Source organism: Symsagittifera roscoffensis, chromosome 3, assembly GCF_963678635.1.
Source record: "Symsagittifera roscoffensis chromosome 3, txSymRosc1.1, whole genome shotgun sequence".
Lineage (NCBI taxonomy): Eukaryota > Metazoa > Xenacoelomorpha > Acoela > Convolutidae > Symsagittifera > Symsagittifera roscoffensis.
Genome location: NC_087064.1, coordinates 1,061,714 through 1,183,092, shown reverse-complemented (window position 1 = coordinate 1,183,092; position 121,379 = coordinate 1,061,714). Strand labels below are relative to the sequence as shown.

The 121,379-nt window shown below is 39.3% G+C and overlaps 3 protein-coding genes and 1 long non-coding RNA gene across 7 annotated transcripts in view; 1 reads left to right on the top strand and 3 right to left on the bottom strand.

The window, feature by feature from the left end:
• Positions 1 to 42,548: 42,548 nt before the first annotated feature.
• On the bottom strand, positions 42,549 to 58,501 carry LOC134842993 (shaker-related potassium channel tsha2-like). Its single transcript, XM_063859571.1, has 5 exons — positions 58,175 to 58,501; positions 53,959 to 54,139; positions 53,147 to 53,553; positions 43,158 to 43,416; positions 42,549 to 42,870 (listed from the first exon to the last, which is right to left on the bottom strand). The coding sequence occupies exons 1-5, from the start codon at positions 58,248 to 58,250 to the stop codon at positions 42,549 to 42,551; spliced, it is 1,245 nt and encodes a 414-aa protein (XP_063715641.1). The 5' UTR covers positions 58,251 to 58,501.
• Positions 58,502 to 65,853: 7,352 nt separating this feature from the next.
• On the bottom strand, positions 65,854 to 95,685 carry LOC134842537 (uncharacterized). Of its 2 annotated transcripts, none has more exons than XM_063858922.1 (3): positions 95,160 to 95,685; positions 69,273 to 69,406; positions 65,854 to 66,213 (listed from the first exon to the last, which is right to left on the bottom strand). In XM_063858922.1, the coding sequence occupies exons 1-3, from the start codon at positions 95,227 to 95,229 to the stop codon at positions 66,112 to 66,114; spliced, it is 306 nt and encodes a 101-aa protein (XP_063714992.1). In that variant the 5' UTR covers positions 95,230 to 95,685; the 3' UTR covers positions 65,854 to 66,111. The 2 variants fall into 2 exon arrangements, with proteins under 2 accessions (XP_063714992.1, XP_063714993.1); XM_063858923.1 differs by lacking the exon at positions 95,160 to 95,685 and adding an exon at positions 89,948 to 90,468.
• Positions 95,686 to 110,898: 15,213 nt separating this feature from the next.
• Positions 110,899 to 112,577, bottom strand: LOC134842536 (uncharacterized). Of its 2 annotated transcripts, none has more exons than XR_010162510.1 (3): positions 112,498 to 112,577; positions 111,606 to 111,933; positions 110,899 to 111,128 (listed from the first exon to the last, which is right to left on the bottom strand). It is a non-coding gene; the product is annotated as an uncharacterized LOC134842536 (long non-coding RNA). The 2 variants fall into 2 exon arrangements; XR_010162511.1 differs by having other exon boundaries at positions 111,606 to 111,930; positions 112,498 to 112,576.
• A 4,759-nt stretch (positions 112,578 to 117,336) lies between these two features.
• The window catches only part of LOC134842001 (fibulin-5-like), a 21,906-nt gene continuing 17,863 nt past the window's right edge, over positions 117,337 to 121,379 (top strand). Inside the window, exons 1-2 of one of the 2 annotated variants that reach the window (XM_063858139.1) lie at positions 117,337 to 117,624; positions 117,783 to 117,971. In XM_063858139.1, the coding sequence (XP_063714209.1) occupies positions 117,817 to 117,971 (155 nt within the window). In that variant the 5' untranslated portion in view covers positions 117,337 to 117,624; positions 117,783 to 117,816. Of the gene's footprint in view, positions 117,972 to 121,379 lie in introns of both variants that reach the window. The other variant, XM_063858138.1, reaches the window with a different exon arrangement.

Sequence of the window (121,379 nt, the reverse complement as noted above, 5' to 3'; positions counted from 1 at the left end):
GAGTTTGAGAATGGGGAGTATGCGGGTCAGTTTGGTTATCCTTACCATAGACATAGGTCTGGCCTACATTGGAGTGTCTGGTGAGTTTGAGAATGGGGAATATGCGGACCAGTCTGGTTATCCTCATCAAAGACAGAGGTCTGGCCTACCTTGAAGTGTCTCTTGAGTTTGAGTATTGGGAATATACAGAACAGTCTGGTTATCCTCAGCATAGACAGAAGTCTGGCCTAACTTGGAGTTTCTGGTGAGCTTGAGAATGGGTTATATGCTGACCAGTCTGGTTATCCTCAGATTAGACAGATGTCTGGCCGACCTTGGAATATCTGCTGAGTTTGAGTATGGGGAATATGCGGACCAGTCTGTTATCCTCAACATAGACAGAGGTCTGGCCTACCTTGGAGTGTCTGGTGAGTTTGAGTAAGGGTTATGTGCGGATGAGTCTGTTTATCTTAAACATCAACAGGGATCTGGCCTACCATGGAGAGTGTCTGGTGAGTTTAAGAATGGGGAATATGCGGACCAGTCTGGTTATCCTCATAAAAGGCAGAGGTCTGGCCTACCTTGAAATGTCTCTTGAGTTTGAGTATTGGGAATATGCAGACCAGTTTGGTTATCCTCAACATAGACAGAGGTCTGGCCTAACTTGGAGTGTCTGGTGAGCTTGAGTGTGGGTTATATGCGGACCAGTCTGGTTATCCTCAACATAAACAGTGGTCTGGCCTAGCTTGGAGTGTCTGTTGAGTTTGAGTATTGGTAATATGCAGAACAGTCTGGTTATCCTCAGCATTGACAGAAGTCTGGCCTAACTTGGAGTTTCTGGTGAGCTTGAGTATGGGTTATATGCTGACCAGTCTGGTTATCCTCAGATTAGACAGATGTCTGGCCGACCTTGGAATATCTGCTGAGTTTGAGTATGGGGAATATGCGGACCAGTCTGTTATCCTCAACATAGACAGAGGTCTGGCCTACCTTGGAGTGTCTGGTGAGTTTGAGTAAGGGTTATGTGCGGACGAATCTGTTTATCTTAAACATCAACAGGGGTCTGGCCTACCATGGAGACTGTCTGGTGAGTTTAAGAATGGGGATTATGCGGACCAGTCTGGTTATCCTCACTTTAGACAGAGGTCTGGCCTACCCTGAAGTGTCCGGTGAGTTTGACAATGGGGAGTATGCGGGTCAGTTTGATTATCCTTACCATAGACATAGGTATGGCCTACATTGGAGTGTCTGGTGAGTTTGAGAATGGGGAATATGCGGACCAGTCTGGTTATCCTCATCAAAGACAGAGGTCTGGCCTACCTTGAAATGTCTCTTGAGTTTGAGTATTGGGAAGATGCAGACCAGTTTGGTTATCCTCAACATAGATAGAGGTCTGGCCTAACTTGGAGTGTCTGGTGAGCTTGAGTATGGGTTATATGCGGACCAGTCTGGTTATCCTCAACATAAACAGTGGTCTGGCCTAGCTTGGAGTGTCTGTTGAGTTTGAGTATAGGGAATATGCGGACCAGTCTGCTGATCCTCAAGATAGACAGAGGTCTGGCCTACCGTGAAGTGTCCGGTGATTTTAAGAATGGGGAATATGCGGGTCAGTCTGGTTATCCTTAACATAGACATAGGTCTGGCCTACATTGGAGTGTCTGGTGAGTTTGAGAATGGGGAATATGCGAACCAGTCTGGTTATCCTCATCAAAGACAGAGGTCTGGCCTACCTTGAAATGTCTCTTGAGTTTGAGTATTGGGAATATGCAGACCAGTTTGGTTATCCTCAACATAGACAGAGGTCTGACCTAACTTGGAGTGTCTGTTGAGTTTGAGTATAGGGAATATGCGGACCAATCTGCTGATCCTCAACATAGACAGAGGTCTGGCCTACCGTGAAGTGTCCGGTGATTTTGAGAATGGGGAATATGCGGGTCAGTCTGGTTATCCTTAACATAGGCATAGGTCTGGCCTACATTGGAGTTTCTGGTGAGCTTGAGTATGGCTTATATGCGGACCATTCTGGTTATCCTCAACATAGACAGTGGTCTGGTCTAGCTTGGAGTGTCTGTTGAGTTTGAGTATAGGGAATATGCGGACCAGTCTGCTGATCCTCAACATAGACAGAGGTCTGGCCTACCGTGAAGTGTCCGGTGAGTTTGAGAATGGGGAATACGCGGGTCAGTCTGGTTATCCTTAACATAGACATAGGTCTGGCCTATATTGGAGTTTCTGGTGAGCTTGAGTATGGGTTATATGCTGACCAGTCTGGTTATCCTCAGATTAGACAGAGGTCTGGCCGATCTTGGAGTATCTGCTGAGTTTGAGTATGGGGAATATGCGGACCAGTCTGGTATCCTCAACATAGACAGAGGTCTGGCCTACCTTGGAGTGTCTGGTGAGTTTAAGAATGGGGATTATGCGGACTAGTCTGGTTATCCTCACTTTAGACAGGGGTCTGGCCTACCCTGAAGTCGCCGGTGAGTTTGAGAATGGGGAGTATGCGGGTCAGTTTGGTTATCCTTACCATAGACATAGGTCTGGCCTACATTGGAGTGTCTGGTGAGTTTGAGAATGGGGAATATACGGACCAGTCTGGTTATTCTCATCAAAGACAGAGGTCTGGCCTACCTTGAAATGTCTCTTGAGTTTGAGTATTGGGAATATGCAGACCAGTTTGGTTATCGTCAACATAGACAGAGGTCTGGCCTAACTTGGAGTGTCTGGTGAGCTTGAGTATGGGTTATATGCGGACCAGTCTGGTTATCCTCAACATAAACAGTGGTTTGGCCTAGCTTGGAGTGTCTGTTGAGTTTGAGTATAGGGAATATGCGGACCAGTCTGCTGATCCTCAACATAGACAGAGGTCTGGCCTACCGTGAAGTGTCCGGTGAGTTTGAGAATGGGGAATATGCGGGTCAGTCTGGTTATCCTTAACATAGACATAGGTCTGGCCTACATTGGAGTGTCTGGTGAGTTTGAGAATGGGGAATATGCGAACCAGTCTGGTTATCCTCATCAGAGACAGAGGTCTGGCCTACCTTGAAATGTCTCTTGAGTTTGAGTATTGGGAATATGCAGAACAGTCTGGTTATCCTCAGCATAGACAGAAGTCTGGCCTAACATGGAGTTTCTGGTGAGCTTGAGTATGGGTTATATGCTGACCAGTCTGGTTATCCTCAGATTAGACAGAGGTCTGGCCGACCTTGGAGTATCTGCTGAATTTGAGAATTGGGAAAATGCGGACCAGTATGCTGATCCTCAGCATAGACGGAGGTCTGGCCTACCTTGGAATGTCTGGTGAGTTTGAGTATAGAATATGTGCTGACCATCTTGGTTATCCTCAACATAGACAGATGTCGGCCTACCTTGAAATGTCTCTTGAGTTTGAGTGATGGGAATATGCAGACCAGTCTGGTTATCCTCAACATAGACAGAGGTCTGGCCTAACTTGGAGTTTTGGAGTTTCTGGTGAGCTTGAGTATGGGTTATATGCTGACCAGTCTGGTTATCCTCACAATAGACAGAGGTCTGGCCGACCTTGGAGTATCTGGTGAGTTTAAGTATGGGGAATATGCAGACCAGTCTGCTGATCCTCAACCTAGACAGAGGTCTGGCCTACCTTGGAGTGTCTGGTGAAATTGAGAATGGGTTATATGCTGACCAGTCTGGTTATCCTCACAATAGACAGAGGTCTGGCCGACCTTGGATTATCTGGTGAGTTTAAGCATGGGTAATGTGCGGACCAATCTGGTTATCCTAAACATAAACAGAGGTCTGGCCAACCTTGGAGAGTGTCTGGTGAGTTTGAGAAAGGGGATAATGCGGACCAGTCTGGTTATCCTCAACATAGACAGAGGTCTGGCCTAACGTGGGCTTTGTGTTAGATTGAGTATGGGTAAATGCGAACCGGTCTGTTTATCTTCAACATAGACAAGAGTCTGGTCTACCTTGGAATGTCTGGTGAGTTTGAGTATAGATTATGTGCGGACCAGTATGGTTATCCTCAACATAGACAGAGGTCTGGAATGCCCTGACGTGTCTGGTGAATTTCAGAATGGGGAATGTGCGGACCAGTCTGGTTATCGTCAACATAGACAGATATCTGGCCTACCCTGAAGTGTCCGGTGAGTTTGAGAATGGAGAATATGCGTACCACTCTGGTTAGCCCTAACATAGACAAAGGTCTGGCTACGTTGGAGTGTCTGGTGAGTTTAAGTATGGAGTATATGCGGACCTGTCTGGTTTTCCTCAACATAGACAGAGGTCTGGCCTACCCTTAAGTGTCCCTTGAGTTTGAGAATGGTGAATATGTTGACCAGTGTAGTTATCCTCAACATATACAGAATTCTGGCCTACCTTGTAGTGTCTGGTGAGTTTGAGTATGGGTTTTATGCGGAGCAGTCTGGTTAATCTCAACATAGACAGAGGTATGGCCTACCTTGGATTGTCTAGTGAGTTTGAGATTAGGGAATATGGGGACCAGTGTAGTTATGGTTCACCACGGTTACACCAGACCAGTGAGGTATGGCCTACCTTGGAGTGTCTGGTGAGTTTGACTATGGGGTATATGCGAACTGGTTTGGTTATCCTCAACATGAACAGAGGTTTTGCCTACCTTGGAGTGTCTGGTGAGTTTGAGTATGGGTTATTTGCGGACCAGTTTGGTTATCCTAAACATTGACAAAGTCTGGCCCACCGTGGAGAGTGTCTGGTGAGTTTGAGAATGTTGATTATTCGGACCAGTCTGATTATAGTCAACATAGACAGAGGTCTGGCCTACCCTGAAGTGTCCGGTGAGTTTGAGAATGGGGAATATGCGGACCAGTCTGGTTATCCTCAACATAGACAGAGGTCTGGCCTACGTTGGAGTGTCTGGTGAGTTTGAGAATGGGGAATATGCGGACCAGTGTAGTTACCTCAACATAGACAGAGGTCTGGCCTACCTTGGAGTGTCTGGTGAGTTCGAGTATGTGGTATATGCGGACCGGTCTGGTTATCCTCAACATAGACAGAAGTCTGGCCTACCTTGGAGTGTCTGGTGAGTTTGAGCATGAGTTATATGCGGACCAGTCTGGTTATCCTAAACATAAACAGAGGTCTGGTCTACATTGGAGAGTGTCCGGTGAGTTTGAGAATGGGGTATATGCGTACCACTCTGGTTAGCCCTAACATAGACAGAGTTCTGGCCCACCTTGGAGTGTCTGGTGAGTTTGAGTATGGGAAATATGCGGACCAATCTGCTTATCCTAAAAAAAATAGAGGTCCGGAATACGTTGGGGAGTGTCTGGTGATTTTGAGAATGGGGATTATGCGGACCAGTCTGGTTATCCTCAACACATACAGAGGTCTGGCCTACATTTAAGTGTCCGGTGAAATTGAGAATGGAGAACATGCGGACCAGCCTGGTTATCCTTAACATAGACATAGATCTGGCTACTCTGGAGTGTCTGGTGAGTTTGAGAATGGGGATTATGCGGACCAGTCTGGTTATCCTCAACACAAACAGAGGTCTGGCCTACATTTAAGTGTCCGGTGAAATTGAGAATGGAGAACATGCGGACCAGCCTGGTTATCCTTAACATAGACATAGATCTGGCTACTCTGGAGTGTCTGGTGAGTTTGAGAATGGGGAATATGCGGACCAGTCTGGTTAGCCTTATCATAGACACAGATCTGGCCTACCTTGAAATGTCTGTTGAGTTTGATTATGGGAAATAAGCGGACCAGTCTGCTTATCCTCAACATAGACAGATGTCTGGCCTACGTTGGAGTGTCTGGTGAGTTTGAGAATGGGGAATATGCGGACCAGTGTAGTTACCTCAACATAGACAGAGGTCTGGCCTACCTTGGAGTGTCTGGTGAGTTCGAGTATGTGGTATATGCGGACCGGTCTGGTTATCCTCAACATAGACAGAGGTCTGGCCTACCTTGGAGTGTCTGGTGAGTTCGAGTATGTGGTATATGCGGACCGGTCTGGTTAATCTCAACCTAGACAGAGGTATGGCCTACCTTGGATTGTCTAGTGAGTTTGAGATTAGGGAATATGGGGACCAGTGTAGTTATGGTTCACCACGGTTACACCAGACCAGTGAGGTATGGCCTACCTTGGAGTGTCTGGTGAGTTTGACTATGGGGTATATGCGAACTGGTTTGGTTATCCTCAACATGAACAGAGGTTTTGCCTACCTTGGAGTGTCTGGTGAGTTTGAGTATGGGTTATTTGCGGACCAGTTTGGTTATCCTAAACATTGACAAAGTCTGGCCCACCGTGGAGAGTGTCTGGTGAGTTTGAGAATGTTGATTATTCGGACCAGTCTGATTATAGTCAACATAGACAGAGGTCTGGCCTACCCTGAAGTGTCCGGTGAGTTTGAGAATGGGGAATATGCGGACCAGTCTGGTTATCCTCAACATAGACAGAGGTCTGGCCTACGTTGGAGTGCCTGGTGATTTTGAGAATGGGGAATATGCGGACCAGTGTAGTTACCTCAACATAGACAGAGGTCTGGCCTACCTTGGAGTGTCTGGTGAGTTCGAATATGTGGTATATGCGGACCGGTCTGGTTATCCTCAACATAGACAGAAGTCTGGCCTACCTTGGAGTGTCTGGTGAGTTTGAGCATGAGTTATATGCGGACCAGTCTGGTTATCCTAAACATAAACAGAGGTCTGGTCTACATTGGAGAGTGTCCGGTGAGTTTGAGAATGGGGTATATGCGTACCACTCTGGTTAGCCCTAACATAGACAGAGTTCTGGCCCACCTTGGAGTGTCTGGTGAGTTTGAGTATGGGAAATATGCGGACCAATCTGCTTATCCTAAAAAAATAGAGGTCCGGAATACGTTGGGGAGTGTCTGGTGATTTTGAGAATGGGGGTTATGCGGACCAGTCTGGTTATCCTCAACACAGACAGAGGTCTGGCCTACATTTAAGTGTCCGGTGAAATTGAGAATGGAGAACATGCGGACCAGCCTGGTTATCCTTAACATAGACATAGATCTGGCTACTCTGGAGTGTCTGGTGAGTTTGAGAATGGGGATTATGCGGACCAGTCTGGTTATCCTCAACACAAACAGAGGTCTGGCCTAAATTTAAGTGTCCGGTGAAATTGAGAATGGAGAACATGCGGACCAGCCTGGTTATCCTTAACATAGACATAGATCTGGCTACTCTGGAGTGTCTGGTGAGTTTGAGAATGGGGAATATGCGGACCAGTCTGGTTATCCTTATCATAGACACAGATCTGGCCTACCTTGAAATGTCTGTTGAGTTTGATTATGGGAAATAAGCGGACCAGTCTGCTTATCCTCAACATAGACAGAGGTCTTGCCTACCTTGGAGTGTCTGGTGAGTTTGAGAATGGGGAATATGCGGACCAGTGTAGTTACCTCAACATAGACAGAGGTCTGGCCTACCTTGGAGTGTCTGGTGAGTTCGAGTATGTGGTATATGCGGACCGGTCTGGTTATCCTCAACATAGACAGAGGTCTGGCCTACCTTGGAGTGTCTGGTGAGTTCGAGTATGTGGTATATGCGGACCGGTCTGGTTAATCTCAACATAGACAGAGGTATGGCCTACCTTGGATTGTCTAGTGAGTTTGAGATTAGGGAATATGGGGACCAGTGTAGTTATGGTTTACCACGGTTACACCAGACCAGTGAGGTATGGCCTACCTTGGAGTGTCTGGTGAGTTTGACTATGGGGTATATGCGAACTGGTTTGGTTATCCTCAACATGAACAGAGGTTTTGCCTACCTTGGAGTGTCTGGTGAGTTTGAGTATGGGTTATTTGCGGACCAGTTTGGTTATCCTAAACATTGACAAAGTCTGGCCCACCGTGGAGAGTGTCTGGTGAGTTTGAGAATGTTGATTATTCGGACCAGTCTGATTATAGTCAACATAGACAGAGGTCTGGCCTACCCTGAAGTGTCCGGTGAGTTTGAGAATGGGGAATATGCGGACCAGTCTGGTTATCCTCAACATAGACAGAGGTCTGGCCTACGTTGGAGTGCCTGGTGAGTTTGAGAATGGGGAATATGCGGACCAGTGTAGTTACCTCAACATAGACAGAGGTCTGGCCTACCTTGGAGTGTCTGGTGAGTTCGAGTATGTGGTATATGCGGACCGGTCTGGTTATCCTCAACATAGACAGAAGTCTGGCCTACCTTGGAGTGTCTGGTGAGTTTGAGCATGAGTTATATGCGGACCAGTCTGGTTATCCTAAACATAAACAGAGGTCTGGTCTACATTGGAGAGTGTCCGGTGAGTTTGAGAATGGGGTATATGCGTACCACTCTGGTTAGCCCTAACATAGACAGAGTTCTGGCCCACCTTGGAGTGTCTGGTGAGTTTGAGTATGGGAAATATGCGGACCAATCTGCTTATCCTAAAAAAATAGAGGTCCGGAATACGTTGGGGAGTGTCTGGTGATTTTGAGAATGGGGGTTATGCGGACCAGTCTGGTTATCCTCAACACAGACAGAGGTCTGGCCTACATTTAAGTGTCCGGTGAAATTGAGAATGGAGAACATGCGGACCAGCCTGGTTATCCTTAACATAGACATAGATCTGGCTACTCTGGAGTGTCTGGTGAGTTTGAGAATGGGGATTATGCGGACCAGTCTGGTTATCCTCAACACAAACAGAGGTCTGGCCTACATTTAAGTGTCCGGTGAAATTGAGAATGGAGAACATGCGGACCAGCCTGGTTATCCTTAACATAGACATAGATCTGGCTACTCTGGAGTGTCTGGTGAGTTTGAGAATGGGGAATATGCGGACCAGTCTGGTTATCCTTATCATAGACACAGATCTGGCCTACCTTGAAATGTCTGTTGAGTTTGATTATGGGAAATAAGCGGACCAGTCTGCTTATCCTCAACATAGACAGAGGTCTTGCCTACCTTGGAGTGTCTGGTGAGTTTGATAGTTGTCAATATGAGGACCAGTCTGGTTATCCACAAACTAGAAAGAGGTCTGGCCTACCTTCGAGTGTCTAGTGAGTTTGAGAATGGGGAATATGCGGACCAGTGTAGTTACCTCAACATAGACAGAGGTCTGGCCTACCTTGGAGTGTCTGCTGAGTTCGAGTATGTGGTATATGCGGACCGGTCTGGTTATCCTCAACATAGACAGAAGTATGGCCTACCTGGAGTGTCTGGTGAGTTTGAGCATGAGTTATATGCGGACCAGTCTGGTTATCCTAAACATAAACAGAGGTCTGGTCTACATTGGAGAGTGTCCCGTGAGTTTGAGAATGGGGTATATGCGTACCACTCTGGTTAGCCCTAACATAGACAGAGTTCTGGCCCACCTTGGAGTGTCTGGTGAGTTTGAGTATGGGAAATATGCGGACCAATCTGCTTATCCTAAAAAAAATAGAGGTCTGGAATACGTTGGGGAGTGTCTGGTGATTTTGAGAATGGGGATTATGCGGACCAGTCTGGTTATCCTCAACACAGACAGAGGTCTGGTCTACATTTAAGTGTCCGGTGAAATTGAGAATGGAGAACATGCGGACCAGTCTGGTTGTCCAAAACATAGACATAGATCTGGCTACTCTGGAGTGTCTGGTGAGTTTGAGAATGGGGAATATGCGGACCAGTCTGGTTATCCTTATCATAGACACAGATCTGGCCTACCTTAAAATGTCTGTTGAGTTTGATTATGGGAAATAAGCGGACCAGTCTGCTCATCCTCAACATAGACAGAGGTCTTGCCTACCTTGGAGTGTCTGGTGAGTTTGATAGTTGTCAATATGAGGACCAGTCTGGTTATCCACAAATTAGAAAGAGGTCTGGCCTACCTTCGAGTGTCTAGTGAGTTTGAGTGTGGGGTATTTGCGGACCAGTCTGGTTATCTTCAACATAGACAGAGGTCTCGCCTACCTTGGAGTGTCTGGTGAGTTTAAGTATGGGGTATATGCGGACCAGTTTCGTTATCCTAAACATAGACAGAGGTCTGGCCTACCTTGGAGTGTCTGGTGAAATTGAGAATGGGGAATATGCGGACCTGTCTGGTTATTCTCAACATAGACAAAGGTCTGGCCTACCCTGAAGTGTCCGGTGAGTGTGAGAATTGATAATATGCGGACCAGTCTGGTTATTGTTAACATAGACACAAGTCTGGCCTACGTTGGAGCGTCTGGTGAGTTTGAGAATGGGGAATATGCGGACCAGTCTGGTTATCCGCAACATAGACCGAGGTCTGGCCTACTTTCGAGTGTCTGGTGAGTTTGAGTGTGGGGTATTTGCGGACCAGTCTGGTTATCTTCAACATAGACAGAGGTCTGGCCTATCTTGGAGTGTCTGGTGAGTTTGAGTACGGGTTACATGCGGACCAGTCTGGTTATCCTAAACATAAACAGAGGTCTGGCCTACCTTGGAGTGTCAGGTGAGTTCGAGAATGGGGAATATGCGGACCAGTCTGGTTATCCTCAACATGGATAGAGGTCTAGCATACCCTGGAGTGTACGGTGAGTTTGAGAATGGGGAATATGCTGACCAGTCTGGTTATCCTTAACATAGACACAAGTCTGGCCTACGTTGGAGTGTCTGGTGAGTTTGAGAATAGGGAATATGCGGACCAGTCTGGTTATCCGCAACATAGACTGATGTCTGGCCTACGTTGAAGTGTCTGCTGAGTTTGATTATGGTATATAGGCGGACCAGTCTGCTTATCCTCAACATAGACAGAGGTCTTGCCTACCTTGGAGTGTCTGGTGAGTTTGAGTATGGGTTACATGCGGACCAGTCTGGTTATCCTAAACATAAACAGAGGTCTGGCCTACCTTGTAGTGTCAGGTGAGTTCGAGAATGGGGAATATGCGGACCAGTCTGGTTATCCTCAACATGGATAGAGGTCTAGCATACCCTGGAGTGTACGGTGAGTGTGAGAATGGATAATATGCGGACCAGTCTGGTTTTTGTTAACATAGACACAAGTCTGGCCTACGTTGGAGTGTCTGGTGAGTTTGAAAATGGGGAATATGCGGACCAGTCTGGTTATCCACAAAATAGAAAGAGGTCTGGCCTACCTTCGAGTGTCTGGTGAGTTTGAGTGTGGGGTATTTGCGGACCAGTCTGGTTATCTTCAACATAGACAGAGGTCTGGCCTACCTTGGAGTGTCTGGTGAGTTTGAGTATGGGTTACATGCGGACCAGTCTGGTTATCATAAATATAAACAGAGGTCTGGCCTACCTTGTAGTGTCAGGTGAGTTCGAGAATGGGGAATATGCGGACCAGTCTGGTTATCCTCAACATGGATAGAGGTCTAGCCTACCCTGGAGTGTACGGTGAGTGTGAGAATGGATAATATGCGGACCAGTCTGGTTTTTGTTAACATAGACACAAGTCTGGCCTACGTTGGAGTGTCTGGTGAGTTTGAAAATGGGGAATCTGCGGACCAGTCTGGTTATCCGCAACATAGACCGAGTTCTGGCCTACCTTGAAGTGTCTGCTGAGTTTGATTATGGGATATAGACGGACCAGTCTGCTTATCCTCAACATAGACAGAGGTCTTACCTACCTTGGAGTGTCTGGTGAGTTTGATAATTGTCAATATGCGGACCAGTCTGGTTATCCACAAGTTAGAAAGAGGTCTGGCCTACCTTCGAGTGTCTGGTGAGTTTGAGTGTGGGGTATTTGCGGACCAGTCTGGTTATCTTCAACATAGACAGAGGTCTGGCCTACCTAGGAGTGTCTGGTGAGTTTGAGTATGGGTTACATGCGGACCAGACTGGTTATTTTAAACATAAACAGAGGTCTGGCCTACCTTTGAGTGTACGGTGAGTTTGAGAATGGGATATAGGCGGACCAGTCTGCTTATCCTCAACATAGACAGAGGTCTTGCCTACCTTGAAGTGTCTGGTGAGTTTGATAATTGTCAATATGCGGACCAGTATGGTTATCCACAAATTAGAAAGAGGTCTGGCCTACCTTCGAGTGTCTGGTGAGTTTGAGTGTGGGGTATTTGCGGACCAGTCTGGTTATCTTCAACATAGACAGAGGTCTGGCCTACCTTGGAGTGTCTGGTGACTTTGAGTATGGGTTACATGCGGACCAGTATGGTTATCCTAAACATAAACAGAGGTCTGGCCTACCTTGGAGTGTACGGTGAGTTTGAGATTGGGGAATATGCTGACCAGTCTGGTTATCCTTAACATAGACACAAGTCTGGCCTACGTTGGAGAGTCTTGTGAGTTTGAGAATGGGGAATATGCGGACCAGTCTGGTTATCCGCAACATAGACTGAGGTCTGGCCTACCTTGAAGTGTCTACTGAGTTTGATTATGGGATATAGGTGGACCAGTCTGCTTATCCTCAACATAGGCAGAGGTCTTGCCTACCTTGGAATGTCTGGTGAGTTTGATAATTGTCAATATGCGGACCAGTCTGGTTATCCACAAAATAGAAAGAGGTCTCGCCTACCTTCGAGTATCTGGTGAGTTTGAGTGTGGGGTATTTGCGGACCAGTCTGGTTATCCTAAACATAAACAGAGGTATGGCCTACCTTGGAGTGTCAGGTGAGTTCGAGAATGGGGAATATGCGGACCAGTCTGGTTATCCTCAACATGGATAGAGATCTAGCATACCCTGGAGTGTACGGTGAGTTTGAGAATGGGGAATATGCTGACCAGTCTGGTTCTCCTCAAAATAGACAGAGGTCTGGCCTACCTTGAAATGTCTGTTGAGTTTGATTATGGGAAATAAGCCGACCATTCTGCTTATCCTCAACATAGACAGAGGTCTGGCCTACCTTGGAGTGTCTGGTGAGTTTGATAATTGTCAATATGCGGACCAGTCTGATTATCCACAAAATATAAAAAGGTCTGGCCTACCTTCGAGTGTCTGGTGAGTTTGAGTGTGGGGTATTTGCGGACTAGTCTGGTTAAATTCAACATAGACAGAGGTCTGGCCTACTTTGGAGTGTCTGGTGAGTTTAAGTATGGGGTATCTGCGGACCAGTCTGGTGATCCTAAACATAGACAGAGGTCTGGCCTACCTTGGAGTGTCTGATGATTTTGAGTATAGATTATATGCGGACCAACCTGCTTATCCTGAACAAAAACAGAGGTCTGGTTTACATTGGAGAGTGTCTGTTGATTTTGAGAGTGGGCATTAAGCGCACCAGTCTAGTTATCCTCAACATAGAAAGAGGTCTGGCCTACCTTGGAGTGTCTGGTGAAATTGAGAATGGACAATATGCGGACCAGTCTGGTTATCCTCAACATAGACAAAGTCTGGCCTACCCTGAAGTGTCTGTTGATTATGAGAATTGACATTATGCGGACCAGTCTGGCTATCCTCAACATAGACAGAGGTCTGGCCTACCTTGGAGTGTCTGGTGAAATTGAGAATGGGTAATATGCGGACCAGTCTGGTTATCCTTAGCATAGACACAAGTCTGGCGTACGTTGGAGTGTCTGGCGAGTTTGAGAATGGGGAATATGCGGACCAGTCTGGTTATCCGCAACATAGACTGAGGTCTGGCCGACCTTGAAGTGTCTGCTGAGTTTGATTATGGGATATAGGCGGACCAGTCTGCTTATCCTCAACATAGACAGAGGTCTGGCCTAACTTGGTGTGTATGGTGAGTTTGATAATTGTCAATATGCGGACCAGTCTGGTTATTCACAAAATAGAAAGAAGACCTAGCCTATCTTGGATTGTCCGGTGAGTTTAAGTATGTGGTGTTTGTGGACCGGTCTGGTTATCCTCAACATAGACAGAGGTCTGGCCTACTTTTAAGTGTCCGGTGAAATTGAGATTGGAGAATATGCGGACCAGTCTGGTTATCCTTAACATAGACATAGATCTGGCTACTCTGGAGTGTCTGGTGAGTTTGAGAATGGGGATTATGCGGACCAGTCTGGTTATCCTCAACACATACAAAGGTCTGGCCTACTTTTAAGTGTCCGGTGAAATTGAGAATGGAGAACATGCGGACCAGTCTGCTTATCCTTAAATAAGACATAGATCTGGCTACTCTGCAGTGTCTGGTGAGTTTGAGAATGGGGAATATGCGGACCAGTCTGGTTATCCTCAACATGGTCAGCTTTCTAGCCTATCTTGGAGTGTCCGGTGAGTTTAAGTATGGGGTATATGCGGACCAGTCTGGTTATCCTCAACATAGACAGAGGTCTGGCCTACCTTGGAGTGTCTGGTGATTTTGAGCATGGGTTAAATGCGGACCAGTCTGGTTATTCTCAACATATACAGATGTCTGGCCTACCTTGGAGTGTCTGGTGATTTTGAGCATGGGTTATATGCGGACCAGTTTGCTTATCCTAAACAAAAACAGAGGTCTGGTTTACATTGGAGAGTGTCTGTTGATTTTGAGAATGGGCATTATGCGGACCAGTCTGGTTATCCTCAACATAGACAGAGGTCTGGCCTACCTTGGAGTAACTGGTGAAATTGAGAATGGGGAATATGCGGACCTGTCTGGTTATCCTCAACATAGACTGAGGTCTGGCCTACCTTGAAATATCTGTGGAGTTTGATTATGGGAAATAAGCGGACCAGTCTGCTTATCCTCATCATAGACAGAGGTCTGGCCTACCTTGGAGTGTCTGGTGAGTTTGATAATTGTCAATATGGGGACCAGTCTGGTTATCCACAAAATAGAAAGAGGTCTGGCCTACCTTCGAGTGTCTGGTGAGTTTGAGTGTGGGTTATTTGCAGACCAGTCTGGTTATCTTCGACATGGACAGAGGTCTGGCCTACCTTGGAGTGTCTGGTGAGTTTACGTATGGGGTATATGCGGACCAGTCTGGTTATCCTGAACATAGACAGAGGTCTGGCCTACCTTGGAATGACTGGTGATTTTGAGCATGGGTTAAATGCGGACCAACCTGCTTATCCTGAACAAAAACAGAGGTCTGGTTTACATTGGAGAGTGTCTGTTGATTTTGAGAAGGGATAATATGCAGACCAGTCTGGTTATCCTTAACATAGACACAAGTCTGGCCTACGTTGGAGTGTCTGGTGAGTTTGAGAATGGGGAAAATGCGGACCAGTCTGGTTATCCTCAACATGGTCAGCTTTCTAGCCTATCTTGGAGTATCCGGTGAGTTTAAGTATGGGGTATATGCGGACCAGTCTGGTTATCCTCAACATAGACAGAGGTCTGGCCTACCTTGGAGTGTCTGCTGATTTTGAGCATGGGTTATATGCGGACCAGTCTGGTTATTCTCAACATATACTGAGGTCTGGCCTACCTTGGAGTGTCTGGTGATTTTGAGCATGGGTTATCTGCGGACCAGTTTGCTTATCCTAAACAAAAACAGAGGTCTGGTTTACATTGGAGAGTGTCTGTTGATTTTGAGAATGGGCATTATGCGGACCAGTCTGGTTATCCTCAACATAGACAGAGGTCTGGCCTACCTTGGAGTAACTGGTGAAATTGAGAATGGGGAATATGCGGACCTGTCTGGTTATCCTCAACATAGACTGAGTTCTGGCCTACCTTGAAATATCTGTTGAGTTTGATTATGGGAAATAAGCGGACCAGTCTGCTTATCCTCATCATAGACAGAGGTCTGGCCTACCTTGGAGTGTCTGGTGAGTTTGATAATTTTCAATATGGGGACCAGTCTGGTTATCCACAAAATAGAAAGAGGTCTGGCCTACCTTCGAGTGTCTGGTGAGTTTGAGTGTGGGTTATTTGCAGACCAGTCTGGTTATCTTCAACATAGACAGTGGTCTGGCCTACCTTGGAGTGTCTGGTGAGTTTACGTATGGGGTATATGCAGACCAGTCTGGTTATCCTTAACATAGACACAAGTCTGGCCTACGTTGGAGTTTCTGGTGAGTTTGAGAATGGGGAATATGCGGACCAGTCTGGTTATCCGCAATATAGACTGAGGTCTGGCCTACCTTGAAGTCTTTGCTCAGTTTGATTATGGGATATAGGCGGACCAGTCTGCTTATCCTCAACATAGACAGAGGTCTGGCCTACCTTGGAGTGTCTGGTGAGTTTGATAATTGTCAATATGCGGACCAGTCTGGTTATCCACAACATAGAAAGAGGTCTGACCTACCTTCGAGTGTCTGGTGAGTTTGAGTGTGGGTTACATGCGGACCAGTCTGGATATCCTAAACATAAACAGAGGTCTGGCCTTTCTTGGAGTGTCAGGTGAGTTCGTGAATGGGGAATATGCGGACCAGTCTGGTTATCCTCAACATAGACAGAGGTCTGGCCTACCTTGAAATGTCTGTTGAGTTTGATTATGGGAAAAAAGCGGACCATTCTGCTTATCCTCAACATAGACAGAGGTCTGGCCTACCTTGGAGTGTCTGATGAGTTTACGTATGGGGTATATGCGGACCAGTCTGGTTATCCTAAACATAGACAGAGGTCTGGCCTACCTTGGAATGACTGGTGATTTTGAGCATGGGTTAAATGCGGACCAACCTGCTTATCCTGAATAAAAACAGAGGTCTGGTTTACATTGGAGAGTGTCTGTTGATTTTGAGAATGGATAATATGCTGACCAGTCTTGTTATCCTTAACATAGACACAAGTCTGGCCTGTGTTGGAGTGTCTGGTGAGTTTGAGAATGGGGAATATGCGGACCAGTCTGGTTATCCGCAATATAGACTGAGGTCTGGCCTACCTTGAAGTCTCTGCTCAGTTTGATTATGGGATATAGGCGGACCAGTCTGCTTATCCTCAACATAGACAGAGGTCTGGCCTACCTTGGAGTGTCTGGTGAGTTTGATAATTGTCAATATGGGGACCAGTCTGGTTATCCACAAAATAGAAAGAGGTCTGACCTACCTTCGAGTGTCTGGTGAGTTTGAGTGTGGGTTACATGCGGACCAGTCTGGATATCCTAAACATAAACAGAGGTCTGGCCTTTCTTGGAGTGTCAGGTGAGTTCGTGAATGGGGAATATGCGGACCAGTCTGGTTATCTTCAACATAGACAGAGGTCTGGCCTACCTTGAAATGTCTGTTGAGTTTGATTATGGGAAAAAAGCGGACCATTCTGCTTATCCTCAACATAGACAGAGGTCTGGCCTACCTTGGAGTGTCTGGTGAGTTTGATAAATGTCAATATGAGGACCAGTCTGGTTATCCACAAATTAGAAAGAGGTCTGGCCTACCTTCGAGTGTCTAGTGAGTTTGAGTGTGGGGTTTTTGCGGACCAGTCTGGTTATCTTCAACATAGACAGAGGTCTGGCCTACCTTGGAGTGTCTGGTGAGTTTAAGTATGGGGTATATGCGGACCAGTCTCGTTATCCTAAACATAGACAGAGGTCTGGCCTACCTTGGAGTGTCTGGTGATTTTGAGCATGGGTTATATGCGGACCAACCTGCTTATCCTGAACAAAACAGAGGTCTGGTTTACATTGGAGAGTGTCTGTTGATTTTGAGAACGGGCATTATGCGGACCTGTCTCGTTATTCTCAACATAGACAAAGTCTGGCCTACCCTGAAGTGTCTGTTGATTTTGAGAATGGGCATTATGCGGACCAGTCTGGTTATCCTCAGCATAGACAGAGGTCTGGCCTACCTTGGAGTGTCTGGTGAAATTGAGAATGGGTAATATGCGGACCAGTCTGGTTATCCTTAACATGGACACAAGTCTGGCCTACGTTGGAGTGTCTGGTGAGTTTGAGAATGGGGAAAATGCGGACCAGTCTGGTTATCCGCAATATATACTGAGGTCTGGCCTACCTTGAAGTCTCTAAATAGTTTGATTATGGGATATAGGCGGACCAGTCTGCTTATCCTCAACATAGACAGAGATCTGGCCTACCTTGGAGTGTCTGGTGAGTTTGATAATTGTCAATATGCGGACCAGTCTGGTTATCCACAAAATAGAAAGAGGTCTGGCCTACCTTCGAGTGTCTGGCGAGTTTGAGTGTGGGTTACATGCGGACCAGTCAGGATATCCTAAACATAAACAGAGGTCTGGCCTTTCTTGGAGTGTCAGGTGAGTTCGTGAATGGGGAATATGCGGACCAGTCAGCTTATCTCCAACATAGATAGAGGTCTAGCATACCCTGGAGTGTACGGTGAGTTTGAGAATGGGGAATATGCTGACCAGTCTGGTTCTCCTCAACAAAGACAGAGGTCTGGCCTACCTTGGAGTGTCTGGTGAGTTTGATAAATGTCAATATGAGGACCAGTCTGGTTATCCACAAATTAGAAAGAGGTCTGGCCTACCTTCGAGTGTCTAGTGAGTTTGAGTGTGGGGTATTTGCGGACCTGTCTTGTTATTCTCAACATAGACAAAGTCTGGCCTACCCCCCCCCCCCCCTGAAGTGTCTGTTGATTTTGAGAATGGGCATTATGCGGACCATTCTGGTTATCCTCAACATTGACAGAGATCTGGCCTACCTTGGAGTGTCTGGTGAAATTGAGAATGGGTAATATGCGGACCAGTCTGGTTATCCTTAACATGGACACAAGTCTGGCCTACGTTGGAGTGTCTGGTGAGTTTGAGAATGGGGAAAATGCGGACCAGTCTGGTTATCCGCAATATATACTGAGGTCTGGCCTACCTTGAAGTCTCTAATGAGTTTGATTATGGGATATAGGCGGACCAGTCTGCTTATCCTCAACATAGACAGAGATCTGGCCTACCTTGGAGTGTCTGGTGAGTTTGATAATTTTCAATATGCGGACCAGTCTGGTTATCCACAAAATAGAAAGAGGTCTGGCCTACCTTCGAGTGTCTGGCGAGTTTGAGTGTGGGTTACATGCGGACCAGTCAGGATATCCTAAACATAAACAGAGGTCTGGCCTTTCTTGGAGTGTCAGGTGAGTTCGTGAATGGGGAATATGCGGACCAGTCAGCTTATCTCCAACATAGATAGAGGTCTAGCATACCCTGGAGTGTACGGTGAGTTTGAGAATGGGGAATATGCTGACCAGTCTGGTTCTCCTCAACAAAGACAGAGGTCTGGCCTACCTTGGAGTGTCTGGTGAGTTTGATAAATGTAAATATGAGGACCAGTCTGGTTATCCACAAATTAGAAAGAGGTCTGGCCTACCTTCGAGTGTCTAGTGAGTTTGAGTGTGGGGTATTTGCGGACCTGTCTTGTTATTCTCAACATAGACAAAGTCTGGCCTACCCTGAAGTGTCTGTTGATTTTGAGAATGGGCATTATGCGGACCATTCTGGTTATCCTCAACATTGACAGAGATCTGGCCTACCTTGGAGTGTCTGGTGAAATTGAGAATGGGTAATATGCGGACCAGTCTGGTTACCCTTAACATGGACACAAGTCTGGCCTACGTTGGAGTGTCTGGTGAGCTTGAGAATGGGGAAAATGAGGACCAGTCTGCTTATCCTCAACATAGACAGAGATCTGGCCTACCTTGGAGTGTCTGGTGAGTTTGATAATTGTCAATATGCGGACCAGTCTGGTTATCCACAAAATAGAAAGAGGTCTGGCCTACCTTCGAGTGTCTGGCGAGTTTGAGTGTGGGTTACATGCGGACCAGTCAGGATATCCTAAACATAAACAGAGGTCTGGCCTTTCTTGGAGTGTCAGGTGAGTTCGTGAATGGGGAATATGCGGACCAGTCAGCTTATCTCCAACATAGATAGAGGTCTAGCATACCCTGGAGTGTACGGTGAGTTTGAGAATGGGGAATATGCTGACCAGTCTGGTTCTCCTCATCAAAGACAGAGGTCTGGCCTACCTTGAAATGTCTGTTGAGTTTGATTATGGGAAAAAGCGGACCATTCTGCTTATCCTCAACATAGACAGAGGTCTGGCCTACCTTGGAGTGTCTGGTGAGTTTGATAAATGTCAATATGCGGACCAGTCTGGTTATCCACAAAACAGAAAGAGGTCTGGCCTACCTTCGAGTGTCTGGTGAGTTTGAGTGTGGGGTATTTGCGGACCAGTCAGCTTATCTCCAACATAGATAGAGGTCTAGCATACCCTGGAGTGTACGGTGAGTTTGAGAATGGGGAATATGCTGACCAGTCTGGTTCTCCTCATCAAAGACAGAGGTCTGGCCTACCTTGAAATGTCTGTTGAGTTTGATTATGGGAAAAAGCGGACCATTCTGCTTATCCTCAACATAGACAGAGGTCTGGCCTACCTTGGAGTGTCTGGTGATTTTGAGCATGGGTTATATGCGGACCAACCTGCTTATCCTGAACAAAACAGAGGTCTGGTTTACATTAGAGAGTGTCTGTTGATTTTGAGAATGGGCATTATGCGGACCTGTCTGGTTATTCTCAACATAGACAAAGTCTGGCCTACCCTGAAGTGTCTGTTGATTTTGAGAATGGGCATTATGCGGACCAGTCTGGTTATCCTCAACATAGAGAGAGATCTGGCCTACCTTGGAGTGTCTGGTGAAATTGAGAATGGGTAATATGCGGACCAGTCTGGTTACCCTTAACATGGACACAAGTCTGGCCTACGTTGGAGTGTCTGGTGAGCTTGAGAATGGGGAAAATGCGGACCAGTCTGGTTATCCGCAATATAGACTGAGGTCTGGCCTACCTTGAAGTCTCTAATGAGTTCGATTATGGGATATAGGCGGACCAGTCTGCTTATCCTCAACATAGACAGAGATCTGGCCTACCTTGGAGTGTCTGGTGAGTTTGATAATTGTCAATATGCGGACCAGTCTGGTTATCCACAAAATAGAAAGAGGTCTGGCCTACCTTCGAGTGTCTGGCGAGTTTGAGTGTGGGTTACATGCGGACCAGTCAGGATATCCTAAACATAAACAAAGGTCTGGCCTTTCTTGGAGTGTCAGGTGAGTTCGTGAATGGGGAATATGCGGACCAGTCAGCTTATCTCCAACATAGATAGAGGTCTAGCATACCCTGGAGTGTACGGTGAGTTTGAGAATGGGGAATATGCTGACCAGTCTGGTTCTCCTCATCAAAGACAGAGGTCTGGCCTACCTTGAAATGTCTGTTGAGTTTGATTATGGGAAAAAGCGGACCATTCTGCTTATCCTCAACATAGACAGAGGTCTGGCCTACCTTGGAGTGTCTGGTGAGTTTGATAAATGTCAATATGCGGACCAGTCTGGTTATCCACAAAACAGAAAGAGGTCTGGCCTACCTTCGAGTGTCTGGTGAGTTTGAGTGTGGGGTATTTGCGGACCAGTCAGCTTATCTCCAACATAGATAGAGGTCTAGCATACCCTGGAGTGTACGGTGAGTTTGAGAATGGGGAATATGCTGACCAGTCTGGTTCTCCTCATCAAAGACAGAGGTCTGGCGTACCTTGAAATGTCTGTTGAGTTTGATTATGGGAAAAAGCGGACCATTCTGCTTATGCTCAACATAGACAGAGGTCTGGCCTACCTTGGAGTGTCTGGTGATTTTGAGCATGGGTTATATGCGGACCAACCTGCTTATCCTGAACAAAACAGAGGTCTGGTTTACATTGGAGAGTGTCTGTTGATTTTGAGAATGGGCATTATGCGGACCTGTCTGGTTATTCTCAACATAGACAAAGTCTGGCCTACCCTGAAGTGTCTGTTGATTTTGAGAATGGGCATTATGCGGACCAGTCTGGTTATCCTCAACATAGACAGAGATCTGGCCTACCTTGGAGTGTCTGGTGAAATTGAGAATGGGTAATATGCGGACCAGTCTGGTTACCCTTAACATGGACACAAGTCTGGCCTACGTTGGAGTGTCTGGTGAGTTTGATAAATGTCAATATGCGGACCAGTCTGGTTATCCACAAAACAGAAAGAGGTCTGGCCTACCTTCGAGTGTCTGGTGAGTTTGAGTGTGGGGTATTTGCGGACCAGTCAGGATATCCTAAACATAAACAGAGGTCTGGCCTTTCTTGGAGTGCCAGGTGAGTTCGTGAATGGGGAATATGCGGACCAGTCAGCTTATCTCCAACATAGATAGAGGTCTAGCATACCCTGGAGTGTACGGTGAGTTTGAGAATGGGGAATATGCTGACCAGTCTGGTTCTCCTCAACAAAGACAGAGGTCTGGCCTACCTTGGAGTGTCTGGTGAGTTTGATAAATGTCAATATGAGGACCAGTCTGGTTATCCACAAATTAGAAAGAGGTCTGGCCTACCTTCGAGTGTCTAGTGAGTTTGAGTGTGGGGTATTTGCGGACCAGTCAGCTTATCTCCAACATAGATAGAGGTCTAGCATACCCTGGAGTGTACGGTGAGTTTGAGAATGGGGAATATGCTGACCAGTCTGGTTCTCCTCATCAAAGACAGAGGTCTGGCCTACCTTGAAATGTCTGTTGAGTTTGATTATGGGAAAAAGCGGACCATTCTGCTTATCCTCAACATAGACAGAGGTCTGGCCTACCTTGGAGTGTCTGGTGATTTTGAGCATGGGTTATATGCGGACCAACCTGCTTATCCTGAACAAAACAAAGGTCTGGTTTACATTGGAGAGTGTCTGTTGATTTTGAGAATGGGCATTATGCGGACCTGTCTGGTTATTCTCAACATAGACAAAGTCTGGCCTACCCTGAAGTGTCTGTTGATTTTGAGAATGGGCATTATGCGGACCAGTCTGGTTATCCTCAACATAGACAGAGATCTGGCCTACCTTGGAGTGTCTGGTGAAATTGAGAATGGGTAATATGCGGACCAGTCTGGTTACCCTTAACATGGACACAAGTCTGGCCTACGTTGGAGTGTCTGGTGAGCTTGAGAATGGGGAAAATGCGGACCAGTCTGGTTATCCGCAATATAGACTGAGGTCTGGCCTACCTTGAGGTCTCTAATGAGTTTGATTATGGGGTATAGGCGGACCAGTCTGCTTATCCTCAACATAGACAGAGATCTGGCCTACCTTGGAGTGTCTGGTGAGTTTGATAATTGTCAATATGCGGACCAGTCTGGTTATCCACAAAATAGAAAGAGGTCTGGCCTACCTTCGAGTGTCTGGCGAGTTTGAGTGTGGGTTACATGCGGACCAGTCAGGATATCCTAAACATAAACAGAGGTCTGGCCTTTCTTGGAGTGCCAGGTGAGTTCGTGAATGGGGAATATGCGGACCAGTCAGCTTATCTCCAACATAGATAGAGGTCTAGCATACCCTGGAGTGTACGGTGAGTTTGAGAATGGGGAATATGCTGACCAGTCTGGTTCTCCTCAACAAAGACAGAGGTCTGGCCTACCTTGGAGTGTCTGGTGAGTTTGATAAATGTCAATATGAGGACCAGTCTGGTTATCCACAAATTAGAAAGAGGTCTGGCCTACCTTCGAGTGTCTAGTGAGTTTGAGTGTGGGGTATTTGCGGACCAGTCTGGTTATCTTCAACATAGACAGAGGTCTGGCCTACCTTGGAGTGTCTGGTGAGTTTAAGTATGGGGTATATGCGGACCAGTCTCGTTATCCTAAACATAGACAGAGGTCTGGCCTACCTTGGAGTGTCTGGTGATTTTGAGCATGGGTTATATGCGGACCAACCTGCTTATCCTGAACAAAACAGAGGTCTGGTTTACATTGGAGAGTGTCTGTTGATTTTGAGAATGGGCATTATGCGTACCTGTCTGGTTATTCTCAACATAGACAAAGTCTGGCCTACCCTGAAGTGTCTGTTGATTTTGAGAATGGGCATTATGCGGACCAGTCTGGTTATCCTCAACATAGACAGAGATCTGGCCTACCTTGGAGTGTCTGGTGAAATTGAGAATGGGTAATATGCGGACCAGTCTGGTTACCCTTAACATGGACACAAGTCTGGCCTACGTTGGAGTGTCTGGTGAGCTTGAGAATGGGGAAAATGCGGACCAGTCTGGTTATCCGCAATATAGACTGAGGTCTGGCCTACCTTGAAGTCTCTAATGAGTTTGATTATGGGATATAGGCGGACCAGTCTGCTTATCCTCAACATAGACAGAGATCTGGCCTACCTTGGAGTGTCTGGTGAGTTTGATAATTGTCAATATGCGGACCAGTCTGGTTATCCACAAAATAGAAAGAGGTCTGGCCTACCTTCGAGTGTCTGGCGAGTTTGAGTGTGGGTTACATGCGGACCAGTCAGGATATCCTAAACATAAACAGAGGTCTGGCCTTTCTTGGAGTGTCAGGTGAGTTCGTGAATGGGGAATATGCGGACCAGTCAGCTTATCTCCAACATAGATAGAGGTCTAGCATACCCTGGAGTGTACGGTGAGTTTGAGAATGGGGAATATGCTGACCAGTCTGGTTCTCCTCATCAAAGACAGAGGTCTGGCCTACCTTGAAATGTCTGTTGAGTTTGATTATGGGAAAAAGCGGACCATTCTGCTTATCCTCAACATAGACAGAGGTCTGGCCTACCTTGGAGTGTCTGGTGAGTTTGATAAATGTCAATATGCGGACCAGTCTGGTTATCCACAAAACAGAAAGAGGTCTGGCCTACCTTCGAGTGTCTGGTGAGTTTGAGTGTGGGGTATTTGCGGACCAGTCAGCTTATCTCCAACATAGATAGAGGTCTAGCATACCCTGGAGTGTACGGTGAGTTTGAGAATGGGGAATATGCTGACCAGTCTGGTTCTCCTCATCAAAGACAGAGGTCTGGCCTACCTTGAAATGTCTGTTGAGTTTAATTATGGGAAAAAGCGGACCATTCTGCTTATCCTCAACATAGACAGAGGTCTGGCCTACCTTGGAGTGTCTGGTGATTTTGAGCATGGGTTATATGCGGACCAACCTGCTTATCCTGAACAAAACAGAGGTCTGGTTTACATTGGAGAGTGTCTGTTGATTTTGAGAATGGGCATTATGCGGACCTGTCTGGTTATTCTCAACATAGACAAAGTCTGGCCTACCCTGAAGTGTCTGTTGATTTTGAGAATGGGCATTATGCGGACCAGTCTGGTTATCCTCAACATAGACAGAGATCTGGCCTACCTTGGAGTGTCTGGTGAAATTGAGAATGGGTAATATGCGGACCAGTCTGGTTACCCTTAACATGGACACAAGTCTGGCCTACGTTGGAGTGTCTGGTGAGCTTGAGAATGGGGAAAATGCGGACCAGTCTGGTTATCCGCAATATAGACTGAGGTCTGGCCTACCTTGAAGTCTCTAATGAGTTTGATTATGGGATATAGGCGGACCAGTCTGCTTATCCTCAACATAGACAGAGATCTGGCCTACCTTGGAGTGTCTGGTGAGTTTGATAATTGTCAATATGCGGACCAGTCTGGTTATCCACAAAATAGAAAGAGGTCTGGCCTACCTTCGAGTGTCTGGCGAGTTTGAGTGTGGGTTACATGCGGACCAGTCAGGATATCCTAAACATAAACAGAGGTCTGGCCTTTCTTGGAGTGCCAGGTGAGTTCGTGAATGGGGAATATGCGGACCAGTCAGCTTATCTCCAACATAGATAGAGGTCTAGCATACCCTGGAGTGTACGGTGAGTTTGAGAATGGGGAATATGCTGACCAGTCTGGTTCTCCTCAACAAAGACAGAGGTCTGGCCTACCTTGGAGTGTCTGGTGAGTTTGATAAATGTCAATATGAGGACCAGTCTGGTTATCCACAAATTAGAAAGAGGTCTGGCCTACCTTCGAGTGTCTAGTGAGTTTGAGTGTGGGGTATTTGCGGACCAGTCTGGTTATCTTCAACATAGACAGAGGTCTGGCCTACCTTGGAGTGTCTGGTGAGTTTAAGTATGGGGTATATGCGGACCAGTCTCGTTATCCTAAACATAGACAAAGGTCTGGCCTACCTTGGAGTGTCTGGTGATTTTGAGCATGGGTTATATGCGGACCAACCTGCTTATCCTGAACAAAACAGAGGTCTGGTTTACATTGGAGAGTGTCTGTTGATTTTGAGAATGGGCATTATGCGGACCTGTCTGGTTATTCTCAACATAGTCAAAGTCTGGCCTACCCTGAAGTGTCTGTTGATTTTGAGAATGGGCATTATGCGGACCAGTCTGGTTATCCTCAACATAGACAGAGATCTGGCCTACCTTGGAGTGTCTGGTGAAATTGAGAATGGGTAATATGCGGACCAGTCTGGTTACCCTTAACATGGACACAAGTCTGGCCTACGTTGGAGTGTCTGGTGAGCTTGAGAATGGGGAAAATGCGGACCAGTCTGGTTATCCGCAATACAGACTGAGGTCTGGCCTACCTTGAAGTCTCTAATGAGTTTGATTATGGGATATAGGCGGACCAGTCTGCTTATCCTCAACATAGACAGAGATCTGGCCTACCTTGGAGTGTCTGGTGAGTTTGATAATTGTCAATATGCGGACCAGTCTGGTTATCCACAAAATAGAAAGAGGTCTGGCCTACCTTCGAGTGTCTGTCGAGTTTGAGTGTGGGTTACATGCGGACCAGTCAGGATATCCTAAACATAAACAGAGGTCTGGCCTTTCTTGGAGTGTCAGGTGAGTTCGTGAATGGGGAATATGCGGACCAGTCAGCTTATCTCCAACATAGATAGAGGTCTAGCATACCCTGGAGTGTACGGTGAGTTTGAGAATGGGGAATATGCTGACCAGTCTGGTTCTCCTCATCAAAGACAGAGGTCTGGCCTACCTTGAAATGTCTGTTGAGTTTGATTATGGGAAAAAGCGGACCATTCTGCTTATCCTCAACATAGACAGAGGTCTGGCCTACCTTGGAGTGTCTGGTGAGTTTGATAAATGTCATTATGCGGACCAGTCTGGTTATCCACAAAACAGAAAGAGGTCTGGCCTACCTTCGAGTGTCTGGTGAGTTTGAGTGTGGGGTATTTGCGGACTAGTCTGGTTATCTTCAACATAGACAGAGGTCTGGCCTACCTTGGAGTGTCTGGTGAGTTTAAGTATGGGGTATATGCGGACCAGTCTGGTTAACCTAAACATAGACAGATGTCTGGCCTACCTTGGAGTGTCTGGTGATTTTGAGCATTGGTTATATGCGGACCAACCTGCTTATCCTGAACAAAACAGAGGTCTGGTTTACATTGGAGAGTGTCTGTTGATTTTGAGAATGGGCATTATGCGGACCTGTCTGGTTATTCTTAACATAGACAAAGTCTGGCCTACCCTGAAGTGTCTGTTGATTTTGAGAATGGGCATTATGCGGACCAGTCTGGTTATCCTCAACATAGACAGAGGTCCGGCCTACCTTGGAGTGTCTGGTGAAATTGAGAAATGGGTAATATGCGGACCAGTCTAGTTATCCTTAACATAGACATAAGTCTGGCCTACGTTGGAGTGTCTGGTGAGTTTGAGAATGGGGAATATGCGGACCAACCTGCTTATCCTGAACAAAAACAGAGGTCTGGTTTACATTGGAGAGTGTCTGTTGATTTCGAGAATGGGCATTATGCGGACCAGTCTGGTTATCCTCAACATAGACAGAGGTCTGGCCTACCTTGGAGTGTCTGGTGAAATTGAGAATGGGTAATATGCTGACCAGTCTGGTTATCCTTAACATAGACACAAGTCTGGCCTACGTTGGAGTGTCTGGTGAGTTTGAGAATGGGGAATATGCGGACCAGTCTGGTTATCCGCAGCATAGACTGAGGTCTGGCCTACCTTGAAGGGTCTGCTGAATTTGATTATGGGTTTTAGGCGGACCAGTCAGATTATCCTCAACATAGACAGAGGTCTGGCCTACCTTGGAATGTCTGGTGAGTTTGATAATTGTCAATATGCGGACCAGTCTGGTCATCCACAAAACAGAAAGAGTGGAGATATGTGGACCAGTCTGCTTGTCCTAAACAAAAACAGAGGTCTGGCCTACCTTGGAGTGTCTGGTGATTTTGAGCATGGGTTATATGCGGACCAACCTGCTTATCCTGAACAAAAACAGAGCTCTGGATTATATTGGAGAGTGTCTGTTGATTTCGAGAATGGGCATTATGCGGAAAAGTCTGGTTATCTTCAACATAGACAGAGGTCTGGCCACAAGTCTTGGAGTGTCTGGTGAAATTGAGAATGGGTAATATGCGGACCAGTCTGGTTATCCTTAACATAGACACAAGTCTGGCCTACGTTGGAGTTTCTGGTGAGTTTGAGAATGGAGAACTTGCGGACCAGTCTGGTTATCCTTAACATAGACATAGGTCTGGCTACCCTGGTGTGTCTGGTGAGTTTGAGAATGGGGAATATGCGGATCAGTCTGGTTATCCTAAACATAGACAGAGGTCTAGCCTATCTTGGAGTGTCCGGTGAGTTTAAGTATGTGGTATATGCGGACCGGTCTGGTTATCCTCTTTATAGACAGAGGTCTGGCCTGCCTTGGAGTGTCTGGTGATTTTGAATATGGGTTATATGCGGACCAGTCTGCTTATTCTAAACAAATACAGAGGTCTGGCATACATTGGAGAGTGTCTGGTGATTTTGAGAATGGGGATTAAGCGGACCAGTCTGGTTACCCTCAACATATACATAGGTCTGATTACCCTGGTGTGTCTGGTGAGTTTGAGAATGGGGAATATGCGGATCAGCCTGGTTATCCTCAACATAGGCAGAGGTCTAGCCTATCTTTGAGTGTCCGGTGAGTTTAAGTATATGATATATGCGGACCGGTCTGGTTATCCTCATTATAGACAGAGGTCTGGCCTGCCTTGGAGTGTCTGGTGATTTTGAATATGGGTTATATGCGGACCAGTCTGCTTATCCTAAACAAATACAGAGGTCTGGCATACATTGGATAGTGTCTGGTGATTTTGAGAATGGGTATTATGCGGACCAGTCTGGTTATCCTCAACATATACAGAGGTCTTGCCTACCCTTAAGTGTCCGATGAGTTTGAGAATGGAGAACTTGCGGACCAGTCTGGTTGTCCTTAACATAGACATAGGTCCGGCTACCCTGGTGTGTCTGGTGAGTTTGAAAATGGGGAATATGCGGATCAGTCTGGTTATCCTCAACATAGACATAGGTCTGGCTACGTTGGAGTGTCTGGTGAGTTTAAATATGGAGTATATGCGGACCAGTCTGGTTATCCTCAACATAGACAGAGGTCTGGCCCACCCTTAAGTGTCCGATGAGTTTGAGAATGGAGAATTTGCGGACCAGTCTGGTTGTCCTTAACATAGACATAGGTCTGGCTACCCTGGTGTGTCTGGTGAGTTTGAGAATGGGGACTATGCGGACCAGTCTGGCTATCCTCAACATAGACAGAGGTCTGGCCTACCTTGGAGTGTCTGGTGAGTTGAGAATGGGTTATATATGGACCAGTCTGCTTGTTATATGTGGACCAGTCTGCTTGTCCTAAACACAAACAGAGGTCTGGCATACATTGGAGAGTGTCTGGTGATTTTGAGAATGGGGATTATGCGGACCAGTCTGGTTATCCTCAACATATACAGAGGTCTTGCCCACCCTTAAGTGTCCGATGAGTTTGAGATTGGAGAACTTGCGGCCGAGTCTGGTTATCCTTTACATAGACATAGGTCTGGCTACCTTAGTGTGTCTGGTGAGTTTGAGAATGGGGAATATGCGGATCAGTCTGGTTATCCTCAACATAGACAGAGGTCTAGCCTATCTTGGAGTGTCGGTGAGTTTAAGTATGTGGTATATCCGGACCGATCTGGTTATCCGCATTATAGACAGAGGTCTGGCCTGCCTTGGAGTGTCTGGTGATTTTGAATATGATATGGGTTATATGCGGACCAACCTGCTTATCTTAAACAAATACCGAGGTCTGGCATACATTGGAGAGTGTCGGGTGATTTTGAGAATGGGTATTATGCGGACAGTCTGGTTATCCTCAACATAGACAGAGGTCTGGTCTACCCTTAAGTGTCCGATGAATTTGAGATTGGAGAATGTGCGGCCCTGTCTGGTTATCCTTAACATAGCCATAGGTCTGGCTACTCAGATGTGTCTGGTGAGTTTGAGAAGGGGGAATATGCAGATCAGTCTGGTTATCCTCAACATAGACAGAGTTCTAGCCTATCTTTGAGTGTCCGGTGAGTTTAAGTATGGGGTATATGCGGACCGGTCTGGTTATCCTCTTTATAGACAGAGGTCTGGCCTGCCTTGGAGTGTCTGGTGATTTTGAATATGGGTTATATGCGGACCAGTCTGCTTATTCTAAACAAATACAGAGGTCTGGCATACATTGGAGAGTGTCTGGTGATTTTGAGAATGGGGATTAAGCGGACCAGTCTGGTTACCCTCAACATATACAGAGGTCTTGCCTACCCTTAAGTGTCCGATGAGTTTGAGAATGGAGAACTTGCGGACCAGTCTGGTTATCCTCAACATAGACATAGGTCTGGCTACCCTGGTGTTTCTGGTGAGTTTGAGAATGGGGAATATGCGGATCAGCCTGGTTATCCTCAACATAGGCAGAGGTCTAGCCTATCTTTGAGTGTCCGGTGAGTTTAAGTATATGATATATGCGGACCGGTCTGGTTATCCTCATTATAGACAGAGGTCTGGCCTGCCTTGGAGTGTCTGGTGATTTTGAATATGGGTTATATGCGGACCAGTCTGCTTATACTAAACAAATACAGAGGTCTGGCATACATTGGATAGTGTCTGGTGATTTTGAGAATGGGTATTATGCGGACCAGTCTGGTTATCCTCAACATATACAGAGGTCTTGCCTACCCTTAAGTGTCCGATGAGTTTGAGAATGGAGAACTTGCGGACCAGTCTGGTTGTCCTTAACATAGACATAGGTCCGGCTACCCTGGTGTGTCTGGTGAGTTTGAAAATGGGGAATATGCGGATCAGTCTGGTTATCCTCAACATAGACATAGGTCTGGCTACGTTGGAGTGTCTGGTGAGTTTAAATATGGAGTATATGCGGACCAGTCTGGTTATCCTCAACATAGACAGAGGTCTGGCCCACCCTTAAGTGTCCGATGAGTTTGAGAATGGAGAATTTGCGGACCAGTCTGGTTGTCCTTAACATAGACATAGGTCTGGCTACCCTGGTGTGTCTGGTGAGTTTGAGAATGGGGACTATGCGGACCAGTCTGGCTATCCTCAACATAGACAGAGGTCTGGCCTACCTTGGAGTGTCTGGTGAGTTGAGAATGGGTTATATATGGACCAGTCTGCTCTTTATATGTGGACCAGTCTGCTTGTCCTAAACACAAACAGAGGTCTGGCATACATTGGAGAGTGTCTGGTGATTTTGAGAATGGGGATTATGCGGACCAGTCTGGTTATCCTCAACATATACAGAGGTCTTGCCTACCCTTAAGTGTCCGATGAGTTTGAGATTGGAGAACTTGCGGCCGAGTCTGGTTATCCTTTACATAGACATAGGTCTGGCTACCTTAGTGTGTCTGGTGAGTCTGAGAATGGGGAATATGCGGATCAGTCTGGTTATCCTCAACATAGACAGAGGTCTAGCCTATCTTGGAGTGTCGGTGAGTTTAAGTATGTGGTATATCCGGACCGATCTGGTTATCCGCATTATAGACAGAGGTCTGGCCTGCCTTGGAGTGTCTGGTGATTTTGAATATGATATGGGTTATATGCGGACCAGTCTGCTTATCTTAAACAAATACCGAGGTCTGGCATACATTGGAGAGTGTCGGGTGATTTTGAGAATGGGTATTATGCGGACAGTCTGGTTATTCTCAACATAGACAGAGGTCTGGTCTACCCTTAAGTGTCCGATGAATTTGAGATTGGAGAATATGCGGCCCTGTCTGGTTATCCTTAACATAGCCATAGGTCTGGCTACTCAGATGTGTCTGGTGAGTTTGAGAAGGGGGAATATGCAGATCAGTCTGGTTATCCTCAACATAGACAGAGTTCTAGCCTATCTTTGAGTGTCCGGTGAGTTTAAGTATGGGGTATATGTGGACCAGTCTGGTTATCCTCAACATATACAGAGGTCTGGCCTACCTTGGAGTGTCTGGTGAGTGTGAGAATGGGAAATTGCGGACCAGTCTGGTTATCCTTAACGTAGACATTGGTCTGGCCTACCGTGGATTGTCTGGTGAGTTTGATTATGGGAAATGAGCGGACCAGTCTGCTTATCCTCAACATAGTCAGAGGTCTGGTCCACCTTGGAGTGTCTGGTGAGTTCGATAATTGTCAATACGCGGACCAGTCTGGTTATCCACAAAAAAGAAAGAGGTCTGGTCTAACTTCGAGTGTCTGTGGACTTTGAGTATGGAGTATTTGAGGACCAGTCTGGTTATCTTCAAGATAGAAAAAAAATCTGGCCTACCTTGGAGTGTCTGATGAGTTTGAGTATGGGTTACATGCGGACCAGTCTGGTTCTCCTCAACATAGACAGAGGTCTGGCCTACCTTGGAGTGTCCGGTGAGTTTGAGAATGGGGACTATGCGGACAGTCTGGCTATCCTCAATATAGACAGAGGTCTAGCCTACATTGGAGTGTCTGGTGTGTTCGAGAATGGGGAATATGCGGACCAGTCTGGTTAACCTCAACATCGACAGAGGTTTGGCCTAATTTGGAGTGTCTGGTGGGTTTGAGAATGGGGAATATGCGGACCAGTCTGGTTCTCCTCAACCTAGACAGAGGTTTGGCCTACCTTGGAGTGTCTGATGTGTTCGAGAATGGGGAATATGCGGACCAGTCTGGCTATCCTCAACATAGACAGAGGTCTGGCCTACCGTGGAGTGTCTTGTGAGTTTGAGTGTCTGGTGAGTTTGAGAATGGGGAATATGCGGACCAGTCTGGTTCTCCTCAACCTAGACAGAGGTCTGGCCTGCCTTGGAGTGTCTGATGTGTTCGAGAATGGGGAATATGCGGACCAGTCTGGTTATCCTCAACACAGACAGAAGTCTGGCCTACCCTGAAGTGTCCGGTGAGTTTGAGATAGGGGACTATGCGGTCAGTCTGGCTATCCTCAACATAGACAGAGGTCTGGCCTACTTTGGAGTGTCTGGTGAGATTGAGAATGGGCAATATGCGGACCAGTCTGGTTATCCTCAGCATTGACAGAGATTTGGCCTACCTTGGAGTGTCTGGTGAGTTTGAGAATTGGGATTATGCGGACCAGTCTGGTTCTCCTCAGCATAGACAGAGGTCTGGCTTAGCTTGGAGTGTCCGGTGGGTTTGAGAATGGGGAATATGCGGACCAGTCTGGTTCTCCTCAACCTAGACAGAGGTCTGGCCTACCTTGGAGTGTCTGGTGTGTTCGAGAATAGGGAATATGCGGACCAGTCTGGCTATCCTCAACATAGAGAGAGGTCTGGCCTACCGTGGAGTGTCTGGTGTGTTCGAGAATAGGGAATACGCGGACCAGTCTGGTTATCCTCAACATAGACAGAAGTCTGGTCTACCCTGAAGTGTAAGGTGAGTTTGAGAATGGGGAATATGCGGACCAGTCTGGTTCTCCTCAACATAGACAGAAGTCTGGCTTACCTTGGATTGTCCGGTGAGTTTGAGATAGGGGACTATGCGGCCAGTCTGGCTATTCTCAACATAGACAGAGGTCTGGCCTACCTTGGAGTGTCTGGTGTGTTCGAGAATAGGGAATATGCGGACCAGTCTGGTTATCCTCAACATAGACAGAAGTCTGGCCTACCCTGAAGTGTACGGTGATTTTGAGAATGGGGAATATGCGGACCAGTCTGGTTCTCCTCAACATAGACAGAAGTCTGACTTACCTTGGATTGTCCGGTGAGTTTGAGATAGGGGACTATGCGGCCAGTCTGGCTATTCTCAACATAGACAGAGGTCTGGCCTGCATTGGAGTGTTTGGTGTGTTCGAGAATGGGGAATATGTGGACCAGTCTGGTTGTCCTCAGCATAGACAGAGATTTGGCCTACCTTGGAATGTCTGGTGAGTTTGAGAATTGGGAATATGCGGACCATTCTGGTTCTCCTCAACATAGACAGAGGTCTGGCTTAGCTTGGAGTGTCAGGTGAGTTTGAGAATGGGACGATGCGGAACAGTCTGGCTATCCTCAACATAGACAGATGTCTGGCCTACCTTGGAGTGTCTGGTGAGTTTGAGTATGGGGAATATGTGGACCATTCTGGTTATCCTGAACCTAGACAGAGGTCCGGCCTACCTTGGAGTCTCTGGTGTGTTTGAGTATGGGTTATATGCGGGTCAGTCTGGTTATCCTTAACATAGACATAGGTCCGGCCTATCTCGGAGTGTCTGGTGAGTTTCAGAATGGGGAATATGCGGACCAGTCTGGTTATCCTCAGCATAGACAGAAGTCTGTCCTACCTTGTGGTGTCTGGTGAGTTTGAGAATGTGGAACATGTGGACCATTCTGTTTATTCTCAACATAGACAGAGGTCTGGCCTACCCTGGGGTGTCTGGTGAGTTTGAGAATGGGGAATATGCGGACCACTCTTGTTATCCTCAACGTAGAGAGAAGTCTGGCCTACCTTGGAGTGTCTGGTGAGTTTGAGAATGGGGAATATGCGGACCATTCTGTTTATCCTCAACATAGACAGAGTACTGACCTACCTTGGGGTGTCTGGTGAGTTTGAGAATGGGGAATATGCGGACCAGTCTGGTTATCCTCTGCATAGACAGAGATTTGGCCTACCTTGGAGTGTCTGGTGAATTTGACAATTGGCAATATGCGGACCAGTCTGGTTCTCCTCAACATAGACAGAGGTCTGGTTTAGCTTGGAGTGTCCGGTGAGTTTGAGAATGGGGACTATGCGGACCAGTCTGGCTATCCTCAACATAGACAGAGGTCTGGCCTACCTTGGAGTGTCTGGTGAGTTTGAGTATGGGGAATATGTGGACCATTCTGGTTATCCTGAACCTAGACAGAGGTCCGGCCTACCTTGGAGTCTCTGGTGTGTTTGAGTATGGGTTATATGCGGGTCAGTCTGGCTATCCTTAACAAAGACATAGGTCCGGCCTATCTTGGAGTGTCTGGTGAGTTTCAGAATGGGGAATATGCGGACCAGTCTGGTTATCCTCAGCATAGACAGAGGTCTGTCCTACCTTGGAGTGTCTGGTGAGTTTGAGAATGGGGAATATGCGGACCAGTCTGGTTATCCTCAGCATAGACAGAGATTTGGCCTACCTTGGAGTGTCTGGTGAGTTTCAGAATTGGGAATATGCGGACCAGTCTGGTTCTCCTCAACATAGACATAGGTCCGGCCTATCTTGGAGTGTCTGGTGAGTTTCAGAATGGGGAATATGCGGACCATTCTGTTTATCCTCAACATAGACAGAGGTCCGGCCTATCTTGGAGTGTCTGGTGAGTTTCAGAATGGGGAATTTGCGGACCAGTCTGGTTATCCTCAGCATAGACAGAGGTCTGTCCTACCTTGGAGTGTCTGGTGAGTTTGAGAATGGGGAATATGCGGACCAGTCTGGTTATCCTCAGCATAGACAGAGATTTGGCCTACCTTGGAGTGTCTGGTGAGTTTGAGAATTGGGAATATGCGGACCAGTCTGGTTCTCCTCAACATAGACATAGGTCCGGCCTATCTTGGAGTGTCTGGTGAGTTTCAGAATGGGGAATATGCGGACCATTCTGTTTATCCTCAACATAGACAGAGGTCCGGCCTATCTTGGAGTGTCTGGTGAGTTTCAGAATGGGGAATATGCGGGCCAGTCTGGTTATCCTCAGCATAGACAGAGGTCTGTCCTACCTTGGAGTGTCTGGTGAGTTTGAGAATGGGGAATATGCGGACCAGTCTGGTTATCCTCAGCATAGACAGAGATTTGGCCTACCTTGGAGTGTCTGGTGAGTTTGAGAATTGGGAATATGCGGACCAGTCTGGTTCTCCTCAACATAGACATAGGTCCGGCCTATCTTGGAGTGTCTGGTGAGTTTCAGAATGGGGAATATGCGGACCAGTCTGGTTATCCTCAGCATAGACAGAGGTCTGTCCTACCTTGGAGTGTCTGGTGAGTTTGAGAATGGGGAATATGCGGACCAGTCTGGTTATCCTCAACGTAGAGAAAAGTCTGGCCTACCTTGGAGTGTCTGGTGAGTTTGAGAATTGGGAATATGGGGACCATTCTGTTTATCCTCAACATAGACAGAGGTCTGGCCTACTTTGGGGTGTCTGGTGAGTTTGAGAATGGGGAATATGCGGACCAGTCTGGTTATCCTCAGCATAGACAGAGATTTGGCCTACCTTGGAGTGTCTGGTGAGTTTGAGAATTGGGAATATGCGGACCAGTCTGGTTCTCCTCAACATAGACAGAGGTCTTGCTTAGCTTGGAGTGTCCGGTGAGTTTGAGAATGGGGACTATGCGGACCAGTCTGGCTATCCTCAACATAGACAGAGGTCTGGCCTACCTTGGAGTGTCTGGTGAGTTTGAGAATGGGGAATATGCGGACCAGTCTGGTTATCCGCAACATAGACAGAGATCTGGCCTACTTTGGAGTGTCTGGTGAGATTGAGAATGGGGAATATGCCAACCAGTCTGGTTATCCTCAGCATAGACAGAGATTTGGCCTACCTTGGAGTCTCTGGTGAGTTTGAGAATGGGGAATATGCGGACCAGTCTGGTTATCCTCAACATAGCCATAGGTCTGGCTACTCTGATGTGTCTGGTGAGTTTGAGAAGGGGGAATATGCGGATCAGTCTGCTTATCCTCAACATAGACAGAGTTCTAGCCTATCTTTGAGTGTCCAGTGAGTTTAAGTATGGGGTATATGTGGACCAGTCTGGTTATCCTCAAAATATACAGAGGTCTGGCCTACCTTGGAGTGTCTGGTGAGTGTGAGAATGGGGAAAATGCGGACCAGTCTGGTTATCCTTAACATAGACATAGGTCTGGCCTACGTTGGAGTGTCTGGTTAGTTTGAGAATGGGGAATTTGCGGCCCAGTCTGGTTATCCGCAATATAGAGTGAGGTCTGGCCTACCTTGGAGTGTCTGGTGAGTTTGATTATGGGAAATGAGCGGACCAGTCTGCTTATCCTCAACATAGTCAGAGGTCTGGCCCATCTTGGAGTGTCTGGTGAGTTCGATAATTGTCAATACGCGGACCAGTCTGGTTATCCACAAAATAGAAAGAGGTCTGGTCTAACTTCGAGTGTCTGTGGAGTTTGAGTATGGGGTATTTCAGGACCAGTCTGGTTATCTTCAAGATAGACAAAAGTCTGGCCTACCTTGGAGTGTGTGGTGAGTTTGAGTATGGGTTACATGCGGACCAGTCTGGTTCTCCTCAACATAGACAGAGGTCTGGACTACCTTGGAGTGTCCGGTGAGTTTGAGAATGGGGACTATGCGGACAGTCCGGCTATCCTCAATATAGACAGAGGTTTAGCCTACATTGGAGTGTCTGGTGTGTTCGAGAATGGGGAATATGCGGACCAGTCTGGTTAACCTCAACCTAGACAGAGGTCTGGCCTACCTTGGAGTGTCTGGTGTGTTCGAGAAGGGGGAATATGCGGACCAGTCTGGTTATCCTCAAAATATACAGAGGTCTGGCCTACCTTGGAGTGTCTGGTGAGTGTGAGAATGGGGAAAATGCGGACCAGTCTGGATATCCTTAACATAGACATAGGTCTGGCCTACGTTGGAGTGTCTGGTTAGTTTGAGAATGGGGAATTTGCGGACCAGTGTGGTTATCCGCAATATAGAGTGAGGTCTGGCCTACCTTGGAGTGTCTGGTGAGTTTGATTATGGGAAATGAGCGGACCAGTCTGCTTATCCTCAACATAGTCAGAGGTCTGGCCCACCTTGGAGTGTCTGGTGAGTTCGATAATTGTCAATACGCGGACCAGTCTGGTTATCCACAAAATAGAAAGAGGTCTGGTCTAACTTCGAGTGTCTGTGGAGTTTGAGTATGGGGTATTTCAGGACCAGTCTGGTTATCTTCAAGATAGACAAAAGTCTGGCCTACCTTGGACTGTGTGGTGAGTTTGAGTATGGGTTACATGCGGACCAGTCTGGTTCTCCTCAACATAGACAGAGGTCTGGCCTACCTTGGAGTGTCCGGTGAGTTTGAGAATGGGGACTATGCGGACAGTCCGGCTATCCTCAATATAGACAGAGGTTTAGCCTACATTGGAGTGTCTGGTGTGTTCGAGAATGGGGAATATGCGGACCAGTCTGGTTAACCTCAACATCGACAGAGGTTTGGCCTAACTTGGAGTGTCTGGTGGGGTGAGAATGGGGAATCTGAGGACCAGTCTGGTTCTCCTCAACCTAGACAGAGGTCTGGCCTACCTTGGAGTGTCTGGTGTGTTCGAGAATGGGGAATATGCTGACCAGTCTGGTTATCCTCATCAAAGACAGAGGTCTGGCCTACCCTGAAATGTCTCTTGAGTTTGAGTATTGGGAATATGCAGAACAGTCTGGTTATCCTCAACATAGACAGAGGTCTGGCCTAACTTGGAGTGTCTGGTGGGTTTGAGAATGAGGAATATGCGGAACAGTCTGGTTCTCGTCAACCTAGACAAAGGTCTGGCCTACCTTGGAGTGTCTGGTGTGTTCGAGAATGGGGAATATGCGGACCAGTCTGGCTATCCTCAACATAGACAGAGGTCTGGCCTACCGTGGAGTGTCTGGTGAGTTTGAGAATTGGGAATATGCGGACCAGTCTGGTTCTCCTCAACATAGACAGAGGTTTGGCCTAACTTGGAGTGTCTGGTGGGTTTGAGAATGAGGAATATGCGGAACAGTCTGGTTCTCGTCAACCTAGACAAAAGTCTGGCCTACCTTGGAGTGTCTGGTGTGTTCGAGAATGGGGAATATGCGGACCAGTCTGGCTATCCTCAACATAGACAGAGGTCTGGCCTACCTTGGAGTGTCTGGTGTGTTCGAGAATGGGGAATATGCGGACCAGTCTGGCTATCCTCAACATAGACAGAGGTCTGGCCTACCGTGGAGTGTCTGGTAAGTTTGAGTGTCTCGTGAGTTTGAGAATGGGGATATGCGGACCAGTCTGGTTCTCGTCAACCTAGACAAAGGTCTGGCCTACCTTGGAGTGTCTGGTGTGTTCGAGAATGGGGAATATGCGGACCAGTCTGGCTATCCTCAACATAGACAGAGGTCTGGCCTACCGTGGAGTGTCTGGTAAGTTTGAGTGTCTCGTGAGTTTGAGAATGGGGATATGCGGACCAGTCTGGTTATCCTCAACACAGACAGAAGTCTGGCCTAACCTGAAGTGTACGGTGAGTTTGAGAATGGTGAATATGCGGACCAGTCTGGTTCTCCTCAACATAGACAGAAGTCTGGCTTACCTTGGAGTGTCCGGTGAGTTTAAGATAGTGGACTATGCGGCCAGTCTGGCTATCCTTAACATAGACAGAGGTCTGGCCTGCATTGGAGTGTTTGGTGTGTTCGAGAATGGGGAATATGTGGACCAGTCTGGTTATCCTCAACATAGACAGAGGTCTGGCCTACTTTGGAGTGTCTGGTGAGATTGAGAATGGGGAATATGCGGACCAGTCTGGTTCTCCTCAACATAGACAGAAGTCTGGCTTACCTTGGAGTGACCGGTGAGTTTGAGATAGTGGACTATGCGGCCAGTCTGGCTATCCTTAACATAGACAGAGGTCTGGCCTGCATTGGAGTGTTTGATGTGTTCGAGAATGGGGAATATGTGGACCAGTCTGGTTATCCTCAACATAGACAGAGGTCTGGCCTATTTTGGAGTGTCTGGTGAGATTGAGAATTGGGAATATGCGGACCAGTCTGGTTCTCCTCAACATAGACAGAGGTCTGGCTTAGCTTGGAGTGTCCGGTGGGTTCGAGAATGGGAAATATGCGGAGCAGTCTGGCTATCCTCAACATAGACAGAGGTCTGGCCTACCGTGGAGTGTACGGTGAGTTTGAGAATGGGGAATATGCTGACCAGTCTGGTTCTGCTCAACATAGACAGAAGTCTGGCATACCTTGGAGTGTCCGGTGAGTTTGAGATAGGGGACTATGCGGCCAGTCTGGCTATCCTCAACATAGACAGAGGTCTGGCCTGCAGTGGAGTGTTTGGTGTGTTCGAGAATGGGGAATATGTGGACCAGTCTGGTTATCCTCAACATAGACAGAGGTCTGGCTTACTTTGGAGTGTCTGGTGAGATTGAGAATGGGGAATATGCGGACCAGTCTGGTTATCCTCAGCATAGACATAGATTTGGCCTACCTTGGAGTGTCTGGTGAGTTTGAGAATTGGGAATATGCGGACCAGTCTGGTTCTCCTCAACATAGACAGAGGTCTGGCTTAGCTTGGAGTGTCCGGTGAGTTTGAGAATGGGGACTATGCGGACCAGTCTGGCTATCCTCAACATAGACAGAGGTCTGGCCTACCTTGGAGTGTGTGGTGAGTTTGAGTATGGGGAATATGCGGACCAGTCTGGTTCTCTTCAACATAGACAGAGGTCCGGCCTACCTTGGATTGTCTGGTGTGTTTGAGTATGGGTTATATGCGGGTCAGTCTGGTTATCCTTAACATAGACATAGGTCCGGCCTATCTTGGAGTGTCTGGTGAGTTTGAGTATGGGGAATATGCGGACCAGTCTGGTCATCCTCAGCATAGACAGAGGTCTGTCCTACCTTGGAGTGTCTGGTGAGTTTGAGAATGGGGAATATGTGGACCATTCTGTTTATCCTCAACATAGTCAGAGGTCTGGCCTACCTTGGAGTGTCTGGTGAGTTCGAGAATGGGGAATATGCGGACCAGTCTGGTTATCCTCAACATAGACAGAGGTCTGCCCTACCTTGGAGTGTCTGGTGAATTTGAGAATGGGGAATATGCGGACCAGTATGGTTATCCTCAACATAGAAAGAGGTCTGGCCTACCGTGGAGTGTCTGGTGTTTTCGAGAATAGGGAATATTCGGACCAGTCTGGCCATCCTCAACATAGACAGAAGTCTGGCCTACCAGGGAGTGTCTGGTGTGTTCGAGAATGGGGAATATTCGGACCAGTCTGGCTATCCTCAACATAGACAGAAGTCTGGCCTACCTTGGAGTGTCTGGTGAGTTTGAGAATGGGGAATATGCGGACCAGTCTGGTTATCCTCAGCATAGACAGAGATTTGGCCTACCTTGGAGTGTCTGGTGAGTTTGAGAATTGGGAATATGGGGACCAGTCTAGTTCTCCTCAACGTAGACATAGGTCTGGCTTAGCTTGGAGTGTCCGGTGGGTTTGAGAATGGGGAATATGCGGACCAGTCTGGTTCTCCTCAACCTAGACAGAGGTCTGGCCTACCTTGGTGTGTCTGGTGTGTTCGAGAATGGGGAATATGCGGACCAGTCTGGCTATCCTCAACATAGACAGAGGTCTGGCCTACCGTGGAGTGTACGGTGAGTTTGAGAATGGGGAATATGCGGACCAGTCTGGTTCTCCTCAACATAGACAGAGGTCTGGCTTAGCTTGGAGTGTCCGGTGAGTTTGAGAATGGGGACTATGCGGACCAGTCTGGCTATCCTCAACATAGACAGAGGTCTGGCCTACCTTGGAGTGTGTGGTGAGTTTGAGTATGGGGAATATGCGGACCAGTCTGGTTCTCTTCAACATAGACAGAGGTCCGGCCTACCTTGGATTGTCTGGTGTGTTTGAGTATGGGTTATATGCGGGTCAGTCTGGTTATCCTTAACATAGACATAGGTCCGGCCTATCTTGGAGTGTCTGGTGAGTTTGAGTATGGGGAATATGCGGACCAGTCTGGTCATCCTCAGCATAGACAGAGGTCTGTCCTACCTTGGAGTGTCTGGTGAGTTTGAGAATGGGGAATATGTGGACCATTCTGTTTATCCTCAACATAGTCAGAGGTCTGGCCTACCTTGGAGTGTCTGGTGAGTTCGAGAATGGGGAATATGCGGACCAGTCTGGTTATCCTCAACATAGACAGAGGTCTGCCCTACCTTGGAGTGTCTGGTGAATTTGAGAATGGGGAATATGCGGACCAGTATGGTTATCCTCAACATAGAAAGAGGTCTGGCCTACCGTGGAGTGTCTGGTGTTTTCGAGAATAGGGAATATTCGGACCAGTCTGGCCATCCTCAACATAGACAGAAGTCTGGCCTACCAGGGAGTGTCTGGTGTGTTCGAGAATGGGGAATATTCGGACCAGTCTGGCTATCCTCAACATAGACAGAAGTCTGGCCTACCTTGGAGTGTCTGGTGAGTTTGAGAATGGGGAATATGCGGACCAGTCTGGTTATCCTCAGCATAGACAGAGATTTGGCCTACCTTGGAGTGTCTGGTGAGTTTGAGAATTGGGAATATGGGGACCAGTCTAGTTCTCCTCAACGTAGACATAGGTCTGGCTTAGCTTGGAGTGTCCGGTGGGTTTGAGAATGGGGAATATGCGGACCAGTCTGGTTCTCCTCAACCTAGACAGAGGTCTGGCCTACCTTGGTGTGTCTGGTGTGTTCGAGAATGGGGAATATGCGGACCAGTCTGGCTATCCTCAACATAGACAGAGGTCTGGCCTACCGTGGAGTGTACGGTGAGTTTGAGAATGGGGAATATGCGGACCAGTCTGGTTCTCCTCAACATAGACAGAAGTCTGGCTTACCTTGGAGTGTCCAGTGAGTTTGAGATAGGGGACTATGCGGCCAGTCTGGCTATCCTCAACATAGACAGAGGTCTGGCCTGCATTGGAGTGTTTGGTGTGTTCGAGAATGGGGAATATGTGGACCAGTCTGGTTATCCTCAACATAGACAGAGGTCTGGCTTACTTTGGAGTGTCTGGTGAGATTGAGAATGGGGAATATGCGGACCAGTCTGGTTATCCTCAGCATAGACAGAGATTTGGCCTACCTTGGAGTGTCTGGTGAATTTGAGAATTGGGAATATGCGGACCAGTCTGGTTCTCCTCAACATAGACAGAGGTCTGGCCTACCTTGGAGTGTCTGGTGTGTTCGAGAATGGGGAATATGAGGACCAGTCTGGTTATCCTCAACACAGAGAGAGGTCTGGCCTACCTTGGAGTGTCTGGTGAGTTTGAGAATGGGGAATATGCGGACCAGTCTGGTTATCCTCAGCATAGACAGAGGTCTTGCCTTCACATTGTCCAACTCGTCTGCCAACATGTCACACTCCACGAACAGAGTGATGTAGAAGGGCAACACTGCGAGGAAGTCGAACACGTTCAAAATCCTCCTCATAAACTGTACTTTGCTCGGACACGTGAACAATCTAAGATGCATCAAGAAAAATGTTTTTATTAAAAAATTAGAAAAAAAATCTCTAATTAAAGGCGCAGGAGTTTTTTTTGTAATTTTTCTAAAAAAAACTTCCTTGTTTAAAAAAAAAGTGGAGACCGATAACTTCCAAAACTAATCGTAAATCTTTCAAAACTATCTCTTTTAGTTCAAGACAAGCCCTAATTAGAAAGAAAGTTTCCAATTGCAGAACATTTTTTTTTCGGCACTAATTTTTGGTTTTAAAAAAAGATCGTTTTTTCATACGGGACTTGAAGTGACCTTGTGATGAATTCGATTGAGAACCAAGTCATGGCCAGACTCTCGACTAGGAAGAGAGTGGAGGAGTGCCGGTGTGTCCTGCGCCTCTTCACTGGAATGATCTCCTTCTGGTGTCCCAAAGAGACATTAGAAGAGACCACGGCAGATGAGTCAGAGGAGGGGGAGAGGGAGGAGGAGTTTGCAGACACTGTCACGAAGTAGAACTCACTTTCCACACACAAAACGATGATAGAGAGCACTATCATAGACACTGAGACTCCTGAAAAAGAAAAAAGAAAACATCCTCTCATTTTGTTGACGGAGACCTGCATTGCGAAACAAATCCAAGCATGTATAAACTCACACGTAGAAATAGCTAAACTTGTTTTATTGACCGTTTCAAAATGGCAGAAGGGTCTCATTGATTTTCTGTGCCTTAGCGAAGTACACTCTTTGTCATTAAAACATGGGCGGATTAAAGGGTGGTCGTCCCCTCTCTTAGGGGATTGGATCCCCATTTGATATTATTCTAAGACATCATTTTTGGACTGCTATACAGCTTTGGCACCAATATACACTACATTTGAAGTCGCGCCAAAAAAAAGCATGATTTTTTGGTCAAAACCTTACAAAAAGTGCCTAAAAACGCCTTTTTTGGCTTTTTTCTTTACAGATTTGTTTACGGCGCAAAAAAATGGTCACAATTGAGTCCTTAAAAAGATTTGTGAGAGCTCAAGAGGCTTTTTCCACTCCCCTACCCACATATCATATTTTCTATTTTCTGAGTTGTCTTGTGTGTTATTATGGCTGAATGCGTATGTGACGATGCAATGTATGAAGAACAAATCTGATCACAATTGTTAGCTTGTTCAGCATGCAAAATTCATTAAATTCTGACAACGTAAAATAGACTTTATTAGTACTGAAATTGAAATATGAGGGGAGTGGAAAAGAGCCGCTCAAGAAATCAGTTTGGTTGACCTAAAACAAAATAAAGGTCGACAAAAATTTCGAACCAAATTTTTACTATTCATGATGTGAATAATCTTTCACGTGAATTACTGAAAAATGTGTTAAATTCCATTCATAAGTAATAAATTATTGGTGTTAAAAGATACAAGTTTTGGATGATATAACAATTGATAAGTAAACAAAGATAATTCAAGACATATGAACAAAGAGTCTTGAATATTGGCAACCAATTTTTTTTTCGAAATTGATAATAATTCAACACCCCCCCAAGAAGCAAAAGGGTCCCCATCAGCAGAAAAGTCACAACTAGCAGAAGGGTCCCAACTAGTACAACTAGGCGAAAGGTGCCACCAGCTGATACGTCCCAAGTAGCAGATCCATAACAACAAGCTGAGGGGTCCCCATCAGCGGAAAAGTCCCAACTAGCAGAAGGGTTCCAGCTAGTTCAACTAGTAGAAATGTCCCACCAGCGGATTCGTCCCAACTAGCAGATTCATCAAAAGCCGAAGCTTTCCCGACAGCAGAAACCTCCCAACTAGCAGAAGGGCCCCCACCAGCGGAACGTCCTACATAGCCGAACGGTCCCCATCTGCGGAGACAAATCCAGGCAAGGCCAGATAATAAGTTAAAACTTTTCTTATTAATTCGCAATTCCTTTTCGAACTGTCCAAACCCATAATTGTGCTACAATTGCGAGATGAAAACAAATATATAGTGATATTTCAAAACTTATAGCTTTCATCGTACCTTGCTTTACTAATTGCTAATCCTCGAGGTGCAAAGGTAGATTTTTTCCGGCTAAAAAATCACTGATAGCCGAAACCTAATAGCAAAGTTTCCTTAACCAAAAAAAGTAAAAAAAAAACGTGAAATCAATGTAACATACCATTTCAACAGTTTTCTCGTAACTAGTGAAAAAAAAACATAAGAACGCTTATAGCGTGGGCTTGCCATTAAAAAAAACTTTAATCAGTGAGGTCTAAGATGTATTCTCATCTTATTCAAAAGGTTAACTTGTATTCTCAGCTAAGTTTTGCCGCAAAAAAAAATTCAACGGTACTTGATACTTAATAGTCGAAATACGTGGTACTTCATAGTTTCTTAAAAGCTTGTAATAATCCTATACGAAATACGCACGCTCGTAGTGCCAACAGGACCGTTGATATCTTTTGTCTACAAAAAAAACAATTGATACCTAAACTTACTTTCATCCAATTCATAACTACTCCTATAACGTTATAATACCATTTCTATAACCTTTTCACAACTTCAACGATGGCTCCAAAAATCACACAAGAAGCGCTCATAAACAAATGGAAGTTTCGCTACACTTCTCTAGAGAGCCTTGAACGACAATTTAGCAGCAAAATTGCACAATCAACGGAGTTAGAGGATGTTAAAATAACGGCCAACGAGCTTCTGAAATGCCTGCAAGAATTGGAAGAGTTGGCAGATGATATAGCGTCGAGCCCTCTAGCAGACGTGCAAACCTCCTTAATGATGCTTCTTCCCTAAGAAGGCGCAAAATGTCGCAAATGAAACAAATGCGACGGTACGAAAACACTACGATGGGATACAGATAAATGACACCTCCAGTCACTCTACTCTTCAACTATCTTCACATACGATTCTTGCGAGCAGTAGTATTCCCGTGCGAACTTCCACTACAACTTATAACAACACGTACAACGTTTCTACGGCAGCCATTACTTTTGATACTACCACGACAACGGTACCATCTAACCCGTTTGTGTTTCCCAGCGAGTCCGTTACGACTACACTACTCAAGGAATATACACTACGACAGCGAACTTGAGATCGATTCAACAGTTTCAATGGCCATCACATCGACGAAAGTGTGCCGATTTCTACAATCAACCCGGTTCCTATGAGAACCCAGAGTTCTCTGGAAATGATCAATATCCACTGAATCCATCACTACAACAACCGCAGACTGGTGCTAATGGTCTCAATATGCACTCTACGGATCGACCGTGCTCAAGAATTGTGACTCCAGTCAATCACGATCTACGTTGTACTGATCAGAGCACGAGCAACAACGCTTTTTATTACAGTCTCAAAGGTTTCAAGTCTCCTGATATTAAGCTCCCAAAGTTCGATGATAATCCGTTCGAATGGAATAATTGGTTTGAGCTGTTCCAAACTGCTATGGGAAACAATCCAAAATTAACTGATGTGGGAAAAATAACTTACCTACAGTACATGTGTGTCGATAAAACCAAAAATGTCGTGGAGAGCTACGGCACGAATTCTTCACAGTATATTCAAGCAATAGAGGAGCTTATTCGCCGATGTGGCGACCCTAAATTTGTTGTTGCAGCGTTTACTAGGTAGCTGGAAAACTTTGAGCGACTACATGTTAATGAGCCTCAAACGTTGGTTAGGTTCGCCGCTTTTCTACGTAAGCTGGTGCGCAACTTCGAACTAAACAACTACACGTCCGACTTGAACTCGAGTAACCTTACTCGACTTGCTCGCACTAAACTTCCCCCAGCAGTCTTGTTCAAATGGGAAGAATACTGCGTACATATTGGGAAGGACTTTGCTACACTCAAAGAACTCACGGACTGGCCCAACAACTACTCTAGAGCTTGCGAGACGTTTTACCCAAAGCACCACGCACTCTTATGGGAAACAAAGATCGGAAAAACAACCAACAACAAAAATCTTTCGTAACCATGCGTAACAGCCAGCATACCGAAAAAAGAGTAACTTCAAGAATGAACAAAGTACATCGAACTGGTTATGTCCGCTACAACAAAGGCCACTACATTGGACACTGCCCAGCTTTTGTAAAACTAACTACGCAACAAAAAACTCAATAGGTGAAGGATAAGCAGTTGTGCTTCAACTGCCTGGGTATCCATAGGTGAACTGACTGTAGTTCTGCAAGATGCTGTATCATAGACAACTGCGGGGGGAAACGCCACTCTACCTTACACAGGAATCAGGATAAAAGTGCGCAGCGGCATACTCAGAAATCCAACAAAATCAATTTGGAAAACCAAATGAATGCAAAATCCGGTTTGAAAAACCAACTCCAATTTGAGCCCATCCTTTTGTTCAACAACAACAAAGCGGTTCCTTGCTATGCAATTCTTGACAATTGCAGTAGCTGTTCTTATGTCCTGAAAAGCACAGCTGATATCTTACAGTGTGAGCCCAGTCGAACAGTTGAATTAAGCATTCGTGGTGCTTTCAGTGAGGACACTGTTTCATCAAATCTGGTTCAACTACACATTGGGCCTTTCAACTCTACTTCTGCTACGTTTACCCTACAATCAGTCTACTCGGTGGAAACCCTCAACTTCGTTTTGATAGATTTCGCAAAACGGAACAACGTATGTTCCCGGTTTGACCATCTACGACACATTGCGTTTCCTAATCTCGTCGAAAATTCGGTACACATTCTACTTGGCGTCGATGCCTTCTGGCATATCGCAGAGAGGCAAATTTTGAAGGGACCTTTCGGCAGTCCCTATGGAGTGCGTAACTTGTTGGGTTAGACGATTACCGGCCCGCTTCATCGAAAGTTTTTAGGTGAGCAGTGCAACTACCATCTAACCATTTTCATAGATATAAAGCAACACGAGGATGCTTCCTAAAATAAAATTGTTAAAAAATTTTGGAAAGTCGAAGAATCTAGAGCAACTTCTATTGTAATTAAAGGTTTTTTTTCAAGCAAACAAACTAAGCAACTATAGTTTATGAAACAAAGCAGTCAACATGACGGAACCCGCTACCGAATGAATTTGCTTTGGAAGAACAACATAACGATGCCAAACAACTACGCTGTTGCTAAAGCCCATCCTGAATCTCTACAACGACGACTACAAAAAGACAAACCAACAATGCAACTCTATGATCAGTCTTTATTAACTGATATTGATAAAGGTTACGTGATATGGTACTGCCACGAATATGGTACTTACCGCACAATCCGGTTATAAATCCCCAGAAAGCTCGACGTGTAACAAATGCCGCATCAAAATTCAGAGGCATTTGTCTCAATTCCTGTTTAGAGACGGGACCGGATCTACTGAATAATATGTTTGTCTTGTTAATGATGTTTAGAAAAAACCAGTAGCTGTTTCTGGTGATATAGAAGGCATGTTTATGCAATAGGCATAAAAGAAGACAATCGAAATGTACTACGATTCTTGTGGCCAACTAATCAAGGAGTTAAGCAGTATCAGTATACGCGTCTAGTCTTCTGAGCTAAATGCTCGCCCGCAATAGCCATCTTTAAACTAGATCAAAAAGCCGTCGACTTCTGCAACAAAGAACACAACATACAGCAACCAATTTATAACAGATTTTACATGGATGACTTCGCTCATTCCTATGACAATAAACTGGAAGCCAAAGAATCAACTAAAGCTTTAAAGATGGCACTCCAAAAGGGAGAATTCAATTTAACCAAGTTCATATCGAATACTACGGAAGCGCTTGAATTCCTCAACGAACCCAAAACTGAAAACAAGAGTCGTGCTCATCGGGTTTTGGGAGTGAAGTGGGACACTATGAATGACACGCGCATCGTTCAGCCCGTACTGAAAAGCAATTTAACGGATAAATAAATGTCTCTACGTAAAATTCTGTCTACTGTAGCCAGATTCTTTGATCCACTGGGATTGATAGCACCATTTGTCATTACACTCAAAATACTGCTTCAAAAGCTTTGGCGATCTGGTATAAGTTGGGATCAAGAAATTCCTCAAGAATATATCCCAAAAATCGAAAAATGGACGCGACAGTGTGGACAAGACAATATTGCGAAATTACCGAGGTTTATAGGCCAAATCGACAGACATAGCGATATACAATTACATGTTTCCACCGATGCTTCTCAGTGCGCCATGGCAGCTTGCATATACATCCGCATTTCGAACCAAGACCATAAACAATCATCATTTATGATTGGAGAAACCAAGGTCGCACCACTTAACCAAAAGGCATACTCAAGCTGGAATTGCAAGCTGCAGTAATTGGTGCTCGTCTTTGCAAATTTACAACCGAAGAGTCTCGGCTAAATTTCAACGCCATTAATTTCTGGACGGGTAGTACGACGGTACTTGCATGGATTAACAGTCCCAAAAAGCAGAAATCTTACTGTGCGAACAGAAATAACGAAATTCTGTCTATTTCTGAAGCCCAACAGTGGCATCATATACCCGGTAAATGGAACCCGGACAATCACGCAATAAGAGGTAGCCCGCTTCAGGACGTGGAACAACTTTTGTTGCAACCAACAGAATTTCTACTCTTCTTAGAATCTGATTGGCTTCAACCAAAACTACAGGACGACGCAGTTACTCAACCAGTTTTCACAACAACAGATAAGGAGAGAACTACTACACTAAAAGTCGACAGTGCGATTCTACATACCAACGCTATGGTGAAACAAGAAAACATTTCTATTAGCGCAAAAAGGGAACCAATCATTGATGTTTCGAGATATTTCAATTGGTTACGTCTACTACGCGCAACTGCACGTGTTTTACAGCTCAAGGACATTCTTCAGCAAAAACGAAAACGCAATTCAAGAATAGCTGACCGGGAGATGTCTAAAATTTTCTCTACGAGCAATCACAACACGCTACTTTCCCTGATACTGTTGAACGCTTAACTACTAACAAAGCATTGGACAAGAAAGATGCTTTACTGCCATACTCACCATTTATGGATGGTAATCTTCTTCGTGCACGAGGACAACTGAGACATTCACCAATGCCAGATGCAACTAAGTACCGTATCAATCTGCATGAAAAAAAAACTTCAATTTAACTTATGATCAAAAACGCACATCATAAATGCATGCACCTCGGCACCGAAATTGTACGACACTACTTGCAACAAAACTTCATAATTTTGGGTCTCTGGAAAGCCTTAAGACACATTCGACACCACTGTTTCTTCTGCCGCCGCTTTTATGGAAAAAATTTAAACCTTTTCATGGCTGATCTACCTGCGCAGCGCTTCGAAGATCCTGAAACTAATGCATATCACTTCAAGAACGTTGTACTTGACTACATTGGTCCATCTACATTGCTGAAAAAGATACCACTGAAAATTTTTTCTATTTGTCTCTTTACGTGTTTAACAACTCGTGCAATCCACCTGGAAACTACCGACAATCTGACAACTGAAAACTGCTTGCAGCAATTCGCAGATTCATGGCACGACTTGGTTCTCCCAAACTAATTCTTTCGGATAACGCAGCCTACTTTGTCGCCGCACGTACACAAATCATGAAACAACCCATAAATATCAACAAAGACGAAATTGCAACCAAGCTTCAGCTGCACTCAATTGACTGGCGCCTTAACCCACCACCTGCTCCTCATTTTTTTGAGATGTGGGAACGTCTCGTTTCAATCATCAAACGAGTCTTTCTGTTAAAATTGGGATTGGATAGACTATCCAAGGATCTTCTTTCAATTATTAAAGTAGAATGCGAAGGCGTCATCAACTCAAGGCCACTGACCCATGTAAGTTAATACATTACCACTCACACCCAACCACTTCCTACTTGGGAGACCATTAATTTACGCTCCCGCAGCTTCATTCTACGACCAAACAAATACCAACAAATTATGCAACAAATCCTGCAAGCTAACCAAGGACCGACTAAACAGCTTCTGGAAGCGACTACTGAAAGAATACGCTCCAACCCTGATCAAACGAACCAAGTGGAACCAAAAAGAGGAAGCCATAGAAAAACACGACCTCGTAGGAATCCTCGAAGACTTTACTCCACGAGACATATGGCCCTTGGGTAAGTTTGTTGAAACGTTTACCGGACTTGTTGGCATTGCATGCTCATGCGTTATCCAAACAGCGTTAGAAACACTTATTAAGACCGCGGCGAAACTAGTTTTAGTAGAACCAAAACCGAATTTTTAGACCGCACTAGCAACTTTATTACGAAGCCCTAACCCCTCTGGTCTCCGTAGCTAATGCCCTCCCCGAGGATATTCATGATGTGAATAATTTTTCACGTGAATTACTGAAAAATGCGGTAAATTCCATTCATAATTAATAATTTATTGGTGTGAAAAGATACAATTTTTGAATGATATAACAATTGACAAGTAAAGAAAAATAGTTCAAGACATATGAAGAAAGAGTCTTGAATTTTTACAAAGTTATTTACGATCACATTTGGAAAAAGATGCGGTTTTTAAAAGTGACTCGTCGTTTTGTAAAAAAGAACAATGATCGCAAGTTTTATTATTTAACTAGCATAGGCGGCCAATCAATCCGTCTACTACTAGGGGCAATCTCTTTCATCAAAGTTTTGTTCACTTAGGGCGAATATATACTTTTTAAGATCAACTAGCCTCAACACATTTATGAATGACTTAAAGCCAGACTAAGTTTGCCCTGATACGATAAGTTTTGTTGTTATGACTTTTGAAGAAAATGACGAAAAATCTGTGGTCTTTTTTTCAATCAAACCAATTTAGTTTTGTTATTTGACCAGTTTTTACAAATGAAGGAATATTTGTGCTCGATGTGGTTTTTTTTCTCCAGAACAACTTCGACGTTTTAACTAGCCTTGTTTGATGGGTTTTTTTTTATATTTGAGTTGAAGTTAAAGAAAATGTTTTACTTGTAATCATTTGTTGTAAAGTAGTGTTGGTTTAAGTATTGCCAATTTGGCCAATTTTGGATAAATAATGGTCGACGTATTTCGTGCTGTTAACGCGTAAGCGGAGTTTTAGTCTGTCTTATACATCGTTCCAAATTGAATTGAGTCATACTATTTGTTCTTTTATTACTTTGCTATATGCGAAACATACAATTTTGTACTTTGGCGGAATGAATTCTGAAAAAAAAACATCAAAATCAATTGATTTTTTGGTTGTTCTTCTGGTTGTTCCAACTGATTTGTGACGGGTTGAAAATATATAACTTAGCACTCGACATTGCGTGCGGGAAAAAATTGGCCAGAAAAGACAATAATTTAACTTTTAATTGAAAATTTCTTCTTTAGAAATTTTTCTGAAATTACTTTAGAAACAATCAAAGGCAGTCGGAATTTGCCTTATTACAAGCAGTGGTTTTTCTACACTTAATTTCAATTTTCAACTAACTTTTTTGACAGAAATTTGTTTTTTTTTTCAATGTGAAAAACGTTGATCTCTTGAGCTTAAAAAGATATCTTTCAATTGTGGCAATTTTTTGTGACCTTATGCAGGAGCGGATCTAAGATTTTCTCGAAGGGGATTTTCAAAATTTTTTGAATTTTGCTCGACTTTTTTAGGTCAACCTGAAAGATATTCCAAGCTCTTCTAAAACACTATGAAGTAAAGACGCTCGTTTGATGCCAGTTTTCCTGCGCCACAGGCACTTTTTGAAAAATCAGGCCAAAAAAGCCGTTTTTGCAGTTCTTACAAAAAAATGCATTTTTTTGGCGCGCGCTTTCCTTCAAAATTAGAATATATTAGCGCCAAAGATGCCCTTAGAAAACTTTTGGGGTGGGTCGGCTGGAAATAGATGTGATAATAAAATGCCAAAGGTGGACTTTTTGGTCGGAGAGGGGCCGAACCCCTGAAAGGAAGGAAGTCGTCCCCCCTTAATCCGCCCGAACCTCATGCGAGTTCAAAAATTGCGGTTTTAACCAATTTGTTATAAAAATTCTAATTACTGCGTTGCGTAGATGGCAGCATTATACAGCAGAAAAATCAGTCCGAATTGTAGTGAAGATTTCCGAAATAAATTGAAACCCTTCCGAAGCTAAATGACGCAATTTTCCGTTGATGGAAGCAAAACTATCCATTTTGTACCTAACACAGCGTCTGGCTTGTGAGGCGAGAATTTTTTGCTAAAAATTTATCAAAAAGGTTAAAGGACAGTTTTGTCTCATAAGCAATCATGTTTTATTTTCGTTCTTAGAATTCTCAGAATTTTCAATTTCCATCACAATTCAATATTGTCTTATAAAGAACTTTCGTTTGAACCTTCCAGTTTGAGTTAGCACACCAAACATGTGAGTTTTTACGTGCAAATACCTGCTACAATTCTGGAGGCAACGGAAGATTCGGGCTTGTCGAAAATCTGCCAGATTCTGCTTTTGAAGCTAATCTGCTCGACGGCTCTTCTGTTACTAGGCGCGACACTCGCTTGGTTAGGACCCGAGCAGTCGTTTTCGTCATTCGTTCGGCTCTTTTTCAGATGTCGGCAATATGTGTCAATGTACTTATCGATGACGTCATCGCCCATTTCGTAGAAAGTGAGCTCTTCTAGGAATTCCTCAGCTGACATGTTTTGAGGCTTGAGCAATTTGCCCCCACTTTGGTAGAAAAAGAAGATGCAGTCGAACGCTTCTCGGTTCCGGTCGAAGAATAGTTCGTTTCTGATTGGATCAAAGAAAGGCTCGTTTCTGTAGCAGTTTCCCAATAGGGTTCTGGGATATCGACTACAGTGATTAAAGAAAACTATATAATTATAGAGGTTCGATAAAAAAGGCTTATAAAATAATAAGAGAAAATTTTAGATTGCAGGTATTGTCATGAGCAGCAGCGGTTTGTGGGGCGTTGGTTGAATAATGTCTTCGGGTAATTTTTTGGTTTATTCAATTTAAAAAGTGTATATATTTGAAAATTTGACCCTTGTTAATAATTTGCCGCATCCAATTTGAACTGAAGCGCTGCTCAATTCAAGTTAATTTTCGAAAGTTGGGGCTTCAATCCAGATCTTGATTCTGGTGAAGTATGATGAAATATGCACCATGCTTTTTGCATTAAATTAAATAAATTTGAAAATATAGGGGATTTTTATAATTTGAGACTGAACTATTTTATTAATATGTTGTTAATTATACCGAATATTAGTCATGCTTGTTTCAAAAATCTGTCCGCAGATGTTGATTCGGATCCGGTCTTGGATTCTGTCCAGATCAAGGAGCTGCGAGGAGAATCTCTGGCACGATTCCGCAGACTGATCGCGCAGGAGAGGCGAGAACTCTAACGTAGCATCGGCCGCTGTTATGCCACCCCCACGACCTGAAAAGTGCTCAATCCGTTTGAAAGCTATCACTGACGCAATATTTTTCGGATCTTTTAAATATAACCAACTATTGCAAAAAAAGAATCATTCATAAGTGGATCAAAATTTGCATATGCTTAATCATTGATTTTGAATTAGTGTTTTAGATGGGTGTACATTCATTACTAGGTACCAAAGGAAACAATTAACAATATTAAGATCCCACTTTTCTATTGGACTACTACATAAAATTTTATCAGTTTTAATAATCTTCGGACCTAAAATCCAGTGTTTTTAGTAACGATAGTTTTCTCGATGAACGCTTGTTAATGATCATTTTTTCGCAGTTGAATACATTTTTTCTAGTTTTTACTAGGCTTCTTTTTTTTTAGAAAAAAAACAAATTTGGTTTCGGCGATTTTGCAACAAATCAATGGCACGAAAAACGACCACAAACAGCAATTAATGTTTCAAAGGACGCGAGGTTCCTAAGATAAGCCTGGTGGATACAGAATGTTTCTTTCCTTTGCCATAAACGCGGTATCAGTTCCGGGCTTTTTTGGATTTATCTTTAGTTCTTTGATTTTATCTTGGATTTATCTTTCCTTTTCTAGAAAGTTCTTGCTAAATTTCATAATTCTTGCAACAATTTTGCAGGGTTCTGCATTCTTCTCGCTCCCACCAAGATTATAAAATATTTTACAATTAACAGAAGTTTTTTAGTCTATTCCGTTTTTGTGTATTCCATATCTGGTTCCAGAGCTTTCCAATAGAACCAATTTTTAATTTTTTTTGTATAATGATTAGTTTTGGCGGAACAAGCCTGAAACCTGCGGCGCCAACAGTTACGGGCTAGAAAATACTAAATTGCGAATATAAAAAAGCTCGGCTGATTTTCCAAAAAAGCCTCTTCAAAAGTTTTCTTCGCACACCACTGCTAAAGATACAAGCACAAATTGCGTGTATGCTAAATAAAATATGTTTTGTTCCAAGTGTCTAAGAAAGTCAGGAAAAAGCTCGGGTGTTTTTTCATTTAGACCAATTTTCAAAAAAATTTTCTCTCGAGGGATCTATCCCTGGATCTTCAAGTGCCACGCCGTGTTCACACACCACTATATTATTCTACAACGAGTCTAGTTAAACTGCTCGTTTTATAAATGATGCTGAAAGTGTAACGCGCGTTATTTATTCATGGGGAAAACAGAGGCAACAAAAATTGTTACGAATTGAACTGAGGCAAGCTAATTGGTTTATTAATTTCAGAGAGGATATTATTAGCATAAAAATCTGAATTTGTCCATACCCACTAGTTGGTCGTCAACCAAAACTACTCGAGACCAGTTAATGGTAGGTAGTCGGAACATTCAGGGCTTTGCGTTACAGCAGTCTTGTCTGCGTTGCATTGGTGGTCGTGCAAAAATATACGCCTTATATACAAAATTCCAAAAATTGGCCGAGATTCAGGCTGAATTTCAGTCTCAAATTTTTAAAACATGTTTTATTTTGCCAGTCATGGGCTTTTGAAATATGAAAATTGCAACCAATAAAATGAAATCTGGGCTGAGCAATTAATAAAATAAATGCAAAAACTCTCAGATGTAGAGTTATGTTTGTTGAGAGTGACTTTTCGGCATTTATAAAATTTTTGAACATTACTTTCTTGTGTTTCTCTAATTTTGTGTTTCAAGAAATCTTAGTTTTTTGCGTCTTTTCTCAACTTTAAGACTCTAGAATTCTAAAAAAAATACATGTGTGTTCTGAAATCATTCTAAATCAAGCAAACTATAATTAAATTCCGAAAGCAACTAATTATGCTACAGCTCACGAAAATTTTTACTGAATGATTGCAGAACACAAATGCAAAAAAATTGCTGAATTATCATTTGATTCTTTTCTCATTCAGTGTTTTTAAAATTCTCAAGTTTTGTTTCAATATTTGCAAACTTTATGAAAAACTTTCGCAAGTATGTTCACTTCTTAGTCTTCAGAACTTGGTACGCTCTTTTTTGTATGCTACTTCGACATTGCATGTTCTACGCTGTCAAAAATTTCTACATGACTAAAAGAAAGCAAAATGTTTGATTATGCGTTTCTAATAGTCATCGAGACTGCTAGTATCAGGGCACAGTCCTGAATGCTCCGACTTCCCTTTTGCTACATTTAGACTGATAATATGAATCGTAATTGAAATTATTAAGACTAAATAGCTCGCCAGAGATTGCTCCCTAATCGAGCTGCAAATGGTCTAAGTAAAAAAGCCAACCCAAACATGTTTTTCCTCACTTTCTTCGAAAACAATTAGAACAAGACTACTCGTATCAGGGCGAAGCCCTGAATGTTCCGACTGCATTTTGAGGTTTTATGGAGCAGTAATAACATTAAAAAATTAAATGTAAGAAAAAATAAAATGAAAATTTTTTTTAACATTTGAATTTTTCTTTTGTGAAAATCATCCCCCCCACGCCATACAAAGTATAAAAGGAAAGATTTCGCTCCGTATAACAAATCAATTATGGCAAATAAGCTTCTTGCAACCAATTTGGAACGATTTTAAGACGGATTAAATCTCCGCTTACGCGTTAATAGCGCGAAATATATCGCGCGTTAATTGTCTCAAATTGGCCAAAATGGCAATCTTTAAACCCCCATTACTTTACGAAAAAAGATCACAGGTGAAATATCTTTTCAAATTCAAGCTCAGGACAACAATAGCTTTCGAATGATATTTAAAAAATTCTGTCAAAAACGGCTAGTTGAAAAGTCGAAATTTGTCTGAAGAAAAAAAAACCCACCCCGAGCACAAATATTCCGTCACTTTCGTATCGAAAGTCGGAACAACAAGAAGGTGCTTGCACAGATTGCCATATATGATTGCCCCAATTACGATAACCTTTGAATATCGTAATTCCGAGTACACAAGAAAAGTTATCTTTGAACATATGTAACAAATATACTTTTATTTTCATTCGGATGATGCAACCTAATGTCTCTTTAATGAAATCTTGCAGATTTGGTATTCTCACCCAGGTCGAGGTGTTGGACTTTTTTATGACCGATTCGAACGCTTTGACTGTGCTCAACTCAAACTAGCCTTGTTTCGACCGACTCGACGAAAGAAAAAATGTGTTCGACTTGTCCGACCCGAGCGCACACTGTTGTAAGCAAAAAACCCGATAAAAGTCAGAACTCCAAACTTGTTTCAGCTATTTTAGAGAGTGTTCGAGCAGGTTTCGATACAGTTTTCGATCATGTTTCGATTTGTGCTCAATTATGTTTCAAATTTGTGATCGACTAAAGTTTTCGCTTGGCCATCAAGATCAATGCTCGTTACTCGATATAGGCAAGCTTGCCCAATCAAGCGAAGGAAGCAGGAAAACGCAAGTAGTTTTCAATCAGAGGCACCGCGACTACTCTCCGTAGCAGCTGAACAGCTCACAGATTTGTATTTCTACTGTTTCAAACAACTGTTTTAACTTTTAACATAGAGATGAAAAAGAACAAGACTGCTCGTATCAGGGCGAAGCCCTGAATGTTCCGACTGCCTTTTAAAGTTTATGGAGCAGCAGTAAAAGCATAAAAAAATTAAATGAAATAAAATAAAATGAAAATTTTTTCTAAAATTTGAAATTTTTTGTGAAAATCATCCCCCCACACGCCATATAAAGTACAAAAACATAGATTTAGCTCCTTGTAACAAATCAATTACGGCAAATAAGCTTCTTTCAACCAATTTGGAACGATTTATAAGACGGATTAAATCTCCGCTTACGCGTTAATCGCGCGAAATATATCGCGCGTTAATTGTCCCAAATTGGTCAAAATGGCCAAAAAGGCAATCTTTAAACCCTCATAACTCTACGAAAAATGATCACAGGTGAAATATTGATTCAAATTGAAGCTCAGGACAACAATACTTTTCGAATGATATAAAAAAAATTCCGTCAAAAATGGCTAGTTAAAAAGTCGAAATTTGTCTGAAGAAAAAAAAACCCTGCCCGAACACAAATATTCCGTTACTTTCGTATCGAAAGTCGGAACAATAAAAAACTCACAGTTTTTATTAGCGCGAGCTCCGGTCGAAATAACATGAAACATAATTCTAACTGCAAATTGGAATAATTTAACCATTCAGTTGCTCATTTCGGATTCTGTTATGCTTTGGCCTCCAATGCGATTAAAATTGGTACATCCTGTCGCTACAAATCCACCGTCACAGTGATAGGTCAACTCGAATGCCAGACAGAGCAGCTATAAACATTTTTGGTCCCTATTTCCAATTGCAACCTTATTTAAATTCAATCGAAAGCTAATCAACTATTGTGAATATAAAAAGAAGCCGAGCTATATGTGCTCCAAAGTCAACACTCAAAATGTGGACATCAAACGCAAAATAAAGTGAACAGGTATCGAATTATAGCAGGGGAAAAGGAGAATAAACTGGTTTTTATTATGCTTTCAACAGCTTAGATGATCGAATATGGGAGACGGTGGGAAAAAGTGCAAAAGTATCTTCTAATCTGGGTCAGTTCCAAATTGAGTCTCAGGTGTGAGGTACAAAAACAAATGAGGCAATTGTGAACTGACATGTCTGACATGTTCAAAGAGCATAGCAACTGATGAAAGAAACATAGAGCTCAGTGTCTATTCAGAAGTTAATGCAGCAGGCCAAATGTCTCTTTTTTTCGAACCATTAGTATTTTTAGAGAAAGAACATGAACGCAAAAATGACAACCAAAAACAATTTTTTTTTCCGTTATTTTTAACTTTGTTCAATTTGATGTAATACGAAAATGTTGAGCAAAATTTGACATTAAAGGGTCACAGTCAGGAGCCAGCAGATATTTCATGGAATCTCTTTAACTCTCCCCCTTCGCAAAAAAGGGGGTTCGTTACTAGGTACCCGGGTTGACCTCCATACACCGAAAATGCTTATCATACAATTCCATACATCAAGTGTGTGGAAAAATGCTTGTCATACAATTTTCATACAATTTCTAAAAATGGTTGAAAAAAGATATAAACTTATTTCTGTGGCTGTTTGATTCTAATAAAAACAGTCTGGTGATAAAAACTGAGGTTTTTGTTTTTCGAAAAAAATGCTTATCATACAATTCCCATATATGGAAATTGTATGACTGGCATTTTTTGATGGCGACTTTTCAAGTAATTTGTAAAGTTTCTCATATATGGGAATTGTATGATAAGGAGTTTCGGTCATCCCGGGTACAACATTTTCAAGTGCTTAACCGATGAATTAATTCTTCGGGGGGGGGGGGGGTGCTGACAATTGTTTACAAGGTTACAAGGTGCCATGATGAGGGGGAGGGGGTATAGTTAAGGAGATCAATTTTACGCTGATGAACCGAGATGGTAACCGCACACTTCAAATGTGAATTCGTAAAGATAAGCTTTGAATAAATTGTTCGCTCTGATTAGTACGGAGAAGTAAGACTTATAGCAACACTTTTTAGCTTGCCTCGCAGATAGCAGACGGCCTTAAGACGAGTGCCTATAAAGAGGCGCCTTTATTGTCCAATTTAGCCCACCTTCCCTGTTTTATCTCTCCCAAGATACACAAAGTTGTTTTTGAATTAATCCCGCGTCTGCACTTTAAATTTAATTACACTACACCCTGCAGAAGTTTGTATGTCATTCTAAAAACGGGAACACGGGTCTTGAATTGCACAATGCATCGCACTTTTTTTATTCGGAGCATTCATTTAGAATTAAAATCAGATGTGAGATTTACAAAAATGGCTTCAAGTTAAAACTGTATAGAAAAACAAGGAGAGCCGGTTGCTGTGCAAGTAGCACAGAATTTTCCGACCATATTCCAAAATATTCCATACCAGTGTCGTTTTTAGCGGGTGGTGTGATTCGAGAACTAAAGGATCGCGTAGAAAATCAGTGAATTAGGCATGATCGACAAAAATTTTTTTTCAAAAATAGAAAGAAAACGAAAACCTTTTTTTCGTCAAATAAGCGTGAAAAAAAAAACATCCAAAACTAGTTTTCTTGCTGTTAAAACCAAGTTTTGTAAGCCTAAAGTTATACAAAAAACTAATTAAATTCCATATAACGAAAGTTGCTCGATCGCGTTTTTCGCTCGAAATTGAACTAAAATTCAAAAGTTTTAAACCAGTTTTTCGCGACAGTGGGAGAACTTTTTGGAATTTTTGATGTCCTTCGAATCACAACTGAAAGGGCTTTATTATTTAAGGGGAAGCAAGAAGTTTAATCTTTAGTTTGATGCACTTTGTTCTTTTGAAAATATTGTAGGATTTTTTTTGAGATACGCTAATTAAAGCAACTCCGAAACAATTACTAGATAAAAAACTCAGTTTGCTTAAAATTGGTACAAAAATAGCACTTCAAAAAAGTTTTTGTTCGAAGAAGACCTGATATGTTTTCGAATTTTAGAAGCAAGCGTTGTCGTTCAGAAAACTATCCAAAACAACTGAATATCGAAACGCCACACGGGAAAGCTATTTCGAGTTTCAAATTTCATAGAAGGCAACGGAAAGTTTATGATTGAATAGCTTAATGCTTTTTAAAAAATGTTCACCTCGATGAAATTATCGGCGCTTTTTTTTTAGTAAAAATCAAAACAATTTTCTAGCTGCAAAAAGTTATGCTCAATTTCAAGAGGTTTGAATACCGCCATTAATAATGATACTATTCCAAATTTTAATAATCCTATGAATCAGTGTAAATATAATCCTCATAAAAATATTTTCTAAACGATATCTAGTAGTATTTAAAAAAACTATTACAAAAATGATATCTCGGAGTATTTGCTAAAAATTTACAAACACAAACTGGAATCGTGTGGGAGAACACAATTAAGCCAACATGGCCCGTTTTCAGGTGTCTCATCAAGAGGAGAACAAGAAAACAAAATTAACTTCCTTGGTCCAATGGACCGTTCGACTGGTAAACATTTTTTAAACGTAAGCCTCTTCACTCCCTCCTTTCAACTCTTTTCTTGAAAAAAAAATATTTGATTTTTGTTTTCTCGGGAAGTCTTCTCTGCCCATGAACTAGAAATCAACAGAACAAAAGTATATATCTCCATATTCAGCAAAAAAAAATCTCACAGCATGCAAAATAAAATCGCAATTCTGAAAATATAATTATTTAACAATTTATGAAAAAATTTTTTCAATCGAATCAGAGAAGCAGTTTTGAAAAAACTGACAGAATTTGGAAAAAAATTAAAACAAATTTAAACATTTATCGAATTTAAGATCTAATTGACCCTCCATCTATTGAGTTTTTTCTAATAGTAGTTATTTTGTGATTTGATTTTCTCTTTGATAAGATCACCTGTAACTCTTGTTCTTTTAATGGCACACACCAGCGGACCAACAAGGAACTCGAACACTTTTCCTGGTTCATTTCAAATTTTTGTGCGCAAAAAAAATCTCTTCGGGTATGTACTTTTTTCTCGAATAATTTTCCCGGTTAATTTCAAAAATTTGTAGGCAAAAAAGTCTCTTCGCTTATATACTTTTTTTTCATGCATTAATTCAGTGGCTGAATCCATCTTAAGCTCATTAATTTTATTTAAATTAGGTTTCTGACTTCCATTTCTGTTTCTAACCATTGGTTTTGTCCGTATTTGAATCAACTAAAAGTCGACACTGAAAGTTTTGTTGCACATAGTTTTTATAAGCAACCATCAATTGCTGTCCTGGTGGTAAAAATTTTCTGACTTGAAAGAAACTCCACAGAACTGCAAAATTTGTTTTTCACCTGATCAATACGCTGATGACATTTTAATTAGCTGTCGCGATGATTTCCAAGATATTTAAAGTTTTCTACATTTTAAATTTGTGCTAAAGAACTTGCTAGTGTGTTTTTGATTTTTTTACGGGACGAGTTTTGATATCATAGCAATCTGAACTCTATTCATTGATTAGGTTTCTGATGACTTCAATGACTTCAGTTGATTCAGATTTTTTTTTCAAAAACAATGATTGCTGATGAAGAATTACCTTATTCTTAATGCAAGTTGGTTTGTTTTGTGCAAGTCTTACGCCAATGATTTCGAAGCAACCGTTAAGCGCTTAGCGTCTTCCTCAGACAGATTATCTGACTTGGAGTTTTTTTCTTTGACTCTCATTCTATTGAAAGTTTAAAAAAACTCCGTTCTAGAATATTTTGATATTATTTTCTTTTTTTTTACGGATGATTGGGTTTTTGACAAGTTTGTTTTGGGTACTATATCTGTTCCGGGCATCTGTTGCTTTAGCTTTCAAAAATTCTTGTCGAAGCCGTCTCCATTTTGTGGCTGAATTCTGTACTTCATTGTCACTCCAAGGATGCTTTCCGTTTTTTTTCAGTAATTGTTGGCCTAATTTAAGCAGGTTTTTTTGAGTATATTTTTGAAGTTGAAATTTACACGAGAATTATTTGTTTTGAGAAAATACATCGGCTAATTATTTATAATAAAACCGTACATAACTCAAGTTACAACATTTTTGATTTTGACGTTGGCTCCTGGGGGAGAAAGGTTGAAATACAATCTTCAAAAATTTTAGTTCACAAAATTTTATTCAAGATCAGTTGAATTTCGATTTTGCCTTCATCCGAACGTCTTTGTTTTCCAAATTTCAAAACGAATATGAGCTGTGCTCCTTATATGGAAAATGTTTCACTCGTGTCTTTTTTAGAATACTTTTTGAGTTCAAATGCAAAACGTGTTTTGCTTGCGATATTTCTTTGTTGAAGTTTGAAATGTTTGATACTGGCTGACCTGACGATCAAATTTAATTCCTTATAAGTTAAATACAATTTGATTCTTTAGTTATTTTATCACGTTTGCCTGTTTTTATCATATTCAATCTCTCTTCCTATGAAAAGACAGAATTTTAAATTAATGAAAAGAAAAAAAGTGAAAAATACTACTAATTTTAAATTTTTTTTTTAAACTTTTAGTTTTTAGTCGTTTCTGAAATCACTCTATTCGAAACTTTCGGCACTATTTACGCTGCAATTTTTTTATTGTTGTTGTTATAATTGGTCAGTTTTCAAACAAGTAATTAATTGTTAGAATTACATTAGAAATCTTTTATATCAATTACACAAATTTAAACCTTTAAAAGATGCTATGTAATATGTTCCAATGTTTGCTGTGAAACCGCGACATTCGATGCGCGTTTTGAAAAACGAAGGTGAAAGAATTGATATGGTTTCTACTTTTGTAGATATATGAGTGTATTAGCGGACCAACATTGTATAAGCTATAGCAGGGGCGGGTCTAGGATTTTCTCGTGGGGCGGGGGAGCGTATCCGCAGTAATTGTTTTTTGGGTCGACAAAATTAATTTTTTGAGCTCTCCCAAATTACTGTAAAGAAGCAATTTTGACCAATTTTTTTGCGCCGCACGCAAATTTTTGAAAAAAAAAGGCCAAAAAAGGCGCGCGCTCCTCCTTCAAAATTAGTATATATTGGCGCCGAAGGAGCCTTTAGAAAAATTTTAAGGTCAACCGTACCTAGTGAATGTTCTAATTCAGATCTGTAATAGTCTTTTTCAGATCTAAATTTCAGATTTGAAATGGCTTGTAAAATGTTAAAATAACGCTTGGATACTCTACTTTACGAATGGGTTATTTCAGATCTAAAACGCATGGGTAAGGCGTGAAAATAAAAAAAAATTGAAAGGTCTTCTATCAGTTTTTGAAACACAGTTGAACAAGAAATTTATTTCGAAAAAATTTTTTGTGAAATGATTCGGAAGTTTCTTTTATCGCTAGTTAATATAAACATAATTAAGCTCTGCAGAAAATCGAAAAACAAAAATTCACTTGTTTGCTCAAAATGCATAAATTATAATACAGCAAAAAGTTTCTCAGATTTAATTTTTTAATTTTAGATCTGAAATTTAGTTTTTCGAGGTTATTTAGGATAATTCACATATGAAATTTCCTATTTCAGATCCAAATTTCAGATCTGAATTTTTCAAAATCTTATCAAGATCTTAATTAAAGAATTTCAGCTCTTGCACCGAAAATCCCCTGGGTACGGGCAGTCTAACAAAAAGGATACCTCAAAATAGTGCAAAGGGGGACCCATTGGGTCGACATGGGGTCGAAGCCCTGAGAGGGAGGGGACGTCCCCCTAAATCCGCCCCTGAGCTATAGTATCTAAAGCACCTCATGAGTATGGTCGGGCATACATTTGTTTTGTTGCTTCATCTTCATTTCTAAAAGCAAGCACTGAACATACATGAGATGGGCATGGCAAGGTTGCTGTAGTGCCAAAAATTCCCCTAGAAATTTAGGGGAGTTTTCTGCCACTTGCTAGGTTTATTAATTTTTGATATTTCAGATCACAAACATTACGAGGCCAAACTGTGCACTGGATAGGCGCACAAATTTGTGTCTGTATGTTCCTGGATTTCAGAGACAAGTCTTTAAACATGTTCCAAAACAGCAAAGAAGATCAAAGATTAGTAGCAATGTTCCGGAATCCGCTTACAATGCACAGAATGCACAGTTTGGCTTCGTATTGAACTGCGTTGTGACAAAAAGTAACCAAAGTGTTCAAATGCGTTCCCGCATCCAAGTTTAGGCGTAAATAATTGGTTATAGCGGATTATTATGATGATTTTTTGACAATTATAATTGATTATAATTACCAAAATTAGGTATTTAAAGGATTTATAATTGATTATAATCGTGTTATTTTCTAAGAGACTATAATCTTTCATAATCGATTATAATTGATTATAATTCTTGCAAAAAACCCTTAGAATCAATTATAATTTATTATAATCGATATAATCTCTTATTTTGCCAAAAATTTGTCAATTCAAAACTATATTCGAATCATTTCTGATGAGTTATTTTTTTGTGTCAATAAAAAAATCTCTAAAAGAGAGATCTCTTGAACACTTTGGTTCATCTGAACACAAAGTTTTACCTCGAAACAAAAATTTCATAGAGATCCTTTCATACTAGTAGAAAGATTCCCGCGGTAGATGAAAAATAAATCTTCCGAATCAATCATGAAACTAAGTCAATTTGCTGATGTTTTGGTGGTTAAAAAGCAAAAAATGTGCATCACAAAACAACTCTAATGGGGAAGTAATGAAAAAAAAACTTTATAAATTTGAATTGATTCGAAAACTTTAAAAATTCTTATTCTCATTTTTCATAGGAGCCAACATCTACAAAAAACATAAAATATCCAACGTCTAACTTCGAAGACAAAATGAACGAACAAAAGGAATTATAATCAATTATAATCGATTATTATGGATTTTTGTGCAAAACTAATAAATTAGAAATTTGAATGAAAATAATGGATTATAATCAATTATAATTGATTATAATTGTATCGAAAATGAACGAATAAATTTTCGATTATAATCAATTATAATGGATTATAATTAATTATAATTTGATCTTAAAATGAGAGATTATAATCGATTATTAATTGATTAAAATCGATTGTTTCTCAATTTTAGTAAGTCTGGTACTAAAATCGTAAAATAATCGATTATTAACGCTTGAAACTGGGTGCGGGTTGTTACATGGCTTTGTTAGAAAGCATTCAAAAGCGTTGTATGTTTAAAGCGTTGTTTATTGAATATTTTTCAGAAAACGCTTATTCATAAAAAAGAACTTACAAAAAAAAGATTTAAGAAAATGTTATCAATTTCCAAATGAACTTTCTCAAATTATTTGCTAGATTTTAAATAAAATGCATAATGAAAAAACTTGAGAAATTTTTACAAATTTTTATTCGTGCAAAAATTTATAACAAAAGAAATTATAGACTAGCTTTATACATTTTTAAATTATTAAATTCAAATAGTTTATTTCATCTCAAATAATATGCATATTTAAAAGCACTTGGGAACAATAGCCACAAAAAATTTACAAAAGCAATAAAAGAGAGAGGAAGTGAGTATAATTTTGTGGCGATGTTGTTTTGAAGAGCATCTCTGACAGGTATGATGTGTGTGCTCATCATCTTCTTTTCACCACGTGGTGTCTCTGAGAGCGGCACTGAAGTCCACCAGCTCCGCCCCCTCCAGTTCCATCTCCTTACGACAGAAGTCCAGGAAGGAGGCCAGGTCACTCTGACTCAGACAGGGGTTCCACAAAGCAGACAGTTACACTTGAACGGAACATATTATATTTGACCAATTGCAAATTGTGGATTATCTCTGGAAGTTAATAAGAAACTTTTGCTATATTGTACGTCAAACTAATATTATGATAAATTCTACAAACATTCAATTTTTATTGTGAAAGCAATGGCTATTGCGTTGCAGATGTCAAAACATGGCCATAGGTATATTCATGGACTTAAATATTGATTGAAAGACTTGGCTGGGAATTCAAAAAGTGTCAGAGATATCAATGATCAATGCACAAAAATGTTGAGAACAAATTAGTGAGCTAAAAATCCCATTAATTTATATCCAATACTGTTTGAAGCAATATGGAGTGTTTAAACTGATCGATAAGGGCGCTAATGCAGAACTTTTTCTGTTGATCGTCAGGAAAATCAGAAAAATATCCTGAATAAAAAGTGCGTAGCATTTAGTTTTTTTTTTAGAATTTTTTACTTGAGTTCTCCCTTTACTTGAGTTTACTTGCAAGCCCTTCAAAAACTTTTCTAATCTAAAAGTAAAAAGATTTGAATCAGTTAATTCACGACTAATAAAACTATTTTTGATGGTTTGCATCTGATAAAATTGATACACTTCCGATCAGAGTTATTTAATGGGACTAAAGACTTTTCCAAAAAAACCTCGTATACGAGAATCACGGAATAGTTTTTTCCTTTATAACGAAATGAAAAATCTATAAAAACGAAACATTGTGGCGGTTCAATTTCAGAAATTTGCGAATATCGTTTTTTTTTTTTAAATAAAACATGTTTTTTCGAATCAATTGTCTTAGGTTCCTGATTCGCGTCTTTCTATTTAATTTCACAGTTTTTATTATCGCAATTTTTTTTGCAGACGAGTTTTTCTCACTAAAATCATTTGTAATGTATGTTTTTTTAATATATTTTAAGGCAATCATAATCATGTCTTGAGTTGAGTGCGTTAAAACGAATTGCCAAAGTTTCAATTATTTTTGGGAGGTTCAAGTTTGCCATTGCCTAATTCAAGTTTTTTTTGCTAGCTATGTTTGGAGTTGTCTTTGAATGCATACCATAGCCTGCAATTCATTCTGACAGAACATCATTATAACATGAAGTGAGGCATCCTAGTGGCAATAATTTGTCACTAGCTGAAAAAAAGTTGATTGTTTTATAGATGACCTTTGCACATGGGAGTAAAAATTACGGCAGAAACATTGAAACGCAGCCTGAAGAATCAAGATTTCACCTCAATTTGATCATGTTTCTTTGTTGTTTCTCTCATGTTTAGTTTTTATTCAGTGATTACAGAAAAAAAATTGCACACATTTTTTTTACCGTAATAAAATATTTAACGATCTCAGCTCTCAGTCACATAAAGTGTTTGCTGCGATGTTTTCAAGTGTAACTATAAAAGAATAAAAGTTACCGGACCAAAACATTGAAATAAGCAAACAAAAATCAAGAGAAAATTATTACGCGAAGAGAAAGTTCGTGTCCACTTCGGATGCGTCAACTAACTCTATCCGGGTTGACGTCCGTAAAAAAAATGCTTATCATACAATTTCATATATGGCGACTATGGAAAAAATGCGTATCATACAGTTTTCATACAAAATTTAAAAATGGTATCAAACGTTTTTAGAGAAATACTTCTGTTCTATCTCCATCTTTTGAATCTTTCTGCTCAATAAAAAAATGATTTTAATTTTGGTAAAAAATTGCTTATCATACTATTTTCATATATGAAAATTGTATGATAAGCAATTTGCTATAGAAAAAATAAAATCTTCAAAATTATTTTAACGATGAGTTTAAATAAAATTTGTTGAAAGAATGCAATTGACTCTCAAAAACATGATTTTAATTTCGGTCAAAAAAATGCTTATCATATAATATTCATATAAGAAAATTGTATGATATGCATTTTTTCAGAAGCAAAAAGGCCAATTTGAGGTAAAAAAGTTTCCAATCCCTCTTTTGGTTGCAAATTTGCTTTTGTGCTCAAATATAAATTTTTGCAAAAAAAATTTTGCATTTAAAATTTGACTTTTTGTGTTTATAACGTAGTCCAGGTTGATTTTTTTTTCACCCAAAAAGTCTAAAAATCACAAAAAATTGTTTTTTTTGTAAATACAATTATTTTTTTTTCATTTGCTAAGATAAAAATAATATTGTAAAAATTTAGGCCTTTTTTCTCAGATTTGTAAAAAAAACAGACTTTTTCTCAATTAATTTTCAAACCAAAAACTATCTAGCCATATTTAAAAAGTTACGTTTTTGATATATAATTCCATGTGAAAACTTAACTAATTAACGTAGGAGGCAAATATCACCATGGAAGTTCATCTGCGTGGTAACTGCCAGTTACACTCTGGGTTTTTTTATGACAAAAAGTCCAGGGTTGGTGTTTCGGACGAAACACAAAATTTCAAAACAAATATTTTTAATATTTTCATTTGTAGAAAAAAGCTTATTATGCAAGTTCATAGTATGGAAAAATGCTTGTCATAATATTTCATAGCATGGAAAAAATGTTTATCATGCTATTTTCATAGTATTTTTTGGTCTATGAAATAGTATGATAAGTCTTTTTTCATAATATGAAATAGTTTGATAAGCATTTTTTATCAACCCGCGTACATGTAATGGCTCTCTCAGGAGGGAGGTGGGACTCTTGACAACCTCTCCTTCCCCTCAGGGATTCGAGCCCATGTACTAGCTTTTGAGAGGGAGAGCGCGCCAAAAAAAACGCGATTTTTTGGTCAAATTTTTCCAAAAAGTGCCCAAAAACGCCTTGCGGCGCAGAAAAATTGGTCAAAATAGGGACCAAACGGTGCTTTGGGAGAGCTCAAAAATCAATTTGGTCGACCTAAAAAAGGTCGACAAAGGTTTCAAAAATTTTTTGAAAATCCCCAGCCTCGAGAAAATCCTACATCCGCCCCTGGGCTCTCTGATGTTTTGTTTCAGCCATTTTTATGATTTGCTGCTTGATTTTTAATTTGGTCGTACTAATATTTTTTTTTGTAACATAGGAACCCCCGCCTTCAACCACTCCTTGAGTTCCCTCAGTTGGTATTTGTTCACATGTGTGGCCACTTTGAGACAAACCGACTTGCTGCACTCCTTCGACTCCGCCCATTCCTTCACTTCAGTATCCACTTTTTTGTTCTTCATATCTAAAATATGGATAATTACCGGATACAATTTTGGTTGAATTGTATAAATTATTTTAACCGGTTTTCGAAGAAAACGGAATTTTCATGATTGGAGTGCTTTATCACTGTATGGTGTAAGAAAGTGTATGGTGTAAGAATATTGATAGAAAAACCAAAAAAAAATTAGTTTGTCTTGAGATATTATTTCTTTAAATATACCAGAGTATTTAAATATACCAATTAAAAAGCCTGTAACTAATTCAGAACTATTTCCTAGACGGACTAAACCTCCGCTTAGGCATCAATCACTTGAATTCTACCACGCGTTAATTATCTTCTCAAATTGGTCAAAATGGCAATCTTTCAACCCCAAAAACTTAAGAAAAAAGATAGCAACTGAAGTATCTTTTTTAAATTTTAGCTCAAAAATATTGAAAGATTAAAAAATTGGTTATTTAAAAATTCGAAATGGTTCAAAAGAAAAAATACATCCCACAACTTTTTTGTATCTTTTTCAAAGTCGGAACAACAATTTTTTGGCAAATATAGATGATAAATAAATCAGGGCAATAAGAGTTGCTCCGTTTTTTACCAAAATGTGATTCAGAATGCTTAATAAGCCCAACATAGGTTAAAAATGATTATTTCCGAAATTTTGTATAAATAACAAATTTTTCAATGATAGTCAACACTGTATTGTTACAATTTTCTGGAAAAAAAATTTCCTTAAGTTTATTTTCAATTTTTTCATACAATTGTTCTAATTGTTATCTAGTGAAAAAATCAAAAATTAACTAATAACAAATTAGGTTTCGAAACTCGCAAAATAAACTGCAGCATAATTGCTCTCGTAAAGTTCGCAGCAGTTTCTGTTTCAAAAAAATTAATTGGCAATGAATAAGTCCAGAGTTTGAGACACGAAATTTCAAAACAGTATCTTTTTTCTATATACCGGACAAAATCAATATGATGAAGAAATGTGCCGATTGCGGCAAAATAAAATGTTCTCCATACCAGCTTAAACCACGCAATTATCATGTACCAAATTGCCACCCTCAACAATTTTTTTAAGCAATATGCTTGCTTTACAGCCTGGGTTTAGCTCACATTGGGCAAAAATAGCGACCTACCGAGTTTCTATCCCGCAATAATCAACTTTGTAGATATTTATGCTAACTCTCGGCAACCAAGCCTTAGCTATAATGAAGTTAAAGGGCTTATCAACTCACACTCTCTTTTGAAAGCTACTAGAATGATTTAAGTTTTCTTATACGTTTTAGCGCTGATTTTCTACGGAGTCATTACTGAAATAGCTCTGAAAAATCGCAGGTTTAGCAATGCTAAAATTTAAGAACTATACCTGCATCGGCGTTGGAAAATAGCAATCACTGGGATAGTACAGAAAAACTGATAATTAGCGATGGGACTTCAACCCGGTGGGATTATATTGACATTAAAAATACTAAGAGTAAAATCCATTTTATGGATTATAATTGATTATTTTGTAATTTTATAGATACATACCATATTATGGCAAAATAATAGATTTTGACCCATGGGCGCCCGGTGCGGGAAGATATCTGTTTTGGTTAGCGACGGTCGCAACATACCTATTTTGAGTCCTAATGGTTGCAACTAATTTCCCAACCTCGGCCCGGGAGGGCATTTTCTTGATAAATTGAGAGTTTCTAAGTGCTAGACCGAATGAACGATATAATCAAAACATAGAGTTCACTGCTCAAACGAGTGCGGATGTGCGAGTGGATGATGTTACAAAAAAATATATTGCCTGATCGTTTTCTTTTCCATAATATGGAACCTGATCTAAACTACATTTTATGATTGGATAAATTAAATGTTTTACCAATGTAAAGTATTTAATATTAACCAATCATGATCCATCTAACTAACAACCCACTTATTTGTAAGTGCTGAAGTTACTTGTAATTTCAGCACCAGAGAGATTTGAATTTAACTTAGAAATTAGTTGGACTCTCCCGAGCACTTCAGCAGCCGCAATAAACCAGTATACCCTAGATCTATTGAGCCTAGCAGAGACTAGTTAAACAACCTGAGACTAGATAGTATAAGAGTAAGATTAGGATCGGTATTAGACTAAGAAGTTGCACGAATCTATCCGGCCGAAAATAAGATAGCGTGACGAGCAGACGGTGTACCCTATCCGAAATTACTCTATGAGTTACACTTCGGTCATAACTCATCTGGTGCGACCATAAGTCTCGAACAAGACCTTACTAGATTAGAATTAACCAAAATTAGATTAGAAATTAGACAAAAACATTTACAAAATGTTATACGACAATAATTTAATTGAAATGTCTCTCCGACTCAATAGATCAGAGCCAATATTCCGAACCATAATAGAACTACCCGGAATTGGAAGAAGACATCGAACCAAAGACGACATACGACAAAGTAGAAACTTGCCGTATAGTTATATGATAGTTCGGCAAAAGCCAGAACAAACTTTTATATTTCGAATACTACTTGCAATGAATTTAGATTTCCATTTGCAAACATAAAACCTTGAAGTTAATCTTCAAAATCATTTCAGGCGCTAAACAAAATTAATATTATACAATAACGATTGATAAAAAGATCTAAGATCGTTTTCCTAAAACTCTGCAGTATTATACAAAACATGTTTGAAAAATATTTATTGGAAAATAAAAATAAAAATTAGTAGCATGACAATAAATGGTTAGTAATCATAAATCATCTTGTTGTTCCAGCTTCATCACCTAAAACATAACAGCAATCATCAACTCACTAATATCATCAAAACACTAAATCTTTCCTTTACACACATCTAAAATTTTATTAAAACTTAAAGTCACTTAATTTTAAAACCAGATCATCAAGGCTTATCCTTGGATCTTAAATCATTTTCTACTTAATTAAAATTCAAATTTGATCATCAAGGCTTATCCTTGGATCAAACAGAACAACTTTGTTCTCCCCCACCCACTTAATTAGTGTCTAACGACCTCAAACGTCGATTCACTACCCAACCCTTTCTAAAGACCCAAGACTAATAGAAATTTTTAAACAAAACTAATCATTCAAATTAGGATAAACAGTGAAGAACTTCGGTTAATCATCCTTCACTTGACCCCCCCTCTTACCAGACCCAGGATAAATCTTAGACTTAGTAAGTTTAAAATAGTATCTAACGAACTACTCGCGTTCTAATTATACCTGAACCTTGTGGATCGATTTACTATTCTCCAACCCTTGAACACAATCACTACCCCTAAGTAAGATTAAGTAAGTTAACACCTTAGCTTATACTAGTCACGAGAAAGTAAAAATCATTCTTCGGAATCGATATACTTTTCTCTCCAACCCTGAACAAATAGACCCAGGTTAAGCTAACCAAAAAATCGTAAAACTAACAGTTTAGGAAAATAGAAATCATTTAACAACCTTTTGCATCCGTCATCCTAAACCTTATGTCATTTAAAAACCTAGGAAATAAACAAACAATCATTTTACACAATTGTGAAATAGATAACAAAAAATACGACCTTGTAATCACACCTCATACACAAACAGTTGGATACATTCGAACAAAACGACAAACACTAAAGAGAAAAATAATAACTAAACAAAGACAAATAACACGAAGAAGATTTTCAAAAAATCGAAACGCATTTTCAGAATCAGAAACCAACAGTTTAGACGAACTTTACAAACTAAAAGAATCAATAGATAAAAATTACCCACTTCACGATCAATTATATTTTTCTGACTCAGAAACAACTTCAAATTCATCACAAAGAGGAAAAAGAAGAATAAAAAAACAGTACAAACACAAACCAGTACATTTATACAATTGGAATCAACCAATTCGACACATTAATAATTACATATTAACAGTCATCGAACGGAAAAATGAGTTCAACGCACACCCCAGGTGACGAAACTCCAGATGATGATGAAATCTTTCCTTTTATAGTAGACGCAGATACTGATAGAGGACAACACATATTTTGTCAAAATTTACTCGTAAATTTATTTGAACCCGGAATCAGTCCATGTAAAACAGAGTTCCCCGATGTAAAAATCAAAAGACAAATCATAGACCACTACTTAAAAGATATATGCAACATAACACAACAGTATGGAATCTACTCCATAGAGTTCACTTCCCCAAACCATAATAATAGAACATATACTATTCAAACAGACGATCTTGATTTAGAATTTTCAAAAGTTTTTTCAGAATATATAAAAAGCATCCAATACCATAACTCACAAAGAGCAAACTCCATTTTCACCAATGAAGTTTTCGCAATAATATATAGTTATATTTCGATATTAGAAAACGAAATCCCATTAACAAATGTCTCACCGACAGAAACATCTAAACATTTAAGAGTACGACATGAAATCACACTACTCTCTAGTTATTTAAACATCATTAAAGAAAATTTCACGAAAGACGACGTTTCACAACATACCAAACACGATTTACAAAAAATTTTGGCATGGTTCATAATAGATTATTTCACACACAATATTGATTTAATTGCACAAGCAAGAAAAAATTTTAGACCCCAAAATTCGAACGATGATACCGCTATCACAGAACAATCAGATTATGTTTGGGACCCCGAATGGTCTCATCCCGCATTTATAAGCTTTCCACAATCAATCTCAAGTCAAGCAATAGGTACAATATCTTACATAAGAGATTACGTAAGAGTAATACCATTAACAATTGATGCAACACCATTAAACTATAATACATTTTTACCCGATACACAAAATAATAGTTTAAACTCTACAGTCATACACAACGAAAACCTCAATGGAACTAGGAATCTTACTCAACAAGATATCCAGACACCATCACACTTCATAAATGAAGAAATTGTACACACAACAACTACACAACAAAGTATTTCACCAATACGCCCAAATTTAATAACACCAAGAAATACAAATCCTTCACAAACACAGGTAACCTTACAATCAACCGTTAAACCTTCGGTTGCTCCTAAATATTCACATATGGATTACCAAACATACAGACCCATGACAATACCATCAAAAACACGTAAAACATTCACTAGAAACAACTTTGCAGACCATAATTATAATTATACACATCCATCAAAAACAAATTATCAACCACAAAGGAATTTTAATCAATATACAAAACCTCGAAACTGGGATAACCCAACGGCCCAATATAATTCCAAAAATTTTCAACCAAATCCTCCACAGGATCACAGTGAAAATTACCCATTTTTTCAACAAAATAAAAATAAAAAACAAACATCTTATCAAATGGATTATTTATCCTCAGATGATGATTTCTTACAACCAGATATATTTGCACAAAATACTCAAGAATATCGCAGACAAGGAATACAGAAAACACGTACAAATCGTAGAAATTTTTCTCCACAACCGATAGATGCACAACATCAACAACCAATTCAACAACAAAATCCAATCAATACACAATCTTTTCAACCAATTCAACAACAAAATCCAATGACTGCACACTCGTATCAACCATCACAAATGTAAAATGAAATACCACTCCCATATTATCTTCAACAACATGAAATAACAAGAAACCAACTTTCAAATTTTTCTCAAATGCCAAATGCAGCAGAATCATTACAAATGACAATGAATCCATACCTTATGGGTGGATCATCAATAACATCAAATAAACCTTTAATGGTCTTCACAGGAACAGACCCTGAATACTCTGTAGAAGATTACTTAAATGCAGTAACAGCAAATTTGATTTTAAATATAGGACCTGAACCAATTAACACGCCACTACATCAAAATTGGATACATCGACGCACAGCGTTGATACAAACAACCTTAGATGGCGCAGCCCAAAAATGGTTTTCAGTACTACCTCTAGAAATAAAATCAAACTGGAAAAGATTTACACAAGAATTTTCAAAAATGTTTGACTCCGAAAGAAACAAACAAAAACAAAGAGTTTTATGTAATGAAATTCGTAGATTACCAAACGAAACCATCAAGCAAATAGCAGTACGAATCGAAACACTAGTTCGAAAAGCATACTCACTAAATACACATGACTATAAAAACACAAAAATGACAGAAATCTTAATGATGACCTTAACACCACAATTAAGGAAAATAGCAATAAAAAAGAGAGCATCCCATCCTTCTTCAATTCGAGAACCCGATTTAGATTTTCGAAAACTAGTAGACAAATTAGAACAAGCAGAAATCACGATGAAACTAGAAGAAACGGAAAATCTGAAATTACAATACGTTAACAGAATTGAAACGACTCCCACTAATATTAATAATATACAGGAATCAGAAACAGACCTCGTCGAAAAAATCACTGAAATACTCAATATTTACGAAAAGAACCCGAACTTTAAAGGCAAACCATCTTTTAAAAAATGGTGTAATTATTGCCGCCGATACGGACATAGTATTTCCGAATGTAGACAAAAACAGCAAGATAGTCAAAATAAACCTCAAAAATACAAAGAACCAAATAAATCATTCTATCAATACATGAAAAAAGATCAAAATCTACCGAACAAAACAGTTCACAGCAACAACAGTTCAGGAAAACCACTCCCGAACAATACAAATTATACAAGAAATCAATCCCCATATAACTCAAGTTATAGAGGAAGATCACCAGAACGAAGAAACACGTATAATTCATCACAAAATCACTACAATAGACCAAATAGTAGAAATAACTACTCCAGATCAAATTCAAATACACAACGATTTGTTTCTAGATCTAATTCCCAATCAAGAAATAACTACTATCCAAACAACCAATCACGAAATTCATCATACAATAGGAATAGAAACTACTCCTATAATAGAAATAGAAGTTATTCAAACAATCGAAATCAGAATTACCCGAACAATCGATCAAGGAATAACTCATATAATAGATCGAACTATAACAGACCAAACAATAATTACCAAAACAGATCGCGAAATAATTCACAAAATCGACACCCAAGTTATAATAATCGTTATAGAAATTATTCCCAATCACCACATAGGAATAATACTAACTATAATAATTCTAATAATCGTCACAGAAGCAGTACACCTAAACATCAAAGACAAATCAATCAAGTACAAGCTAACCCAGAAACAACATCAGACCCTCCAGGTATTGATGACACAGTAACTGATACGTTACAACTCAATCAAATAAACTGTACATCATCAGATTCAGAAAGTGATACTGAAAACACTCTTGCTATCAATATGATAAAAGTCGAAAATGACTATGAATCTGTCATATATGAACAACCCTTTCCATCACATATATATGAAAATCAATCAGAATTTCTTCAAAATAATTACACTACACCCATAAATTCCACACCAACGACGCAAGAAACAAATGAGATAAACACTACAAATCAAACCAATAAAAATACCAAAACAAAATGCTTGAATACAAACCACATTTATCAAAATATACAAAAAGAACAACCCAAAGAAAAAATTTGGACAATACCATTTCTCTTAGAAAGTCCAAGAAATAAAGAATTTCAACCACCAGACCTTGAAATAGATTTTTTAATTGATTCAGGAGCAGAATCAAACATAATAAACATTCCCACATGGAATGAAATAAAAACTTTACACCCAAAGCTAACACCTCTTGAAACCTCCAGCAAACTAGCAACAGCACAAGGATCAACATTGATAAACTACGGAAAAATCCAATTATTTCTCCTCCCTACCAGAACAATGGAGCAAAGCAAAATTTTAAATAAGCCATTTAAACAAATATTTCATATCACTGATATTAAATATAATATCATTGGAATACCATTTATTTCGAAGTATATACCAACAATTAACATACTAAATAGTAAAATATTAATCAAAGATAAATATACAAAAACAAAAGAAACATCCTTAACATTTTTTCAAAGATTAAATAAACAACCACCATTCTTTTCAAAATTTTATCCGATATTTAACCAACAAAGAAAACACCTGAAACCACTATCAGGAAACATCTATAATTTTTCAATCAAACAAGTTCACCAATATCATAAAGAACAAAACAAACAAAAATTTTATATGTCAGATTTTGAATTCAAACCTATTCATAAATTTTTCAAAATCACAATCTCTTCAATAAAATATTTGAAAAATTCGAATTCAGATATTATTTCCTTACATGTTTATAACAACACACCTTACCAAGTAACATTACCTTTAGGACTTTTAGGATATTGTGAAACCAACGCTACAATATCACCAATACACGAAAAAGCCTATCGCGTAAATAATATACTCCAATTACTAGATATTTGCCAATCTACAATTCTTAATGAAGAATTATCTATAAATAATATAATAAGTAACGAAAACAGAAATACGGATTATTTCACAAAAACTCCATATTTCAAACCTACATTCAACATAAGTAACTACACAGCAGACCAACAGAAATTTTTAACAATGTTTAATTTCCAACATTCACAAATAACACAAGACGAATTCGAAAAATTAGCCAAACAGCTAATTAAATATTCATCAGTCTATGCAACATCAAAATTCGATGTTGGAAAAATCAGTTCATCACTACATCTCCCGTTAAAACCAGACGCAGTTTTCAAAAAACAGAGAGCAAGTAAAGTACCAATTCACTTACATGATAAAGTGAACAGATTACTCGATATTTTAGAACAATACAACATTATATCACCAGTTAATAAAGAAGAACAACCAAAAGGGAACACATTCATCAACCCCGTTATCATTCTAGCTAAAGGAGAATCATTAAAAATCGTTCTCGACGCTAGATACCTCAATTCACTCATAGATGAATCAAAATGTAATTGGCCCATTGAACCAATACAAGTTATTTTAACAAAAATAAATGGCAAATACTTTACAACCGCCGATATGAATAGTGCATACAATCAAATGCCACTAGATGAACAATCACGACGTTTAACACAATTTGTTATCGGAAACCAACAATATGAATTCAACCGCTTATTCTATGGAATATCCATAGGACCAGCAGCATTTTCAGCTTTTATGAGCAAAATTTTTAGACCACTAATACTCAAGAAAAACGCAATCACCTATCTAGACGATGTTTTTATGCAATCACAAACAAAAGACGAAATGTTCAACGTTTTAGAAAAATATCACCAAATACTTCAGAACGAAAATCTGAAGGCCGCCCCCGATAAATCACACTTCTTTTTGACAAGAGTTAAATTCTTAGGACATAATATAGAAAGAAAAACAATCACTCCACTGAAATCACGCATTGACGCTATTCAAAAACTTCAACCACCAACAAATAAAAAGAAAATCCAAGAATTCCTTGGAATGTTAAACTTTTTAAGTAAATATGTTTATAAAATGCAATTATATCTACGACCATTTTATAACATTCTTAGACAACAAAATAACTTTGAATGGAATACAGAACATCAAGCACGATTCGAAGAAATAAAGAAACTTTTAACTGAACAAATTTCAAATACAATTCCAGACCCTGATCAACCATTTTATGCAATGTGCGATGCTTCGAACTTTGGCATCGGCGCAGCATTATTACAATCACATAATGGTACAAACAAAATGAACCTTATATCAGCAAACTCCCGATTATTCACTCAAGCAGAGCTACGACTCTCAACCCTAATGAGAGAATGTACAGCCATAATATATACACTGACAGAATATGAATTTCTGATACTTGGATCAAAACATCCCACAGTTTTATTCACAGACCACAAACCAATCATTTTTCTTTTTACACAAAAATCTAACCCAAACCACCGAGTTTACAGATTTCAATTAATTCTAATGAAGTTTCCAAACTTACATATAGTTTGGACTGCAGGAAAAAATCTTGCATTACCAGACACCTTAAGTCGAAATACACCACCTGAATTACTTACACGAAAAACAACAGTTGAAATACCCAAAAATATAAAATTCTACCTTGCAGAAAACGAAACATCACCTCGATTAGAATGCAAATATGCAGTTAAAACTGATATTGAACAATCACAAATAAATAATTTACAACATTTCCCACTTTATTTAGATTGTCAAAATAATCATTATGAAGTTGATCTACTTGGAACATCAACCTTCAAACCAATCCCATATTCTCAATGGATAAAAAGTAACACCCAACAAAAACGAACAAAACAACACCTACCTAAGAAAGACCATTTTCCACTAATCGAAAAAGAAGATTTAACTGATAAAATAAATTTATCAGGACCACAAACAAATGATTCAAAATACACAATAAATCAAGTTTTTGACCTCCATGACCCACTTGATACAATACCCTTATCTAAATTAGAAATCGAAAACATTTTCCTCCCCCCAACAGAAACAATTACAATTTCAACACTGAAACAATATCAAAATCTTGACCCAGTAATTAGACAACTGAAATCATGGCACAAATATAAAACTAAACCTATCAAAGCAGATTCAACCATTCTAGGAAACAAAACACTCCTCCGATACTTTCGCAAATTTAACAACACAACAATTAACGAAAATACAGACCTTTTAGAGTATAACCTGAATGAATCTACAGTTCCATGTCTCCCTATAAGTATGATTCTTATAGCTTTTAATATTTCACATACACAAAATATTAAAGGACACTCTGGATCAGAAAAAACATATTCAAATTTTATACAAAATTTTTACTTCCCAAATGCACCGATTTGGATAAAAGTACTATGCAATGATTGTATAGTATGTCAACTGAATAAACCTTACCCAAATCAAAAACAAATAGCACAAAAACAAGATTTTAAAGGACAAAGTTTGTACTTTAATCATCGTATCTCATTTGATACTAAAGGACCAATTTCACCCTCATCAGAAGGAAACTCCTACATTATGGTAATTGTTGACGCATTTACACATTATGTAGCACTTAACCCAGTACCACATTGTAATGCTTATTACGCATATACAACACTTTATCAACACTGGATAGCAAAATTTGGACTACCAGAAATTTTAGTCACAGACAATGGTACAGAATTCATAAATAATGAAATAATAACACTATGTCATTTATACAACATTAAACACAAACCACGTACATCTCATGCACCTTGGACAAACGGCTTAGTCGAAGGTATGAACCGTTCACTACAAGAATATCTTAGATGTATCATCAACGGAAATGATACAAAATATACCGAATGGTCAGCAGATGTAAAATTATTTCCCTTAGCATATAATTCACAAATCACGACAACTTTAGGAATGTCACCATATGAAATGGTTTTCAACCAAAAGCCACGCAAACCAATAATGTTTACAGCAAATTCCCATAAAAACGCACAAGGTTATTGTCAACCAACTAAAGACTCAATTTGTTATAACCTCCCATTACATACGCACGATGAAGATCATTTTCATCACCCACAAATTCTTAAATTAGCCTCCGGTACACACACCGAATGGATTTTAAATAGAGATAAGAAACACAATGAAATTTACCAAAAAATAACGAAAAAGTTATTACAAAGACAAAACATAAATGACCAAATCAATTCACGTTTTACACCAGCTTCCGATTTAAAAATTGGAACATTTGTTTTAATACCTAATTTTAATACTCAAAAAGGAATTTCTAAAAAATTACAACCCCTCCGAAAAGGACCCTACCAAATAATTGCAAAACCCACTGATGTCACATATAAAATTACCGACTCAGACAAAAAAGAAATCGTTCAACATCGAAACAACCTATTACCTTATTACCCAAAAGAATACGCACTCCGCGAATTAACTCAATTATATTCTTTCACAGGATTAAAAATCATTCAAAATGAACCACATCTAAAAAACACAGAACAAAATGATAACCCCACCGAAAATCAAAACACGAAACCAACCGCCACCAAAAACAATACGCAAAACCATAAAGAATCTCCAAAACAAAGAAAAAATAGAAAAATGACCGAACAAATAATACCCCAAGAAGAAATAGACACATCAGAACATAGAAAAACAACAAGACTCCGAAATCAACCACGTAAAAACTACAAAATGTTCATCCCTCAATCTAAAATATTAAAGAAAGTAGAATTTAAAAAGTAATTTTAAGATTTTATACTTCACAATCTTGAAACCTCCGTAACAATTTTCATTTCATTTTTTCAAAATAACATGCTCACAAGTACGCAATAATTCTAGTTCAAAATAGACCAATAGGATTCATCCAATCCGCCACTTTCTCTAACTCAAACTAAGACCAATTAGACGAATAATCTAGAACTCCAGGCACATCTCTAACTATAACTTTACAACCTCCAGGTCAAAAATAAGCAAACCACTCCAACTTGACAGCTAAAATAAACATCACCATAATACCGTACCCCTCCCTTATCTAATAACCCAAAGATTAACAATATTTCCCCAACTCAGACCACGAATACCCCCAAAACAAATTTGATAACTTAGCCTAAAGTAACAAAATGAAGATTTTAATTAGCCTAAAGTATAAAAATCTCACCATACCCCGGATCATTTGACAAACAAAAATAAAGAAAAAGACGACCTCCCAGTCACCATGAAAATTGCCCCCAACAATTTTTTACAAAACTCAACCCACTTGTCAAAAAACTAATAAATAATTCGACCACACTAGAAAAACGCCTCAAACAGCAAAAAATATTCGACCAAGAGATCATTTCTTAAATGCTTTTCTCTCAAACAGTCGCTCAAATACTTATAAATTTTAAACATTTTTTTTCAATACTTGAAGCCTTTATAATATTTCTTTTTGATCTACTTGAATCTTTTCTAATAATCTTAATCATTTTTTGTAACATTTTTTTAATTTTCTACACAATACTCGAACTATTCCTCCAACTTTCCAAAACCCTTGAATATATCCACAGGTACGATTTTAACAACTTGTCTAAATGATACGAACAATTTTCAGTAGAACTGATATTTTTTTATTGTTTGTAATTTTCATAACATTTCTATCATCCCTCATTTTGACAATATGTAAATGTATAAAGAAAGCAATCATCACATTTGCCCTAGCACCAATTTTTCTAATTATTTTTTTGGAAGAATATTATAATAAACATAAACCTTCCCACTAAAAGTAACAATTCAAAAATCCATCAAAAATTGCTACCCAACAGTCACAGAATCAGTCTTCACCGACATCATCCCAAGATAACCAAACACCACCTTCAACTACTCAAAATCCTCCAACATCTACACGAATTTCTTTTCAAGACAATCCATACACTTTTGAAGAACGGCACGCTCGTTTATCTGAACCACTAGAACCAGTTCAACGACAAGCATCCCTAAGTGAACCAACATATAATCTTTACCCAACACTACCACAAGAACTAAGTAGAATACGAAACCTTAGTCAAAACCAAAACACAACAGAAATAGATAGACAAATTATACATCCTCGACGAAACAGAAATTTTCAAACTCCCCGAGTTCATTTTGATATACCTCAATCCCCATCACAAACCACTCCAGAAAACACCACTGGTATCACACCAGAAACTCCTACACTTTTTTCACAACGAAGCACTTCAAGTCTCCCCTCAGACTACTTAGGTTCAACACCAACATCTGAACAAATACGTGAAAATCCTTTTAACCCCCCAAACCAAACATCACGATTTCCATATTGGACTACACATTCATTTACACAAGGTGAACCAAATTTAGTCAATGACCCCATAGATATTTCTACGGATACAACAACATCCTCATCACTACCAGAAACATTATCACTACCATCAACACCATCAATAAGCCAATTTTCACCACTACCCTTTAACTTAAACTTTCCAAATAATCTCGACGCCAGATATCGAGAACAATCATCAATAAATATTCCTTTAAGATTAGATTGGAATACATTCACAGCACCTCCACCATTATTTGGACAACATCAAGAAAGTAACCGCCTTCATAACTGGGCACTTAATAGGTTACAATATCGCCAAGATATTCACAACGATATCCGTGATCACAATATTCAAATACTCCAACAAAACAGTTTACAATTAAAATTTGAAATCACAGTTAAGTTAAATAACATTACCCAACATCCCTACCCATTAAATCCACCTAACATAACAGCTCAATCACTACCACCACCGTTTATAACTACTGAAGTAATATATAAATACGACAGATACACCAAAAACACAATTGGTTACATTACATTTTATAACCCATACTCAGGATTATCATACACATGTATATTCTAAAATTATTAATTTTTCTCCAACTCCTTTTTCTAGTAACCTCAAATCAAAACATAAACCCTTCCCCTCGTACAGGACCACAAGATTTATTAGTAACACATTACGATTGCGAAGAAAATGAACAAAAAACACTACACAAATATGCAATAAATCAAGTATCACAATGTGAAACAGAACCACAAGCTATAGAAACCACAGATATAATAGCAACACTCTATTCAAAAGCCCGAGCAACAACAGTTACAGGTTATAAATTCACAGCAACATTTTCCGAAAAGAAAGTACATTGTTCACAAGTCTCGAACGGAAACAAAAACCGACTTGACCATGAATCATTCTATCAAAGTAATATAGAACGTCTTTTACATCTCAATCCCGACGATTGTAAAAATGAATTACTTAGACTAAACATCACACGAAATAAAAACTCCCAAAGAAAGTTAGTAAATTTTCAAGTTTTTTCAGACTCTGTACATCAATCACAACTTGAAAGACACCAAGGACATATAAAACTAGACGAAAAATACCCGTATAACGGCGCACACGGACGATTAACCTATGACCTACATGATAAACATTGGATACCACACATTGGTATAAATAACCCATCAAACTGCAAAGCAGACACGAAAAATAAAGGATACCAAGAAATAATGTTTTTCGATTGGAAAATACAACTCGAAAAAATACAACTCACACGAGATTTATCTGATAATACAATGATCTATCAAGGAATCCGACTACCTTGTAAAAATGATCAAGGATATTGCGACCCTACAACGAGAACACAAGCAACAATTGTTTGGTTCCCCGAAGATACATGTACAACATTTCAAGTAGCAAAAATACACGCTCGTATGATAAAATTTCACGAAAAATATTTTATACAATCAATTCCATATGAACAAGTCCATCCATCACGCAAACTAAGTTCCGATTTTAGAAACATAGATAATATAGAAAATAAATTGACACGTTTTCAAATATATCAAGAAACAGAACTTGCATGTAAATACAGGAATCCACTTCACAGAACACAATACTCTGAAATATTAGTTGAATACGAAAAAGGATTCGACATGACCACTGGAAAAGTGAAAATCGACCCATATGCCACAGGTCATCCTCTAAACGAAGGAACATCCTATATACCAGTTAATTTTGAAAAAAGCAACGGACAACCTGGTGGACATCTAAAACCTTATGACACCAGAAGCACACGCTTACAAGAATTATCACTAATGAATACTACATATTTCGGTAATATCCACTATGATATTCATTTGGATATGAAACTAGACTATACAATTAGCCGCATTTTTCAAGAAATGTCACTCTCCGAATTAGAAACACTACACCAACTATGCGAATTAGAACGAACACAAATATTACAATCACTTGCACTAGCAGTATTAAAAATACCCTACGCAGGATACTTATTATCTGGAAATAGATCAAATTTTTTAGACTACGAAGGAAACATCTTATGGTTTTATACTTGTACTAAAAAAGTATCACCACTATACGTTTTTGAAGATAAACGATGTTATAAAAGAATCCCTATCTTTTATAAAAATAAAGTACATTTCGTGGATACACTTTCACGAAGAACCTATTTCTGGGATACCGCAGTCCCATGTGGATCAGAAAATAGCCACAATGTAGTACAACTAAACCCTGATGAAAATAAATATTACCTTCTCACTCCATATCCCACATTAATGCAATCACTCAAAAAATTTTCACCAGAAAGCATTCGCGCTATTGCTCGAAACCCAAATATAGACTTACAATCAATAGGAATCTATTCAAAATCAGATATTCAACATCACATTAGAACACAACAATTCCAGGAATTATTAACACAAATGGACACAATACAAAGACAATCAATAGACCAAAATTTACGCAAACTTGCAGAAACCGCAGGATTTGCCGATATCTACACGCAAGACTATAGCGGATATTTTAAAGACATTAAAGATTATATATATCTAAACGGTGAAAAATACCGTCCCCAAGATATATCACCAATTAACATTTTTAGCTTTGTTACACTCAAAAATGAGATCCTCGATTTTCTAGGATGGCCCTACTACATCTTAGAAAAATTGACTATTTTATACGCAATGTTTAACTTTATTGGATTTCTTTTCTCACTCTTAAAAGGAATCTACAATACATGTGCTATACACACACAAGTAAACAGACAAGCAAGCGTAGCACGCATACTCTTTGCAGGATTTTTTGGAATTTTTTCGACATCTAAAAACAAAATTCTTTTAGACGCACAAATAAAAGAATATAACACAAAAATAACAACACGACAAAATACATACGACGAAGAGCATAACAATGTCGACACACAGCCAACGGCACCACAATTACCACCCCTACCAAATAACCATCCACTATCCCTAGTCCCACGAAATTTTCGCAATTTAGCCATCACACACAATCCAAATTTTAGACTCACCACATCGCAAAGTCCCGTCCAACATATAATAACACATCAATCACAAGATGATAATACTTATGAACAAATTATTGAACAACCCCATACCACCGCTTTTCAATCTCAAAATAATAATTTTTTTAGCCCACGATGAGCCGCCAACTTGGATCACTCCATCGATCAAATTCCCATCCAACCAACCTTCCTTCTTCAATCCCAATAATACCACTTTTTGCTTTTCCGCCACCCGATTTTCCACCTAGCAATGTAACATCAGGCATGAATTCCGACACTAACTCACAAATTTCAGTTTTATACTCCATTTCACAGCTAAATAATCCGAATATTGAAACCCCCGATGAATTTGCCGACTCAGAACCATCTCCATCCAATAATTTTCATAACCCTTCTCATTTTTCTCAACCTCCTTTTCAACCCATTTTGTCAAATAACCCTGACCCAATCACTCCCACACCCTCTTATGCTTCCCAAGTTACCCCAACCTATTCCTCATACCATTCTGACCAATCATCTCCAGACACCCCCCGAATCTCCCCAGAGCTAGACAATTTTATTACCCTCCAACAACAACCCTACCACCTTAACACCCCGACCATAAACCAAATCTCCTCCACTACAAATTCATCCAACCCCCCTACACCCTCTTCAAATTATACTGAATCATTAGCACCATCATCCACATCAACTGAATCCTCACTCAACACTAATAGAGCTTACCGCACTTTTAAAAGAAAGTTCCCCAACCATCCTTTCCCAGCAAAACCAGGAACAGCGCGTGAATACATCAACCACCCCCAACATACTAACACCAAAGAATTTTTAGCTATCACTTTACCCTCATTTCCACAATACACCTTAAACACCCCTCATGACGCTAACGAAACACGCAACTTTGTAGACGAATACGTTTTAATGCCCACTCTCTCTTGGACCTCATACTATCATTTCACTAACCCTCTTTGCTTACCTTTAACCAACACTTCCATCGATACAGACCGAAACAAAGATATGCTATATCGACTAACTACACCACTCACCGCTAGACAGTTTACTTACGTAGGATATAAAAAATCACTAAAAATACACACTGCACCTAGAGCTAATGAATATACACTAGAATACTACGATCACAACATCATCAGAGCTAACCAAGATCAATTCTTAGACGACGATCGCTTCGCTAATCCACAAATCACCGAGAAATTTTTCATCAAGACACCATATGTATTTACACTAAACATTTTCGACCGAAAGTTTGATCACATTATTTCAGAAGCACTAACAAACACACAAGCATACGAAAGTTTTAAAGAACGCTTCCAAATCTTTTCACTAACCTTTCATTTCCTTGCACCACACGAAAGAGATTTACACTGCTCACACGATATTATGTTGCGCACTAAACAAACACATACATACAGTTACTATCGTTTCATCCAAAATCACTTTGACCTCCACACACCCTCTAGAGAACCACACCATCGTTTCCAATTCATCAATTCAAAATACACTTCACCGTATTTCCTAAATTTCACATATTGTATTAAAGACACTAACCTCCATGGTATTCTTCGTAATTATGACCCCATAACCCAAATGTATATTTTCTGCCCCATCACCAAGACCTTCAACGCCGAAGAATCCCGACCCTTCCTTATCCCGCACGAGTTTGTACAGCCTATAGAGATCCCAATTTTAGAATTCATCCACAACACTAAATTTAACCACAAATTATATAACTTAATCCAAAACACACCTTATGAGTTTGCAGTAGGCACTGAAGAACTAACCACTATTAAGGCACTTCAATTGCTTTGGCCACTGCTTCAAACTAAAAATATCATCCGCATCTTAGCTAAACTACTAACAACTTCAGAACTAATTCACGACATCTTCCCCCACGGTTTTTTCCCCGACGACTAACAGGTAAGTATGAATTAAGTAAATATTACTAATTAATTACAGTATTAAAAACTCACCATTCTTTATTCATGTTTTCTTTAGATTTTTAGCCTTCATCCTAGATCATCTGAAAAATTTACAAAAGAAAAATAAAAAATAGCAAACTTCTTCAAAACTGTTTAAGACCCTATTAAACTTTTGCACCAACAATTAAATAAATATAATACCAATGCAGTAAATTAATTTATAAAATTTCCCCCCAATAAGCAGTAAATCTACATATGATGAAAATTTGTATCTTAAAATTCCCCCATAACTAGCAGTAAATTTCTAAATTCTATGTAGTAAATTAATAAAATGCAATTACAGTACTAACCTTTTGATATTTTCATTCATTCGCACAGAAATTCTATCCACACTCGCACAGCTCGCCCACGAAGAATTGTTTAAAATAATGAATTTCAGTTTCAAGTTTTCACACTCAACAACTCTAACATATAATAACATGTTTCAAACTTTCCTTTAACCCGGTTGGAAAGGAATCATATACTAAACAAAACTAACCAACGCAGCTTACTAAATACCACAAATCATAGAATAACAGCATGACTAAGAAAAGGAAACCAACGGTACCCAAACCGGATTAACCCAGTTTAAAACTGGATAATTTATTCTTTTGAAGACTATTACAAAGTCTTAGAAAGAAATAATAAAACACAAAAAAGTCAAAAGACAAACCCATACCACAAACAATTTGCTTTTTAGAAAAAGTACATAACCAACAAGACATAAGTAAAACCACAACAAACCCAACATAAAACGTTGTCACATAACAGGACCCCTCACAAACATCGCATGAAATTATACTCCCAACTCTTCAAAATAACCGAACTAAAACAAAAAGCTTTTGTGAAAACAACTAACTAAAATCATAATTAAAAAATACTAAACTAATAAAAGTTTTATAAAATGTAAAATCACATGATGCAATATATAGATCAGAATACAACACCAAGGACGAACATCAAAAGACAAGACGACCTCACTACACTCGAGAGAGAATGACCAACTACAATCGATATGCCGCTCACAATCACAACTCAAAGGATTTAGAGTACGACTTGACTTCGCAGAAAAGGACTTCATTGAACTAGACCAATGACCACCTCGATGTTCAAGTATACGTACAGATCCGAGTAACCAGGCATCCCCTCCACGCACAATCTCCACGCCATTCCCAAGCTAGATCAAACACAAAAGAAGTTCTCTCCGAAGAACAGAAAAACCTGACATAGCCAACCATTCTGAAATCAGAATTGATGCTGTTGCAGAGACTCAGTCGTTGTCACAAAAAGAAGCGGAAGAAAATTATGATGTTCGCCAAATACCAACGTCCATCATCCATCCTTGAACTACAGAAGAACTGTTCTAAAAAACTCTGTAAAACCCGGATGGGTGGAACCTGATCTAAACTACATTTTATGATTGGATAAATTAAATGTTTTACCAATGTAAAGTATTTAATATTAACCAATCATGATCCATCTAACTAACAACCCACTTATTTGTAAGTGCTGAAGTTACTTGTAATTTCAGCACCAGAGAGATTTGAATTTAACTTAGAAATTAGTTGGACTCTCCCGAGCACTTCAGCAGCCGCAATAAACCAGTATACCCTAGATCTATTGAGCCTAGCAGAGACTAGTTAAACAACCTGAGACTAGATAGTATAAGAGTAAGATTAGGATCGGTATTAGACTAAGAAGTTGCACGAATCTATCCGGCCGAAAATAAGATAGCGTGACGAGCAGACGGTGTACCCTATCCGAAATTACTCTATGAGTTACACTTCGGTCATAACTCAAATAGTTCTTAAATCATAAGTAGAACCTGAGTCATTGTTGTCCGCTCTGGCTTTCTTTCGACTTGACATTTGTGTAAAATAAGTGAGGCAAGCTTAAGCAACTTATTTCTTTAATAAATACGAGAATAGATTTTAATTACGAAGTTGAAGAAATCCTTTTTATGAAAGTAATTCTCAAAACTAAACAACAAAATTGTTTTTTTCTTTTTAAATAAAATAAGCTTGCTAAGTTTCACAAATGATATATGGAAAACAATAAATTTGAATGGATTTTACAGAGGCTGGTGGTTTCTGGAATTAACCAAATTTCAACATCAAATAGATAAATCGTTCTAACAAACAGCTGAAAGATACTACTTGAGATAAGAACCGTAAGGTATAAGCTTTAAGCAGTGTCTGGCTTATTCTACAACTATCAGCTTCATCAAAAGCGTATACGAAGTCAATAACTGTTAAAAGTGAGTTAGCAAAAAATAATTTTCAGTTTAACTTCAGTCTTCTGAAAGTCTAAACGCGCGTTCTGATCGGCCACCCAAAATTAGTTTTGTTTCAGTAATTGAACGCATTAGAAGAGCAAATACTGTATCAGTACTGTGCCAGCGTGACCACTTCTGATCAGAGAGAAACCAGAGACAAATCGCAGTGCTGAACCATGACTCACTACTGTACGAGTGCGGCTTTCGGCCAATTTTTAGTTTGAACTCTTTTTTTTTTCACTCGCACCCTTTCCTTAGTGTTTCGCCTTCGAAGAGCGTGACGCAATGTTTGTGCTATGAATGGTTATTTCTCCAGAAAAGTTTCGACTTTTCAACTTGCCCAGTTTGACGGGAACTTTTAAAATGTCATCTTAAATTAATTGATGTTCTCAAGTTTTTAAATTAGTTTAAAAAAAAACTACTACAATCTGTGACCCTTCTTCGTAAAATTATCAGGGCTTGACCAGTTTGGGATAATTACCGCGCGATATACTTAGTGCTTTCTAACGCACAAGCGGTGATTTGATCTGGTTAAATTTCCTACCTAATTGATTTGAGACTCGATAGTTGATCTAGTACGTTACCATACACTAATTATATCACTTTGTAATTTAAAAAACATATGGGGAGATGAATTGTGAGAAAAAATCAAAAATAAAAATTATACCAATTTTTTAAAAAGTTTTCGTGAACATTGTAGGGAGATGAATTGAAGAAAAAAAATCAAAAATTAAAATCATGCGATCTTTTTTTGCAAGTTTTCATAAGTTGTTATTAATTCGAACACTACTCTGTAGACGTAAAAGAGCAATCAAAGTATTCAGGGTGTAGCACGGAAATGAGCAGTCTTCTTTTGCTTTTTGCGACGTACAACTCATAGTAAGTGTTGCATTGTTCAGATTACATTTTGCAACTCAAATAAGTGAATGAAGGTATCAACCTTATTATTCGATTTTTAAAAAATAAACTCATGTATAGGCTGTTTGGATTTTGCGCTGAGAGGTTGGCCGAGAAAATGCTACTCATGGATGACCCACTAGCTCAAGAAGTTACAAAAAAAGTGCAAAATAGTTATGCTTGACGTGGTTCTTTCAATAAGTCAATTTTTATAATTTTCTAGGTGTGCGTTTTGACCAAGTTTGTAATAACCATCTGAAAAAATGTTGTTGTTCGGAGCTCAGAGATAAATGATTTTCTACTTGTGATCATTTTTTGTAAAATTATGGGTATTCAAAAATTCAGTTATTGGGATTTGAAAAATTTTCTTTTTTTAATAGTTTCTAATAGTCGATTAATTTATACTTACGGGCAATTTTCATTTGATATGAAAACTTGCCAAGAAATAATTGTACTGATTGTTAATTATAAAAACTAGGCAGTAACAAAAAAGTACGTCAATAGATAATAGTAAAAATTGTTTTTAAATTACTGCGCCCAGTTTTAGTAATTAATCAGACTTTCAAAGAAAGAAAAGAAGATATATGATTAGGGTGGTTTTTTTAGACCAAATTTCATAATAATTTTTTTCTCGGGAATCAATACTTAGATCTTTGTGTTCAGAGAAGGGTCAGCTTGAACACTTTACTTAAACGACGTTACGGTCACTGTGAAACGAATATTACTAAAATGCTCGTTTTAAACTTTGATGCTGAAAGGAAAGTGTAACGTGCATTATTCACCCGAGGCAAGTTATCCCGCTCGACAAAATTGTTCTAAATTGAATTGTGTCAAGCTTATTGGTATATAAAATCCCGACAATATATTAGGTTTTTGAGTTTACGCTCAGCGCGTCAGAAATGCAAAGAATAGCTCGGCAAAAACTTGAAAACATTTATTTGGGGGCTCCTCTAAAAACAGACAATTAAAAACTTTAACATCTGGGAGTTGTGGAACTTTTAACAGAACTAACAAAGATTCCGATCCAAAAAAACATCAGAATTTATTCAATTTTTAATAACAAGCTTTTATTATGAGAATTAGGTTTCAAAGTTGAAAGCAACTGAAAAGAGCTTTAAATAGTTATTTGTGTTTCAGCTTTCTTGCCGCTTTCTTTATTGTGCTTTTTTATAGAAACAATTTTTTCCTGGCTGTATTTGTTTGACTGACTTTGTCGAATGTTAAAAGGGTTGAATAAGAACATCACATATGCCCCTGAGAGGTGGTCTGCATCACTCAATAAAAATTTTCATCTTTAGTTTTTTTCTTCTGTATTGTAAAACTGACAAAACGGATTACAAACCGGCTGTTGTTCATGGTGTAATTCGACTTCACTCCATGTTGCTTCGAACAAGTTTATTTTTTTCCAAATCAAGTGTAGTTTCTATCGGAAAAGTTTTTCATCATAATTTTTACAAAAATATAACAAGAATAGTCGGGAAATTTATTTATATTGTATTATATAACAAAGATATGTATGACCTAGGCATAACAAACACATGTATCAGCTACATTTTTTGTGAAATTTAACGTTTTTTTGTGCTTAGCGTGATAAGAAAACTATGCAAGAAGGCTAATTAATTGGGCATTTTTGACATTCATTGATTTCAAAAAATGAATAACAAACGAAATTTTTTTGAAATTTCCAAAATTTTACATTTTTTGTTTGTTCAATCAGTTTCAAGACTTAAAATGTTTTACCAGGAAGCGCTAAAAAACGCACTGAACGGGACAACTTACTGAAAGGGTTTTAATATGATATATTGATCGACCCATTGCAACGATTGATTGTGGTTTTTGGTTTTGCGTCGAAAAAACTCTAAGACTCACCCGAATACAAACTTTCTCCCCAATTTTTGTCCAGTTTTTAGCTTTTATTTCTAGAATCGGGACAACAACCGGATGAAGTTTTGGTTAATTTGATATAAATTACAGTTTTGTCTTTCGAAGTAATCGGAATATTTATGCTTAGGGTGGTTTTGTTATTCAATAAAATTTCAATTTTTCAGTCAACGTTTTTGACAGAAACGTTTGAAACAATCTGAAAGCTAATGTTCTCCGAAACTCAAGTGTTGAATTCATTTTACATGTGACAAATTTTTAAAATTTGTGGGGGGTTTGGAAATGGCTAGTTTGGCCAAATTGGGATAATTAACAGGCGATATATTGCGTTCTTAAAACACGCGTAATTGGTGAGTTAAATCGTTCGAAATTTAATTGAGGCAACTAGTTTGGTTTTTTCAATAGGATAGGCGACGCTAAATACATCTCATTTCATTTTAGATAACTTGTGGAGGGATGAAATGAAGAAACAAGGGAAGACGTTCTTAAGTCATTTTTTCAGATTAAGATATGTTTTTAATTGGCCTTAAATTGCAGTCAAAATATTCAGAGATTCGGCCTGATATACCAGCAGTCTTGTTTTTTTTTTTGCACCGTGCACAATTAAACACGACTCATCGTAGCATACCTCATTTCAATTTTATTTGATTTCTAAGTTGGATTAAACCTCCGCTTCGGCGTTAATTTTTCGAATTTTATTGCATGTTAACTATCTCAAACTATTCAAAATGGCAACCCCATAATTTTACAGAAAAGGATCGCAGATGATATATTCCTTTTAAGTTTGAGCGCAGGAAAACAATACTTTTTGAAAATCTTGTCCAAAATGGGCTAGGTAAAAACTCGAACACATTTTTTTCACTTTCATCGACAGTCGGAAAAACAAGTTTTTTGCAAACATAATTGACAAAAGTTCATGATTTTTTTCTACCAGAATGTGGTTCAATTATTATGGCGCTAATCAAACCCACATTTTTGTCTTATTACGTCATGCTTCAATCCAACTATAACAACATGAGTCGCAGACTAGTCCATCAGAGGTTGTTAAACAATGTATAATGTCTTAGGTTTTGCTTAAATAAAAAAACTTCAATTGGTAGCTTACCAAAAATTGACAATGTAGCAACTTTTTGAGGCAAACATCCTAAAGTTTTTGTTGCTAAATAAGACTTTTGAAATATTTTTAAGCAATTGTCCTTACTTGCTATTGATTAACATAGTAAAAAAAACAAGGGGGCAAAATTTTGGGTCTCAGTTTTGCAAAGCAAATTGCCGCAAAAAACTCTCAAAAAATTCTCAGCGGTTTTTGTTCCCAAATTCAAATTAGCTCTGTTTTTGACTAAACCTTCAGAAACGAATAATCAAATAAGGAAGAAGCGGATTGCGGCAAATTACAATGTTTGCCAAACCAGCTGAAAAAAAGCATGCATAATGTACCAAAACGCCACGCTCAAGAACTATTTTTCAATCAAAACCAAGTCAAACCTAATTCTAATTGTGGCCATTTGTCGAACAAAACTTCGGTTGCGCAAAGTCGCGACTCAACTTTTTTGGGTCGCACAAAGCTGCATAAAACTCAAATTTAAATTTTAAATTTTTGGCGCAAATTTTTGGCGCAAAATCGCGCAAAACACTTCGGTTCGCAATGGCGCGACTTACATTTTTTTGGGTCGCGCAAGGTTGCGCACCAACACTTCGGTTCGCATAGTTGCACAAAATTTCTTGGGTATCACGCAAAGCTGCATCATTCACTTTTTGAGTCCCGGTGTTCAAAACATCCCCATTTTGAGTAGCAACATAGCCATTTTTAATCGCAATTGTCTCAGGAAAAACATGTTCTTGATAAATTAAGAATATTTAGAGACCGAGTGAACGAATACTTTTTAAAACATGGAGCTCAGTCACTACCATGGTCTCCGACGGTTTTTATAAACATTTGGTTGCAGTGATTCTGCATAATTAGTGATTAAAACATTAGGAAAACCTGAGTCTTTGCTGTCGGGGCTGGAGCGAGAACGGGTCAGAAATTTCATGAAATTCTTTCGACTAGGCATTTGGGTAAAACAAAGAGGGCTAGTTTAGACAAATTTATAACTCAAATATGAACGAAAAGCAATGAGAAAAAATTTTATTTACAGTGTGAGATAAGATCTTTTAGGGAGTCATTTTTCAAACCGTAAAGCTAAATTGTTTGTCAGTTTTCAACGTTTAAAATAAGCTTGCGAATGCTTAGAAAAGTTTAAATAAAAAACATTATACAATTTAAACGGATTATTCAGAGATGGTTTCTGGAATCAGCCATAATTTTGGACATCAAATAGGAAAACCGTTCTGACAAATAATTGAAACACTATTTGAGATAAGAACAGAAAGAATAAGCTTTAGCAATGTCTCGTTTAATATACAACTAACATAGCTTCATGATAAGCATTTGAAGGTAATAAATATTGGTTGTGACGATTAGTTGAGCAGAAAACTATGCTATATATATTCTCAGTTTTGTGAAAGTCTGTCTATAGACTATCGCGCTTTGATCTGCGAGTAAAAAGCAGTTTTGGCTCAGTTATTCAACTGCAGAAGAAAAGCAGTACTGCAAAAATACATAGAAAAAAAATCCAGTGTTTTGATATTGGTAAAGTTTTTGTTTTTCTGTTTCAGATCTGCTTCAGAGAGTGTTGAAGTAATTTTCTGAGTTTGAAAATCATGGACATCATAACATGATCTTGATAAAAGTTAGCATGATTTTACCCATGGATCCGAAATCAAGTCAATAAGAATATCTTGGCAAAATCTTCGAGTTGTGAAATGCTCAATAATGAATTGTCAACTCATGTTAGGCTTCTTGGATTTCTTGCCATGATCTTGCCGGGCGCCATTGTTATCTTGTTAAAATCTTATAAGATCTAAGCAAGGTTTCAAGAATATTTGGATAATATAAGATTAAAAATGAGCTCTGCAACATTTTTAAGGATTCAAACACCAAACACTGGGCGTAACTTGCTCTGATCAGAGATATAACCAGACACAAACCGCAGTGTTGAACCATTACTGACTCAGAACTGTCTTTTTGACCATTACTGGCTTTCGGACAGTCTTTTAAGTTGGAGCCCTACATTTCCACTTAAACCCTTTCTCCTTTTTTGAATTAACGCGGTTTACGCGTAGCTTGAGTTGCTTTCTGTAAAAATTATTCACTGCAAGATAATTGTATGAATATATCAGATATATTTTAAAATTAAAAAAAATTATTTTTGGAAAAGAATGTATAGATTTAGCGCTGAAAAAATGGTCCAGCAATCTTTACTGCACATATATCGAGTACCGCGAAAACGTTTTGTTTTCGATATTTTAAGGTAACTGGTTCGAAAAGGTCTATCACTGACTTCCCGGGTTGACCAAAAATGCTTATCCTACAATTTTCAAAAATGCAAAATGCTTATCATACAATTTCGTACAATTCCATAGATACCGAAAATGTTAAGAAAACTCTACGATAAGCAGTTTTTCATATATGGAAAATGTAGGACAACCAATTGTTGTTTTTTTTTTATTTTTATTTCTCAAAGTTTTTGGGATGCGTTCGTGACCGAACACAAGTGACTTAACCCATGGTTTACTCAAAACTAGAGTCACCAAAAATTGATCGTCGGGCATTTACAATGCATTAAAAGCGACCTGAATTGTGTAAGAGTTCTCTTCACAAATCATATACTGAAAGCATCAAACTTTTAAATTGTGGCAAAAATGTTCAAAGATGATTATGTTCCCGGGTTGACCTCCATACACCGAAAATGCTTATCATACAATTCCATACATCAAGTGTGTGGGAAAATGCTTGTCATACAATTTTTTTACATTTTCTAAAAATGGTTGAAAACTGGTATAAACTCATTTCTGTGGCTGTTTGATTCTAATAAAACAATCTGGTGATAAAAAACTGAGGTTTTCGTTTATGAAAAAAATGCTTATCATACAATTCCCATATATGGAAATTGTATGACTGGCATTTTTTGGTGGCGACACAAAAAATTTTTCAAGTAATTTTGAAAATTTAGCCAAAAAATTTTTTTGGTTTTTTTTTCACCGCAAATCGATTTTCGTACGCAAACAAACATTTTTCGAAAAAAAAAATTGTTGCATGCAAAATTTAATATTTTGTGTGCATAACGTAGTCCTGGATACGATAAAATTGGCTTTTATTTTCTTTTCACTTAATTTTTTTTTTCAAAAACGCTGAAAATTCCTATTTCTTTTGTATGGGGTGTCAATGTAAGCCTTGATCAATGTCTGATAACTTGAAAATTCAAAAATTTAAAATAATCATCATTAAAAAATTTTGCCAAAAAATAAAAGTTTGTTACTTTTGTTATATGGATTGTGAAAAACAGCTACTTTCAGGTCGTTTGCTATGCATCGTAAATGCAAGACCGTCCAACCTTTGGTGTTTTGAGTAACCAAGGTCTTTGTCACTTGTGTTCGGTTGCAACTACAACCGAAAATTTTTCAGAAACTAAATTTAGAAAGAAAAAATCAAAATTTTTGGTTAATGGGAAAACACCTATCATACAATTTTCATATATGGAAAAATGCTTATCATAGAGTTTTCATACAATTTTCTGTGCGTATGGAATTGTATGAAATTGTATGACAAGAAGTTTCTCATATATGGAAATTGTATGATAAGAAGTTTTGGTCAACCCGGGTTTCAAGTTATACTTTTCAATTCATGTTGCATTTCAATGCCTCCTTATAAAACGATCGCTTTACATCGAAAGACGGCTGAACAAGCATAAATTTAGTATATTAATCATTTTCGAAGAATGTGTATTTGGAAAAATACTTGAAGAATGAGTGCCTTCCTTTGCTTTCAACAAAAGTATCAAGATGCCGAATGATTAAATAAGTGAGTTTTAGCGGTTAATTTGGAATGATTTCTTTTTCTGGCGCATGAATTTCGAAAAATGAGATCTGTAAACTAAGTTTTATTTTCAGCAGTTTATTGGCACAGTCTTTTATCTAATTATTCACGACCGTAACGGAATATTTGTGCTCGGGGTGAGTTTTTTCTTCAGAAAAATTTCGTCATTTTAACTAGCCATTTTTGACGGAGAGTGAGAGTTTTTTGCATCATATACAAAGTATTGTTGTCCTGAGCTTAAATTTGAAAATATATTTTACCCGTGATCATTTTTTTGTTATGAGGGTTTAAAGATTGCTATTTTGGCCAATTTGGGACCACTAACGTGCAATTTAATCCGTCTTAGAAATCGTTCAAAATTGGTTGAAGGAAGCTTATTTGCCATAATTGATATGTTACTAGGAACGAATCTCTTTATACTTTCTGTGACGTGTGGGGGGATGATTTTCAAAATAAATCTCAAATTTTAAGCTTTTTTAATTTTATTTTATTACAGCTATTTTTTTTTCATGTTATTTTTTGCTCCATGGATCTTCAAAAAGTTGTCGGAACATTCAGGGCCTCGCCCTGATACGAGCAGTCTTGTTTGTCCTTTCAAGCGTTTCGAAACAGTTATTTTGGCTGTTATAATCTGTATTTCTTAACTTAAATTACAAAATTGACAATTTTAAAGTTTCGGATACATTTTTCAATTAGATTATTTTTTGCCTTGCCAACGCTCTACTCTTTTCGATTGAAATGTGCATTTTTTGAACTTCTGATTAAAAGTTTTTATGGAAAAATATATGTATGTTCTTTTTGGGTCAAGGCGGTGAGTTCACCAGTTATGGGCGTTTATTCCACCAAGTATAACTAGACTGCTCGTATCAGGGCGAACTTTTTTTGACTGCCCTTCAACGGCTTTGAAACATAAAAGAGGAAAAATAATAAAAAACTGCAAACACAAAAAAAATTGAAATTTTTTGGATTTATTGAAAACTTCACTATGACAAGTATAAATGACAAGTATAAATTGATGTTCTTATAAATTGATATTCTAGTAACGTATTATTAACACCAAATATTACCTCAATTCTGTATCGAACGATTTATGGCGGATAAAATAGCTGCTTATGCGTTAACAGCATGAAATAATTCGCGCGTAAAATAAGCAAAATTTCTTAGCACGAAATATTTCGCGATATCCAGTTTTCGAACCCCAAAAAATTATTGAAAAAGTTTTGTTCCAAAATGGCTTGTTGAAAAATCGAAAATGGCCTGGACAAAATCACCCTGAACTCAAATTTTTCATTTTCTTTGAAGAACAAAAACGTTTTCTGATGTGTTCTTAAAATGCTTCTGAATGAAATCATAGAAACCTACCTGTTTTAGTTCTACCTGTTTTGCTGGCGTTTGTAGCCTTTGTTTGTATGTTTGCTTATTAAAGTAGGGAATTTTATTCTGCTGGCAAATCTCAAAGTTTTTTTTGTTTTTTCGCTCTTCTCTTCTCTCGAAAAGCAAGGAATAGAACTTCTCCTCAAATTTTTTTCTGTCAGGAAAAATTTGTTAACAAATCCGCAATTTCAGTGATTTCCAAATTATACTGAAGAGAATGACTTTGTCCAACTTTTTTTGAAACGTTGGTGCGAAATGGGATTGCGAAGATCTTGACTGCTGTACGAAAGTTGATATCAGTTTTTGCCACCTGAATTCAAAACACACCAGTAAAATAGGGGTTTATGTTTTTTGTCTGAAACCTGACTAAAAATCAGCCAAATAGAACATAATGAGATTTTTTTTATAGAAGCAGTAGCTTGTATTAGATGAATTGAAGCTTTTAATCTTTTTTGTGGAAAACAAAAACCAGCCCAAAAAGAGATTGAACCAAATTTACTTAATGATTTCTTCGTCAATATTGGTAAACACCTGAGCAATTCTATGCCACCTGTTGGTTCTGCTTCTCAAAATTTAGACAGAAAAATATCAAATTTTGTAACTTTTAAAACGGATTAACATGAATGAAGTTTTTAAAATAATAGGGGCCTTAAAAACTAAATTTTCAAGTGGTCATTATGGTCTTTCAACTAAAATGATTAAATTATGTTCACCAGTCAAATCTGTTTTCCTGGCAAACATTTTAAATAAATGTATTGATAGTGCAGACTTTCCAGATGCTTGTAAAATTGCAAAAATTGTCGCTTTTCTGAAAGAAGGAGACAGAGAAAATCCCAGTAGTTATCGACCTTTTAGTCTTTTGACAGTTTTTAGTAAAATTTTTGAAAAACTAATTTATAAAAGAATGCTAGTTTTCATTAACAAAAACAATATTTTAATACGGAACACTTTAATTTCCGCGAAAAAAATTCTTGTATTCATGCTATCATTCGAGTTACTGAACACATGCGAAAAACAATTGAGACAAAAAATATGTGCTTGGCACTTTTTATTGACCTAAGAAAGGAATTTGATACAGTTAACCATTGCATTTATCTGGAAAAATTATGCGCGTACGGCTTTCGAGGCAAATTCAACAAATTGATATTGAGTTATTTGACAAACAGACAACAATTTGTTGTTAATTCGAACGGTACTTCTAGGCAACAGGTAATATCGTACGGAGTTCCGCAGGGCTCTGTTCTTGGACCCATTTTCTTCTTACTTTACATTAACGACATAAATAAAATTGATTCGAAATCTGAATTAAGTCTTTTTGCGGACGACACTGCTATTCTTGCTTCTTTTCTATCGGCAAGGGTAAATGATTACTTTCAAAATGATTTGCTGAAAACAGATGACTGGTGTGTGCGAAATAAATTGTCGATAAGCTCTATAAAATGTAAACTCTTACCATTTGGTAAACAATGTTTGGATAATGACTTTTCACTTGCGGGTGAAAACATAGGATTTACAAAATGTTTCAAATACTTAGGTGTTATCATTGATGGTCAGCTCAAATTTACAGATCATGTTGAAACTGTGTGCAGAAAACTAGGCCGATTTAACGGAATTATGTATAAGGGCAGGGTAGTTTTTCTCAAAAAAAGCTGTTTAAGTTCTACCTGGCATATGTGGTACCTAGAACTTCATATGGTGTGCTTCTCTATGGGAGTACTAGCAAAACAAATCCAAAAAAGAATTCTCCGTACTATATTCTTTAAACGCAAATACGAACACATAACAACAAAGTTTAATGATCTGGGCATTGATACAGTTCATGAAATTTATTTAACTCAATTTTAAAAAAAAACCATTTTTCAATGTTTAAAACGTTCACCTATTGATTTTCTAAACGTCAGTAATTAGAGTAATAAACGAAATACACGTTCTACTTCTAACGGAATGATTCTGTTTTATCGCTGTAGGACAAAAAATATGGAAAACTCCCTTTCATGCAAAATTGTTAAATGTTTCAATTTTTTGATGTCAAGTAAACTCCTACTCGATAAGATCGAAACGTATTCTCAAGAACAGTTGTCAAAATTTTTAAAGGTTTTCAAAAGAAATTACATTTTAGACAATGTACAGCTGGTCGACAATTTTTTCTAATTTGTTTACCCATTGTCGTTACTTAATTGTGATAGTTATCCCGGAGGGTAGCTACTTGTTAGTTTGAAAAGCCTGTTCTAGCTATCCTGATGCAGTGAGTGATTACGTATGTATTTATTCATTGTATCGAATAATTGAATTGAATTGAAATTGCTTAAACTCAAACTGTGCAAAGCAGTTTAGTTCTCAATTTTTTTTCTACAATTAATGTCATTTTCTGATATGAACGTGAGTCCTCCAAGGACGTCAGAAAAGTTACGAATACAATGAAACAGTCAGTAGCGCATATACTGAAGTTTCTTTTTTTGATCGTTTCAAGCTATCAGACGCCTATAATGCGGTCATAGTAGGCAGTCTACAGTGCGTATAAAATGACTAGCACAGCCACCAATTATACTGGTTCCCTTCTTCACAGCCAGTCTTCTCAATTTATGTTTATTTCTGAAATGATCAAATAATTTGGAGGTAATATTTTGTAAGCTTTGCACAGATACCGTCTTCACTTGACACTGTAAAAGTCAAGGGTTCGATTCCGGACAAACCCTGTCCTTTATGCACAAAATAAATTTTTCAGTCTATCGGCTGTCATTTTTCTTTTCGTCCACTCATTTGCAGCAAAAAAGATTTTTTGGTTTTTTAAGCAACCTTCGCTAACTTTTTTTTGAATTTTTTCCTCTCTTGGCACAAGAAAGCTAAAAATGGAGCTTCGCATTACTTTTCTCACTGTGATGCTCAACATTGCTGTTTTTTTATTGCTAGAACTTTAGAAACCATTCGCTTTTTCCTGACTTTTCTCAATTGATAATTTAGCCTTGTTTGTGAATGCTAATGTTCTTTAATGAATCCCCAGTTTCAGTAGCGGATTTAGGAGGCGGGGGGCGCGGACGCCTTCCCCCTCAGGAATCCGACCCCCTTTCGAACCAAAGGGTTCCCCCCTTACTACTATTTTGGGATATCCAGTTTGGCTGACTGACCTTGAAATTGTTCTTCAGGCGCCTTCAGTGCCAATCTATACTAATTTTGCCGAAATTTTCAAAAAAGCGCCAATCAAAGGTCGACAAACTTTTCAAAACTTTTTTGAAAATGCGTCCTACTCGAGAAATTCCTAGATGCGCGCCTGCCTAGTTAGTTAGAGATTGGCTTGAACCGGCCTATTCATAAAACACTTTGAAGTTTCTGAAAATATGAAATATTTGTAATTTTTTACTGACCGTTTCTTTGTACGCCTTTTTATGTCTGGTATAGTTTGTATCGCAGGTATACTTTGTCGGCGCATTAGAACTGACTTGTTCTACCACAATAAGAACAACTTCTTCGGGATAACAGGCGATAGATACCAGGATCTTGGCTGTTCGACGAAAGTTGATGTCAGTATTTGTTCACCGAATTCAAAACACACCTCAAAAATATGTTTTTTTTTGTGTGAAAATTGAGTAAAAATCAGCTATAAAGCACATAATGGATATTGGTATTGCACCAATCAAAAACGATCAACGCAAATTGTGAAAAACATTCAGAAGACAATTTAATTTTGATTCACAATTTTGACTAAGCCTAACTTTCAGAAAGTCACAATTGTGTTTAATTAAAAATATTTCTGAAATGAATAAGAATTTTTTTTGTTTTAGAAACTTTGAAATGCATTTTGAGCAAATCATATTGGAAATTACTTGGTAAAAAAGCTTTTCCCAAAAAATTTCCTCTTAAACAAGTCTTTTCTTTTTTTGTAAAACTCATTTCGAAGTTTCTAAAATAGAAAACTTTCGTATTTATTTCAGAAATATTTTTTTCCTAATTAAAACTGTGACTTTCTGAAAACTACGCTCAGCATAAATTGTGAACTAGAATTGAATTGTCCACTCAACTGTTTTTGTTCCGAGTTTCGCAACGAAAGTAGCGGAATATTTGTGCTCGGGGTGAGTTTTTTTCTTCAGACAAATTTCGACTTTTGAACTAGCCATTTCTGACGGAATTTTTCAATGTTATTACTGTTTCATAGACTTTAAGAGGCTGTCGGAACATTTAAGGCTTCGCCCTGATACGAGCAGTTTTCTTGTTCACAATTTACGCTCAAAAATTTTTTTTTCAAGAAAGTCAATTTTAGAATTTACGTGGTTGACATTTGCCGAGAATTAATGAGTCAAAACTTAGTTGTTCTGTAAGAGTAAATTGATAGATTAGTTGTTTAAATAATTAGTTCCAATTTAATATTTATTTTTCAATCTTTGACCAAGAGAATATAGAGTTGAGGAAGAGAATAAATAAACATCTAGCAAACGATGTAGCAAAACAACAGAATGACCACGCACAGCGTGGCACTCAGTATAGGCCATATCAGTGACCTTGAATAGCACTGATAAAAAATCTGCAGCATAGCTGCAAAAGTCAAGTTATAAGCGAGGTACCGAAGGTCGACTCATTACATTCCCCGCGGCAGAGAAAAATTTTGAAAATCAGTCCAAAATTTTTGTAATAAGAAATATATTGCACCCAGATGAGCATTAGATAGATAGCATCCCTATCCCTCACAAATGCCAGGTGGCAAAGAATATAGAGCATAGAGAGTTTGATAGAGTTTTGTATAGTTTGATATGTAAATAATAGTCAATCGCCATCTTGAGTTTTGTTGACAAATGAGGAAGAGGACGCCTCCAAAAAGGTCAATTGAGGTCGATCACGAATGAGCGGTTTTCTTGGCGAATGCAAGAACGATAAGGCGTTTCCTGAGGGTAAATCTTGAACCTTCTCCTCCACTATGTTTTTTCTTCCACTAATTTAACAGAGTGACGTAAAGGGTCGCCAAAGAATTTCGTAGACTTCTTGCTCCGTGTTGAGGTCCTTACAGCCTCCGAGTGGTCCACTACTGGCTGGCTGAGCGGGCAGAGATAACAAAGGATAAGAAGAGTGCGGTTCGGAAAGCGCGTGTTGTGAGCGTGGAGCGAAGCCCTCCGGAGAAACACCATCTGGCGACAGAAACTCAGTCCGAGGATCCGCTAGACCAGAATTAGAAGATTGGGTGGCAGGCGGCGAGAGGACGACACTATTCGTGTTAGACTGCTGGAGAGTAAAAGTCGTGTTGGAAAACGTTTGGAAGCCGTTTCTCCACTCGGGTAGATTCCCTAACCACTTGTAGAGAATTGGACCCAGAAGAGCCGTCGCTAGATGAATCAGCTGTGAGATCCACTACCGCTGTGGGATACACTAGGGTCGTCCGGACGTCTCTCCAACAGCGTTGGTTGAGAGCAAGTAGCTGGCCTTTTGCCCGCACTGCGAGAAGTTGATCCTGGTGCTTGAAGACGATCACCTAGTGTGTTTTGGCCCACTGAAATGTTATAACGAAAGTTAGGCTTAAGGCAAACTTGGTTTTTACGATAAACTTTCCCTTTGTCAGTAACATAAGTGTGATAGGTATTCTGCGTAATCTTGAAATAAGCAGTCTTATTAAGAAGTTTGCTGGACTGACGATCTATAATTTTCCTAAAGACTCTTACTCGACTAGGATCGGATGAGAGAAGGTTTTCCAAATTACTTGTTTTAGTCGGGCGACGGGGTTGTAGAGTTGACCCGTCTTTAGAGAATGAGCAAGATCCGAATGACGACTCGTCAACTGTTTGAGGCCTCGCTTTTCCCCATCCGGTGGAAGGTTTCGCTTAAACTGCGTCCACTTACTGGCCGCCCGAGCGAGTTCATCTAAAGCCTTGTAAGGCTCACTCTCAGTCACATTACCCTCCAGAGAAAACATCGGATTGAATCGTGGAGCAATTGGAGAGCTGGCACTTCCTCTATGCACCACCTTAGCGCGATCCCTGCTGTAGTCCTGGCTAGCAATCTGGTCCGGCGTAAGAAGGTTTCGTTCAAGTCTTTGTGCTGAAGTATCAGAATGAACAACCTTATAATAAGCTTGAGACTACTCAGTATTTGGCTTACGCCCAAAATTGTAACTCGAAAGGCAATTTTTTAAGAATAGAATGATTACTCTTGCGAATGTCTTCGATTATCTGCTGAATTGTCTCCTTAAAATTACCAAAATTAGGATTAAGTTTAGCAGTGCCCAGTTTTCGCTTTATACTCTGAATCGAATGTTCAGCTAAACCAGTGCCTCTATGACCTCCAACAGGTGAAAAATATGTCTAATACCCCTACTAGAACAAAATTGTTGTACTAAATCATTCTTAAACCCAGAGCCATGATCAGTCCTGATAGATTGAGGTATAACAGGAATACGTATGTAAGATTCGAGGAATTTTGCAACCTTCTTAGCCCCAGTAGTTTTAGTAATAAGAACAGAAGGAGATTTAGAGAAAAACGATCTATAGGTACCAAGAGGAATATCTTCGAACCCTTATCATCTAATATAGGACCGGCGAAATCTAATTGTAACTCCTGATTTGGCCCAGACAAATTAGTTTATGTTTGTGCGGTATGAAAAGTCTTAGCAGGCTTAGGATTCTTACCATACAACGTGCATTCACGGCACTTCTCACAGGTATCGACAATCTGTCGGTTTAGGAACGGCCACCAAATTTATTCGGAGGCCGACATCATGGCCTCTTGTACTAGGTGGGAGCGGTGAAGGCGAGCAAGGAAAGCTTGTCTCAAAGCTTCGGGAATTGCCAACTTGTTGTCAATGATCACGCAGTTATTGACTACCGCTGCCTTGGGCCGGAATTGAGCCACATAAGCGCCCCGCTTATTGAAGGTAGTGACATCCTTGTTGACAATTGCACGCTTCATAGGGTCCAGAAAACGATCCTCCTCCGTAAGTTCGGCTAAGTGATCAGCATCAAAAACGCCTGGCAGTCCCACGATGTCTTTCTTAAATTTCGAGAGGATCGGCTTACCGCCATTAACTGCAAAGACCCCAATCTAAGCGGCTGTGTGGACCTATCCAGGTCTAGGTAAACGGCACCTTCTCATAGCCTCCAACAGCTGATTATGTCCCTCCTTTCTGGAGGTGATCCTCGCCGCAACAAAACGAGTTTTGGCTGCTCGTTGACGGGTTCGATTGTGTTGTCGGATTTGATCCAAACGAGAGATTCGACCTAACCGTCGAGATCTCATTGGAGGACGCGGGCTTGGTCGTCTGAAATTCGGTGAGTTCAGAGGAAATTTGTCCACAAATGTGAGGAGGTCAGTTTGTTCCATCGTCGAGTTGAGTATCGTCTGTGAGTCAATGGGATGAACTAAAGTCGACTTTAGATCGTTGGCAGTGAGTAGTTGGTTAGTATTAGGTGGTAGATACGGGTCGGGTAGAGTCATGTTTTGATGATGGTAAGATTGTAAGAGATGAGATAATGAGAGAAAAGAAGTTTGACTGTTTTGAATAGATTCAGGTCGGAGACAATGATTTTTAGTGAGAGAAACTGGTCTACGTTTTTTTATTTGCATACCCTTTTCTGATTGGTTAACACTCTCAGAGCACCAGAGCACAACTCGACGCCCTCTATCGGCGAGAAACTTGAAACACGTATTTGCATAACGTGATTTGATTGGTTGACAGACCGAGTTAATTTTATGTTGCCCCCTACCGGAGAAATTTTAGATGAAGACAAGGAAAATTTCCGGGTTGAAAGATCAACTCCCTCCTGCGATGGAGGACAAAACCCATTGCTCGAATTATACAAGCTAAAAGAATTTATGGATGTTAAGGCCGATTTAAAAGCCTCACTGGACTTAACGACAAAAAGTTCATCGTAATTAGAGGGAGCAGGAGCCGAAAATGTTGGGTAGCGAGATAAATAGTCCACAATACCCAGAGGGATGTGAAAAACCTCGAAATCAAAAGATATTAAACGATCCGCCCAACGAGAAAGACGAGATTGGTATGACTTCTTATTATAATTTTCGTTCAATGCCGAACTAATGGCTTTGTGATCCGTCAACACTCGAAAACGATTACCCAACAAATACGTACGAAAGTGTTCACAAGCCCAAACGATCGCTAACAATTCCAATTCGTTTGTACTATACTTCGCTTCTGCAGTATTAAGAAGCAAACGCAGGTGGGGCCCAAACTCCCGGTTTGATTTCCTGCTCGAGACAAGCTCCTAGCCCGTTATGGTTAGCGTCACATTTTACCCGTGAGTTTTTCAAGCATCGTAATGAAATAAACTAGAATTTTAGCCACTAAATTGATTATACTTATGAAGGCACTATCTTGTTCCTCTCCCCACAGAAACGACTGTTTGTTACGAGTCATTTAAGATAGCCGAAAATGAACTGTAGGTGATTTGTAGGTTTATACCTGAGTATGCAAATCAGGTATAAACCGTTGTAGGTGATTTAACGTTCCCATAAATGAGCGGAGCTGTTTCAAAGTTCTTGGTGGCTTGAGTGATTGGATTGCATCTATTTTTGAAAATTTAGGAGAATAACCGTCCTCATTAATATCATATTCTAACCAAGTTAATTGGTTAACAGAAATTTCACACTTACTAAGCTTTATTGCCAGCCTTCCGCATCGAGTCTCTGCATCACCTTCTCTACCATTTCGTTGTGTTCCTGAATATCTGCCTTCGTAACTACTAAGATATTGTCCAAGTAACAAATAACACCTTCTAATCCTTGTAAAGTACAGTCCATTGCCTTCTGGAGCTCGGTCGGCATATCTGTTAAGCCGTAAAACGCAGTTTTGAATCTATACGTTCCCGTAGCGTTCCCGCACAAGATATTGAAATTACAATGACTACTGGTAAAAGACGATAATGGCAACTGACTGAAAGCGTACTTCAAACCTAATGATGTGAGCCAAACCTTGCCAGATACATCGTTAGTGATGATCTGAGCCACTGAATCGATGAGTTCGTAAATATTTGGCATCTGATACTTGTTTTTCCAGATCTGTGCATTCATCGGCTTGGCAATGAGGGCAACTTTGATTGAGCCATCCTTCTTGGCTGTCAACACGATGGGCGCTATGACGAAATCTGTCGTACATTTATCCACTTTTTCGATGTGACCTTTTTCCACTAACAGCTTGATCTCGTTAGCAACTCTGTCCTGGATATGTATCGGAACTTTACGTCCTTTAACTTGACGCGGTACCAAGGGAATTTAAAGTTTGTGTATACTTTGTGATTCTTGGATCTCCCTAATCGACTAAACACGTGCATATTTACTGTCAAAGAATATTCAGAAATCGGGTCCTGAGATTTAGACTCAAGCAGATGGACGGACTCCGCGCTCAATTGGGGAGTCACCACACCTAGTTGATTTTGCAATTCTAAGCCCAAAATATTTCTGTTCTCAAAATAATTAGTTCTGTTCTCGGAGACGAGGAAATGAGCCTCCTCCACTTTCCAGCCGCTAGAAGAGATCGGAATGCGAATTGATCCAAGAAGACAGTTCGGTTTTTTATTATAATCGACAAATAAAGTATCTATAGAGTATCGTGTGATGTCACGGAAATTGATAGACGGATTACGTTGAAGTAATAAGTCACAAGTGCGTTTGTTAAGGAACGAGACTGGACTCCCCGTGTCAACGGTTGAATAGAAAAACTATGACCAGTACGCAACTGAATACTTCTTGGTTTCCCTTCGTTTGATTTTAGAAGCTCGATACTATTGATCCTGACCGCACTTTCTAACTGCAGAACAGCGTACTCCGGTTTGTTATCATAGTCAGCATCTATAAAATTACAGTCGATGGAGGGATCTGACGCCTCCTCGCTTTCGTGAACCAAATTCACACGTCGTTTTGATGAAACACAACACATGGCAAAGTGACCACGTTTCTTGCAAAGATTACACGTAACTCCGCGAGCTGCACATGATTTTTTGTGATCCGGACTAAAAGGATTACCACAGAAATAGCACGATTTGTTGCCTTTGTTGCTCTGCATGTTTTGTCGATTGGTTTGATTTTGAGGATAATTTTCTTTTCCTCGAGACGACTGAATTGAGAAAGTGGGTTCTTGTTTAACCTTTATAGTATTGGAAAACTGATTGAGTGGAAGTAGTTTTTTGGAGCTGAACGGACGTACTAGCCCCTTTTCACACTCCAGTGCGAGTTTAAAAGTATCATTCAAATCCGCTTTTGCCTTAATTAGTTGTTGCTGGACATCCACATCACGAACTCGTCCAATGAAAAGGTCTTTCAAAGTTTCCCTTTCTTGAGCGTTGGGCCAATTGCACAGGGCAATCTGAGCGCTAAGTCGAGCGTAGAATGAAGAGAAAGTATCATTGTCCAACATGAATATAGTGTTATAGAGCTTAATACGTTCGACAGTATAGTCACGTTCCACCTTGAATAACGTCTCACAAGAATTATGAAAGTCTCGAAAAGGAGTAACACTAAAATCCGTGTGAGGATAAGAATCTGCAAAACGTCTCTTTCCTTCGTTTCCTAATGCAAAAAACAAACGCGACTTCAAACGAGCCTCAGCTTCGTGATAGAACCAGTTCTGGCTAACTCTAGGACCTTTTCTTCTGCGCTCAACATTCAATCCAGTTACTCTACGAACCACCGCTTGATCTCGGAGGACTCGAGCATTCGCCTCCCCAGCGTCTTCTGCATGACATACTGCCTCTGGTTTCGGAGGGGGATCATCGATAATTTCCGTGGGCTCCACTAAAAGATCCTGAGGGTTGATATTGTCCTTTAGACCCACTGCTAGGAAGAATTGTCCTATCCAAGATTTCCAAAGAAACGGCGGACTGACAGATGGTTTCGCCCAAAAGGGAGGAGCTGCGCCGTGACATTTGCCGAGAATTAACGAGTCAAAACTTAGTTGTTCTGTAAGAGTAAATTGATAGATTAGTTGTTTAGATACTTAGTTCCAATTTATTATTTATTAGTCAATCTTTGACCAAGATAATATAGAGTTGAGGAAGAGAATAAATAAACATCTAGCAAACGATGTAGCAAAACAACAGAATGACCACGAACAGCGTGGCACTCAGTATAGGCCATATCAGTGACCTTGAACAGCACTGATAATAAATCTGCAGCATAGCTGCAAAAGGACAAAATGGAACCGACGTACCGAATGTCGCCTCATGACAGTGGTAAAAAAGCATTTCCAAAGCAATTTTTCATTTACCAAGTCTTGTTAGGCTGCTGCGGGTAAAAAGAAATCTTCAAATACACCTATTCTTTTTTTCCATCTAAACAAAAATTCAGAAAAAAGGAAAATAGGAAGCTTCCCGGAATAAAACTATAACTGTGTTGTGAATTGTATTTTTAGTATTTAGATTCATTTGAAGGTCAATCTCTAACTGTTACCTGCCTAAAATATCACATTAAGTCCATTGGAGCTTGTCATTCAGTTGACCTCCATAACTTAAATAGACTTTCGTTATTAATTCAGTTTTCTTATTTTAACTTGTTATTATTAGAAGTTAGACTATTAGAACATTTTATTCAACTGTTGTATAAGGAACTGTTTTCAAATGTGCGATTATCCTTTCACCAGTCTGTGTCTCTCAGAGCGGAGCTGAAGTCGAGTATTTCCACGCCCTCTAATCCCACCTGCTGCCGACTGAACACCACAAATGAAGCGAGGTCACTCTTATTCGTGCAGAGGTTACACACATCGAGAGATAGATATGCCAAAATAAGCTATCAAGTGAAACGGCCACCCGAAGAACTGTTGTTTATTTAAGACCCCCCACCCACCAACCCCTCCTGCCAGCTAATCGTCCACAAACGCCATTTAAACTATTTCTCTGAATTCATTTTTGGCCGCAATAACACTTCATACTTTTATATTACCACTTTTTAAGACCCTGCGACGTTTAAGTTTGCTCGTTTTTTAGAAAATTTATCAGGTTTTTGTTTTAACTGTCATTTGATCTTCGAAAACTAAATGAACATTGTCCAATTACTGAATAGCTTTGAGGTTTGATTTTTTTAGTTTGAAAAACTGAAATATATTTTTTTTAATTTTACACATGTGATGAACAGGTTTTTTTTAGTTCGAAAAATGTATCAAAACGGGTGGCTTTTTTGGAGCTAATTTTGATCTGGTTTTGATGGAACCCCCGCCTTCAACCACTCCTTGAGTTCCCTCAGTTGGTATTTGTTCAGATGTGTGGCCACTTTGAGACACACTGACTTGCTGCACTCCTTCGACTCCGCCCATTCCTTCACTTCAGTATCCACTACTGTCTCTCCTTCCATGGCCACTATAAGCAAGTATGACCCTGTCTACACCTCTTTTGTCATGTATGGCTCTGCAGTCTCCTCTTCGGATGTATGACCCAACACTTTCACTCAAACAGTGGCCCAAACTCTCTCTCTGATGTATGGTCTTTTGATATATTTGGCTCAAAATGATTATGGAGTGATTGCCCAGAATATTCAGCTTGATCTACTTTACATTTTCAAAATATTTCAGGGCCCTTATTGAATTACATGCTCATACTTTGTGTTTGAACACATTCGCTTAGGTTTCAGTGGGGGGGGGGGGGGGGTTGGGGTAAAATGTAAAGTAGAGTTAGTTTTTAGTGCTATCAAGTAAAACTGAAAACTAGAGACAGGTTTGAGCAAAATTTCAAGATGCCATTTATACTGCTGCATGATTTTGATTTTCTTTTCTTCGGCGGATGGAATCGGACAGGGGGAGCTTATTCCTCATTTTAAAACATTAGAACTCGAAAGCTTCACCCATCAAAAAAATTATCGCTGGAAAAATGTAATTTGATTATCAAAACAACCCAAAAGATGTCCACAAACATAAAATTTTTGTTCATCGCAAAAACGCTAGGTTTGCATCGGGTAGGCTCAAAAGTTCTATCAGAAGGCTCAATTCAGTAGGCTCAAAAGTTTTTTTTTACAAGGTTTTTGGGTACAACCGGGTAATGAAACCACGTTTTAGAAAATTATTTTTAAAGTCTCTTAGAATTTCTACGGCATCTTAAAGAGTTGCTTCAATCACAAGCGTAATTGGTGAGACAAGAAATGATCAGTTTGTGTTAATATTAAGGTAAAAATGACCAGTGACCTGTAAACTTACAAATTTAATCTGAATGAAAAGATAGCAATAGGTCTGTTGTTTAAAGCATATTGCTATCAGTCTTGATAATCTCTGGTCAGTCCTGATAAATTATTTGCCTATTATTCTGACATCAATTTAGCTTAATGAGATGAGATGAGAAAGTTTTCCAATGGATGATTGTCCAGAGATAACATTGAAAGACAGGAACTTTGTTGTAAGTCATGAAACGCAACCCCGGTTGAAATGATCGAATTATGTATCGAACGTATGGGTCAACTGAATATCCACTTGTCCATCTAAATTATCTAGGTCGACAAAAATTGTCGATCAAACAAGGTCGAAACATCAAACAACCAGCTTACAAAACAATCCACGTTTTGTAAATTGCTGCCAATAAAAAATCCTAAGAGCTGAGATGTCTGGTCACTTTCTGTTTCATCTAAACAAAAAAATTTAACAAAGAAACAAAAACTTTTGAGGATATTTTTTGATAATAATTAGCTCATCCGATTGGAGCATTAATCTAAAACAGTGTGATAACATTTTGATGAAAAAAAAATCAAATCATAAGAAAATGATGAAAAAAATTAAGAAAAAACTTTTCAAAACCTAATCAAATCAAAACTGCATGCGAGGTCGACGAGATCTAGGAAAATGATGTCAACCAAAACTGACTACGCTTGAGATAAAGCTTTCTGTTTGAAATGACCGAAAGTGGCTCAAAATCTTTTTTTTTTATCAAAAATTTGTTATATATTGACCAACACTTACTCATTTTGTTTCAGTTTTAATTTTACATTATGGATTTGTTTTAGTTTTCTTACCGCCAGCAATTCAAAATCCATTCTTAGACAAACAGTGTGTTAAAGAAACACCTTTTTTTTTAAGTTCCTCTCCAAGTTTGCTGATACTTGAGTTGAAGAATTCATTTTTTTTTTGCAATAAACAGTAAGAAATTGGCCAAATTCTGATGATTCATTTTTTGAGTTGAATTGTTTTGCCGTTTTTGTTCGTATTTTTTATCGCAATTAGGAAGAAGAAGAATTTTTCTCTGGTATATGCTAACATCGGATAAGTTTGAACAAAATTTATACATAATGCAACACAGAGGACAGCTGTCGGATTCATGAGAATCTTGTGCTCTGCTACCCTAGTCTTAAGTTAGCATCCTGACGGGTGAATTTTTATTTGAAATATTAATTTTCGGTTTCATCAGAACATTTCACCAAATTTTAGATGAAAAATGGATAAGTTTTTTTTTGCGGTTTAATTTAGCCTAAGTTGGAAACCAAAGAAGTTTAAGTGGATTTTAGAAAAACTCTAAATAAGGGGTAGATTCTCCCTGCATTGAGCCTTTCGTGCTCCTTTAAAAAGTTTTAATGATAATTTATTTTAAGATTAATGGATGCACTATTTCTTCGAAATTTTAATCAAAAATCTAAGTTGACGAAGAGTCCGTCGTACTAAAACTCCGGGAATTAAGTCAAAAACTCTTTAAACCCTAGAGCAACCATGAGGTGGTATAGGGACAGGTGGTTGTATTAACTTAGTTCCATCAAACCAAATTAAATTGGTAGATCCCCTTTGAGATACTGAAAAATAAGTCGGGCCAGTTTTTCATTATTTACAATATAAAAATCTCCTATTGAAAGAGCTATAATTTGGATTTCAGAATGAGAAAATGCAACTTTAATCAAAGGGAAAACATTCTTCTTTTTCAAAACGTTAACCATATTTCATTGCCTTTTAAGCCTAAAATACTCTTTCAGTTCTGGTTGAAAATGACTGATTGATGTTAACAAAATTGAACATTTCTAATGTTTTTTTTTCTGAAATTAGATTAAATTCGGGCAACTAAGGATGAAAAAAGTTGGTAGAACTGTACGAGCTTAGTCAGCGCAAAAAGCAGTAAAATTTCGATAAGCGAGAAACAATTTGGCGAACCTTTAGCGATCCATTTCAGTTAAAATTGTCATCAGAATCGGAAAAATTTTCCTGCTCATTGCAAAAAAAAGTGATTCATTAATTTAGTAACCAATGAAATGAGAGAGGATATATAAGCAACCTATTTACAAAACATCCGTAGTTTGAAAATATAAACCGAGTTATGAGTAATACGTCACAAATCAAAATTGGACATCAGAGAATAGAATTCACCTCTTATTGAAACCTGATTAAAAGTTTAAACTGATTAGATCTTGGTCTATTATTTTAAATCCTAAATTTAAGTTAAATGCAATCCAGATAAATTGAACAGTTTTTTTTGTTAACGTTACTTGAGTTAGTTCGATGAGAAAAATTACTACCGTTGAACGTACATACGTACATCAAAAACTGTGACCTGTTGAGGAAGTTACAGGTACAAAATGAAGCAAGACTGCTCGTATCAGACAGGGCGAAGCCCTGAGAATCCGGGTTGCGCTCTAAGGTCTATGGAGTAGTGCTTGCTTTAAAAAAATTTGACGAGTTTATTAGTTCTCTTTTTACACCACACGCCATACAAAAGGAAAAAATATGTAAATCTCAGGTAGCAAACTAGTAAATAGACCAAACCGCATGCCTCAATTCAAACTGGAATGACTTCTCAAACAGAGCAAAGTTTCGCCTGCTAGTTAATAGCATAAAGTATATCGCGCATTATTTGTTCAAAAAGAATCAAAAAACAATCTTCAAACGTCCATGATTTTACAAAAAATTCAGAGAGGAAATGTTTTTCAAATTAAGCTCAAGACAACATCACTTCTCGAATTTTAAAAAACTTCAGTCAAAAAATTCCAGTTTAAAAGACGAAGTTTTTCTGGAGGAAAAAAACCACTCGACCACAAATAATTTTTGTTCAAAATTTGTAACAATGAGCTGTTAGCCTAACTTGTAATAAATAAATCAAATTATAAAATGTAATTCAGAATTGGTTCACCGTATGTTTTTCAATGATAATAAAAAAATTTTGATCAAAATACTTTTAGTAGCAGTACATTTTTGTTGGAAAATTTTTACACATTAGGAAAATTTTTATTTTGTTGGACCGTTGCGGCTCGAAATTGAGTTTTAATCATTAATTATACCCAGATAGCATCAATGATTTTCAAAATGCATCAAAACCATTTGTGAAAAATTGTCAAAAATTCAAATTTTTCAACAAAAAAACACCACAAAAAATTTGCTTTTGCCAAAAGTCTTTTTTTTGCGACAATTTTCCTTGAAAACAATCAAAAAATAGATGTCAGAGTAGTATTACAATACCGCCTTTTTAGAAGTTTTTGTTGACCAGCACCTTGTGGGGAGAATCAGCTTGGAAACTTCTGTTTGATTTGAAAAACATAGTCACAAAATGACTGTTTTGACGTCAGAAGGTAGTTTAGAGAAAACTATATAGCAAAAGTAACAAAATTTTATTCAGTTAAAGCCTTGTTATGAACAATTTAACCGTTAAGCTTTCCAGAAACTTGTCTTTTGTTAGACAAGTCTTTTGTTAGAACAGATGTGTTTTTTATTTCAAAATTTACACGAGGCAAAAAAGCGAGAAAATGATCTTCAAAAAAAGAACACTGAGACGGAGCAATGAGACTGTTGTCAGTATTTGAGTACGCCCGACTAATCAAAAAAAAAAGAATTGCAGAAAAAAAGAAATTGGAAGAGAGTTACAAGTTTAGTTCTACACAAAAAGTATTCGAATTGAAAAAAGAAATTGCAGTGTTTTCTAAATCACCTAAAACTTGGTTGCTTAGTTAAACATATAATTAAATTACTCTCTAAAATCAAACCATTTGTTTTGCGCACTTTAAAAAAGGCCTAAGTCTAGTTGGAAACAGAATAATTAGTTGATGGAGAAGTTTTCAATTTTTATTATTATTCAAAAAAATTCTTTTTTCTACAGTTTTTAACTCTTAATTTCATTTTCTGGTTTATAAGCATTACTTGATAACTATGATGAAATGAGATTTTGAATGCTAGTTTTTGCTTTTGTCTCGTTTTCTTTTCCTGCGACTATTATCCTTGAAAATTAGTAAATTTATGATTAAAAGAGTAGAATTATCATATGTCATTCGTGATAAATTTTTTGTTCACAAACATTAGAGTGCCAAACTGTGCATTTTGATAGTTGGTAGTTGATTTTGCAACAAGGACGCTCCCTTTGTTCTTCTTTTATTCTCTGATCCCTTTGTTCTCTTTCCTTATCTTTGATCATTTTGACAAAACTTTCACATGTTGAAAGACTTGTCTCTGGAATCCATGAGCAAACAAAAACAAAAGTGTGCACCAATTCAGTGCACAGTTTGGCCTAGTAATGTACAAATTGAGGAAAAAATATTAGAAACTTTTAGCCTGATCAGGCCTGAAAAAACGACAAAAATTTCGAAACTTTTTCGAAAATCCGCCCCCCCCCCTCGAGAAAATCCTAGATCCGCCCATGCCTGAATTCAAGCCTTGTCATCATTTCTTTTTTATGTTGAGCATTCCAAAAACTTGTATTTTATTAGACTACCGTCAATTTTTGAAGCTGAGAAAACATTCATTTTTATTTTTTATTTCAACATGTCAAACAATTTGCAAAAAGTTCAACGGTTTTTTGAAACGAACTCCAAAAAAGGAACTCCAAAAAAGGTTGTTTGAAACTAACTCAAAAAAGGAAAGACTCACACTACTCTTCCATGAATAAATATATAAGCACAAGTATCTTTAGTCAAAAATTTTAAGTTATTTGGTTTGGAATCAACATCTAGATTTTCTTTAATTTCATTTCCAAATCTCTTCTGTAAATCCAGCTGAGTAATCACACCTGGCTGACTATATCTGGTTCCAATCAGAAACAGCTCATTAAAAAATAATCAAATCAAACAAATCATTCTTCATACAGCAATTTATTTGAGTCAACTTGTGGCTATGCTAACTTTTCCTTGTTTTTAGTACCAATCAAACAAATCATTCTTCATACTGCAATTTATTTGAGTCAACTTGTGGCTATGCTAACTTTTCCTTGTTTTTAGTACCAATCAAACAAATCATTCTTCATACTGCAATTTATTTGAGTCAACTTGTGGCTATGCTAACTTTTCCTTGTTTTTAGTACCAATCAAGCTCATTATTTTTCTGGTCAGCTCAATAATTTTTGGTTTAAACTTTTTTAGTGATTTTGAAAAACAGCTTCGAATGAATGATTGCATTTTTAAAAAAAAACTTATTTGCACCAATTTACTCGATAGAAATTGAGCTTTATTGAGAAGTGAGGAGAAGGCAGCTGCTTTCTGATTGGCTGCGATGACTGGCTGCCCTGTTGGTCTGCTGAGATGTAACATGCGTCTTCTCTCTTTTTGGATGGTGGTGGTTGCTTCTTCTGGCCTCCATTGCGATGGCATCATACAGTCATTCCTCTGCTCCGACAATGTTCGACTGACGTATACATTGGCCTACAGGTAAGAGACAGATTCTATTTCAGAGATATTTAAACCAGTAGAAGCCCCGTGTTATAGCCTGTGAGAAAACTAACTTCTGAGAGCATAGATGGTATGAGGAAAGTAAGTCTAAACAGTTTTTTCAGATCAAGCAGTTTTTCTAATCAAGCGAACTCCGGTTGATTAACTCGAAACTCAAGACGATTTGGATTTATTCAATTCATTTACGATTCAAAAATGAATCGAAGTTGCCACTACTTCTACTAAAAGCGCAACAAGACAAAAACACCGTACCCGGGTTGACCAAAAATGCTCATCATACAATTCTCATAAATGGGAAATTTCTTTTCATACAAATTCATACTATTCCATACGTACAGAAAATTGTATGAAAACTTTATAATAAGCATTTTCCCAGAAATGGAAATTTTATGATAGGTGTTTTCTCCATAAACCAAAAAGTTGTTTTTTGTTCATAAATTATTTTCTGAAAAACTTTTGGGCTGTGTTTGCATCCGAACACAAGTTACAAAGACCTTGATTACTCAAAGCACCAAAGGTTGGACGGTCTTACATTAACTCTGCAGAAAAAACTACCAGTATTGTCCGGTGTGATTTTATCCTGGGGGATTTTATCCTGGGGGATTTAGTCCTCGAGCGGTCTTCCTGATGTCTTTCACAAATGATATAACAGAAGTAACAAAATGCTTTTAATTTTTGGCAAAATTTTTGAGTGATGATTATTTTAAATTTTTGAATTTTCAAATTATCAGACATTGATCAAGGCATACATAAACACGCCACAAAAGAAATAGGAATTTTCAGCGTTTTTGAAAAAAAAAGTTTTGAGTGAAAAGTAAAAAAAGCCAATACTATCGTATCCAGGACTACGTTATGTACACAAAAAATTGTATTAAATTTTTGTTATTTGGAATTGTATGATAAGCATTTTCGGTGTATGGAGGTCAACCCAAGTACTTTGTTATTCTTAAACTTAGTTATTAATAAAATTGAACGATAATTCATTTCAAGATGAGTTGGTTCTTTCTTACTTTTTCCCCCGAAAATGAAAACACACAAGCATGTTTGCTTCAATCGACTTTCAGTTTGTCCCATTTTTTGAAGTGAACTCGCTAAACATTTTGACAGTTTTCCGCCCACCGGCAATATCGATTACGAAGAAATATCACACTCAAAAAGTGATCACAGTCGCAACTTCTTTTCGACAGCGAAACTGAGAGATCAATTTTTGCACAGCAGCATATAAAAATGTTTTCCCAAACTGTAATCATACCCGAATAAATCTAAGGGATTTTTCTCAGAGGCTTGAATTCAAAACTGTACCCTGTTTTTTAATATTTTACAGCAAAAGTTTTTTGGCTGACCGAACCTAAATTTTTTCTTAAACTTTTTTGGGCACCAATCTGGAGGGGACTGCGCGCTTTTCTTTCAAAATCTTTAAGCACAGTGTCTAATAACGTCAACTTTGTTGTGTTTTTTTTCCTGCGGCATTTTGATTTGGCTTTCATAGACAGCAGAATAAAACCTAAAAATCATTATCAGAAAAGATCGAAAAAAACAAGAAATATCTATGAACAAATTTTGAAAATCAGTGAAAGAAAATTCTAGATCTTTCCTTAGATTGTAAAAAAGGGTCCAGAGATCTATACAAAAAGCAACTAAATAAAATTTTAAGGAAACTTTCAGCAATAAATGCAAGTTTAGGTGCGATAAGATCCAATAGTTCGTATGTAAATCAAATAGTGAAGGCATTAAGCCACGAAAGAAGAAAACAGACAAAATGTAAAAACTCTCACCATCAAAAACTTTCAAACAATTGAAAGGTTTCTTGGGCTCAATACACCATCTCACAAGATAAACACCAATTTCAGCAAAACGAGCTTAAGCACTAAAACCACTCTCAAAAAAAACACCAACAAACACAAAAAACACTAGATTGGAAACCGGATCCTAAAACCGCTTTCAATTAAAAATTAGAACTCGTATCTGAAACAACTGAAAACGAACTTTTCAATCAAAACTTAGATGCCCGCGTAGTCTACGACCCATCGGCATTTGGTTTACGAGCCGCACTTCAGCATTTTCCAGAAGAAAGTTGGGTAGACTTAGCATACGCTTCGAGATTCTTAACATCACTAGAGGTAAAATGATCCGTAATTGAATTATAAGTGCTGGGGGTCGTATGGGCAGTAGAGCACTTCAAATACTTCTTATACGGGACAACCTTCACACTCATCACAGATCATCAAGCTTCAATCAGCGCAGTAAACAACAGTGAAAGATCAAAAACCAGCAAAAGCAGGCTCACTACACGGATCGATCGATTGATCTCATTCATTTTTGACAGGAAACACTTATCGGGGAGAAAAATGGGTTTAATGGGCAATTCTACGCAAACTAGCCAATCAGAGTCGAACACCGAACCGACTAATCAAAACGCGGGCGGAAAAATAGAGGAAACGAACTACTCAATTGCTTTTTCAAGCGCATTTCGAACAATTCAGTCATGCCACATGCGGGTAGAAAAAACGAAACAAATTGATAACTTAACCCAACTCAGACTCAAAAATCAGCTATCTACAGAAAAAAACGCAGGAACAATGAACTTATCAATGTCCCAATTATTAATATGAATCAAAAATAGAATAACAAGGGATTCAAGGGAAGATTCATCCCAAATACGGCAAGAACAGGAGGCAGAGGAAAACAAAAGCAACCACAGACACCACGCGGAAGGAAGAAAACCAGAAATAATTTCAAAAGGAGTGTCAGACAGGAAAGACAGTTTTTAAGACCCAAAATGGCACTGCCGAACAATCACAACAACATATTGTCATCACAACTAGAAATTGTCATCACAACTAGAAATTGTCATCACAACCAATCTCGACAAAACCTGTACTGAAAACACAAGATACAGGAGACACAAAAAATTGTGTAAAGACTCAAAAATTCCCAAAATTTGTCTTTTTGGAAAACCCGATCAGCCCGGTCAGCGATATAGATGACGAGAGAACACAAATACGACCTACGCAAAAAGCCAAAAGGAAAAATTCCTCAGCTACACAAACGACCACAAAACAGACAAAGTCACAAACACAAACAATTGAAATTAAGTCACAACATCAAGACGTAGATTCTGAAACAGAATTGACGAGCAATAGGTATACCGTGTGAGTCGAGTAGACCCGACCCAACAACACACAGAAGAGACGACCTCAAACGAAGCAGCACCAACAATTAGGTACCACACTCACCAACTCAAAGCCAGCCACGAAATGATTGTAGCGGTGGAACTTAACACACTCACCTCGAAATGTTTTAGGACTAACTTAAGGGACACTCCACCCCACCCCAACCCCTCCCGATTATTCAATTTTATTTTGCGATTACAAAATAGGGCCGGGC

Excerpts from the sequence above, each read along its gene's own strand:
- LOC134842993 (XM_063859571.1), bottom strand. The coding sequence starts at position 58,250 with ATGGTTAAATTATTCCAATTTGCAGTTAGAATTATGTTTCATGTTATT. Across the intron at positions 53,554-53,958 it reads ACAAGCATGACTAATATTCG|TCGATATCCCAGAACCCTAT; the intron begins GTATAATTAACA and ends TAATCACTGTAG. Across the intron at positions 43,417-53,146 it reads TGCCTCCAGAATTGTAGCAG|GAGTCTCAGTGTCTATGATA; the intron begins GTATTTGCACGT and ends TTTCTTTTTCAG.
- LOC134842537 (XM_063858922.1), bottom strand. The coding sequence starts at position 95,229 with ATGCCTAGTCGAAAGAATTTCATGAAATTTCTGACCCGTTCTCGCTCC. Across the intron at positions 69,407-95,159 it reads CCCCGACAGCAAAGACTCAG|ATATGAAGAACAAAAAAGTG; the intron begins GTTTTCCTAATG and ends TCCATATTTTAG. Across the intron at positions 66,214-69,272 it reads AACTCAAGGAGTGGTTGAAG|AGTGACCTGGCCTCCTTCCT; the intron begins GCGGGGGTTCCT and ends TGTCTGAGTCAG.